General features: G+C 34.4%; 12 protein-coding genes, 1 long non-coding RNA gene and 1 pseudogene across 34 annotated transcripts in view; 8 read left to right on the top strand and 6 right to left on the bottom strand.

Moving 5' to 3' along the window:
* Positions 1-1,332: 1,332 nt before the first annotated feature.
* Positions 1,333-36,085, bottom strand: LOC106881327 (uncharacterized). Of its 6 annotated transcripts, none has more exons than XM_089355851.1 (3): positions 35,405-36,063; positions 33,747-33,849; positions 1,333-3,649 (listed from the first exon to the last, which is right to left on the bottom strand). In XM_089355851.1, exon 3 carries the CDS (start codon positions 3,180-3,182, stop codon positions 1,896-1,898), a length of 1,287 nt encoding a protein of 428 aa, XP_089211977.1. In that variant the 5' UTR covers positions 3,183-3,649; positions 33,747-33,849; positions 35,405-36,063; the 3' UTR covers positions 1,333-1,895. The 6 variants fall into 6 exon arrangements, 4 of the variants coding, with proteins under 4 accessions (XP_089211977.1, XP_089211978.1, XP_014787159.1 ...); XM_089355852.1 differs by lacking the exon at positions 35,405-36,063 and adding an exon at positions 35,033-35,098; XR_016242735.1 differs by lacking the exon at positions 1,333-3,649 and adding an exon at positions 31,148-32,261 and having other exon boundaries at positions 35,405-36,085.
* On the top strand, positions 5,228-12,050 carry LOC149134621 (uncharacterized). The gene is made up of 2 exons (XR_016242741.1): positions 5,228-5,338; positions 6,831-12,050. It is a non-coding gene; the product is annotated as an uncharacterized LOC149134621 (long non-coding RNA).
* On the top strand, positions 13,945-21,124 carry LOC106881324 (uncharacterized). 4 transcript variants are annotated; one of them, XM_089355861.1, is made up of 3 exons: positions 13,945-14,082; positions 15,004-16,212; positions 18,857-21,124. In XM_089355861.1, the coding sequence occupies exon 3, from the start codon at positions 19,334-19,336 to the stop codon at positions 20,504-20,506; it is 1,173 nt and encodes a 390-aa protein (XP_089211987.1). In that variant the 5' UTR covers positions 13,945-14,082; positions 15,004-16,212; positions 18,857-19,333; the 3' UTR covers positions 20,507-21,124. The 4 variants fall into 4 exon arrangements, with proteins under 4 accessions (XP_089211987.1, XP_089211988.1, XP_014787155.2 ...); XM_089355862.1 differs by having other exon boundaries at positions 16,006-16,212; XM_014931669.3 differs by lacking the exon at positions 15,004-16,212.
* Positions 13,945-43,114, top strand: LOC128248341 (uncharacterized). Of its 2 annotated transcripts, none has more exons than XM_089355847.1 (2): positions 13,945-14,082; positions 40,570-43,114. In XM_089355847.1, exon 2 carries the CDS (start codon positions 41,206-41,208, stop codon positions 42,637-42,639), a length of 1,434 nt encoding a protein of 477 aa, XP_089211973.1. In that variant the 5' UTR covers positions 13,945-14,082; positions 40,570-41,205; the 3' UTR covers positions 42,640-43,114. The 2 variants fall into 2 exon arrangements, with proteins under 2 accessions (XP_089211973.1, XP_052825312.1); XM_052969352.2 differs by lacking the exon at positions 13,945-14,082 and adding an exon at positions 36,145-36,259.
* On the top strand, positions 25,535-30,903 carry LOC106881332 (uncharacterized). 3 transcript variants are annotated; one of them, XM_014931683.3, is made up of 2 exons: positions 25,535-26,375; positions 29,060-30,903. In XM_014931683.3, the coding sequence occupies exon 2, from the start codon at positions 29,481-29,483 to the stop codon at positions 30,693-30,695; it is 1,215 nt and encodes a 404-aa protein (XP_014787169.1). In that variant the 5' UTR covers positions 25,535-26,375; positions 29,060-29,480; the 3' UTR covers positions 30,696-30,903. The 3 variants fall into 3 exon arrangements, with proteins under 3 accessions (XP_014787169.1, XP_089211983.1, XP_014787168.1); XM_089355857.1 differs by having other exon boundaries at positions 25,535-26,272; positions 28,458-30,903; XM_014931682.3 differs by having other exon boundaries at positions 25,535-26,272.
* A 5,438-nt stretch (positions 43,115-48,552) lies between the features above and the next one.
* On the bottom strand, positions 48,553-53,834 carry LOC106881331 (uncharacterized). 3 transcript variants are annotated; one of them, XR_008264576.2, is made up of 3 exons: positions 53,370-53,772; positions 51,444-51,481; positions 48,553-48,825 (listed from the first exon to the last, which is right to left on the bottom strand). XR_008264576.2 is itself a non-coding variant. In XM_052969360.2 (2 exons), exon 2 carries the CDS (start codon positions 51,217-51,219, stop codon positions 50,005-50,007), a length of 1,215 nt encoding a protein of 404 aa, XP_052825320.1. In that variant the 5' UTR covers positions 51,220-51,481; positions 53,788-53,834; the 3' UTR covers positions 48,953-50,004. The 3 variants fall into 3 exon arrangements, 2 of the variants coding, with proteins under 2 accessions (XP_052825320.1, XP_014787167.1); XM_052969360.2 differs by lacking the exons at positions 48,553-48,825; positions 53,370-53,772 and adding an exon at positions 53,788-53,834 and having other exon boundaries at positions 48,953-51,481; XM_014931681.3 differs by lacking the exon at positions 48,553-48,825 and having other exon boundaries at positions 48,953-51,481.
* A 1,297-nt stretch (positions 53,835-55,131) lies between these two features.
* On the bottom strand, positions 55,132-62,962 carry LOC106881338 (uncharacterized). 2 transcript variants are annotated; one of them, XM_014931694.3, is made up of 2 exons: positions 61,608-62,962; positions 55,132-59,189 (listed from the first exon to the last, which is right to left on the bottom strand). In XM_014931694.3, exon 2 carries the CDS (start codon positions 58,907-58,909, stop codon positions 58,067-58,069), a length of 843 nt encoding a protein of 280 aa, XP_014787180.1. In that variant the 5' UTR covers positions 58,910-59,189; positions 61,608-62,962; the 3' UTR covers positions 55,132-58,066. The 2 variants fall into 2 exon arrangements, with proteins under 2 accessions (XP_014787180.1, XP_014787179.1); XM_014931693.3 differs by having other exon boundaries at positions 61,435-62,962.
* Positions 62,963-63,285: 323 nt separating this feature from the next.
* LOC128248342 (uncharacterized) lies at positions 63,286-71,370 on the top strand. 2 transcript variants are annotated; one of them, XM_052969361.2, is made up of 2 exons: positions 63,286-66,917; positions 69,154-71,370. In XM_052969361.2, the coding sequence occupies exon 2, from the start codon at positions 69,665-69,667 to the stop codon at positions 70,859-70,861; it is 1,197 nt and encodes a 398-aa protein (XP_052825321.1). In that variant the 5' UTR covers positions 63,286-66,917; positions 69,154-69,664; the 3' UTR covers positions 70,862-71,370. The 2 variants fall into 2 exon arrangements, with proteins under 2 accessions (XP_052825321.1, XP_089211985.1); XM_089355859.1 differs by lacking the exon at positions 63,286-66,917 and adding an exon at positions 66,940-67,226.
* A 6,728-nt stretch (positions 71,371-78,098) lies between these two features.
* Positions 78,099-83,427, bottom strand: LOC106881325 (uncharacterized). Its single transcript, XM_014931671.3, has 2 exons — positions 82,428-83,427; positions 78,099-81,020 (listed from the first exon to the last, which is right to left on the bottom strand). Exon 2 carries the CDS (start codon positions 80,578-80,580, stop codon positions 78,883-78,885), a length of 1,698 nt encoding a protein of 565 aa, XP_014787157.1. The 5' UTR covers positions 80,581-81,020; positions 82,428-83,427; the 3' UTR covers positions 78,099-78,882.
* Positions 83,428-84,029: 602 nt separating this feature from the next.
* LOC106881328 (uncharacterized) lies at positions 84,030-92,861 on the top strand. 2 transcript variants are annotated; one of them, XM_089355854.1, is made up of 2 exons: positions 84,030-84,164; positions 89,494-92,861. In XM_089355854.1, exon 2 carries the CDS (start codon positions 89,979-89,981, stop codon positions 91,251-91,253), a length of 1,275 nt encoding a protein of 424 aa, XP_089211980.1. In that variant the 5' UTR covers positions 84,030-84,164; positions 89,494-89,978; the 3' UTR covers positions 91,254-92,861. The 2 variants fall into 2 exon arrangements, with proteins under 2 accessions (XP_089211980.1, XP_014787161.1); XM_014931675.3 differs by lacking the exon at positions 84,030-84,164 and adding an exon at positions 84,647-85,401.
* A 13,113-nt stretch (positions 92,862-105,974) lies between these two features.
* LOC106881339 (uncharacterized) lies at positions 105,975-113,490 on the top strand. 2 transcript variants are annotated; one of them, XM_014931695.3, is made up of 2 exons: positions 105,975-106,114; positions 107,883-113,490. In XM_014931695.3, exon 2 carries the CDS (start codon positions 108,409-108,411, stop codon positions 109,609-109,611), a length of 1,203 nt encoding a protein of 400 aa, XP_014787181.2. In that variant the 5' UTR covers positions 105,975-106,114; positions 107,883-108,408; the 3' UTR covers positions 109,612-113,490. The 2 variants fall into 2 exon arrangements, with proteins under 2 accessions (XP_014787181.2, XP_052825328.1); XM_052969368.2 differs by lacking the exon at positions 105,975-106,114 and adding an exon at positions 106,122-106,654.
* Positions 106,013-125,619, top strand: part of LOC149134622 (uncharacterized) — a 51,125-nt gene continuing 31,518 nt past the window's right edge. Inside the window, exon 1 of the mRNA XM_089355849.1 lies at positions 106,013-106,114. The gene's annotated coding sequence lies outside the window, so the exon portion shown is untranslated. The remainder of the gene's footprint in view (positions 106,115-125,619) is intronic.
* On the bottom strand, positions 117,128-118,103 carry LOC149134623 (uncharacterized; annotated as a pseudogene).
* The window catches only part of LOC106881333 (uncharacterized), a 19,693-nt gene continuing 14,232 nt past the window's right edge, over positions 120,159-125,619 (bottom strand). For 3 of the 5 annotated variants that reach the window (XM_052969375.2, XM_052969372.2, XM_052969371.2), the window contains one exon: positions 120,159-123,401. In XM_052969375.2, coding sequence (XP_052825335.1) covers positions 121,695-122,858 — 1,164 coding nt within the window. In that variant the 5' untranslated portion in view covers positions 122,859-123,401 and the 3' untranslated portion in view covers positions 120,159-121,694. Of the gene's footprint in view, positions 123,402-125,442 lie in introns of all 5 variants that reach the window. The other 2 variants (XM_052969373.2, XM_052969370.2) reach the window with 1 other exon arrangement.

Here is a 125,619-nt window from a genome sequence, read left to right on the forward strand (position 1 = left end):
CCATAGGTTAAACTTCTTACAGATTAGAAAGAATTTGAAGGTTTGTGAAATTTGTGTGATTTCACTACTCTGCCCTTTACATGATAACATTTAAATTAATTAAATTGTTCTGATAAAATAGATTTCAAAAATAACTCTCAAGTAAAGGAAATATGTTTCCAGTAGTTCTTCTCATAAATATTTCTTTGAAAAAAAAAAAACAAAAAAAAAACATCAACCTACTGTTACATGAAAAGCTATGAGGTCCCAAAATTGGTTTCAAATTTTTGCCACAAGACCAGCAATTTTGGGGGAGGGAGTAAGTTAATTATATTGACCTCAGTACTCAACTGGTACTTATTTTATCAACTCCAAAAAGATGAAAACAAAATCGACCTTGGCAGAATTTGAACTCAGAAAGTAAAGATGGAGGAAATGCCACTAAGCATTTTGCCCAGCGCAGTAACAATTCTGTGAGCTGGCCACCTTACAAGGTCCCAAGATTAAACAGTAGTTATCATAACAATTCCCTAGTTTCACTTTCTCTGATGTCACAGTCAACTGTTCATAGCATTAAAATTGTGAGAAAAGCACATGTAACCAGATATTAAGGTCATTCTATTAAGGTAACTAGGTACTAAGGTTATTCTGAATAAATCAGCGAAGAGAATCACATATTTATCATTATTTAATGTTCATTTTCCATACTGACATAAATTGGGCAGTTTGACAGAATCTGATGATTTTGTATCAAAGCTCCATTGTCAGCTTTAGCATGAATTCCATGGCTGAATGGCCTTTCTAATGCTAACTACCTGAAGAGTGTACTGCATGCCTTTTTCATACCACCAGAACTAGTGAGGTCACCAAATAACTTGCAAGACAAAAAATGAACAGGAAGGGAAAATCCTCCTTGATAAGGTAGTATTTGAGAGAGAAAAGAAGAGTGGTGGTTTTATGCCAGATGTTAAAGCTAAAGTGTGGTGGAAGGATAAGCTCAGGTGTCTCGCTATAGAGGAGATATAAGGCTACCTTTCATTATATAAGGGTGAGAGTAGTAAAAAGAAGATAGAGGTGGTAGTGGTGGGATGCTAGAGTATCTCAAGATACAAGAGAGGATACAGACAGTGGATCGAGGGCAGGGAACTTCATAAGAGTGTGATGGGAGAGCAATAGGTATAAAGATTAATTGTAAATTATAACAACTCTGACACTAACTTTCTACTAGATAAATCTACATCCACTACTTGTAGAATGTTCTGGTAAAAGGTTAAAGTAAATCTGCAGTTTATGTTTGTCTGAAAGGAAAGGAAAAAAGATATTGCAGTATGAAAGCATTAGAAATCAGTTAGATTTCTGTGTTTGAATAATCTTACTGTGTGTAAATAATTTTATTGAACCCTTTCTCAATCATGTAAGTCAGCTGGTTGATATAGGACAAAACAGATTGTTTCATAATGTTAGAAATGGAAAATATTACAACAGTGTGATATATAATTTTTGTTGAAATGTTAAAAATATTTTCAAATATTTTGACACCAATCCATCTGAGACTGCCTCTGGTTCTATGATGAACACTTCTTTGTTTAAAGTGATCTAAATTAAAATCTTCCACTAAAATTTCACATTAATTTATGCTCCACAAATGAGCTTAATAATAAGTTGTTTTACAAAATTATTTGTATGTTTCAAAATTAATTGAAACAAAGACAGTGTATTATTACAGAAGGGTTAAATAAAAACATTATATAAACTTTCATCCATTTTCCATTTGACAAAATTTCCTTGTATTCATCATCGTTTAACGTCCGACTTCCATGCTAGCATGGGTTGGACGATTTGACTGAGGACTGGCGAACCAGATGGCTACACCAGATACCCAGGTGGCTTCATGAAGCAAATTCTCCCAAGCCATTTTATTGTTCTATGGGCAGACTTTCATGGGATTTTTGTTTATGTTTAGTTAAACTCCTACTTTCAGAATAAGTTTTACCACAGATATCACAATGATATGGTTTGACACCTGTATGAACAGGTTTGTGACGATTTAAATTCTGATTATCAGCATATGATTTACCACAAATATCACAAGTGTATGGTCTCACACCTGTATGAACACGTACATGAAGTGTTAAATGCCCTTTTTGAGAAAATGTTTTACCACAAATATCACAGTGAAATGGATTCTCGCCTGTGTGAATACGTACATGTTGGGTTAAATGACCGTTTTGAGAGAACGTTTTCCCACAGATACCACAATGATATGGCTTCTCACCAGTGTGCATGCGTATGTGTATAGTTAAGCTATTACTCTCAGAGAATCTTTTACCACAGATATCACAGTGGTATGGATTGTCACCAGTATGCATGCGTATGTGTCTAGTTAATGCACTATTACCAGATAATGTTTTCCCACAGACATAACAACAGAATGGTTTTTCTCCTGTGTGAACTTGTTTGTGACTAGTCAAATTATTACATACAGAGAATGTTTTTCCACAGATATCACAATGGTATGGTTTCTCACCGGTGTGAGTACGCTTGTGTTTAACCATGCTTCCTCTTTGTGAGAATGTTTTCCCACAGACATCACAGTGATATGGTTTTTCGCTTGAATGAATGTACTTGTGTCTATTTAAATCAGAACTTCGGGAAAATGTTTTAGCACAAATACCACACTGATACGGTTTCTCTCCTGTGTGAATACGTTTGTGAACAGTCAATTCACCATTTTGTGAAAATGTTTTTCCACAGATATCACAGTGATATGGTTTCTCACCTGAGTGAATATATTTGTGTTTAGTCAAATGAGCTTGCTGAGAGAATGCTCTCCCACAAATATCACAGTGGTATGGTTTTTCACCAGTATGAATACGTTTATGCTTGGTCAAATTACCACTGTCAGAGAAAGTTTTACCACAAATTATGCATTGGTAAATTTTCTTTTCTTGCCGAACATTCTTATGCAAAGACAAAGAGTTGTTTTTAGTAATTGTTTTACTATAAATTTTAAAATATTTAAGCTTTGAGCTTGTATGAAGTAACTTTTGCTTAAATAAAGCATTAGATTGTGTGAATGTCTTTTTAATGATGTTTGAACGATATGGTTCCTTTTGTTTATTTACACATGTCTGTTTAGGTAGGTCACTAGGTTCAGGATGTGTTTGCTCACAAACTTGACTCTCACACAGTTTATTCTCCATAATTCTTCTATAAATATTGTAAAATATTCTGTTATTTTCAAATACTTAATGCAGAATAATAAACTTTTAAAATTTCTCAGCAAATACCGTATTATAATGCATTTTTTCATAGAGTGAAAAGTGATATTTGACAAAGTCTGAAAATGTTTCAGACATAAAGGAACAGTTTCAAGATATTTTATTTAAGAGTTTCTCTTCCAAGATTTCAATCTTGGAACTAAAATTCAGCAAGTAAACTGACTTCAGTTCTCAAGATATACTCAGATATGAATGACATTACACATAAATCAACTGAATTTTCATGTCTCTATTACTGTTTATAACCTAATTTAAATTTCACAGCAACTCCAATAAAGCTGTTAAGAACAGTTGTGTTATCGATAAGGTCAGTCTTCCGTTGTCAAAATGTGACATATTTCTTGATATATCTTGAGTTAGCAATTATCATCTCAGTGTCATCACAAATTCTGAAATAAAGAATATAAGGTAGAAAGGTCAATGAGAAAGTCAACATCAATGTTATCAGTGATGGGACTTGACTAGAAACACATTGTGTACCAAAGAAATATATATATTAAAAAAAACCATATCTATATAGGAAAGACAATGTAATATGGATAATGTGATGTAAGGATGGGGACTAGAAAGGAGATTATAATGGATTATACAGCTATAGAAAGAGAACAAGAATCATTTTAGTGGGACATCAGGGATGATTCTTACAAGGAAAACAACAAAACATGTAATAACGTCAAATTAACTTTTAAAAAAAGTTACAACACTACGTAATCATTTTTCTTACTCTTTACATGATGTTTACATTGATGCGTCAAGACGTAGATGTCTCTGAGCAACCGCTAACAGCTACTGCGATTTAGGTAAGATAATAATCCCGACGAAACCAAGTGACCACAACAAGTACTGCACACCAAGGGTTTGTGATCAAACTACGATAAAAGGTAGTCCTGAGGAGAGTAATATCTTAAGTATTGGGTTTTTGATGCGGTGGAGGGACGGTCAGGGAAATATTGAATGAAGTCTAATGACATAACATACTGGAACACTTCATCGAGAGTGCTAAATGATATAAACTGATAGTTTTTTTTTGGGGGGGGGGGGGGGGGTTCCAATAAAAAAAGAACTGAATATGATTAAACAGGCTGAATGCAAGATAAATTTTTATATTTATACATATACACTCTTAAAGACTATGTAGGAAAAAAATGGATATCCCAAATATAATTTCACTACAAAATGAATTGTTTGAAATGAGACTCAGGTGACAAAGAAAGAAAAGAATTATGGAAAGCATTGTAGCAATATGTCATAATTAATAATAGACAATTTAATGTCACCGTGAATAGTAGCTGTAAATACTGTTTTAACTGAACATCACTGACGCTTAATTTTTAAAAAGTAATACATATAGCGAGTTGTTACAGTAGAGACATTTTTACTCGAAACATTGGGGAGTCTCAACGTAGTCACCCGATCTGCTTGAAATAACAGCCGCCTTCACTCGAATCACAACTACTGTCTTAAAGGAAATGACACATGAGACAATGTAATCCGAAATAAACATAAAAAGACGGGATGGTCAGGGTTGGAATGCTTTACATCATAGGTTTGTTCAGTCGGAGATAATTTGGGATGAAAACAACAATAACATCGTTAGCAACCAACAACAGATCAACTTACTTTGTTTCTTTTTTATTTTTTTCACTCAAGTAACAGTATTATGAGGTGAACGGAGCTGCGGATATTAATAAACACAACATACTTTTCACATGTTAGTTCAATGAACTTTTTTGATAACAATGAACTTTTTTGATAACAAATCAACAGCTGTACTTTCGTAAAATGACTTGAATTATATTGTTCCATATAGAGGTGATGGAATGGTAGAATCGTTAGAACGCCAGAAAAAGTATCTTGAGGTATTTTTCTGGGTTCTTTATGTCCTGAAATCAAATCTAGCCGTGATCAACTTAGTCTTTCGTCTTTATGTACTCTTAATTAATATAACAAACCACCAGCCGTACTTTCGTAAAAGGTCTACCGTTTTACGTTAGTGGTAGACTGATCTCTTCTAAGTTTTAACAGTTCAATAGAATAGAATTTGCTGTGGAAGTTTCATGAGATAGAAACATGCACCAGTGAGTTTTAAAGACCAGATCCACTTCTATCTGTATCATTATTTTCCCAAAATGTCAAGAGTTGATCTTATTGGAGTCTTTCTTTTATATTTGAATCACCATCCCCTAGAGGGAGTTTCTGTCTATTAACTGCATATATAATGTCTATATGTGTTGTATTTGATTTTAGCATGCATAACGCTGTCTTGAGGGATTTCATTCAGTGCCATTACATTCTTTCTACTTCTATATATATCAGTGCTGAGACCCCCTTCGGTCATGAATGACCATGGGATTGCACGTAGAAAGTCACCCTCCCAAGCATAAGTCCGGGCAAGGTTGTTTATGGAAGACCAGCAGTCGCCCATGCATACTGGCTTCCCCTCTCCACGCCACCAGTGTTATCCAAGGGAAAAGCAAAGGCCGATACAGCTTGGCACCTGTGACGTCGCAACTCATTTCTACAGCTGAATGAACTGGAGCAACGTGAAATAAAGTGTCTTGCTCAAGAATACAACACGCAGCCCGGTCCGGGATTCGAACTCGCAACCTCACGATCGTAAGCTCGACGCTCTTACCACTGAGCCATGCGCCTTCACTATATATCAGTACTCACTGTTAAATATGTGAGATCCTACAATATGTATTAGGCTTTAAATTACAATGTGTACTTCTCTCTCTCTGTTATATATACAAAAATACGGACATAGTAAATAGCAGCTAGCCTTCGGCCGCACCTTTGCACCCTGTTGTGTCCACCACTCCGAGCAAGAGACAAACTGCGCCAATACCAACCAATCAGAGTGGTGGACACAACAGGGTCCAAAGGTGCGGTCGAAGGCTTGCTGTTGTCTACTACGTCTGTATTTATGTATATATAACAGAGAGAGAGAAGTACGCTACAGAGCCCCCCCACCAGTCATTTTGTGTAAGACAAAATAGACAATAAAGGATGAAATATCTGTAGTGAAAAGGAGAAATAGCGGTTGGTCGTGAAGCTGGCACTGGTTCACCATTTTGCAAATGTCCGTGCGAATGTCGGGCCAGATCAGAGAAAGATGTGCGTGATTGTGGTGTTAGCTGATAAGCTACGTCTTTCTTTCACCATTGTCAAAACAGCCGCTAATCAGGGACTTTGCTGAGCCTTTGGCCGCACCTTTGGACCCTGTTGTGTCCACCATTCCGATTGGTAGGGTTGCATCTTGGCACGCAATAGAACAAGAGACAAACTGCACCAATACCAACCAATCAGAGTGGTGGCTTGCTGTTATCTACTACGTCCGTATTTATGTATATATAACAGAGAAAGTGAAGTACACTACAACTGTATGGCAGTAAAACGCAAAGTTGAGAAAGTCATTTCTTGAGGTAGTTTTGTGTGTAGAATCAGAAAACGAACTCCGTTTTACCGTATCACTCGCCGTTTTAATGAAAATTACTACTTTTACTTTTTAGTAATCCTATCAATTTTTTTAATTTTTTATGTAAATGCTCTAAAAATTTCCTTTTACAGGACTTTTCAGATAACTAAATATTCATTTAATAACTCTAATATGCCTAAAAGGCTTGCAAAAATTCTCCAGATAAGTTTTGCGGAAAATTATGTGATTAAAGAACATCAGCGAAGTCTCACTACTCGTACCAAAAAACTTTACCGGCTGTACTTCAAAGACGAAGTTAGAGACCAAGACAAGAAATGGGTACCTCTCATATGTTGTAAAAACTGTTCAAGTTTGCTGTGAAGATGGCTTAATGGAACACAAAAGCAGTTGCCATTTGGTGTTCCAATGGTTTGGAGGGAGCCTCAGGACCACACAACAGCCTTCAAGTCATTCAATGAGAGTAGGGTCTTCTTCATGCACTATCTTGTGTTCAAGTACTCCAAGGATGTTTAGTTTGCATTTGTTAAAGTCGTTAGCCATCTCCAGACGTTTCTTTTTTTCCCTAAGTGTTCTTAGATTGAGTGTTCCAATTTGCAGATACTTTTTACTATTCATAAGTTTTCAAACTAAGATTTTTAAACAAGATTTAAACTAATATACTAAAAATATAAACATCCTGATATATTAAAACTTCAAGAACAGTCCCTACAAAGTTTATTTAATTAGAATATATAAGTTGAAGTATTTAATTGCCATTTGCTAAAAATTGGTGGGTGATAGAGAAAATCTAACTGCAGATTCATGTTTAGCACACCCAATTTCATAAAGGCAGCAAAGATTTTAGTCTGCATAATAATAAAAAAAAGTATTGTACAGTGCTATTAGCGTGTTAACAGTGATTAGTTTCATTGCTATAATGTACATGAGAACTTAACCAGTACTCTGTTATGATGATAGTAAACAAGCCTGTGTTCTATGTCAGTGGATAGAAGTAAGTAACAGCTGTATATGTGCTCTGATTCTCATAGGAATTGTCATCAGCAGTTGTGTATACTAATTCTAAACCCGCTAATATGTTTTTTATCGTTATGACAGTTTTTTATTACCAACAAAAATAATAATTACATATATAATACATATGTATATGATACATATATAATATAAAATATATTTGATATTAAACCACATTAAAATACAAATCCAAAACTGAAGAAAACACAAACATGAACAAAGAAAGAAAAACAAGAAAAAGAGGAAGAAAGAAAAAAACATTAATTCAACACTTATTTTATTAACCACAAAAGGATAAAAAGCAAAGTTAACCTTGGCAAAATTTGAACTCAGAATGTAAATTGCTGGAAGAAATACCACTAAGCACTTTGTCTGATGCACTATCAATTCTGTCAGTTCACTGTCTTAAAAATGAATGAGTAATAACACAACTTATTGTACACACACACACACACACACACACACACACACACACACACACACACACATCTATATACACGTGTATGTGTAGTGGAGATTTATTAGGTAGGTGGTACAAGCATTCCAAACTCAACTGACTTTCCTTTGTTGTTCTTTCAGTCATTCAGAAAAGAACAAACAAAACAAGAATAATACTTTGATTAACTTGCTTAAATTCAGATCCTACTGACAGTGTAAGAAAAAACAGAAACAAAAAATAAGGGAGGAATTCTATTTTATGTTTGAGTTATTCTAATTAATACAAAGAAATTTATGACACTTATATCATACACACGTGTGTGTACTGGTTTACATTTGTGCTCTACAAAAGTCACATCCTAGAAATGATGTTGTCAACAAATTGTCTGTATTTTGCCTTTTAAGACCTATGGAATAAGAGATCCCTTACTTGAAACACAGGTAGGGGTTAGTAACAGTAAGGGCATCCAGCAGGAAATCATTTCCTCAGTAATAGATTCATCCAACCCATGCTACTATAGAAAAACATGTAAAAAAAAAAAACACATATACCTAATGTTTTTGTTAGAGTGAATTTCGGCTTCCTTAGATCAGCCTTCACCACTTCTCGCATTACTTTCAGCCTACCTCATTGTTTTAACACAGAGATAGCATGTTTATACCAACATAGTCTTTTCCTTTGCACATTACAGTCGATTCCTTTTATACCCATTTTGCATCTTTCATTTCATCTATGCTTAGTCATTTCATATGTATATATACTAACATTACACATACAGCAGATATGATTGCTTCATTTTTTTCCAGCTTCCAGACATCCTCCTCATTTAATGTCTACGTTTTGTTCAATATTACACAAACACCAAACAATCTGCCTTTTGTTCAAGGAGATAATCTCTTTGGTGTCCAAACCAATAGCTCCACTATGGCCACAGCCTCTGAATGAAGCATATAAAAGTAACATATGTAACAGGCCTCTTACAATTTCTGTCTACAAATCCACTCACAAGGATTTGATTAGCCTGAGGCTATATAGCAGAAGACAGTTGCCCAAAGTACAATATGGTGGGACTAAACTTGAAACTACATGGTTTGGGAGCAAACTTCTTAGCCACAGTCATTTCTCTTCTTTTTATTCATATTGATCATAGCTACTTTCCAGACAGAATTGAGTTCTGTATTCTTTCTTACTGAGATTCTTTATCTTTGCAATGATTACTTTCAGACTTTTTGATTTTAGGCACGATTCCGTTTTTGGGGATTTTTTTCTCTATGTTTTTGATTAATCCAGCTATATGAACTATGTTTTTGGTATACAAAAATTCTCATTGTTGACCAGTCTTTAGTTCTTTTGCTGTTGCTTAGAGAACTGTAATTAACAGGAGTGAAACAAGAACCAAGTTCTGTTGGTCAATTAAATTCTTTGCTAAACTTGTTGGTAACTTTCACCGTTCTAACATAGCTTGCACAGCACCCACAACTATTCTTCTCCACTCAGTTTTTTAGCAGCCACCAAACTATAAAGCATGGTACTTTGTTAAAGACCTTTTCAAAGTCAACAAATGTTAAGTATAATGGTTTAGTCTTAGGAAAGATCTTCTGTAGTTGTCTAAAAAGAAGATATTAGTGATCCTTTATCTTAACAAAAACCTAAACAGCAATTAATCTACGTTGATTCTCTTGTTAATTTGCTGGGCTTTAATGCTTTCTATCATTTTCATAACTTGGTTCATCAAGTCAATGCCTCTGTAGTTACTTCTTTCTAGACCATCTCATTTGACCTGTAATAGTTGAGTATGTACTACTCTACCATTTTATTTATACTCATTGCACTGTATAAACAGTATTGTATTCTTACATATGAAATCAATTCCCAAGATGGCAGAATTGCTAGCATGTTGGAAGAATATCTTCTGATATTTCTTCCATCTTGTTATATTTTGAGTTCAAATATTTCTAGGGTTAACTTTGCCTTTCATCCGTACTGGACCCATAAAATAAAGTACTTATTAGTGTTGATGATACCACCTGAGTCACTTGCTTCAAAAGTGCTGGCTTTGTGTCTAAATTAGAAATATATTAATTCAATTCTAAAATATCAATTGACTTGTGTGCTCTCTGTTATAGACTACTACATTAATTTTTATATCTTTACCATATTGACCTCCAAGCTTTTTTAATTCTTGTCCCTCTTTTTTGATGGGTTTTAATCAATGCCACTCTAAGGCACTCAGTAGAGACCTGATGTATGTATGTTTTGTCTTGCTGCCGATAAATAAATTTTTTAATAACTACACCAGCTTATAAAAATGCTTTCACCTGGAGTACAGTTTCAGTGAAAAGGAGAGAGCTGAGGAGGGAACCATGGTTAACTCCTAGTTGTAAATTGAATTATGTACTGACTATTTCCAGTTTTGATTTTGCTGATAATACTGTGCATAATTTGAAAGACTTTAATAATTAATTTCACACCTTCATCTGCTGCTACAAAATAGCTTGTACTCCATTAAGCTCCATACCACTGCTTCCTCAGTTTATCCAATATATCTACTCATCCTCTGCAATACCTCTCACCACCTAAACACTGGACATTAGCTACATGTTCCTCACAGTTGTCAGTTCTATGACTTTTTCCATTACATATTTCACAAAACACATCTCCATCTCATTCTTACATTTCCCATCCATATACAAAGTATTTGCAATTGCTTATCAAATGTTCTATAGTAATCTAATCACAATTAGATAAACAATGTCATAAATGTTGATAATGTCATTCTTTTGTTGTTAGGGTATTTTTTTTATGAGTATCTTTAGTCATGTCACCAAGTAACCTAGAATAAAATGTATAAAAGATAAGGATTGATTAAATATCAACATAGTGAACTAACTTGATAAGAGACATTGCAAATGAATTACTACTGGCAGTAATGTTGTTGTGTCTCTTACAAGGTTGAACTCGGTTTTGATTTTCTTCTATCACAATTTTAATTATTTTAGAATATTCCTTCTCTACTTCTCATTGTGTTCAACATTTTCTCATTAAGAGCCCTGCCAGAGTAAGCTTATGCTGTGAATTCACCATATCATTGTATAAATTACTTGAACAGTTTCTCTATAACTAGTAGTACAATAATGTAATACTTAAATAGTTAAAGTTAAGGATGAATGTAAATTTGAAATGTTAAATGTAGGGTGAGAATGTAAGTTAAGTCTTTTATTACCATTTTTCTTTTGAAAATAATGACGGATTTTATAAAATAACTTTATTATTAAGGTAGTAGTGTTTGACACAAATTAACATGAGGTTTTGACTGGAGATTTTAATTTAGATTGCTTTAAAACAGAAGATTTGTATCACAGAACTAAGGTGGTCTCAAGTGGGTTGATATCTAAAGGTACATGCTATGATTAAGTACTCAGTCAAGGCTGTAGGTATTAATAAAGTAAATTATTGACTAAAGACCTTATGTCTATGAGACATCATCATCATCATCTAGCATCCATGTTTCATGTTAGCATGGGTTGAATGATTTGATAGGATCTTATGGGGCCAAGGACTGCATTGTGCTTTTTTAATGCCACCAGCACTAGTGAGGTTGCCATGCAACTTATAAGATTACAAACCCTAATGGAACGACTTTATGCTAGAAGACGAGGAGTACAGTATTTTTTAAAAAATGGCTAGAGCAGAACAGGCTTCTTGATGTAGAGGAACTGAATGCCTACTTATATTTTAGAAGAGAGGGTGGGAGTGATCAGATGGAGCTGGAAAGTGATAAAAAATGGTGGATCCTTAAGATACAAGGTAGGTAGGAATGAATGAGGCAGAGGGAGCAGGAGTGAGGGGGTACAGGAAATGCCTGTTATGTAAAAAATATCTTTACCAAATAAAATAAAAACCTGTACTCACAATCCATATACTGTATAATTATTATTACATTATTATTACATCATTATATTATTACATTATATTATCAATTAACATTGGAAAAGATCTATTTATTTATTTATTTTGATATCACTCTATCAAAAGAAATTGAGTGATAGATGGGTGATGGAAGAGAGGCAGAGTGATAGAGGAGTGAAGAAATGCAGAGTAATGGAGGGGAGATAGAGTGATAGATGGATTATGGAAGAGAAATAGACTGTTAGAGGGGTTATAAAAGTGAGTGGAATGATAGATAATGGTGGAAAGAGGGAGAATGATAACAGGTGATGAGTGATGGATTGAATATTAATAGATCAAATGCCTTTCCTTTTATACAATGGTATGGTATGGTGGCGAGGATAAAAGAATGAGAGATGAGACTTAACAGAAATGTAATGGATAAAAGACCTATTGTAAATATATCATACAACCCAATCTCCATTGCCACCACCACCACCACCACCATTTTGATGACTATTTTTCCACTCCTACATTAAAGGATGAATCTTTTACAGCATCATGTTATCTCTCATAAGGGTTCGTTGTTATCTCCTTCATGAGGTTCAACTTTTAAGATCAATCTTTACCACTTTGTCCCATGTTTTGCTATGGTCTCACTCCCCTACAATTTCCAACCACAAACTACCTTATACATATTTGTACATTACATCTGATTATATGTTAGTTTTCTCTTGGTTCATTTATATATATATATTTATATAAGATCCAAGGATCTAAGTGTAGGAAGTTAGTAAGCTTCAAGCAATCCATGGTAGGTATAAGAAAACAACATCCAAAACAATAACAATTTATTGGTGAGGGTTGTATGCTTTTCTTATATCAAAGTTTAATAAGCTAAAAAGAATCTTTTTTATTGCTCAGCTAGCAACTTGAGTCGCTATAAATGCAAATAAAAATCCAAATTAAGTGAGTGGAGCAGGTAAAATTCAAGTTACATATGTTTCCAAGCTAGTGGATCCTCTGATGTAATGATTACTCAACAAGGTACACTCAGCTAGCTACTCATAAGGCCAAAGACACTTTAATCATATGAAGGTTACATTGTCATTAAGGAATCTTAAGTTAATGGCCTGATGAGTAGCTAATCCGAAGTCAACTTGCTGAAGATATAATTATATTTTTGGCAAGTTAACTTGAGACTTCTTAACAGCTATGTAACCTTCATATGATTAAAGTATTTTTGACCTGGTGAGTAGCTTGCTGAGTGTCCCTCATTGATAATTATTAGACCGGCCATATCTATCTTTATCTGTCTATTTATCTATCTGTCTGTCTGTCTGTCTATCTATCTATCTATCTAGATAGATAGATAGATGTTCCCTGTACATTTTTTTGTATATGTAAAGTAACATTTTAGAGAAATACCATTGGTTTCATATGTAGCGTGAACTAGACATATTTTAAGTTTCTCTACAAAAATTTTTATCTGTTCTATAACACAAAATATACAAGTATACGAAGTTTGAAAGTGTTTAGGTACCAAAAACACTACATAAAACATAAATGATAAGTGTTGCCAGTCAAATCAGAAAGATCCTATGATTTTAGTCCTTTCACCAGTAGTGCTAGGTATTGTCCCTTAACAATCCCCTAATATTATCAGATAGAGATGTGGGGGGGGGGGGAGAATAGAAATGGAGCTTATCAATTTGATTAATTTAATTGTTTAACAATTTTCACTAATTTATTTATTTATTTGTTATTTCGTATTTTTAGATTCGTTCATTATTGATCTCACAATTTTTTTTTTTTTTACTTTCTGTTTCCTCTACTTCCTACCTGCTCGATTATGCTTAAGTGAGTTTACGAAAGTGCGGCTGATGCTAAATATATTAATTAATTTTGTATTAGTATCATTTGGATTCTTCAGTGTGATCATGAAGTTGAGAATAGAAGAAGCTTCTCATATATTTTAATTGCCCACAGATCTGTTTTTCTCTCGATATTCATATACAAATAGTGAAGAAAGTCAGAAAGAAATAGTAAGTTGATCTGTTGTCTCTGACTAATTATTTAATATGATTTTTAGTATTACTAGTGCAAACGTCTCTTGTAACAGTAACAACCTACAATATGTATTAATGGTGATGTGTTATTTTACATTTATGTTTAATCTCTATTTAAAAGTTAAACATCAGTAATATTCGATTTTAGCAGCTATTTACCACCACTAAGTATAGTAGCATTGAAGTTTTCGTTATAAATTATGTCATATTGCTACAATGTTCTCCATTGTTAAATCTTCGCCAGCTAAATCTCATTTTTATCAATTCATTTTGTAGTCAGTCATGAAATATTTTGGACGAAGTCTCTGTGCTTGTGTGTAAGCAATAGTTTTATGTTTAATGTACTTAATTCACTTTAGCAAAGTTTGAATCTTATAGGTTAACTACAACGAAATATAAAATAATCGGTGGACATTGGGATTAGACAAATTGTATGTTGTTGTCTTGGATATTATATATGTGTGTGTAATTACATTATACAATGTATAAACCCTCTTCAAGACGGAAATCTGAGGGAAATTTGGCTGTAATTGTTGATCGTATTAGGTGGTTCTTCATTATTATAAAGGTAAACTCTAAAGAAAATCCAAATAGAAACATGTCAGAATAACACAGTGCAATACAAAGATGAACGTCATTAAATTTTCTAATAATAAAATAAAACAATATGGATATATAATTTTTTTAAAGTCTAAATGATTTAATTGTATAAAATAGTAATTTAACTAGATAAGATATATTTAAATAGTGAAGTCATTACTAAATTTGATCAAACAATGCACTCCTTGTTTCAATACAATTTTATATATATTTGAGGGTTTTTTGTTTTGTTTTTTCGTCAGAAAAATTTAATGGCATTTGTCCTGTATTCTCTTATTCTGGCTTCGGTATTTTCAGTTTATGGCTATAATGGAAAATATTACCACGTATTTATTTTTTTACAAGATGAATATTAATAGTGGTAAAATATTTGGAAAAGGTAATGTTTAAAAACCTCCTTGCTTGTTAATCTAAGTAGACGGATTAATTTCATTATTTCATGAATGGAAATTGGTAAGTTAAAAGATAAGCAAAATGCCGTTATACATACATTCTTACGCACGCGCTCACTGTCGCATACAAGTGTGCTTCGCGATTCAATAATTCAATACTTAAAAAATAGCATTAATAGATAAAAAATAATAATAATAGAAAAGTTATTTATTGTTGTACATTGAAACTATCTTCTCTAGTACATTGCTGAATATGTATATTTTCATCTTACTATCTCATAAATCTTGTTCATATAAAATGTAAATAAAGATTCTTCCATGTTTTCATCTTAACTTTTTAACGCAACCATAAATTAAACAAGCTGGCTGCCAACTCTATTTACTGAAGCCCCAAGTAATATTGTATTACCCATGGTTAAAACTAGTTTTGCTGATGCCACTTTTTCTGTCCGCGAAGATGTATTTACATAGACAAAATACGTTGTTAGGTCATCTGTTTATTGCTTATAGTGTTGGTTGAAATCTTTAGATTTCTCCTTTGGCACACTTTCCTCTCCAATCTCCAGTTGTCACTTACTTTTACCTTCCTCTCCTACTTTCCGCTTAACGCTTGTTTTTCATTATATCCATCTCCTCACCCATTTCCCATCGCTGATTCTCTTATACACTCTTGCAGCCTCGACCCACTCACTCTCCTGGTTCTTTTATCCCTTCTCACCTTGTACCTAGGTCCCCCCAGACTCCACATCACTACTATTTTCATCTCATCCCAGCTCTACCTCAATCACACCACCCTCTCTTCTTAAACATGAGTAACCATGTAGCTCCTCTACAGTAAGAAACCTGTTCTGCTTTGCTCTCCCCACTTCTCTCAAACTTTAATCTCTCCATCCACTTCATCTCCTAGCATAAAGCCACCTCTCTTGAGATTTGTAGTCCTGCAAGTTGCATGGTGACCTTACTAGTGTTGGTGGCATGAAAAAGCATCTAGCCATAGAAGTCAAACCAAAGCAGATATTGGGGCACGATGCAGTCCTTGGACCTGTCAGATCCTGCCAAACCATCCAGTCCATGCCAGCATGGAACACAGATGTTAATGATGATGATGATGATGGTATATATTACACATATGTCTCAGTATATAAAAGTTTATTGGGCTATATATATTATGGGTTGGGATTAAAAATTGTTTGTATGAATAGGTAAATGTATTTAACATTTAACACATCAGTTGTCATTAGTTTTATAAACATCATAAAGAATGAAATATGTGGCAGTTTCATGGGCAAAAAGAAATTAAAAATTGAATTTGTAACAATTGCTTTTTTGCAAAATTGTTTCCTCCCATGATGAGTCAGAAAAAAAATTTCATAAGTCACACATGAACATCTTATTGCTGGTTACATTCTCCAAAACTGATAGGGATGAAATGGAATTTTGGAGAAATTTTTATTGCCAAATTGTAATTTCTAATGTTTAAGACACAGAAATCCAAAACAATATTTGAGAGCAAATAAATAAAAATGTTAGTATGAAACGTTTTCATTCTGAAAATTTGTAAGCAAATCAATTAGCTTTTTTTGCAAATTCATAATAATAATATGTGTATGTAGATTTGTTTCTTATGTATGCACTCGCTGTCAACAAATGAAATGTCAAAGAGATGTGTTTGATGTGAGGGTCACAGTTAAGATGATATCTGGTCTATATTAAGAGTAGCCAAGCAGATAAATATTTAGTAATTTAAATGCTGAATAATTTTGAGGGCAGATAGTGAAAGACATGGAAGAGTTTAGCAGAAATTACACATTAGTATTAAATTTCTGTACAATTATACATCATAGTTTACAGAATAATCTTGTTCATTTGTATTTCTCTCAATATTGACATAGCAAATGGTGGAGGAAGTCAGAAAGAAATAGTAAGTTGGTCTGTTGTCACTGACTAATTATTTAATATGATTTTTAGTATTACTAGTGCAAACGTCTCTTGTAACAGTAACAACCCACAATATGTATTAATGGTGATGTGTTATTTTACATTTATGTTTAATCTCTATTTAAAAGTTAAACATCAGTGATATTCGATTTTAGCAGCTATTTACCACTAAGTATAGTAGCATCGAAACATTTATTATTAATTATATCATATTGCTACAATGTTCTCCATTGTTAAATCTTTGTCAGCTAAATCTCATTTTTATCAATTCATTTTGTAGTCAGTCCTGAAATATTTTGGACGAAGTGTCTGTGCTTGTGTGTAAGCAATAGTTTGTTTTATGTTTAATGTACTTAATTCACTCTAGCAAAGTTTGAATCTTATAGGTTAACTGCAACGAAATAATCAAATTGCATGTTGTTGTCTTGGACATTTTATGTATATATGTGTGTGTGTATAACTATATTATACAATGTATAAACCCTCTTCAAGACAAATCTGAGGGAAATTTGGCTGTAATTTATAGTATTTAAAATAATGTAGTCATAATCATCAACATCAATTTATGTCCGCTTTCCATGCTGAGTTTCACATGGTTCTACACTGATTGAGGTAGAAAAGTAGAAATGCTCAGACAATAAATAGCACAGGAATATCAGCAGTATGTAAAATGTTTCAGTCTTCTTATGACTTAACGAGGTCATAATAAGGCTGGAACATGTCCAATTATTTAATAATGTGGCAACTGAATCTCAACCAATTTAAGATGGTATTAATGAAACCAAGAAAAATCGTGTTAAGAAACCAGTTCTTCTTACTTTTGTAAATTGAACAGATATCAGTAACCAGTGAAATTCACAGTGTAGTGCTCCTTTCCCATTTAAAACTGTGCTGCTTCTGCACATTCAGATAAGCGAGAATGCATCCAAAGTTGAGTCACCTGATCGATGCAAAATCTCTCACAGATATTCTTCAGTCTCTAGCCCACAGGTAGGCTGTTGTATTTCTCTGCTTGCTGTACAAGTCCTGCAGTGGCTGGTCACATGTCATTTCCACTCAGACTCTCCCAACTTACGTCTCTCACCTCCCATTGCCCATGTTTTGTACAAACTCCTCAGGCACTGCACTCATCATTATACCCAGATCTAACCCCAGAAAGTTGTCCCTCTGATCCCGTCTTTTTCGCAGTCCATTGACTTGCAACACTAACTTTTTTTACTATATTTCTGTGGAAATACACTGCCTTTGTTGGAATTTATTTTAGAAAATATTGAAGTATTTAGTTAAATAACTTGGCATTATTAATCTAGTTAGTGTTTGAAACATGAATTAACATGAAATTTTGATTGAAGATTTTAATGTAAATCACTTTAAAACATGGAATTTGTGTCATAGAGCCAGTAACAGTTTGAAGCAGGTTGATATCAAAAGGGTTAGGTAAAATAAAAAGTTTAGAATGGTATAACAATGCACTATAGAACAAAAAATGGACTATATACCTGTTGTAACTTGGTTATCTATAGTCCGATGATATTTCGGAATTACAATTCCTTCTTCAGATCTTATTTGCTGGAGTTCCATTTTTTGTTCTATAGTGCATTGTTATACCATTCTAAACTTTTTATTCTTTACAAACAATACACAATGCTTCAAGCGAACTACAATACTCTGTTAGGTAAAATGTTTACAGTATCAGTTTTGAAAAGCTTGCAAAGGCCAGGAGTACTGCTCCTTCTAGACTTGAAAAGAAAATTAAATTTATCTAATAACCTGTTAGTAAACTTTTCATTGACTTTTCTGTCTTATATACTTTATTTCAGGGTGTATGGTGACATTCACATAGTAATTGCTGATTCGAAATATATCAAAAACATGTATCTGTAAGATTTTGAAAACAGACTGACAGCATCCAGTACACAGTTAACTGTTTTTTAAAACCTTGATTAAGTTACTGTGAATTTTAAATTAAGGCTGCAACAGAGATATGGAACATGAAAATTTCCTTGGTTTGTGTACAGTGTCTTCCAGATCTGTGTGCATCTCGAGGACTGGAGTCATTGTAGTTGCTGATTTTAAATTTCAAGATTGAATTCTAGTGAGAGAAACTACTCCAATGCAATATCTTGAAACTGTTTCTTTACAATCAAGACTTCTATAGACTTTGTCAAATGTTACATTTTTTTCTGTATGAGAAAATAACATTGTAATTATTTATTGAAACGTTTCAGAGAATTTCATTTTCTTCATTACACATTGAAATTAAACAAAAATTTTTTTAGAATATTTGAAAGAAAATCATGGAAGACAAACTGGAGGAGAGTCAGGCCTGTGATGAAACACAGCCTGAATCTAGTGAGGTATCTAATCAGGAGTGTGTAGATACAGAGAAAAAAGCTTATCATTTTGACATTCATAAGAAGACATTCTCACAATATAATGTACTTCTTACAAGCATAAAACTTAAATATTCCAAAATGTGTAACAAAACAAGTGCTAAGAGCCGTTCATTCTCTAAGGGTATTCAGTCGGATCAGAGTGATTTTGAATGCTTAATCTGTGGTAAAATATTCTCTCGGAAATCTTATTTGACTAGACACAAACGTATACACAGAAGCAAGAAATCATACCGCTGTGATATCTGTGACAGAGCTTTCAATGACAGCAGTACTTTGACGAATCATAGACGTATTCATACTGATGAGAAGCCATATCACTGTGATATTTGTGGGAGAAGGTTCACTCAATTTGGTCATTTGAGTAGACACAAATATACTCACTCAGGAGAGAAACCACACCGTTGTGATATTTGTGGGAAAGCATTCTCACAGGTTGATAGTTTAACTCGTCACATACGTATTCACACAGGAGAGAAACCATATCAATGTGGTGTTTGTGGTAAAACATTTTCTCGAAGCTCTTATTTAAGTGTTCACAAATCTGTTCACACCAGAGAAAAGCCACACCGCTGTGACATCTGTGGGAAAACCTTCTCTGGGAGAGGTAACATGACGAATCACAAACGTATTCACACTGGGGAAAAACCATACCATTGTAATATATGTGGGAAGACCTTCTCTGGATGCAACAGTTTAACTAGTCATATACAAGTTCACACGGGAGATAAGCCATACCACTGTGATATTTGTGCAAAAACGTTCTCTACCAGTAGTAGATTAACTAGACATATACGCACTCATACTGGTGAAAAACCATTCCATTGCAACACCTGTGGTAAAACATTCTCTCAAAATGGTCATTTAACTCAACATGTACGAGTTCACACTGGTGAAAAACCATTTCACTGTGATATCTGTGGTAAAACATTCACTCAGAGAGGTCATTTAACACTTCACATACGTGGTCATACAGGTGAGAGACCATACAGTTGTGATATTTGTGGTAAAGCATATGCTGATAATCAGAGTTTAACTCGTCATAAACCTGTGCACACAAATAAGAAAAAATCATGATATCTATCAAGAAATGTTGAGAAAGGACAATAGTTTGATAATCACAAAGTCATGGTACACAAACCATTAAACAATATACTTTGCTGAAAGAAAAAAATGTCCAAATTACTACTTCATGACACTATACAGGAATTCCTGTAAGATCGGTAATATAATAAAATGTCATGAAACTTCATGGAAACTAGATAAAAGCCATATTTATATATATAAAACTTATGTGATTTGAGAATATTTTGCAATATGTCAAAGGAAATTATAAATCACCCTATTGTGCTACTGTTTTTGACTTTCTAAAACAATGTTTTATCATTTGCAATCAGATGCATTACATGGTTGAAAAGTTTTCAAAAATAATATTCGCACACAGGTTAACAAATATCACTAATTTGTAATATTTTTAAAAAAATTTGATCTTTTCAATAAACATTTTTTTTTTTTACCCAGAACATTCTTCAATGTGGTATAATTCACAAATTTACTTTGGAATAATTTTCTTATTTAGTCTGATTGCACAGACATTTGTCATTATTTTCATGTTATGAGCAATCGACAATTGTGTTTTGTGACTGAAATACTTTTGTGTTTTTCAATAATTAAAATTATTATTATCTGAGAAAACATTTTTGTCAGTTTTTTTATGCAATAGTTTGTGTATTTAGAAGAAGCATGGTTTCTGTAAAAATTTGATTTTAATTTAAAGAAAACATAAAATTGTAAAGTTGAGAATAGAGCCATGGCTTGGAAAAGGACAATGTAAGAACTGAAAAAGTGTTTTTTAATACAACTAGAAACATTTAGCTAATGAATTAGAACAGAGCAGAGTGCATTGTTAACTCTTTTCTTACCGTACACTGCCTTTATTTTGATTCTAAAAATGATGAAGGATTTACTAAAATATATTTATCCTTATTAAGTTGATGTTTCAAATTTGATTTGACATGAAAATTTTATAGATTTTTATTGAGATCCCTGTAGAACAGGGAAGTTGTATCATAGAACTAGGAGCAGTCTTAGGCAGGTTGGTCTCAACCAGGTTCACTTGTAACATAGTGATAACCACATAATAGTGAGAGATTTGCAGGTTTGATAGGATTAGATAGAAGAGGGTAATATAGAAGAATATGTTGAGGCTAAGGTGGATGATAAATGTTAGGTGTCTCTTGCTAGTTGAAATTAAAAGTTGTCTGCTTGCTAACAACTTAGTACTTCGTTTGCCAAGTCAGAAAAATGATAACATTAAATGATGTAGAAGAAGTGGAGGGACTCTGTTCAAATCTGACAAATAAGGTACTTTGTTTTTAACAAGCAATTATGAGCTAAACTAAATTCAAGCAAGGTACTTTGTTTCTAACAAGCAGATTATGAGCTAAATTAAATTCATTGTGTTTTTAAATGTTTTTGCAAAGGTACCTGAGAGAAAAATGTTCATGACAAAAACATGGTAAATTTTTCCATTGTTTGTAGCACAAATATTTAATCAGTTCTCATTCTAAAAAAAATAAAATTTAACAGCCGTTTTGTATGAACCCATGTAAACTTATTCTGGTTCAGCCTTGCCTGCATTACATGATGGTGGAATATTAATAGGATTGAAATTACTTCATACTGAGGGGAAAATATTTCAAAGGGTTACTATGAAATTCATTCTTTTGATTCCAACCTCTCTGACACTACCTGTGATGCTATGACAAACTTCTTATTTTAAAGTAATATAATTGTTCCATCAAAATTACCTGTTCTGTTCCAAACACCAGCTTTATAACAGCAAAATTATTCTATCAAATTCTTTCGTATATTTTTAAATTTTTTGAAATAGAAAGGCAGTATATTTTCACAGAAATATAGGAACAAAAGGGTTTAAAAAATAATTGCGGATGTAGAAGAGTGCTTGCCTTATTACCTCTGGTTTACCCAGTTACCATGCTGTTACCTACAAAATCCTCATGGTTACAGCTTAGTGGGAGGTCATGGTTCATGCACTCTCATTATTATTCTTTAGTGTCTTATATTCCCTCCATGTTTTTCAACAATTGAATACATGTTGATATAACTTATAAGATTTGTATTTGAACATCTGACATTATGAAATTGAACAGAATGCTTGCAAAACATTATTTATTGACAACAATGAACAATAAAATACAAAAGCAACATAAGTCACTTTCTCTTCAATTCATGGGAGTAAAGAACTGAGAATCCATGCACTCAGCCACAGAGAAATTGACTTTGTGGTGATGGTGAATCTTCACCATTCAAAGTTAAGGACTCAGTTATATAACCTACTGAATTAATGTGTAAGTGGCTGAGTATTCCACAGACATATGAACCTTAGATGTAATTCTCAGTCAGAATCAGCAAGGCACAGTATTAACAAAGCTGTACATTCTAAATTACACGTACAATCCACCCAGTGGGTTTTTATAAATTTCTGTCTACCCAATTTCACTCAAAAAGTATGGGTCAATCCAAGGCTATAAAAAATGGCATTTGCCCAAGATGCCACCCAGTGGATCAAACCCAGGACCCAGTAGTTGCAAAGTGAACTTCTTAACCATTTGGTTACATTGCACCCAGAGCCACTACCATCCTCTAACTTCTGATTGTCCATTCTTTAGTATACTATAAATGCTGTTTAAATATAAGAGTGGTAGTTGATAATGAGCTGTGAATAATGGATGAAGCATAATGATGGCAGAAACACATGTCCTGCAATTCAATAACATCATTCATAGCCCAATATCTATAAAGGGAATTTCTCTCCAGTTTCTTTCCAGTTTCATGTTTGAATGCACAAATGTGTTAAATATGATGATATACACCTATCATCCATATAAATTGGTTTTGTTAAGAGAACTGAATGAAATATGCATAATTATATCAAATTAACAATATTTCATTGTTAGAAACTTGGCAAAGGATAGCTATAGTTAAATGTCTTTATTGTAAAGATCAAATTGACTGAGTCTTGAAGTTTTACCTATTGGTATGTTCATCTACTCAACTTGATTGTTGCAAAAAGTTTAAGTCTACTCTCAATATAGTCACACTATTAGTAAATGTTCTGTTATTATTCTTAAAAGTGCTTTAAAATAAATGACATTATTTTAACATTTAATTGTAAATTATATCAGTAGACATTGAACATACAAAACATGAAGATTGAGAGAAGGAATAGACTATACACATATCTCCATCACTTGCAATTTATGATGAAGGAATTCTAAAGTAGTGAGCTGGCAGAATCATTAGAATATCAGTAAAAATGCTTTGTGATATTTTAAAAATGTTCTGAGTTCAAATCCTACCAAGGCCCACTTAGCCTTTTACCCTTCTGAGGTCAATAAAAAATATAGTGTAAGTACTGTGGTCGATGGTACCAATAACCATTTTCCTTTAAAAATTGTTGACCTTATGCTTAAATTAGAAGCCATTATTAATAAGTTCTCCTAAATGGTGGATACAATGAATGCTTCCATGACAAGCTACTGACAAAGTAGATTTATTTTACTACAGGATAGAACCTGCTTTGATATCTTGTGAATTTCAGTTTATTATATCACTTTTTTAATGATTAGCTAAAGAAGCATGCTTTTTTCAATTGATTCTGTGAGTTTATATTTCAACATTGTACAATATTTTATATATTGTTATTATATTTTATTTCTCTCACTCAATTTGAAAATTATGGAATTGTAAGCAGTGATGTAGCATGGGAAAGGCCACAGAGGCAGTTTCCTGGATGCAAAATTTCAAAAGAAAAAAAAATGAAGTAATAAGAAATAAAAAATAGCACTCTCCCCAACAGTACTTGTTTTGCCACTGGTACTAGCAACACATACTATACCACTATTTGTAAACTAAGACTTTTGTAACTTCTCTGTTACTTTGACCACCTGCAAGTAAGTATAGTTTAAGAATAATCATAATATATTTAAATTATACTTAGTCTCTTCAGGTTTCCAGCATATGGTTAAATAATTGCCATCAACTTCTGTTTCATTTTGTTATGTGGGCACTTATATGAGAAATAGAAGCTAAATATCCCTCATAACACTCTTATCATGTTAAATAAAGATTTGAAAAAGATATTGTTCTGCTACATTTAAGATGGCATATTAGCACATGTAGCATCGAGGCTCACAGTTGACCTACTTTAATTACCAAACATAAATATACAGCCAAATATTAAGTCCACCTCTTTGGTTAATCCAGTGCTAACAAAGAGCATGGTCTGTTATGAAGACCTATCAGCCTCTCTTTCGGTCATTTAAGAGTAGATGTGTGAAGGTAGAACTTTTATTATCTTTTACTATATCTTTCTCCCAAACAGTACAGTGATGAAACAAAACTACTATTTTTCTTATATTATCTGTCTTGACCCTTCCACAACCAGAGAAAGATCAAGAGGTCAACTTATTCACATTAATTTCTGAGCACAGAAGCGAGAAAATAATAGGTTTAAGATTTGCTTGATAATGTTGAGAAAAGTGGATTTGGTTACAACTCCACTTAGCTATAGTTACAGTATACTGTAGCTGTTTGCTATATCACACATCTTCCCAGATAATTTGCTGGAGGCAAAGGATCGATACTAGGAAAACTTACAGGAACGTTAACTATGTGAAAATTGAAAAACGTTTAAAATTGTGAATGAAAAGTATTAAGTTGTAGATAGATGTGATGCAAAGCCAAGAAAAACAGTGCATATCAGGAGACAGAATCTGAGGTGATGTATATGGAACAGGTATCTATTCAAGTGAGTCTGAATAGTTCAATATTGCTCTGTGTGTATTGTATGCAGATTGGCTTTGTCTTCAGGCAGCATTAAGTGAGTATGCACGTGATTCAGTAATGAGAACAGTGCAGCTGCAGACTTTCTGAGACAAGAAAGTGCATTCCCAATCCATGCTATAATTTTAAAATGAGCTGAGTAGGTACAGACATGGAAAAACAAGTCAATGAAGACACGTGCATGTGTGTAACTGAGTGTAGGCATGCACACATGTATGTATGAACGTTGTAGTGAAAAGATTAGATAATCCGCGAAAAATTAAGTAAATCTGCGAAAACTGCTAACATTCAAAAGAAAACATGCAGCCCTTGTTGAGAAAAGTGGATTTGGTTTCGAATAGGCTTTTCTATACTGTAGCTGTTCGCTAGTTATGTTGTTCAAAAGTTGCAGGTAGCATAAATTAAATTGAAATAAACGTGCGCTTTGTTCTAATTGCGTCTAACAACACATTTACGATTCATAGCCTAAACATATCTGGAATTTTCGGCACTACTTAAACACAGACGTCCCAATGCATCTATGTAACGATATGAAGAGGAGGTAATTTAGTTTTACCAAAACTACTATTAAAAGTGTTAGGGTTATGTGAAGTCACAGTAGTTTTGGTAAAAGTATATTACCTCCCCGTTATATCGTTACGTAGATGCTTCGGCACCTCTGTATTTAAGTTGTACCGAATTTTCTCCTGCAATATTTTTTTAGGGGGAAAAAACAATGTTAATCATTGACTAATACTTATCTTTTTTTTTTCTTCACTGCCACAATTATTTTATAGTACACTTTCTAGTGTTTTCCACGGGAAAAAATGTTGACACTAACTTTTTTGTCGATAGTACGAAAGTACGGCTGATGATTTGATGCAGTGTATCAAATTTGGTCTTTCTTTTCTGTGTTATTGAAATTTATCCGATGGTCACGAAGAAAACATGATCGCTTCATCTCCCAGTATTATTGCACTAAATTATGAGAAAACAGTAAGTTATCTGACGTCAATAGCTAATCATTTGAATATTTTGTTTTAGTATTTCTCGTGTAAACATCTCTGTTGTAACAACCCACAATATGTACGCATTAACGGTGAGGAATTATTTACATCCTTATTTAATTTCTATTCAAATGTAAACGTTAGTGATATCCAATTTTGAAAACTATTTGCGGACACGAAGTATTCTAATTATAACAGATGACCAACTTTCTGACGTTATTTTGAAGGCTGATAAATTGCTTATCACTAAGACACCTGTCACCTCATTTTCTTCATCTTTACATCTGCTTTCTATGCAGGCATGGATCATACAGGTATAAGTGATCCAAGTTCTTGTTCAGAGTTAGTATCTACACAGATCAGAAGACCACATCTCATTCATATATTCAAGTCTTGAAATTGTTGTCCCAGTTGGACACCCTTCCCTAACACCTGCCACTTTACAGAAAGTATTTGACACATTGTATCATGGTTGTAGTTCTAGAACTGTCATGTCTTTGACATGATTGAGCAGTCCTCTCTACAGTACATTGCTTATTGATAAGGAGATTGAATAGAAATATATATCTGGGTTGCATGATGGGTTACCAGTAAAGATGAGTGGTGGTAAGAGAGAGCAAGTAATGGATAGTGATAAAGGTAGACAATGGTTAGTGCAAGTGGTAGATGTCAATAAAGAGTGGCATGAGGGTAAGAGAAAGAGAGTGTGAAAGTGCAATGTGTAGCAATGAATCAAAATTTAACAACGATGTACACATTATTAATCCTGATGGGATCAATAATCATCTCTAGATATGGGTTTAATTTGTCCAATCATTGACCTTGATTTACTGTTCCAACTACCAGTATATTAAATAGATAGTCCATCTTGCTGCATTTAAGGGCGCTTTCATTTGATCAAGATTACTTTATAAAAGAATGTACAGCTAACTTTTTCTAGATACCTTTTTTTGTCCATCTTGAAAGAGTATTTTTAAATAAAAATGTTTATACATATAGGCGCAGGAGTGGCTGTGTGGTAAGTAGCTTGCTTACCAACCACATGGTTCCAGGTTCAGTCCCACTGCGTGGCACCTTGGGCAAGTGTCTTCTACTATAGCCTTGGGCCGGCCAAAGCCTTGTGAGTGGATTTGGTAGACAGAAACTGAAAGAAGCCCGTCGTATATATGTATATGTATATATATATGTGTGTTTGTGTGTCTGTGCTTGTCGCCCCAACATCACTTGACAACCGATGCTGGTGTGTTTACGTCCCCGTAACTTAGCAGTTCGGCAAAAGAGACCGATAGAATAAGTACTAGGCTTCCAAAGAATAAGTCCTGGGGTCGATTTGCTCGACTAAAGGCAGTGTCCCTGCATGGCCACAGTCAAATGACTGAAACAAGTAAAAGAGTAAAAGAGAGAGTATACAAAAGGGATTAGTGGTCAATGAGAAATTGAGGGTATGAAAGACAAGATGGTCGTCTATCTGTGGTTCAGGACTGTCCCACATTATAAGGGTGAGTTTTGGGTGGAAAGCATAGAGGGAAGAAAACATGAAAGAGGGGAAAATAGATGGGAGTGGTAGAAGTTCTTCCTCCAAGGGTGACTATTATATTACTTTCTCCACTACCACTCTCTTACAACTTATTTTCTTTATACTTCACTCTGTCTCATCACCTTGTCTAAAATCATCATATTCTCTCCTATTCTCCTTCAATTATTGGGGCTTCTTCAGGCCCTCTAATCTAGCAAGTTGCAGGGCAGCCTCACTTGTGGTGATGCTATGGAAAAAAAAAAAACACCCAACACATTCTGTTAAGGGGTTGGCATTAGGAAGGGCATTTAATTATCAAAGCCATGTTTTAGTGCCTCCTTATCTCAGTGAAATGTTGAACATTATTAAGGATCCCTAACATAAGTCAGAAATGACTAAGCCCTATTTCATCACACCAATCTGTATGAAATATAGGACATATATTAAGGGTATTTAAGATGATTTAATGATTATTTCAGAAACCCCTTTATTTCTTTAAATTGTCTTCAGTTGTGTCAAACTCTTGATAAATCAATAAGTTTCTCTCAGCTAAATAATTAGTTCATATCAATCAGTAAATTAATTACTCTTCTTTGTAACTATGTTTCAGTATTAACTCTCATTATTACTTTATTTTCTCACACTGTTGCTACTGAAGCTAGGACCATACAACCTACAACCTGAGAACTATTGGAAGGGGTAGACCTAGGAAAGCATGGGGCAAAGTGGTGAGAAGGGATCTTCAGACGTTGAGCCTCACAGGAGATGACAAGGGACTGAGACTTCTGGCACTTTACTGTGCTTGAGGAGACACAGCAAGTTAAGTAAAATCATGGCTGTCCTTGCATTCAGGCATGACCCCTACATCCCTTTTCAGCCGAGTAATCCTAATCTGGTGGGCTCATGGGTGCTGGTGTCACATAAAAAGTACCCATGCTGGTGCCAGGTAAAAGTGTCTATGCCAGTTTTGCATAAAGGTACCCAGTACACTTTGTAAAGTGGTTGGTGTTAGAAAGGGCGTCCAGCCATAGAAACCATGTTAAAACAGACATGGAATCAGGGCAGCTCTTCAGCCGGCCAGTTCCTGTCAAACTGTCCTACCCATGCCAGCATGGAAAACGCATGTTAAATGATGATGTCAATTGTTCATACTTCTGTATATATTTCTATTCTTCTTTGTTATGCAGTATTTTTGACAGATTGCCTCCTTTTTAGTAAGCTTTATGTTTACTTTTCATTGTCCTATATTCTTTATTCCAGGTTTTGTGGTGACATTGAAATGGTAATTGTAGACTCAAGATATATCAAGAAATATGTTAGATTTTGAAAACAGAAAATTGATATTATCAAAAAGCCAGAGAAATGTAAATTAAGGTTATAAACAGGTTACAGCATAGACAAGACAACTGTTTTGGTATGTGTGTATTTGGATGAATCTTGGGAAATAGAGTCAGTTTACTTTCTGGCTTTTAACTCCAAGATTGAACTCTAGGCGAAAAAAAGCTGTCCTAATACAATATCTTGAAATTGTTTCCTGTAACAAAAGAATTTACAGGCTTCATCAAGCATCACTTTTTGCCTCAAGAAAAAAAAATAACATTGTTACTTCAGTGTTTATTTGGAAGTATCAGAAAAATTAATCAAATTTTAAAAAATTTTCTTGCAAAATATAAAGAAATTTATGGAGGTGAAACTTTATGTGAATCAGGTTTGTGATCAAACACAGCCTGAATCTAATGACATATCTCATCAAATATGTGTAGATCCACAGAAGAAATCATATCTCTTAAACATCAATAAGAAAACATTCACACAATCAAATGCCATATTGAAACAAAAGATGCTTCAGAAATGTTGGAAGAGGAAATATGTTTACAGTAAAACAATTGCTAAACTCTCTAAGAGTACTTTAACAAGTCAGAAAGTTTGTAAATGCTCAGTATGTGGTAAAATATTCTCTCAAAATTGTCACATGACTAAACACAAGTGTATACAGAGAAGCAAGAAAAAACACCATTGTGATATCTGTGGCAGAACCTTCTCTGAGAGCAGTACTTTGACTAATCATAAACGTATTCATACTGGTGAAAAGCCATACCACTGTGATATTTGCAGTAGAACATTCACTCAGTATGGTCATTTGAGTAGACATAAATATACTCACTCAGGTGAGAAACCATATAACTGTGATATCTGTGGGAAATCATTCTCTCAGAGTGATAAATTAGCTATTCACAAACGTATTCACACAGGTGAAAAACCCTATCAGTGTGGTATTTGTGCTAAAACATTTTCTCGAAGTTCTGATTTGAATAGGCACAAGTACATTCACACAAATGAGAAGCCATACAGCTGTGATGTCTGTGGGAAAACCTTCTCTGGGAGAAGTAATATGACTAACCACCAACGTACTCACACAGGTGAGAAACCATACTACTGTGAAATCTGTGGAAAAACATTCTCTAGTAAATTATCTACACACAAACGAATCCATACAGGTGAAAAACCATACAACTGTGATATATGTGGAAAAAAATTCTCTCAGAATGGTCATTTAACTCAGCATTTACGTGTTCACACAGGTGAGAAACCATACCACTGTGATATTTGTGGTAAAACATTTTCTCAAAGTAGTCATTTAACACTTCATGTACGTGGTCACACAGGCGAGAAACCATATAGTTGTGATATTTGTGGTAAAACATTTTATGATAATCAGAGTTTAACTCGTCATATACCTGTTCACACAGGTGAAAAACCATATCATTGTGATAGCTGTGATAAAAGTTTCTCTAAGAAAAAGATTTTGACTAATCACAAGCAAAAAACACATAAAAAGCAAACCATAAAACAAGAGAATAAGTTGGAAGAATTTGTACAAATTATTACTTCATGAAGTATAAGACATTTTATACAATAGAACTGTATTGAAAGTGGAGGAAGGTAGACAAGAGTCGTATGTTCATTCAACCATAACATTTTTCTTCCAGAACTTTCTTCAACACAGTACTGGAACTGAATGTAAATTTACATATGTTTATGTAACTAGCTTACAGAGGCTTTATGTAAATAATAAAGTTATAATGTTTTATAATCAAACTTTATATAAACCTCTTCATTGATTCAATTTGGTTTAAAATTAATATCTGATCTGATTACACTGACATCTGTCACTATTTTGATGTTAAACAGTTGATAATTGTGACAGTTACTTTTGCCTCTGTGGATTAAAATTCCAATAATCTTGAAAAGCCATTTCATTAGCTCTTTCAGCCAAATATAAGTTTGTGATTTTGGAAGAAGAGTGATTAATTATAAAATTAATTTAAATAGATTCTTTGTAGGTTATTTTGTTCAAATTGTCAAATATATTTCAAAAAACATAAATGAATGATATTTGGAATAGAGCAATGACTTGAAGAAGATGACAGGGAAGTAGAAATCTGATTCAATGGAATTAGTAGCATCTGTTTAGACATAATTATAGCATAGTCACTTGTTTACTCAGACCCTTGGCTCCTCCTAGGGCATAATAATCTCTTTCCATCTACTCTTGTCCTGGGATTTCATCTCCAGTTTCCCCCCAGTTCCATCTTGATCTTCTCACTCTTCTTCAGGTTATATTGCTAGAAGTTCCTTGGGCTTCCTTTTATCCTTGGAGTTACACTTTAATGATTGCCTAGCAACATTGTATTAAACCACTTTGAAGAGTTATCCAATCCAGTGCCACTTTCTTCATAAAATAGGGGGTTTGCTTCCACAAGACTATGTTTCTGATTCACTTGCTTTGAGGACATGACAGCAATATCTTTGTGTGAGGCATTTTCATCTTTGTGTCCACTGTAAAGCTCTAAATCATCTGTTGAAAGTCTTTCTTGTCCTGCTTGAAGCCATCATGTTTCACTCAACCTGAGTATGGCAAGGTTGCATCTCTTGCACTGGCCAAGCATTTGTGCTGTTTTGCCTCTTTCATATGTTGTGATGTTCTGTGAAACAGTTGTGACTTTGCTCATGGCTGTCAGGAAAGGTATCGGCTGTGCAACATCCTTTCAGCTTGAGCTGCAATGCTTCATTCTCTCTTTGCAAGATCCATCTGATCCCCAAGTCTGTGAAACCAGCTTTTGATTCTTCTCTGACATTTCTGTAGTGAGTGTAGGTTTTTTTTTTTTTATGGTGAGGCTGTTAACCCCACACTAAACCTCTAGCCTAGAGGACTGGGGACTACCTTTTGGTCTGGATTTTATCCTTTGACCCTTCTAGTATGATTAAATCTACCAGGAAGTGAAAACTCCCTGCTAGTATAACTCTCAAGGTCATATAAGTGCAAAAACGTACCTAACACAGTAAGGTGACAGTCCATGCGGGTGTATGGGATAGCATCTTGTTAAAAAATGACATGCTACAAGCTGGTGATTAACTTTATACTCAGAGCAGGATCCAAACCAAGCAGTTAGCACCATAACTGAAATAGTTTTATGAAGTGAGAAACATGTTGAAAGGAGCAGAAAGATAAGGGTAACATAAGAGACTACCTAGAGATTAAACTGGATAAATGTCACACATACTATGCTAATAGAATAAAAATAACTGTTTTACATCAATAGAATGTCATGGGTGAAGTGTAAAACAGAAATCCAAGTGGACCACAATAAATGTTCTTGTGAGAAAATTGATTTGATTTTAGTTCTTTCAATTACCTAAATTTTATTTAAAGATCTCATCATTAACTTAACTTACATTATTACGAAAATATGGCTGATGATTTGATACATCAATTAGTTTAGTTTTAAAACGTCAATTCTTTCTTATGGAAGTTTTCCAAATGATTATGTCTTGTAATATCTACACCATTTGAGTGTGAATAGTATAGGATGAATGTAGTTGTAATGCAATCAGTTGAGGCTCTAGCTGGAGTGAACAATACAGAGATGGTTTGTAAATCAGTTGACATAGCAGGAAAAGTTTACAACTTCTTCAAAAATTGTTATGTTAAGATCATGAGGTTTTGGTTTGATGTGCTTCAGATAAATTGTGTGCTAAAAAAGTCCTAATGAACTGAAATTACCCCTCAAAATTTGAGAATCTCAGGAGGAGGAAGTAAAAGATTCAAATCAAGCTTTTTTTTGTGTGTGTGTGTGCTTAGTCATACAAGATTGAGTTTGTAGAACAAAAATTCGAAAAAAAAATCTGAAAATACCAAAATCTAAAATTGTTACAATTGGTGGAATAGTGTGCTTCTATCAGAACTCCTTCAACAAAGAAAGTAGTAAGTTAATTTATCATTGGTATATTGTTAAGTATGTTTCAGTATTTGTAGTGTACAGGACTGGCCCAGCACTACACATTACATAAACAAGATGACTGAGGGTCCCAGAAAAAATATAACATTTTTGGGGATGGCAACACCAGGCTCCAATTAGATTGGAGCCGGGTGTTGCCATCCGGTTTCACCAGTCCTCAGTCAAATCGTCCAACCCATGCTAGCATGGAAAGCGGACGTTAAACGATGATGATGTATTGATAGATCACCTTTTTTCTAGCCAGAACCCCTAATATCCATATGTCAATGAATAATTGCCATAGTTGTATGAACAATGCTTTGGCAGTGTCTCAAAATTGAATCATCACCAGTTAAACTAGAGATACAATGGTGTATGGTATTTTTTATATTCTATGGCTTTTGTCTGTATTCAATAAACCACCATAACTAGGAGGAGGAGATGCTCATTGAGGGATTAACTTAACATGTATACCCTGACATCAGTACTGTTGTAGCAACTGTCAGATGGTAAACAAATCAGTTGAGGTGCAAAACTCTAATTAAGGCAAAGTATTTTACTACACCTCCAAAAATATTTATATAAAATCCACTAAGCTTCAATAGGAGGAAATTGCCGGATAAACCTTTATATTTACATACACACAGAAAGACATCAAAGTTAAAAACCTTAGGTATTCAGAAGAGTGCAGCAAAAAAGTAAACTCAGATTCATCACCCTTGATAAATGTTTCAACAGCCATCGCATATTAGACACCAATCACGGTGGTAACTAGAAAAAGAAAAAAAATTGGTAAAACATTTAACTTCATGAAGACATCATTACCACCTGCTTAATTTTACTAGCGCCACACCAAAAGCTGTGTATAATATGGGAGGTTTTTCTGTCACAACCTGCATATCAGGTTGCACTCCAAAATGACTAAGTTGAAATGCGATCCAGGTAACAAAGAAAGAATATCAGTGGGGAATATTTTGACAAGGTGGCAATAATAAATACTTCAGTGTCAACAGTAGTTATAAATAATTATTAAAACTGAACCTGGAACATAGTTTCACAATTCATTTAACTGATTAGCTTTTGGTTTGACTCCACTTTTCTTTACATTTCCACCTCATACTCATCTTTTGTTTTACTCACATCTACAATAGCTACTCATGTAGCTTCTATAGTCATTTGAATTTTTAGAAATAGCAACTAAATTCCCCTTAGCAAATTGTAAATATCTCTTAGGCAATAGATTTTAATTTCTAGTTTGTGTTTAAACATTTCTTGCCACATGACCACCACACAGAAGAGGCCAAGAAAGAGTGTCAGAGTTGTAAGTGCTACCTTTTGAGGGGAAAAATGAATGAAGTAACTAGTTTTTTTAATGTTATACATAGTCATGTAATTCTTTATGCTCAACAAGGAATTGCAGGAATACTGAAACTGAGTATTGCTTTTCAGTAAGATCTCACCACTAGAGCACCAGTGATCATTTGTCTTAATATATATATATATATTTCGTTTTGGGATTTGGTTTGCAAGATTTTTTATGTGATTTCGTGTGTTGAAGCATATTCTGTTGTGTCTGGGGAGAGTCATTTTCTTATTGTGCCTTAAAATTTAACACACTGACCGTTAAAATTTCCACTTATTTCTTATTTTTACTTTCCTAATATGTGTATCTATCTATCTCTATATATATAGAGAGAGAGAGAAAGTAATAACGACGAAGGGTTTTAAAAAGCATAAAAATAATTGAAAATGAAACAAAATTGAAGGCAAAACACTAAAAACTATTGAAAGTGGGTAGAAATAAACACTACGTGGTAGTGAGTATAGCTGTTTGGTGTGCTATAACCCTGGAAATATTCATTTTTTAAAGAAGGTATTCATTTAACAAATTCCAGAAGGAAGAGGTTTAAATCGTCCTCATAAGTATTTAAAAAAAAACATAATTGTAGCCTACATCATGAAAACGTATGAGAAACGAAACCGAATCGTGTGAATTATTGGAACTCTTATCACCTCAATCCTTTCGAAAACAATTTTGCAACAAATTCGGATATAATCGTAATCTATACCGTATTTGTGGAACATTTCATTAAAAAAAAAATCTATTTTTTAGAAAAGTTATGACGAAACAAAGTCGATAGAAGGGGACACGGTTGTGTATTTACGCTATTCCTAGCTAGCTTTGTGTTTCCTGCATTCATTCAATGTTAAACGAAGCAGGTCTTTATAAACATACAGGGGATTAAAAAAAAACCTGGTCAATAGAAATTTCCCTGATATTTGGAGAAAGAAAGTAAAAACTTAGCATAAATTATTAGCAACTTACTGATTTCAGCAAATTAAAAATTAATTTGAAAATTTTTATTTCTCATGCTGAAGGCAAAATTTAATTTTTGTTAACTGAAACGGTGACAGCAATGGACATCATTGAACCCGCAAATGCAGTTTATTCTACACAATCTTGCTTGATCTATTGGTAGGAGTTTTAAATGTAGAGAAAAATAGGTTAAACATGGGAAAATGCATCAGTAATTTTCAAAATTGAGCTAGTGGAAATAACTCAATCTTATGGCGAATCTAAATGAATGATGTGAATATTGGTACAAGGCCAGGAATTTAGTGGGCAAGTTGATTTCATCAACCTCAGTGCTCAATTGGAACCTATTTTTCGACGACGAAAAGATGAAAGTCGACCTTGGCGGAATTTGAACTCGGAATATAAAGGCGGGCGAAATACCGCTAAGCATTTTGCCCGGTATGCTAACGATTCTGCCAGCTCGCTGCATTAAATTAACTGAATATTGATGTATTAAATGAAGTACGCCCGAAATTCCCAATTGAAATTTCCCTTTATGTTGGGGAAACAAAGTATATCACTAACTGCAATCATTAGAGACATACAAAAAGGATCGGAAGGATGATTTTTAAAGAATTTCATTAAAAAACTACCTATTTCTCTTAGCTAAATTTTATTTACATTATTTCTACACTAACGTGCTTTCGCTATTACGAAAGTGTGGCTGGTAATTCGTTCAGGTTTAAACTACATCGTTTAGTCAGTGCTTTATTATAGTGGAAGTTTACTAAATGATCGTGTCTAAATTGTCTCTTAAGAGCCACAAATCTGCTTATTTCTAAATATTATTGCACCTAACAGTAAGAAAAAGAAATGAAGAAAACAGTAAGTTGTCAGCTTATTATTGAATATGATATTTTAGTATTTGTAATGCAAATATCTCTTTTTGTAACAAATTGCAATATGTATTAATTGCTATGTTTAATCTCCATTTAAAAGTTAAACATCAATTTTAGAAACTACTCACCAGCACTAAGCTTAGTGATATTGAATTATTTGTTATTAATCGTCACATATTGTCACAATATTCTCCATTGCTATTATCTCACTGAATTTTATTTCGACCAAATCAGTTTTAAGTCTGTCGTCTTGCTGCAGACACCAGGATTTGGCGCTTCCTTCGTTTTCAGGACCTTCATCCGAGTAAAAAAGTATTTATCTTGTCAAAAGTAAAGTGTTTTCCCTGAGCGAAAAGTGGAAATGTTATTTAATTTATTGCTTTAACTTTAGATAACATTATCGAAAAGAAAACATTCGTTAGAAATCACTACACTTTGGTCGACAAGAAATTGTGAAGTGTGTGTGATTTATTTAATATCGCGTTTATTAAATTATTGACAGGCATTTGAAATGGCTGTCATTTAAAAGGGTGTTCTTTCGTTTTCATAAACGTCAGATTATTCGTTAATTTCCGTAAAAATTTTTTATTTCTTAACTTTTGTTTTCATGACGTGTGGAAGGTGTCATTTGCTTTGAAGTGAGAGGAGAAAGTGAAAGATGTATGTACGTGTATATAAAAGATTAGTGGATGTACGTGTGTATATGTTTGTGTGTGCGTGCGCACTGTGTTCAGCACACAAACACACGTACACCCATTATCTTTCATATACACGTGCATACCATAAATACATATGCATGCACCTTTTTTGTATGCATGTGCATGTGAGAAAGAGAGAGAGTGGGTGTATGTTCTCATGTATGTATTTTTCTACACAATTGTGTGTATGTATTTATTCTTTTGTTTCAACCCTAAGGCTGTGGCCGTCTAGAGGCACTGTCAGTGTAGTCACTTTTTTAATGGCCAATCCTATGTTGCCTCTTTTTAGTTTCTTACTTTCATATTGGTTCATCTGGGATTTTGGATAGCAAGAAGTCAAGTTGTTTCTTGAAAACATCTACCCCCACTCCATGGTGAGCCCTGAAGGCGTTATAAATAGCTGTGGGTCCTTGAATCCGAAGCTATTGCAGTACATGATCCTCACCTTAAATGGGGCAATTGGGATCTTTGGAATAGTGCAGTGACGTCCAATTTGGGATCTGGTATAACTCGATTCCAAAGTTTGGTGCCAGCCCCTCTAGTACCTTCCACACAAATATAATTGCATACCTTTCCCGTCTTCACTCCAGGGAGTAGAGTTGTAGCTCTTTCAGTCTCTCCCAGTAGCTTAGCTCTTCCATCGATGCAATCTTCCTTGTGTAACATTGCTGAACTGCCTCAAGTTCCACTATTAATCCAACACTGTAAGGTGACCACAGTTAAGAGCAGTGGTCCATAGGACCAGCATAGTTTCTGGTTAGTGATATGCATATTGCTTGGTTACATGTCACTAAGTCTCTCAGGTGCTGTGTTTTGTGTTATTGGGACGTTACGAGGCCCCTGATGTTCAGCAAGAATACTGGTGTGACATATAGGATGTCAGTAGCGGCCACTGGTTTAACATGTGCAGAAGTGTTAGAGGTGGCCACCTTGGATGTTTGGTGAAGCCAGGTCAGCTGCCTTACAATCTTCTGTGCAACCTCCAAAAAAGCCTGTTGTTCAGCAATCACTGTCTGCACTGCATCCACAGTTTCTTTCCTCCTGGGAGCTGTGTGTGGTGGTCTTCAGGCAAGTGAAACAAGTACCACTCACATGGGATTTGAGATGAGCAAATTTGCAGCCTGTCCCAATGTCACCATGCCAGCAGGTACCCTTTACATAGAACTTGCAGACTAGTTTGGTTTCCTTTTTAACAGAGCCATTGCTTTTGCAGGTTCCCTTTCATTTTCCTTGTTAACCCATCTTGAGCCCACATCCATTCTCAGCTCACCAGCCTGCTGGTACGTATTTAGGTGGGCAGTAACTATAAATAAGAACTGATATGGTCCATGACAATCCATACAACCTGTTGTAGCATGGAAAGCAAATGTAAAACAATAATGATGATGACACATGCATACACACACACACACACACACATATATATATATATGGTGTACCCAGTGCAAGCTATGGACATGTAAGAGGTGCAGCAGTATCACTGGAAGATTAACAGAAAAAGTAGTCTTTACATATGTCAGATGTGCAGGTACGCTAAACACCAGGAATGCACAGAAAATAGACTCCCTCAAATGTCAGAGATCATCCTTAGAAGTAGTAAGCAGTTTTTGTTACTTAGGTGACCAAGTTAGCAGTGGTGGTGGTTGTTCTGAAAGCATAGCTGCTTGAATAAGAACGGGCTGGGCAAAGTTTGGAGAGCTACTACCTCTGTTAGTAACATAGAGTCTCTCCATCAGAGTGAGAATGTACAAACAGCTATGCTACATGGCAGTGAGACATGGGCTGTGACTACTGAGGACATGCAAAGGCCTGAAAGAAATGAAGCTAGTATGTTATACTGGATGGGTAATATTAGTGTACATATACGTTAGAGTGTAAGTGATTTGAGAGAAAAACTGGGTATACGAGGCATCAGATGTAATGTGCAAGAGAGAAGATTGTACTGACATGGTCATGTATTGTGTATAGATGGAGACAGCTGCTTCAAGAAGTACCAATCTAATTGTGGAGGAAACTTGCGGAAGGGGCTGCGACAAAGTGGTGAGAAAATATCTTCAGCATTGGGCCCTCACAGAGGGGATGGGAAAGGACCAAGACTTCTGGCAGTTTGCTGTGCTTGAGAAGACATGTCAAGCTAAGTAAAATCATGGTTGTCCTTGCATACAGTCATGACCCTGCTACAGCTGATCAATCCTAATATTGAAGGCTCATGGGTGCTGGTGCCATGTAAAAAGCACCCAGTACACTCTGTAAAATGGTTGGTGTTAGGAAGAGCATCGAACCATAGAAACTATACCACAACAGACATGTAGCCTAAGCAGCTCTTCAGCCTGCCAGCTCCTGTGAAACCATCCAACCCATTCCAGCTTGGAAAACGGATGTTAAATGCTGATGATGATGATGATGATGATATATATATATATATATAATGCAGTGAGAAAAAATCATAAGTAACTGATTAAAATTATTTCCATTATTATGAGCTCATCAGCAAAGCATACACCTAACGATTTGGCAATCTTTAGATTATGGAGTGCTTTGCTGAAATAGTTATTCACAATGTCTTTATACAAATGCATTATAATATGCTTAAATGATACTACTTGCATTGCAACTGTGGCCAAGTTGAAACTGATGCTAATTGTCATTGACAACTGCAGTTTGGCAGAATGATGTTACAAACATTGATCTTTTTGCTGAAACTTTTGCAATCTCTCCAAATGTATGAAATTCCAATGAATAGAATGGGAATATGTGTTAGTAGGTTCCTACAAGAGTGACTTGATCTCCTAAAACTCCAGCTACCAAATGATGCTACAGGCTTTTCTCATTATAGCTGGTTAGTTAATGGTATCTGCTGAATTAATGAGAACTGGTTTCTTAATGTGATTTGTGGTGGTTTCTTTAATATTATCATTACAACTTGATTGAGATTCAGGAATTGTCTCATGATTGAAGAAATTGTATATGTTTCAGCTTTATTATAACCTCATATGTGAAGTATAGGTTATAAGAAGTTCAAAACATTTTACATGCTGTTGATATCCTTGAGTTATTTATTGCCTAAGCATTTCTACTTTTCTACACCAACCACTGTGTAACCTAGTATAAACTTTGTGGTTTCGCCATCATGACATTAGCATATACTGTGAAATCTGTACATTGCTGGTGAGGTGGTAATGGGCTTAAAACTCATTTAAAATAATATGATATTAGTCACTGGATATTGTTGTTCTTTCCTTTTTTTAACCAGTTAATTATTTTTAGGGTTAGCTTTTCTCTTTTCCCCAACATTAAATATGTTAGTACTAACTTAACTTTCATGCTAATGGTATTCTGAGTGTTCATAACCTTACTAAAAACATTCTGTATTTTAATTCCATCAAAAGCTCCTGTTATTACTTTTTATGTATGTGTATCTCATTACTGTTATCCCTGCTTTAAAGTTTTAATAAATGTCCTTCCTATTGTGTCTTTCCTTTATAGACATTTTCTGATTTTTCTTTATTATTCTAACATTTAGTGTCTCTGGTCAAGTCCCTCCTCTCTAATAACTTTTCTGTTACCTTTTCATTGGCTTTCTAATATTCTGTTTCAGGGTTTGTGGTAACATTGAGATGGTGACTGCAGATTCAAGATTTATAAAGAACTTTGTCAGATTTTGAAAACAGAAGACGGACATTATTCAAGAACCCTATTAATTGTTCTTTCATCATCATCATCATTTAACATCTGTTTTCCATACTGGCATGGGTTGGACAGTTTGACAGAGGCTGACTAGGCAGAAGACTGCACCAGGCTTCATTGTTTTGGCAGTGTTTTTATGGCTGGATACCCTTACTAACACCAACCAGCGATATAACCTTGATTTTTTGTGAAATTAAGATTAAAGCTATAAACAGTTTATAATTGAGTTATGGAACATGAAGATTTCATTGGTTTTGTTGGGAAGTCTTTTATATCTGTATAGCTTGAGAACTGGAGTCAGTTTTCAAGTTGCTGATTTTTAATTCCAAGATTGAACTCTAGCAAGAGAAACTGTCCCAATAAAATATCTTAAAACTGTTTCTTTACAATTGAGACATCTACAGACTTTGTCAAGTATCATGTTTTTTTGTTTTCTCAGTAAGAGAAAATACATGGTAAATATTTATTGAAAAGTTTCAGAGAATTTAGTTTCCTTCAGTACACATTTGAAATTAAACAAACATTTTTAGATATTTGTAAGAAAATTATGGAGGATAAACTGGATGAAAGCCAGGCTTCTGAAAAACAACCTGAATCTGATGACATAACTAATCAGGAGTGTGTAGATACACAGAAGAAAGCCTATCATTTTGACATTCGTAAGAAGACATTCTCACAATATAATGTCCTTCTTACAAGCATAAAACTTAAATATTCTAAAATGTGTAACAAAACATCTGCTAAAAATCGTTCATTCTCTAAGGGTGTTCAATCAGATCAGACTGGTTTTGAATGCTTAATCTGTGGTAAAACATTTTCTCGGAGATGTTATCTGAGAAGGCACAAAACTATACACAGAAGTATTAAACCATATCGATGTGACATTTGTGATAAAGCCTTTTCTCAGAGCAGCACTTTGACTAATCATAGACGTATTCATACTGATGAAAAGCCATATCATTGTAAGGTTTGTGGCAGAAGGTTTACACAGAATGGTCATTTGAGTAGACACAAGTATATTCACTCAGGAGAGAAACCACACCGCTGCGACATCTGTGGGAAATCGTTCTCACAGATTGACAGTTTAACTCGTCACAAACTTATTCATACGGGAGAAAAACCATATCAGTGTGGTATTTGTGGTAAAACATTCTCTCGAAGCTCTTATCTGAATGTTCACAAATCAGTTCACACAAATGAAAGGCCACATCGTTGTGATGTCTGTGGTAAAGCATTCTCTGGAAGAAGTACTTTGACTAATCACAAACGTATTCACACTGGGGAAAAACCATACCATTGTGGTATCTGTGGTAAAACTTTCTCTGGAGGTAATAGTTTGACTAGTCACATACAAGGTCACACAGGAAATAAACCATACCACTGTGATATTTGTGGTAAAACATTCTCTAGCAGTAGTAGACTAACTAATCACATACGCATCCACACAGGTGAGAAACCTTACCACTGTAACACCTGTGGTAAAGCATTTTCTCAAAATAGCCATTTAACTCAACATGTACGGGTTCATACAGGTGAGAAGCCACACCACTGTGATATATGTGGTAAAACATTCACTCAAAGAGGTCATTTAACGATTCATATACGTGGGCATACAGGTGAAAGGCCATATAGCTGTGATATTTGTGGTAAAGCTTATGCTGATAATCAAAGTTTAACTCGTCACAAACCTGTTCACACAGGTGACCATCCACATCGTTGTGATGTTTGTGGAAAAGCATTCACTCAGAGCACACATTTAAAAATTCATCTTCGTGGCCACACAGGTGAAAGACCATTTAGTTGTGATATTTGTGGTAAAACATTCTCTGATAATCAGCATTTAACTCGTCACAGACCTGTTCACACAGGTGAGAAACCATATGGTTGCGATATCTGTGATAAAACTTTCTCTATAAAAAGGAGTTTGGCTAATCACAAGAAAAAGGTACATGGAAAACAAACCATAAAACAAGAGAAATAGTTGGAAAAACTTGTATAAATTCATATATTATGACACCACAAAGAAATTCCTGTAAAACAATGCAAGGAAATTTTATATATTACAGAGAATTAATGAAAGCCATGCTTATATAATGTTACCTGAGTTATTTGAGAATATTTTGTAATATCTGAAATTAAATTATAAATCACAGTGTTATAATATCTCGTAATTGTTAATATTGTAAACCAATCAGCTGTATCAAATACCAGCCAGATGGTCGAGATGATTGAACAATTCTTTAATGAAATTATACACACAGATTGATTATTAAAAAAAAAGCTTCACTGTAAGGTTTTCAGGTTATAATTTTTTTTTTTTCAGACAATCATAAGTTGAACATTAATTTTTTTCCCCCAGTTGTACATGTAACAATATTAACATTTATATGGTACAATGTCAGTGTAATTACCAAATGAATTGTAATATTTTATAATTAAACTTTATGTAAATGTGATTCACTTTACTGATTCATTCTGGATTAACTTTAATATCTAATTTGGTTACTCAAAAATTGTTCACTATTTTGATACTATGAACTGTTGAGAGTTGTGTTTTGGGAGTTCAGAGTTGCAATCTAGAAAACAATCTATTTCATCTGTCCTTTCTACTACAGCATGTGTACTTGAAAGAGGGTTGATTTTCTGTAAAAAGAAAGAAGCTCCCTTGCAGATTACTGCAAAGAATATAAAAACAAAATTATAAAGTTAAGAATAGTCATGAACTTAGAATAGACAATGTAAAAGTTAGATGTCCCTGAAAGGAATTAGAAAAATATGTTAGGGATTATAGCATAGCGAAGTATTAGGTACAAATAAAGCATAACATGTTGTAAAAGACTTATTGTACAAGTAGAGCAGGTCCACCCAGCCATGCAGGGGACATTATAACAGTGGAATTGTGAGGTAGAAGGGTTATCAAAGGTGAGAAATTTTGAAGAGATAAAAAGTGTGTAATGCCAAGAAATACCTAGACCCTAGGCTGGATGATACATGCCAGGTGTGCCTTGCTAGAAATTTGTTACTGTTTTACATTAAGGTGAAGTGTTTCAAATTGTATAATAGTATATATATGTGAATTACAATGTCACTGTGGGGAAAGTGTATCCAAAATGATATGAATGTATCAGTGTCATAACTTAAATAAAGAAACTGAAGGTATAGCAAAAGCATAGTTCTATTGATATTAGCTGAAAGTCTAGCTGTAGTGATCAATGTGAGTTTGTTAATAAAACAATTGAAAGGACAAGAAAATGTTATAGTTTCCTCAAAGATTGTTCAGACAATGAGGATAGGGTGGTGTTAAGCTAATTACTTAGTTTATGAGATTATATAGTAAGGTACTTTTGAAAATGACAGGATAGCATCATGTACTGTGAGAAAATACAAATGTCAGTTAACGATGGTTGTAAGTAATCAGGAAAATTACTACAAGAGAGTTAACAGTTGAGAATGTAGTTTGACTTTGTATAAAGACATGAACTCACAGATACTATATATTTCTTGGGATAATTGTTGGAAGTTAGTAACCCGGAACTAAATCAACACCTTGGCTTTTGGTATTTAGAAAATGTCTTTGGTGGGTTAGACTGGTGGACAATGAGAAATTTGGGTATGTACAAAGGTAGAAAAAGTAGTTAAGGGTGTATTTAATGGTGCTATCAATAAGACAAGTAGTTAATAAATCAGTATTGTTGTAGGAGTTAATTAGAAATTAAGTTCCATCATTATTTCTGTTCAGATATGTGTATATGTATGTGTACCATTCTTTACTATAGGCAATTGCCCATACTTGTCTGAAAGTCTCCTAAAAACTTCAGTTGCTGAAACTAGAGAAAATCTTTTAGAGATGTAGCATTTGCTTAATTCTTCATATTACTTAATTCAAATGCTGAGGTAAAAACATTATTCCTTATTCAGTAGCATGAATGTTATATAATTTTCTAACATAAAAGTAAGATAAATATATAAATGAACTGGATTCTTTGAGATGTTATGAATAATTTAAATATACTTGACTTCATTTGCATATGCAGTTGGTCATTTTACATAGAACTGATGCTAAATGTTTTGATGCTTTGAAAAGTTATGCAATTAAAATAAGTGATGTCTGCAGCATTATATACACACACACATACTAGAGCATTACCTGTCATTTTCAAAATATACTTTTGCCCTCATCCACAGATAATATCAGAATATACGACAGACAATAATAATATAACTTTTATCAAATTTCATGGTACGTATACAAAATGATGAAATGATTACAAATTTTCGAAAGAAATGTATTTACTTTAAAATTAGATAAAACAAATTTTTCATTTGTATATTTGCAATAAATACATTGTTTTCTAAATTTTCTCAATACAATAGCAATCCACTTCATCACAAACCTGTCTGCAAAATTTCATAAAAAGAATGTGCATTAATCAGAAAATTATAAGACACTCAACCTGCACCTCTTATGTTAACTCTGTAGTTGTCCTTTACTTTCTGTATACAATGTAAAGTGTAACTGGAGAAATCAACTAACCAATATTTATATCAAATATTATTGTGTATATATATATATATGTGTGTGTGTATCATCATCATCATCAGTTTAATGTCCACTTTTCCATACTTGCATGGTTCAGACAGAGTTCGTTGAGCGAAATTTTGTATGGCTGGATGCCCATCGTGTCACTTGTTTCCAAATAAACTCATATTTTTTCATGGAAGATAAGAAATGAACATCATATAACAGTAATGCTTGGTTTACAACTATTAGTGATGTTCAAGGAAGGAGACACACATCATCATCAGCATTTAACTTTACTGGAAGGGTGAAGGATCCTGTTCGATATCTTGCTTACTAGGACCTTGGTCTTTGCTAAGTTTACTTTAAGACCCTTTGATTCCAGGTTCTGTTTCCACACCTGGAATTTCTTTTCTAATTCTGTTCCAGATTCTGCTATGAGAGCAAGATCATCAGCATATAGTAGTTCCCATGAGCTTCCAGTCTTAAATTCCTGTTATGGCCTGGAGGACAACGATGAATAGGAGGGGGCTGAGGACCAAGCTTTGGTGAATACCTACTTGTTCACTAAATTCATCGCTGTACCAGTGGCCAACTCTTACCTTACCAACAGCACTCCTGTACGTGGCCTGTGCTGCTTTTACAAGCCAATCATCTATCCCTAGCTTCCACTTCCTTAGAGTCCAACATATCACAGATTGAGGTATTCTGTCAAAGGCTTTCTCTAGATCAACAAATGCCAAGTACAACAGCTTGTTCTTAGCTAAATACTCCTCTTGCAGTTGCCTGACTATGACAATATTATCTGTGGTACTTTTCCCTGGATTTCATCTGGTCTAATTCTGTTCCTAATTAATTGGGCTATAACTCTCTCTGCCACTTTCATCACCTGGTCCAGCAATTTGATGCCTCTATAATTACTTCTATTTAAGGCATCTTCTTTGCCCTTGTAACAGCTGACTATGATACTGCTGTGCCAGTCACTAGGGATTATGCCTTCTTGCATAACCAGATTAACTATACAGGTAACTAGACTGTATCCATCTCTATCTGATATCTTAAGCATCTCAGCAGTGGCTCCTGATGGATCAGGGGCCTTTCCTGTCTTCATATTTTTAATTGCATTTTCTATGATGCTGTTGTCAACTAGACTAGCTGGTACCTCTGTTGGATTCACATGAGGAAGATTCCCTTTCTCCCATTCATTCTCTGCATTTAATAGTTTTTCATAGTAGCTCTTCCATGCCACTTTCTTTTCAGGATCACTAAGAGCAAGTGTACCACTGTCTGTACACACTTCTCTCCCACAACATCTTGATTATCTCTCACACACTGTGTAGCAAATCTGGAATACCTCAAGTATCTGATCTTTGTGCTGCAAGACATTGGCAGACTACTTTCCTTCTGCATCTGCCTATCTGAATATACCTGATGGCTAGTTTCTCTTTTAGCTATCTGATATGGTTTTTTGCTACCACCATTCTTCCAGTCTTTCCAACCCCATCTCTTCTCTTTTATAATCTTGTTGACCTCACTCTTCCAGTGCCATGTGACCCTTGATCTAGTGGAAGCTTTGCTCCAACCACAGGTTTAATCTGTCATCTTCAGTACACGCACACACACACAGACTTCTTTCAGTTTCTGCCAGCCAAATCCAATCACAAGGTTTTGGTTAGCCCTAGGCTATAGCAGAAGACACTTGCCCAAGGTACCATGCTGTGAGAATGAATCTAAAAGCAAGTGGTTGAGAAGCAGACTTCTTGACCAAACAGCCATGCCTGTGTGTGTAAATTTATATTCATATTAAATGTGTATTATATTTAATATTTCACTCAGTCATTGCTGTTGGCTTCAAGAAGCCAAGCTGCTATCTCTTATTCAACCTATGGACAAGTAATGGAAGTGAGCACAAAAAAATATATACTATTTATAGTCTTCTCTTCTATTCCTCATCAAATTCATTTTACTGCATTTGTTATTTCAATCAAATACAGTTAGCTGAAATTTATTAGTGTTTAGGTATAACAGATGAAATAAAATGTAGAGATGGACATTCAGAAGCCTCCAGCGAATTTTGATAAAGCTGTCATTACCCTATCTCAGTAACATCTTTTGACAGCTAAACACAGTCCACCTCTACCAACATCATGAAGAAAGCATCATTCTCCACTGCATGGCCTTTGTTTCATGGTGGCTCAGAAGCTTTTTAATCACACAGCCAGAAATCCTTTCTACTATAGGCACAAGGCCTGAAATTTTAGGGGAGCAGGAAAGTTGATTACATCAACCTCAGTCCACAACTGGTATTTGTTTTATCAACCCTGAAAGGATGTAAGGCAAAGTCAACCTCTGTGAAATTTGAACTCAGAACATGGACAAAATGCCACTAAGCATTTTGCCTAGTAGGTAACGATTCTGCCAGCTCACCACTTTGAAACCATCACATATCTACCTCATTAATGTTCGGTGAAGGCAGGTGTTGAACTCACAATTGTAAGTTTGTGGTTTCAATTCCCAAACTGGATAGAGCATAGTGTTCTTGAGCAAAACACTTCATTTTACATTGCTTCAATCTACTCTATTCAAAATAAGCACCAGCAGCATCTGGAGTTTAATCCTGCAGCAGACTGATGCCCTTTGAGGGCAGGGTAAGGGGTATTATATCTGCCCAGTCATTTTAAAGCTATGGATACAGGGATAAGTTCTAGTCTAATGTACTTCTAGATTTGTGACAAATTCTATTTACTTTTTTTTTTAACTTCTCCATATTAACATTTCTGATAGCCTGTTCACATTTGTAAACCGGCAAGACATTAAATTAATTAAAAATAGATCAACTAGAAATATAAATAATATAACCCTTTTGTTACCTTATTTTTGTTGAAATATACCACCTTTCAATTCATTTTGAAAATTATGAAGAATTAAGTAAAATAATTTTATCAATATTAAGTTGATATTTGAAACATAATTTAAAATTTTGATATAAAGTTTAATTGAGATCTCTTTTAAAGTGGAAATTTGTATCACAGAACTAGGGGTAGTCTTGAGTGGAATGATATCAAAAGGGTTAAGGAAAGGGTAATTTATTAATCAGGAAACAGTATACAAACTCCATTGTTGACAGGTTTTGACCAGTTTAACCCTCTAGCTTTCAGATTATTCTGTCAAATGTAATGCTTATTTATTCACATTGTTTTGAACTTATCCTGCATTTTCTTGTAGCTGTGAGATTATATATTTTTTAAACTAACATTGTAGGGTAGGCATGAGAGGCTGGATCTGGCCAGTTTGAACATAAAATAGGAAGAATATTTTGGCTGGATATGGTCAGTTTAAAAGCTAAAGGGTCAATGCTTATATTAACACAAGTACTTTTGCATTCAGTTGTTTTATTATGTTGCAAAGGATTCTGGAACAGTATAGAATTTCAGTCTGACACAAATAATAGGTCTTGCTTTTTCTCATTTTGCCATGCTGGTTATGTTTCCATGAGTTCAGAATAATGGAATAATCAGTCTTTGTGAATCCATGCAATGTGTTATGGGTTTTCTTTTTTACACCAGAAACTGGAGATTATAGTCTTCTACAGTATTAACAGGTTTGATACTAGTTCAGCCATTTATTTCTCAGTGTACATAACCAACTCTAGTATTAAATAAAGTAAATAAAACATACAGTGTTATAGAGCAGGTAAAACAATGCTGTCAGAATAAAGTTATTGTAAAACTGTTTCAATAGACAACAAAATAAAGAAAGAAGACTAGTCTGTATGAACTGTAGAAGTGAACAATGTTTATTTTATAGTTATTAGAGTTAAAATTCCTCAAATTTTCTATCATCATCATCATCATCATCATCATTTAACGTCCACTTTCCATGCTAGCATGGGTTGGATGATTTGACTGAGGACTGGCTACACCAGGCTCCAATCTGATTTGGCAGAGTTTCTACAGCTGGATGCCCTTCCTAACGCCAACCACTCCGAGAGTGTAGTGGGTGCTTTTACGTGCCACCAGCACGAAGGCCAGTCAGGTGGTACTGGCAACGGCCACGCTCAAAATGGTGTATTTTACATGCCACCTGCACAGGAGCCAGTCCAGCGGCACTGGCACGATCTCGCTCGAATGTCTTTATCATAAACCAATGTTCTACAGCCTAAATGACTCAGTCCCTGGTTATATACTATTTCAGTCGAGTTGAAGAATACATTGTACATTGTTTGCTATATCATTTTTGCTTGTGCATTAAGTTAATTTTGCTTCTGGTTCATCAGTAAATTTATTCACATATAATTAATGAGCTTTATGTCAGCCTTTAAAAGACAGAAAATTAAACACTCCAAGTTATCAAATAACTTATTGATTTGACTAAGTGGTTGATAAATCAAATCAAGGAGTGGCAACATAGAGCTTGAGAGGACATTTTAGTCAAAATGATAGCAAGGGAACCTCTACAGTGATGGTTCCACAAAAAATGCATCCTGTTCACTGTGAAGTGACTGATGTTAGGAAGGACATATAGCTGTAGAAACCATACAAGATCTGAGACAATGGAACAAGATGTAATCCTCCAGCCAGTTAGATTTTGTTGAACTGTCCAATATGGAAAACATATAAATAAATTTCTGTGCTACATGCAGTAGGAAGTTGTTCCTACAATACCATACCTATTGCAATAGCTAGAATTAGTGAATTGAAGACAGAATACAAACTGCAAACATTTAAACTGGGTAAATGCTATGCTATTTATTCAGCCATTCTTGCTCTCCACAGTGTTATAGGTTCTCATAAATGCCAATATGCATTTGAGATTTGAAGTTTTAATTCAGCATTTTGATTTCTCATTTGTATGAACACGTCTGTGAGAAATCAAACTACCACTCTGAGTGAAAGTTTTATCACAGATATCACAGTGGTAGGGTTTTTCCCCTGTATGAATACGTCTGTGAATCGTTACACTATTACTCCGAGTGAAAGTTTTACCACAGATATCACAGTGGTATGATTTCTCATTCGTATGAAAACGCCGGTGAGAAATCAAACTACCACTCTGAGTGAAAGTTTTATCACAGATATCACAGTGGTAGGGTTTTTCCCCTGTATGAATACGTCTGTGAATAGTTACACTATTACTCCGAGTGAAATTTTTACCACAGATATCACATTGGTATGGTTTCTCATTTGTATGAATACTTCTATGATTAGTTAAAGTAGTACTCTGAGAGAAAGTTTTATCACAGATATCACAATGGTATGGTTTTTCACCAGTATGAATACGTCTATGATCAAGCATGCTACCTCTGTGTAAGAAAGATTTACCACAGATATCACAATGATAGGGTTTTTCACCAGTATGAACACGTATGTGATAAGTTAAACTACTGTGGTGAGCAAAATCTTTCCCACAGATCTCGCAATGGTATGGTTTTTCACCAGTGTGAACACGTATGTGATAAGTTAAGCTACTATGGTAAGCAAAATCTTTACCACAAACATCACAATGGTATGGTTTTTCCCCAGTATGAATTCGTTGATGCACAAGCATTCCATCTTTCTGTGAGAAGGATTTACCACAAATCTCACAATGGTATGGTTTGTCATCTGTGTGAACACGTTTGTGAGTAATTAACTGATAACTCATTGAGAATGCTTTACCACAAATACCACATTGATGTCGTTTCTCACCTGTGTGAACACTTTTATGACTAATTAACTGTCCTCTCTCAGAGAATGTGTCACCACAGATATCACAGTGGTATGGTTTCTCACCTGTATGAATACGTTTATGTACAGACAAAAAGCCTTTAACCATGAACTTTTTACCACAAATATCACATCGATAACGCAATGAACTTGTGTTAATAAATTTCGGTCCACTGATATTACTATTATGCGTAAATGTTTTAGATGACTTATCAGGTAGTTTTAATTTCTTCCCAGTATTTATCAGTCTTTTATGAAATACACGAGTATTCTTGGAGAGGTTTTCACCCTCAACCTCACTCCCACACAGTTTATCTTCCATAATTTCTTCTTGCATCAATATTTCAAAAAAGAAGCATATATCAGATACTACAGAAAAACAGTTGTAGTATAATGTCAAAACTTCTTTAATATGACTGCCACCACCCAGCCAGTATATTTCCAATCAACACAATTGTTAATTAAATAAAATCTTTTAGAGTAATCTAATCACAGTTAGATAAACAATGCCACAAGCCTTCTTGATGATTATGTCATTCTGTAGTTTTTAAACTTTCTTACTTTTGTAAATATATCTTCTCTCAATGTTACCAAAAAATCTGAAAAAAAAAAGACATAACAGATAAGCAACAATGATATACTAAGATGGAAGTTATTTAAGATAAGATGATATTTGATGGCATAGTCAAAGTCAATTACAAAAGTTTAAAACTTAACTACATTTTGATATCCTTCAGACTATATCAATTATATAGAAATATCAATAAAGTATTTTTTTTTTAATACTATTTTTAACTCCCCATTATGTTCAGCATCATGTCATGAACAAATGTATCATAAAAAGGCTCACAGTGTAAGCTTTTGTCAGTGAGCTTGTCTTCAGGTTTTTTTCTTCATATTGAACCACCCACACACTGCTCCTTTTTTGTAAGTATATCAATCAGAAAAAAAATCGTATGACAGATATAACAATTCAAAAACTTTTTGTCATAGTAAAATAAGAAATTGCATACACTATCAAAGAGTGTGGAAAAATTATAACTAAAGCTAGATATCTGACATGTGTGCATTTACAAAGATTTTGATTACAACCATAAAGAAAAAAAAAATCATAAAATAGTTTTATTTTTGGCACTGTCATGGTATTAGCTGTCAGAAGTGAAAGTAGAAAAATCTGACAAGGAACGTTACTGCTGGTTTGAGTTGATTCTTTGGCTACTGACAGCTAATACCATGACTGGCCGGAGCGAGCTATCTCTCTCTCTCTCTCTCTCTCTCTCTCTCTCTCTATCTATCACTCGAAAGTTATTGGAACAAATTCGACACCTATATCCATGCGTTTGAAAACGCGCAGTCGCGCGTCCGCGCTAGCTAGTCGTGAGTGGTCGGTCCTATTATTTTTAAACTTCAAACTTCATTTGTTTTCTATTTTGATAAATTCTCTCTGTTGAAAATTATATTTTTATATTTTAAATAATTTGCAATTTCAGAAAATATATTTTTATATTAAATTTGCGTTTTCTAATTTGATAAATTCTACGGACACAGAGGTGAACGAGTGATAGATAGATATATAGAGAGAGATAGATAGTGAGATAGACAGACAGACAGATAGATAGCTCCGGCTAGTCAGTAGCCAAAGAATCAACTCAAACCAGCAGTAACGTTCCTTGTCAGTTCTACTTTCACTTCTGACAGCTAATACCATGACAGTGCCTTATTTTTTAATTGGAAACTGATCAGGGTTGAGGTATTTAATGCTTCTTACTACGCACTGGAGAGCTAGTCATACTTATTCTAGATGATGGTGTTCAGGGAGCTAAGCAAAGACCTATTTTACACAATGGAATTTAGGGAGTTAAACAAACCCCCATTCAAGGCAATGAAGTTTAGGGAATTTGTCAAAACACTCAGTCTATGACATTTCGGGAGTTGAGCAAATAACCATTCTAGACAATGGAGTTTAGAGAGTTAGACAAAGACCCATTCTAAACAATAGAGTTTAGGAAGCTAACCAAACACTTCTAGATTCCATTAAGTCTAGGGAGCTGCTAGGTAAGCTGCTATTCTGTTTTAGTTACCTTGGTAAATATAGTATCGAAGATTACGTTTGTGATTAGGGCATAAACTAAAAATTTCGCTTTCAGACATTGTTTCATTCTACGTGTTCGATTCGGACCGACATTATCGAGATAACATTTCTAATTGAGAGATAAATATACTCAGCCAAACAGGAACGTGGGAAACTTATATTTAAACGCGTACTTCCCCCGGATAAAGCCGAACGACGCCAAATGCGATCCCCTTGCAAAGAGAATTTTTCAACTAATCTAGTCATTTATGTATTCCAAACTCTGAATAGCGGCTAAAACAAGCAAAATGATATAACCTAACAACCACTGATAAAAAGCAGATATTTCCCTATACATTCTTCGAGACATCCAAGTAACACAAGATGTAGTTAATGTAGATGGATATTTTACTTACATAACAATTAAGTCCCAATTTGATATACGTGGTCTCTAAAGTGGACAGGTAATTAATACGGTCAGTGATTGCTGTAAATAGACAACTGAATTTCAACGATAAAGCTTAAAGAAGTTAACATCGCTATTCCAGTTGATTCTCCTTACATACCAATTGCAAAGTACATTGACGAGATAAACAACACCAGCGAAGTCTATTTTGATTACACTAAACAATGTCAGGGGAGTTAACTCTACCATCACTAATAACTCACTAAATATATAAAGCTCTTCCATAAATAGTTGCTAACGTTAAGCCCAAAACGTATTAATGTGACTAAACTATTTGGAGAATCTCTAGCAAATTAATAAGGTTTCAGTCAATCTGAAGTGGAATAATTAACTTGGCATCCTAATTCAAAAAGAAAAGCAATCATTACCTCAAACGCTTTCGTAGAAACGGAACTAGAACTCTTTTATAGAAAAAGCAATTTGCATAAAATATTCAACACTATAATTAATTCTCTCTTTCTCACACACAGAGCAATGCCACTGTTAATTAAAAGAAATAAATAATTAAAAATATGAGGAAAGAACCTAAAGATAACGTAATGTCAAGTCATAATTCATATAATGCAGTATATTCCATTTCAATATATCAGGCGTTGCTTAATATGATTGATATGTGATTTTAATTATCCACAATTAATTATGAAAAAAAAACAAGGTATTTACGTAATCAGTGCTATCAAACAGGTTTTCTTTCATGTTTGATGTATTGAATAAGAATTAAGTGTAATTTCGTTTACAGATATATCTTAATGTTCCCTTTCAAAACATAATTCACTTGCAAATCTTTCTCTGATCTTAGAATAAACCTCAATCTTCACTCAGGTTTTTCAAATAGTCTTTTCTAAGGGAGAATTAATTTAAACTAAACTGAATATGTCACTATATTCTTAGAAATTCTATCAAATACAGCACAGTTTATTTAACTTAATATATTTATGAATAAAAGAACTTTTTAAAGGGTTAAAAGTTGACATTGTCAAATTAATGATAGGTGCAGGCGTGGCTGTGTGGTAAGAAGCTTGCTTCCCAACTTCATGGTTCTGGGTGGCAACTTGGGCAAGTATTTTCTACTATAACCTCGGACCAAACCAAGCCTTGTGACTGAATTTCGTAGATGGAAACTGAAAGAAACCTGTTGTGTGTGTGTATGAATAAACGCTTTAATCGGTCAAAACAACTTTATAACATTCCCATAATATCATAAATGGAACATAAATATATATTAAAAAGATCAGGGCATCCGATGGTAAGACCCAATAGTATAAAATATACATATATATATGAATACAATAGGTGATTTAAATGAAGTCGAATGAAGAAAAATATATGGATTAAATTAATGCATATTAAAAACGACTAAAAATTTAAGGCAATGAAACTAAAATAATATAAATATGAATAAAGGACAAAGCAATAATCAGAAAAGAGTCCATTCGAAATCCAGCTCTATGATAGTTTCAAAAGACGTCGCCACACTTCTTTAATGTAAAATTCATTAAACAAATCCAAAGGCAATGACCTTTTTGTCAGGAGAATATTCTCAAAAGTCTCACATTTCTGGTTGTCTATCAATCTATATTTTATACTATTGGGTTTTACCATTGGATGCCCTGATGTTTTTAATCTATATTTAGGTTCAATTTATGATATGGTGGCTGTCCAATTGCATGTTATTAAATGGAAAAACAGTTAGCATGAATCACCATAAGACATTTTTGTGTATAAATATATTGTTTATTCTGTGTTCACCTTTTGTGGTGGGAGCATGTAGTATGATACAAAAACATGTGTTCACATACAAAGAAAATGTTGATTTTTGCTTTTGCACTGAAAGAAGTAACATACAATATTTGTATTACAGTATGTATACATGTGTGTAATGAGAACACTCATTTTGAGAATGTGTGTGTGATAAAATATCTTCATTTACGAACAATATATCTTGTGTTGATGTGAATAGACATGTGAGTCGCACATGGGAGATTGCGCGTGGAGCTACAGAGAAGACATGTCTCTTTGAAACCTGGCAGGAACTGAGAGTTTCTACAGTGTAGTTCGGAATGAGGCTAGTGTCTCAGAACGAGGCTACTGTATCAAAGTGAGGCTAGACACCTCATCGATATATTTGTTTGCTGTGCAAGTCAATTCACATATTACTATGTAATATGTAGTTCTTCTACAATGATGATATGATCACAGTAGTACCAACTATAAGTATGCATGCACAGAAGGTAGTGTGATAATACTAAAGATATGTTACGGAAAAAGTGAGGATAATTTTTGACTTCCCCTTGTATGTGTATATATATATATACACATACATATAAATTTGACATGGGCAACTCTTTCTTGTCTTGGGATTCACGGTCAAATGGCTGGGTGGAATTGCATGAAAAATTATACAAATGTGTAGAATGATCCAGTGGTGATGCTAGGCTTTGTATTTTTTCATAGCTCCTATGGTTACTGAGATAATTTACTATAATAATACTCTTGTGTTTATGAATGAGAAAGGAAGGACTGATAGATGAATAAGGAAGGAAAGGGGTGATGTCATACTTGGTAGTGTGATGATGAAGGCTGTACGCTGAAAAAAAATAAATCAAACAGCATTTCAACTGTGTGAATATATATATGTAAAACGGGAGGTTATGTGAATGTGTGTGTATTTGTGTGTGTGTGTACGCGCGCAATGTAAGTGGGATGGTTCATCTTTATTCGCTTAGTATTTGGGTTTATTTTTCGATTTGGTTGAACCTTAGTGGTTTTTATTTTTTTGTTGGTCAGTTATTTTTAGCATATTGACAGAAAAACAACATTCTAAAATTGTTTTTTGACATAAGCGTGCCCAAACAAGTTGAATGCTTACACAGAACAGGTTTTACAGCTACATCATCCAAACCGACTGGATGAAACCAGGCTTAGCTGCTAGTATATATATACAGTTATATACACACATATATCTACATATGTATATGTGGTATATATGTTTCTTTGTGTGTTTCCTTGTTTTTACATCATGCAATAGTTGTAAACAAGTAACATCATTATACAAGCAGTGTCCTTAGTTTCCAATATTCTGTAAAAATTGCAAAGACATGGGAAATATTTCCCTGCTTGAGGGTTGTTAACATGAAAGGCATCCAGTCATACAAAATCTGCTTCAAGGAATTTCATCTGACCCATGCAAGGATGGAAAAGTGGATGTTAAAAAGACAAATAGATAGACATATAGATTGGAGTTCAAAGTAATAGTTCAATAGGTCTTTGTGAATCCATGCAGTGGACTCCATTATAAAATAATTTTCTCTATGTATTAAGTGTTGCCTTCTTTACACCAGAAACTGGAGATTCTAGCCTCCTACACTATTAACAAGTTTGATATTAGTTTATCAATTTATTTCTCAGCGAACACAGAACATAAACTTTAGAGTTAAATACAGTATAAAAACATACTGTAGAACAAAGCATGTAAAATAGCATTATCTGAATAGACTCATTACAGTACTCTTTCAAAGGACTACAAAATAAAGAAGGAAGACTAGTCAGTGTGAACTGTAGAAGTGAGCTGTGTTTGTTTTATTGTTTATTAGAGTTGAAATCCCTCAAATTTTTTAAGTTCAAGGTAAACCAAAGTTTTACAACCCAAATTACCAAATGCCTGGTTAAATATTTCAGTCAGGTTGAAGAACATAATAAACTGTTTGCAGTGCCATCTTTGCTTGTGTAGAAGAGTATACTGAGATAACGCTGCCTTTGGTTCATCAGTAGATCTATTCACAGATAATTAAATAGTCTTGATATGGTCTCATGTATACAATGTGCACAATCAATGCAAGATGAATTCAATTTATTGATAGTTTAATATGTACTCTAGTATATATTTTAGACCAATCATGTTAGCTGCAATTTTGAAATTTTGAAGAAAACAATAGGCACATTTGTCTACATCAAACGAAACAAAAGAGATAAAGAGATTATAAAGAAGTGAAGAGATACCGGTAGCATCTCTGACGACTGTAGTAGTTTTACAGCTTATTTCCAGTGTTTGTGATCAGCCAAAATATTTATCAGGCAAGGTTTAAAACAGATTATATCTCAATGCTATGGTTACCTCAAAATATGAAGATGTATATGATGAAATGAAATTCGACACTGACAGAATGCTTCACCACAAATTTCACTGTGATAAACTTTCTTCTGAATCACAACGATTAATATAGCTTCATATCTATCATCAGTTTATATAGAGTCAAATCTCACTTTGGATATGAAAATGGCTTGTTACAGGTAGTTTTTCCTATAGAAGGAAAATCAAATTCAACAATGCAAGTAAAGAGATTATTCATCACTTGAACATTGCTGCTACTGCATGCAGAGGCAAGTTGTTCCTAAACTGCAGTACATATTACAGCATGGTACACTGGGTTGAGAAGAATATAAACTGTTGACATCACAATCAGTTATTCCTACACAGCAGAACCTATTTCAGCTAGATGTATTTAGTTGAGAAAAGAATACAAACTGACATTGCCACTTGGTATGTGCTATGCTCTTCATTCAGCGATCCATACTTTACTCAGAGCTACAACTTCTGAGAATTTGAATGTATTTGTTTGTGATTTGAAATTCCATTTCAGTTTGTGGTTACTCATTCATGTGAACACGCTTATGGGAAGTTAAACTACCACTTTGAGTAAAAGTCTTATCACAAATATCACAATGGAAGGGTTTTTCACCAGTATGAACACGTATGTGATTAGTTAAGCTACAACTATGAGCAAAATCTTTACCACAGATATCACAGTGGTAAGGTTTTTCACCAGTATGAATACGTTTATGATCAAGCATACTACATTTGTGTAAAAATGCTCTACCACAGATATCACAATGGTAGGGTTTCTCACCACTATGAATACGCTTATGCTTATGCATAGTGCCTTTGCAAGAGAATGTTTTACCACAGATATCACAACAGTATGGTCTTTCACCAGTATGCATACGTTCATGTATAAGCATACCATCTTTCTGTGAGAAGGATTTACCACAAAACTCACAGTGGTATGGTTTCTCATCTGTGTGAACACGTTTGTGAAGATTTAGCTGATAACTTATTGAAAATGCTTTACCACAGATATCACAATGGAGTCGTTTCTCACCTGTGTGAACGCTTTTATGACTAATTAATTGTCCTCTCTCAGAGAATGCTTCACCACAGATATCACAGTGGTATGGTTTCTCACCTGTATGAATACGTTTATGTACAGACAAAAAGCCTTTAACCATGAACTTTTTACCACAAATATCACATCGATAACGCAGTGAACTTGTGTTAATAAATTTCTGTTCACTGATATTACTAAATGTTTTAGAAGACTTATCAGGTAGTTTTAATTTCTTTCCTGTATTTGTCAGTCTTTTATGAGATACACGAGTATTCTTGGAGAGGTTTTCACTCTCAACCTCACTCCCACACAGTTTATCTTCCATAATTTCTTTTTGCGCCAATATTTCAAAAAAGAAGCAGATATTAGACACTACAGAAAAACAGTTGTAGTATAATGTCAAATCTCCTCTAATATGACCACCACAACCCAGCCAGTATATTTCCAATCAACATAACAATTGTTAATTAAATCAAATCTTTTCGAGTAATCCAATCACAATTAGATAAACAATGTCACAAGCTTTCTTGATGATTATGTCATTCTGTAGTCTTCAAAATTTTGTATATATGTAAATATATTTTCTCTCAATGTCACCAGAAAATCTGAAATTAAAAAAAAAAAAAACATAATAGATAAGCAATAATGAACTAAAAAGACAGAAGTTACTTACAAGAAAATATTTACTGGTAGACATTAAAAATTAGTCTATTACCCACTTACCCACAAGAATGTTAGTGCTGTATCTCTAATTTAAAACTGAACTATATTTTGATAAGCTTCAGCCTACTCAAATATTGTTAACCCTTTTGATATCAACCTACTCACAATCTTCTTTTGTAAGCCTCTGATCTTCAAAAAGAACACTCTCTTTATTGTAGTTTGATTTCCTACACAAAAACACTTCAGCAACCTAGAACACAAAGAGAGATGTATCCCAAGACCATTATTCATTAAGCAAACCCTATTAAACTACTTTACACAATGTTACCTTATAAAATTAAACCAATCTACCACACACTAGTGTGTTAGCACTTATTTATCCTGTACCTCATGATTTACAGCACCTTCATAGGAAAAAGCTTTGAGTTGGTTGATTTAGTCTTACATTTAAGGAGAGAACTTTGTCCAACGACCAGTATGGTGTAGTGATTGTATTGCTTGGTTTCTTCCTTGACACTTTCGATTTGGTTATATTTTAGGGTGTAAAGTTTCTGGTTTTGTATCCAGCTTTGAAAGGAGCTTAATTCTTTCAATACCTTCTAGTCTAAGAACACTTCTGTTCTGTTACAATCTTCCTATTTTTCAGTGAGTTAAATTAAAGCCTTCCATCTAAATATCATGTTAATCTAGGTTTCATATACCAGCTTCATATTGACGATGTTATTTTTCAAAATTCTTCAGTGGTTAATAAGAGGAAGGGTATCCAGTAATAGCAAGCAAGCCAAAAATGGCATGTATGAGCAGTAACTTCAAATAGAAAATAATTCAAACCCTTGCTGACAGAGAAAGTAGATAATGATCTACAAGTTCATAAATATAATCCCAATACAAACTGATACAGTAACTTATTTACACAAAAGAAAAAATACGGCATCCAAACAAGTTTGATGCACCAAAAGAAAGAACGTAAAAAATGGAAAAGAGAGAAAAATTCTTCTGTCTTCCACAGACTAATATGTAGTGCCCACCCAAATTAAAACTATAAATATTAATAATTAGAATAACATTTAAATTCCATCTTAGTAATTTGGAAGTGACAAGGGCATTCATATATATAGTGTTTGGAGGGACATATTATCTGGTCGGATACCATGGTAGCTCTCAGTTATGTTCCAGGTTATGGCTAACCACATTGATGATGAACAAACCTCCATATTCTATATCATCATAATTATTGATTAATGATGATGATGGTATATAGCAATCATTTAGTGTATATTTTTGCAATGGAGTCAAGAGGTAAATGGCAAAATACATCAAAATGGTTAAATGACAGCATTTAAACATTTGAGAATCAGTGAAATAAAAGATTCCTCATTGCTGAAAAGACTTATAGTTATTTTGCCCTACATTATCCTAGAATGAACTGATATATAAAATATGTTGCAGAGGTTTGCTTGTACATCAAAAAATGACATTGTGCAATGTTTCCTGTTTTGCAAGGACGCTATGATGGACACACACACACGTAGATGGACGTATAAATTATGTGCTCACAAATTTCACTTTGCAAACATGTGGTTTTGGGTTCCATCCCACTGCATGGTACCTTGGGCAAGTTGCTTATACTACAGCCTCTGACTGATGAATGCCTCTTGAGTGAAATTTTGAGTAAACTGAAACTGTACAGAAATTCATCGTAAAGGGTTTTGTACATTGTTAGATGGCTAAAATGGTTCTTCCACGATGTTCATAAGTAATCGATCCTGTCACTAAACGCACGTATTTCGCTAACATTCTGTTAATTCCGTACACAATGATTTTTCCCCTCACCGAACATGTAACGAATCTCGTTCTATGCACGCGCGTACAACCGTGTGTGTGTGTGTGTGTGTGTGTACAGGCAGTTTAAGAGAAGAGAAAGATGATTCTGGTTAATTAAGTTTAAACTTTTTTCCTTCTTATTCTTAGTTTCGTGAACCATTTTATCACTTTCTGTCACATAAATCCTCACACAGCTATGCTGTCCTCAATCTATAAACCAAACCCTGACAGCAGAAAAATAAACAAAGCGACGTAACAGCCAATAGTTGGGTAAAACGCATTTTCTCTAAACATGTTTCAAGACATCTGGACAACAGATGTGCATAAGATGTATTTAATATAGGTAGGTATAACAATACTCACATGACAATGTAACCCCAATTTAAAATGTAGGTGTAGTAAAGCAGACAAGTGGTGCAAAAATTCAATAGACATTGATTTATTAAAAACCTCTAATGCTCACGACAAACCATGACTTCCTTCAAATAAAAAAAAAACTTCAAAGTGCCAGTGTGTATTTTTATAGTAAAATTCACCTTTTATACTGTTTGAAGACTGACTGGTGTTGTAAACAATAACATCAGTGGAAGAGTCTATTTTGATAGCCTTAAACAATATCAGGGGAGTTAACTCTACCATCATTAATAACTCAGTAAATTTATAAACCTCTTCTATGAACAGCTGCTAGCATTAAGCTAGAAATATATTAAGTGCTACGAAGATATTTGTAGCAAAGTATTAAGGTTTCAGTCAGTATGAAGTGGAATAATTTAACTTCGCATCCTAATTCAAGAAGGAAAACAATAAGTACCTCAGCCACATAGTAGAAACGGAACTAGAACTCTTTTATACAAAATGCATAAAATATCCACCAATATAATTAATTCTCTCTCTCTCTCTGAAATGTTACTGTTAATTAATGGTAGTAAATTATTAAAAGGTGAGGAAAGAGCTGAATGATAACATAATGTCAGGTTATAATTAAGATGATAGAGTTGTTGCGAGGGTTGGCTGATCTGAGGTGATGACTGGTTTAGTTGAATGAAAATATGTTTCTTGGGCACCATGAAGAAGTAACTAACAAGAAATATCTTGGAGTCTAAATTCCTGGTGAAGCCACATGTAAAAAGAAATTAGGACACGGCTAACCAAGACAAGAACGTCTATGGAAAAGCTTAATAACATCTGGAGCAGCGAAAGTGTCCCAAGGGATCTTTCTGAATTGACGGGCACCATTTGTTTTCTTAACGAAACATTTTCAAACTTGGGATAACTGGTAGAATGTGTCATATAAAACATTTTTTTCTCTTAGCCTTCTTAAGAAAAATTTCAATATTGCAAGTCATTGCAAGTTGTCGACAAAAAATTTTATCTGTTCTATAACACAAAATATACAAGTATACGACGTTTGAAAGTGTTTCGGTACCAAAAACACTACATAAAACATAAATGAAAAGTGGTGCCCGTCAATTCAGAAAGATCCCAAGTAAGTTATAAACAAGGTTACAGGCAGCGCTTATTTGGCCAATAGGCATTTTTGGTTGCGAAGCATGGACTCTGAACCAATTTGAAGAAAATATAATCGATGCGTTTGAAATGTGAAAGGATCATCGGACAAATGAATTGCTGTTAAAACAAGTAGGTGAAAGACGACAACTGAATATTGTGGAAAAAAAGAAAAAGCTCAACTGTTGTGGCTATATTCGAAGAAGCAGAGATCTGGAAAACATTAACGTTGAAGGAAGAGTAGAGATTAGTAGATCAAGAAGCAGGCAAAGAACGCAGTAGATGGACTATGTTAGCTGGTTGAACAAGGCAGCTGGAGAACACGCGTTTAATCGGGAAGATTTTCGTTGTAGTGTCTTCGATGCTCTGCAGACGTACGATATATGACGACGATTGCTCAATGTGACTGATATGCTTATGAACGTTTACACATTGTTTACAATTAGATCAAAGAAAGGGAGCTCACATGCATTTACACATATAAATAGGACAAACGTCTTTCACTCACAAAGTATTGGCCAACCCTTGGCTGTGATAGAGGACATAAGCCAACACCGTTCACACAGTGGTGGCAAATCCCAGACCAATCTTACCTTTAAAAATTCTATAGTCCTTTTAATAGGAAACTCCATTAAATTAAATTGAATATATCACTTTAGCGATACTGTGTAGTAAATAAAAGAGCAGGAGGAAAATATTATCAATTGTTGAAATGGCCCTTTATTTTCAAAGTTACAATGTAGAAGACAACTTCTTCGAGTTGTACACAAATTTGCAGTTTTGCTATCCATTCCGTATGTAGTTAACTTCAACTGTGGGTGACTGCTAGAAGACTAGTGGGAAAAGGAGTGAGAGAAAGAGTAAGTAAGTCTAACAAGTAGAGATGGAAAAAGTGTATAGTTCTTCGCATAAGGTACGTCTAGCTTGCCTACAAAAGTGTTAGGGGGCGATTGAGGTTTGCGTGGTGATCAAGGAAGGAGAGGACAGAGTTGTGTAAGCGACAAATATTGAGTAGGAGTAGGATAGTAACGTTAATACATATAGTTGTCATTCAGAGATACACATGTGCACGCTTTCAATCTCTTTCTCTGTCTCTCGCTTGCTTTCTCTCTGTCTCTCACTCTTTAACTGTTTCTCTCTCTCTCTCTCTCTCTGTGTAACACACACACTCATAAATCTATAGACAAGTATTTGACAACGTTTAAACTGGAAATAACCGAAGTATTTTACCATTTATGAACAGACGATAAAGGAGTTATCGTCTGCTAAATACAGATTTCTAAAGGGAAATCTCTATCACTTAGTATCTTATCCCTTTTCGTGTTGTAATTTTCCTTCGTGTTCTATTCACAAAACCATCTAAATCACTTTTCTTTTCACGAAGACGACGTTTCAAGTCAACATTGAAGGTGAAGTACCTTATTAATTTCGTTTTTATTATTTACAAAATTATAATTACTCATTCATCTATCTCAAAGTTAAAAATACAGATTTCTAAAAGGAAATCTCTATCACTTAGTATCTTATCCCTTTTCGTGTTCTAATTTTCCTTCGTGTTCTGTTCACAAAACCATCTAAAGTTTAAACTGAAGATGAAGTCCCTTACTGAATTTATTGAAAAATATTCAACAATATTAATTCACACCTTTAATAAAGTTATGGGTGATGGTAACTGTATGTTCAGAGCTCTGTCACTCTACCTCAAAAACAACAGAAACTACCGAACTCTTCCGGAAGAGTCCGTACGGTACATATGCAATAATTGGAAGTATTTTCATTCTTTTATTCCTAATAGTGCAATGCAGGAATACCAAGCATACATGAATAGGGATGGAACATACGACGGTAATGTTGAATTAGCTGCCATTAGTGGATTGTACGATATTGCAATTCAGGCTCATCACAAAAGTGACGATGAAATTCTTCTTCTTTTCATCATTTGTGGTCGAACATTTACAGAAAGGAAGATTTCAGTGTTATATAGTGGCAAAATTGATAACGGCCACTGTGATGGTCTCTTTCCCTTAAACAATCATGAGTATGAAAGAAATAAAATATCACAAGTCAGTATAAAAAGACAAAAGAATGAGAATTCAAACATTTGATATGAAAATTGTAGAAGAAAGTAAAAACCATCGGAAAGTTAGGTTGCAAAAAATGATGGGACATTAGAGGAGAACAAGAAGGTGAAAAAGATAGAGAAATAAGATTGCAGAGAAAGAAGGAAAATTATAGAAATAAAAAAAGTACAAGAACATAAAAAAAGACTAAGAAAGACGATTGCAAAAAAGGAGAGAAAAAGGTAGAATAAATAGAAAATGAGAGTAAATGCGACCAAAAAATACGACTAAAATGGAGAAAGCTTTTCAGGGAAAACCAGCAGAAGTATAGTCGATTTCAATGGCAAAGTGTAGCATTTAATTATGATACTAATCGTAATTATGCATCTGAAAAAATTGTCTCCTTGGGTTCTATGTGCAAGACATGTGAAAAGTGTAGTGCTAGGAATCATTAGGTATGTGCTGTTCTGAAGGTAAAGTCCATTTACCAATAATTGAGCCTCCAGAACTTATAAAACATCTTCAGAATCAATGTGTATGCGTGTGCGCGCGCATGTATATGTATGTACTTCTCCACTTTCTATGTTTTAAATACCAGATATTACAGTTCTGCAAATAAAAGGGTTTTTTTTGTTTTTTTTTTAAATTGCAAATGCTTATCACTTTTTATCCTGCTTAATTTTAAAGTTTTTATTATTTTGAAATGAAGAACACAAACATAGATGCTGAGCCAGTGACTAAACTAGTCGATTTGGCATGTTCATGGATAACAGACCGTTCAGCTCTGTAAAACCTTATATGTTCCTGAGAAACAGACTGAATCATACCGACTCTAGATTTCGGTGAGATATACAATATCTTATGTTTTCTGTTGATAAAGCCGATAAAAGAGGTATTGAATCTGGTATATATGCCTTTATAAAGACTACCAAAAACAACTGCATGTCTATAAGCAAGTTTAAAAGACGGCTTGATGATAATGACAGGCAACTAGAGGGAAGTTGAAATATGATGATGGCCAATGTCCGTGGTTCCAAGCAATTTTGGTCTAGAAAATGTTCAGGATTGATGGCTATGGAAGAAAAATATGGCCCGGCCCTCTTGTTCCTAACTTTGTCTTATGCAGAGTACTTTTGGCCGGATCTGCGTGAATTTTTGGAAACGTTGAACGCAGATGGACCAAACATTACTACAAAGCGCAACAATGAGCTGTATGCTGTTGTGGCAGTTAGTGAGCATTTCCACCATCGATTTGCCACCTTTATGAGAGAGGTCATTAGGCACAAAAACAGTCCTTTCGGCCTGGTCGAGCACTTCTTTCAGAGATTGGTATACCAGATGAGAGGTGCACATGTTCACATGAGACTGTGGATTAAAGGTGGCCCGTTTATGGACAGAGACTACAACCTTCATGTTGCGTGTGCTCTGTATTGGCCAGTTAATTAGGCAGCCGCTGTCAGGGGAGGTAACTGCACCTATAGAGGCCCCTTTTCCCTAGACCGGAAGTGGTTGAATAAGAGTAATGTAGGCGGAGTATGTATGCGCTAGGAGGGCACAGATGAATGAAACATGGCAAACCAGTTGTATGGATAACTGAAAAAAAAAAAAAAACACAATGCCAGTAGGTACAAGGGAAAACGTTCAGCAAAGAAAGGTGTCCAATCAAATAGAACAAAGTATATCGCCTATATGGGCGATCTTTCGGTACGAGTCCTAAATATCGGCCTTTTCCCTGTTTCTCTCCAACACTTTTTACGGAAAAGGCCGATCTTTGGTAAAGATCGCCAAAGACACTTTTTACAGAAAAGGCCGATATTTAGGACTCGTACCAAAAGATCGCCAAAATGGCCTTTATCAAGGGTCAAATATAGATTACCCATTCTTTGGCTACCAACCTCTCACCTAACATTCACCTCTCACCTAACATTCACCTAACTTTATGAAATATAATATCGAAATAGCCATTGGCAATGCACAGCGATATGAAAATATTTTTGAATTCTATAAAGTGGTCGCAGAGTTACTTCCCCTGTTTGATGTTAGGTTCTCCCGTTTAAATCCTTTAGCTTTGGTTTTCAGCAGATACGCTATTGAATTATACACACACTCTGCATGGTAATTAACAATACAAACATAGTAGTGTTAATGGAAAGAGTATTATTTACAAAAAAATAACGGTTCATCGTAAACGCTCTGCTGAAGCTGTCAATGTTATTTTGGATTTTCAAGTCTCAACATCTGAGAACATTTTCAATATTTCGCATGTGAACTGCTTTTTATGTAAGTATAATTAAAATATCCATCAAAAACTTGTACATTTCGTTCTTTGATTTAATCAATAACATAACATGATATATGGTTCAACAAAGATAAGACATTTTACGAAAATACGGAAGCTACATTTTTTTAAAATTTCGTCATCATTATGCATTATTAATTAATTATCACTAAGTTAACCGTTGTGTGTCTGTTGGCATAATTGTGAAGCTAGGGAACTAACAGTGGGGTGGGTGGCCTAATTGTCATTTAGTTTTATTCTCTACATAATTTGACTTCCGGTGTCAAAGTTGCAACGGTCTAATGGCATTGGTAACGTATCAACTAAAACCTTCCCCTCAATATTTGTAGGCTTGCGTTATTATATAAGAAACTGTTATTGTCGAGATATCCAATAAAAGTCCAAAAAGTGTCCAAAATGTTTTTTTGTTTTCTTATCCATCAAAAAACTGACAACTGTCGCAAATGTAAATAGTGTTAAATAGGTTTCCAATATTCTTTACTTTCTATTTTGATTGTGCGCAGTGGTTCTCAACTATTTTGTTACGTATGGAACCCTTTGATGGCACTGTCATGGTATTAGCTGTCAGAAGTGAAAGTAGAACTGACAAGGAACGTTACTGCTGGTTTGAGTTGATTCTTTGGCTACTGACTAGCCGGAGCTATCTATCTGTCTATCTCACTATCTATCTATCTCTCTATATCTATCTATCTATCTATCACTCGTTCACCTCTGTGTCCGTAGAATTTATCAAATTAGAAAACGCAAATTTAATATAAAAATATATTTTCTGAAATTGCAAATTATTTAAAATATAAAAATATAATTTTCAACAGAGAGAATTTATCAAAATAGAAAACAAATGAAGTTTGAAGTTTAAAAATAATAGGATCGACCACTCACGACTAGCTAGCGCGGACGCGCGACTGCGCGTTTTCAAACGCATGGATATAGGTGTCGAATTTGTTCCAATAACTTTCGAGTGATAGATAGAGACAGACAGACAGACAGACAGACAGATAGCTCGCTCCGGCCAGTCATGGTATTAGCTGTCAGTAGCCAAAGAATCAACTCAAACCAGCAGTAACGTTCCTTGTCAGATTTTTCTACTTTCACTTCTGACAACTAATACCATGACAGTGCCCCCTTTGATTACTACTTCAGTCTGGTGGACCCCGTAGCCATTCGGTGTTTAAAAACTAGTTTTATAGATACTTTTTTTCAAAATAACTATTTTGTTTTCCACACGCTCACTTGTGTAGGTTGAACTATGTAAAACATTCGAGAAAGAAATCTAGCTGTTTCCTCCAATAAATACAGCTAAAACAATTTTTTTCGTGTAACTTTAACATTCTACTGTGGGTTCCCAATTTGCTATTTTGTTGTGTGAACCCCAGTTGAGAATAACTGTTCTAACCCCAGTCTAAAAGGTTTCCAGAAACAACATTTTAGTTAACATTGTTTATACCTTCCCCTAATCTTCAGAGGATACGAAGGGATGTTCCCTTTGTCTTCATATGTTTTTTAATCCTAGACACCTAAACCGGGATATAACCCGTTCCCCGATATGGCAACTTCATTAAATCCTTTAACTACATTACTTTGTACATTCGTGGCGATTATTTCTTAAACTAATGCAATAAGACACACAAAACCCGATACGATGAAAATAATAGGCGATTTTTTTAATGCTAACTACCACCATCATTGGTATGCTAAATCCCTTTATATTTCTACTTTCTTCATCACTAAGAAGTTTCTATCTGTCCACTGGAGAAGATAACAAATTTGGAAGATTCAACAATATTTTTGATAAAATGTAGAAACTGATGCTCCTCTGTAGAGAGGCATCAGTTCCCATATGTCATATGTGCACACTGACATTGCATATCCAGCGGAGCATGCTTGCTTCATTTCTTTCACGCTTTCACATAGAGAATAGTAATTTTAAACAAGATACTGTTACAAGGCAGAGAAGATACTTTATTCTTGCTACAGACAACTTCTTATGCCTTTTAGAACCAGTCATCAAAGCCAAATGCATAACAAAGATGGACAATTTTGTCTGCTCTTGTGTGTACCAGACCCTTTAAACTCTTTGCTAGCATGGAAAGATGTAAAACAAGGATGATGATGTAGTGGTTGTTTGCTTGATGGTCGATTCAAGACTATACTTTTTAATTATTTTTTCCTGTTATTTAAATATCTTTAATATCTTTTACTGTCTCTATATTTCAGAGTATCTAGTGACATTGATATAAGAATTGTTTGCCTAGAATACAGCAAGTAATTTGTGAAGAATCTTAGAAGACTAAAGAATGGTGTTGTGAAGATGAGATGTGACTACATATAACCTTGATCAAATTGCTGTGAAGTCAATATAAGGAGTTTTTACCCGAGACTTTTTTCACAAAGCTACAAAACTTCATTAATTTATGTGTAATGCTTTTGATGTATGGATATATATTTGGAGCTTATTTGGATCAGCTGTTATTTATTTCAAGTTATGCAATTGAGCCTTTGATATCTGTCAAAATAGCTTTTTTAATGTAACTGTTAGCTTTAAGAAACTACCATGAAAGAGTTATTTTTGTTTTGCTATACAAACTTTGTTAAATGTTTCTATTTCATTTAAGAAGAAATAGCTTCAATATTTCACTGGGAAATTCTATGGAATTTGTTTCTTTTTTTTTTTTAGACATTGCAAAATAAGAATTATCATTGTATTTTTAGTACATTGGAACAAATAATGGAAGAGAGATTGTGTGAGGGTCAGGATTATGGAGAGACACTGCTTGAAACTAGTGATTTATCTCATCAGATACAAGTAGATACAGAAAAGTCATACACCTATAACACCTTTGGAGAGACTTTCATCAAAAGTAGTGACATCATTGAACATAAATTACATCACACAATTTCAAAACTCTACCTTTGTGATGTTTGTGGGAAAAGATTCACTACAAACAGTTCTTTATCTTTACATAAACGTACTCATACAGGTGAGAAACCATACAATTGTAATATTTGTGGTAAAACGTTCTCTTATAGTGGTATTCTAACATGCCATAAACGAATTCATACAGGTGAGAAACCATACCATTGTGACAAGTGTGGAAAAACATTTGCTCGGAATGATCATTTAACCATTCACAAACGCGTTCATGCTGATGAGAAACCATACCATTGTGATATCTGTGGAAAAACATTTTCTCATGATAGTCACTTAACTATTCACAAGCATGTACACACTAGTGAAAAACCATACAATTGTGATATTTGTGGTAAAACATTTCCTTACAGGGGTAAATTGACAAGCCACAAACGTATCCACAGTGGTGAGAAACCATACCATTGTGATACTTGTGGTAAAACATTTTCACACAATGGTGACTTGACTGTTCACAAACGAGTTCACACAGGTGAAAAACCATACCATTGTGATGTCTGTGATGAAACGTTTTATCGGAGTAGTAAGTTAACTGTTCACAAACGTGTTCACACAGGAGAAAAACCATATCACTGTGATATCTGTGGTAAAACATTCTCTGACAATAGAGATTTAACTCGTCATATCCGTATTCACACAGGGGAAAAACCATACCACTGTGATATTTGTGGTAAAACATTCTCTCAGAATGGTAGCTTAAATATTCATCAACGTGTTCACACAGGTGAGAAACCGTACCACTGTGATATCTGTGATAAAACATTCTCCCATAACGGTAGTTTAACTGTTCACAAACGAATACACACCGGAGAGAAACCATATAGCTGTTATATCTGCAGTAAAACATTCTCTGATAATCGAGATTTAACTCGTCATATCCGCATTCACACAGGTGAAAAACCATACAACTGTAATATTTGTGGTAAAACATTCTCTCAGAATAGTAATTTAACTATTCACAAACGTGCTTGTGTAAATGACAAATCACATCACTGAGATATTTTGGGGTAAAACAGCCATGTGTGAAACTCCATCACTCTTTAATCTCTTTACAAACATTGTTACAAAATGATGGACTTTTGTGTTGATTTCAACATATGAGCATCCAGTTGTTTGATCAACTGGATAACCTACTCATTGAAATGGTGCACAAAGAGACTGAATATTCCCATGCCTGCATCCATTACAAAATAATCCTCAATGAGTGCACATTAGGATTATTGTTGGAGAATATTCACTTAGGTATTTTTTATAAACTTTTGTTGTAAAATATTTTTGGATAAGGCTGTGATTATCTACAACTTATATGTCTATAATAATGAGTTAATAATGTTAACATGCTGTATGTTTATTGTTGTTTACTATTAATATAATTTAATTGATAATTATTTTATTTATTGTAATCTAAGTGTTTTCTTGTTACTGTTCTCCTTTTTTGTTCCTTCAACTTTGCTGTAACCCATTTAAAAAAAATTATATATAATAAATAATGACAACAAATTAAATTGAAGTTGTTGGAGTTGATTAAATGAGGTGAGTTTTGTAGATACAGTTTCCTGGATACACTTCCCTGGGTATGTATATTCCATGCACATTACTACTCTGAGTTTCGAAAGAAAGCCTTCTAGTTTCAATCTAGCCCATAACTGGTCAAAACTTATTCTAATGACCACATCATCTGTGGATACTCAAGAGGCTAGCACTGCTCACTTATTAGATGAAGTATGTTTTACATATATGAATGTAAAATGATTTTTAGGGTTGATGTCATTATTAGAGGACATCTCAAAGCATGTTAAATCAATGTACAGGAGTCTTCACCAAAATCTTCAACATGCTTTTCATATAATTATTATTACATGCATCAAACTAGGGACTGTTGTCACAGTACTTTAGTAATTACTTGTAATTGTTCAACTCTCATTGTGATCATTACAAAGCATCATTGCTTATTGTGTTATATTGGCAAAGATATCCTAGATTATTGACTGGGGAGTATCACCAATTAGAATGGAGTTTTTACTTGCTCTTATAGCAAATGATGGTCTGTGTGCCTCGTTCCATGAATTGAGAATATTAATTGGTTTACGAATACTTGGAATTTGATATTTTTGATATCATCCTGATTACTTTATACACCTTTATGCTGACTGATCTGAATGTTGCATTATTGATGTTTTTATTAACAAACAGACCTCATTATTCATCCACAATCTTGTTGGAAAATATGTGGGTACCTGTTGGAACTTCAGTTCCACCTATTTCTCCAGGGCAATTGAAGTTATGAAAATGTTAGAAAGAATTGATGAGATAGTCTTTCAAAAGATTGTTCAACAGCATCTTCAGAAAAAATGTAAATTAACAAACCAAATTTCTGGTGTATCATGCTGCTGTTCCAACCTTGCTTATGGAAATGGTTTTTCTCAATCTTTAGGAATAGCTGAAATCAACAGCATTGAAATCACCATCAACAAAAATCAGTTTACATAGACAGGTTATGTACACTAAATGAGCAACAGCAGGCCTCCCCATTAAATCTTTTACAGTAAACTCAGCACCAGCAAAAGACCTTGCAAGTGCCCTCTGTGATGTTATATAAAGATTAACTCAAACTATGAAGAAGACTAACATCCACTTCAAAACTGAGGAAGTACAAGTAGCAGATTACAAATTCTGACATCAAATTATCTCAACTGCTACAGAACTGTTTGAAGAACATCATCACAGAAATAAAGGTGGAAAATCTGTCAATCCCAATCATGTCTTATTTTGCCTGCAAAGTGCAGCTTATATGAATGCCTGTTTCATCAAGAGATTGGTTTTCTCACTCAGCAAAAGTAACAGCACAACAAATAAGAAAGGAAAAGCAGAAATAAAATTTCTGAAACAAAGATAGCTGCCAATGACAATGACTCACATCATAATATATAGGTTTTGTATCAGGCTACCATATTTCTACTCTTACTCCTTTTGTAGTGCCACTCATCACCTCAACCCATTACTTTCTTCTCAAACTCACATTTCACATTGGCCATGTTGTCACTTTTGTTCATCATTTACTACATTCACTTCTAACTCAATCTCTAAACATCCGTCACTCTCCTCTCACATGCTTTCAAACTTATATACCCACCCTTCCCAATCCTCTGACCCTATTCTCTCTTCTAATCACTTTCTTGTACCCTCTTTATCTCTCTCTCCAGCTACTCCCACACAACCTTATATAATGTTGGGTAGCCCTGTATCTCCTCTGCAGCAAGACACCTATTCATGTCCCTCTGTCATACTTTAACCTAGGCATGGAAGTGAATAGTCCATGTCTTGTTGGGAATGTGCATGCTGAAATGTTTGGATGAGATGTTAGATAAATGAACTTTTACACACATGCATATGCAAATGCATACATATACACACATACAAGTGGAGGAACTAACAAACCATTGCACTCAACACATTAAGTTAGAGTTGTGTTTCATAACTGATAAGATGTTGGTGTCAGCAATCTGTTAGATTTGACAGTTAACACATGACAAAATAAATGTTTTTTGGGTGTCAGATTACATATCAATTTGTGTGTTGACCATGACTGTATGATACAAATATAGCTGGTATTAGTAGGTCACAGTGATAGCATACTGAAGAGGAAATAATCTTGCTGCAGGCAAAAAGAGATACTATACCCTGAAATTGTGCATGGGCCAGTTGGCACTAGGGTGGGGTTTTCAGATTATCTGTGTCCTACAGTTTCAAGTTCATTAACAGGGTATATCTTTGGAGACAACAATAGGACAGATCATTTTTCCTGCTGATACATATTCAGGTTGTTGCAGATTATAGTTTCACACAGAGATGGCCACTGTGAACATTGGGTAAGGAGGGCCTCAGTCAAGGGTACTCCATGTGATGTTTGGGAAGTTATTTCCAAGGTTTCAGAGTCTCCAGACAAATACATGACAGGGGGATGCAGTTTCCTGTATCCCTACTCCTGAAGAATTACATGTTTTGCATATATATATATGTGTGTGTATATATAATATATCAGTGGTATGCAAGTCATGCACACTGTAAGCCATAAATAAATTAAAAATATAAATTATCTCCAGCAACATTGAAAAGTTGTCAAAATCATTGGCGACTTCATTGCTGAAGCCCTTTCTGATCTCATTTCTCACCCCATTAAAAATATGTTTGAAGGTTATGACATTTCAAAAATGCATGTAACATTCTCTCTTTGTCCTCCTCTCTCTTTCTCTTGATACTGCACTCTCTGCTGTCATCTTCATAACTGATGTCACTAAACAATCAACTGACCTGGTGTTTCATCATTTGACCTCAAGTGAAACATGTGGAAAAGCACCAAATTTAAAAATAGAAGCAGTTTAGTCTCTCACAAAGATATTTTAACTCCTCTGCAGAGTGGTCCTTTCCTACATAGAAAAGAATTAACATACCAAAAAAATACAAGAGAAATACTTTCAGGGTTGACTCTTATGTCAAATGAAAAAAAGTTTACTCCAACAACTAATTAAAATTGAATTAATTCATAAAGGAGTTTAATAAATAATTGGGTGTTTTTTAACATCTTTTTAAAAATTTTATATGTACTAAACAGCAATCCTCATGGCCATATCATGAAATGGTTTGTCTTCTGTATTGATAAAAGCAAAATTCTGTCTGTCCATCTGAGACCCCTGTTTCTCAGTCTACATAGTCAGGAATCAGGATGATCCTGGTACTGAAAATCTGCCCTTCATTTAATTCTTGAACATTCAGCATTAGGATCTGATTTCAAAGCAGTTGGGTTGCTATTTGTAGCAGGTAAAGTGACTACAAGAGGGTTCAGTGTTGTAGTATTACTAAGATAGGAGAACAAGAATTACCTTCCTTAGCTTAAAGTTTTACTAAGGAATTTAGCGGATCCTTTATCTTTTTCAGTCATAAAACTGTGACCATGTTGGGGCACTGCCTTGAAGAATTTTAATTGAACAAATTGACACCAGTTCTTTCTTTTTTATTGGCCTCTTTCACCGAACTGCTAAGTTATGTGAATGCAAACAGACCACCAGTTATTGACTGGTGGTGGGGAACAAACACAGACACAAAGCCACACACACATACATACATATACATTATATATGTATAATATATATATATATATATATATATATATATATATATATATATATCTCATCATCATCATCATCGTTTAACGTCTGCTTTCCATGCTAGCATGGGTTGGACGATTTGACTGAGGACTGGTGAAACCAGATGGCTACACCAGGCTCCAATCTGATTTGGCAGAGTTTCTAATGCCAACCACTCTGAGAGTGTAGTGGGTGCTTTTACGTGCCACCAGCACGAAGGCCAGTCAGGCGGTACTGGCAACGGCCACGCTTGAAATGGTGTATTTTACATGCCACCTGCACAGGAGCCAGTCCAGCGGCACTGGCAATGATCTTGCTCAAATGTCTTTTCACGTTGGTAACGATCACGCTGGTGCTATGTACATGCCACCAGCATGGAAGCCAGACAGCTGCTCTGGCAACGACCACGCTCAGACGGTGCTCTTTGTGCTCCACTGGTACAGGTGCCATCACGATATATATATATATATATATATCTTCTATAATAATAACTACTGAGTTTCTTAACTCTTTGAATCCTCTTGGAATGCCTTCTCACAAACTGACATTGAAGAAAGGATCTCCAATCATACTTTTGAGAAATCTGGATCTCTCAAAGCTGTGCAATAGAACATGACTAATTGTCAGGCAAATGCATCCACATCTTTTGGAAGCAACAATCCTCACTGAGCAAGGAAAGGGAGAAAATGTGTTAATACTCCTTACATCAGAGTATTTAAAAAGTAACACATGTACACAAGTCTGTATGGTTAGAAAGAGAGATGCATATTGCCTCAGTTGGTGTGTATTGCCTTAGGCAAGACAATATGGTTTTAAATGATCACAATGTACCTCCACATTCAATATCCATGTTTTCATCTCCAACATTTCTTTTCATCCACTGATTTTATTTACATCACATTAAGGCAATCTAATCAGCCAAATGTTTCACACTGGTTTAATTTAAACTCACATTGTAAAAGGACAACTATGCATTGCCTAACATTTTCAATTCTGACTTTTATGTATATACAATATATTTAAGATACACTTAAATAGATACTTTCGGTGGCAGAGCTAACCTGTTGCCCAGTTTAACACCACATAGCCTTTGGTTGTTTTTAACAGAACCCATTCTGTTACAATCTTCAGTGTTTATAACCGCTGTGCATCTGCCACACACAAAAACTATCTTCCTGGGTAACCTTCTTTGATATTGCTGCACCGTTTATGTGTCCATAACTTACACCAGGTACATCGTATGAAGTTTCTACCCATGCCTTTTCTACAGATTGAGCAGGACCATCTACCTGAAGAAGTTTGTGATTTGTCAGCGTTCCTAATTATTAATACTTTGGTTTTTGCTAAGTTAACCCTAAAGCCCTTCGATTCTAGACCTTGCTTCCACACCCTAGACTTCATTTTTAGTTCTGGTGGTGACTCAGCTATTAGAGCAAGATCATCAGCATAGAGGAGCTCCCAGGGGAAGCCTGTCTTAAATTCCTCTGTTATTGCCTGGAGGACTATGATGAATAAGAGGGGGCTGAGGACTGGTCCTTAGTGAACCCCTACTTCTACCTGGAATTTTTCATTATAGTCATTACCAACCCTCATCTTACTGACAGTATCTGTGTACATGGCTTGTACAGCTCTTACCAACGACTCGTCTATCTAAAGTTTCTGCACTGACCACCAGATAAGGGATCGGGAGACCCTGTCAAATGCTTTCTCCAAGTCAACAAAAGCCAAGTACAGAGGTTTATCTTTGGCTAGATATTTTTCCTGCAGTTGCCTTAACAGAAATATAGCATCAGTGGGGCTTCTGCTTGGCACAAAACCAAACTGCATCTCATCTAGGCAAATGTTATGAACATTTCCCTTCCTCCTTTGAATAAATCATTATAAAAAGACATGAGATATTTAAAGTAGCAGAATTTATACCAATACAATTTTCTGTCTTCCTTCATGACTGGGGTAGATATTGACTGAGTTACCTAAACTCTGTCATTATTTTTACTGCTTATCAATGTAATCTTGCCTTTAAGAAAGAACAATACATTTTTGTATATCGGATACAAGATACATTCATATATATATATATATATATTTATATATATATATATATATATCAAGACACATGTGCTTGTCCCTGTATCATACGTTAACCTTCCAAACCTGGCATAAAGAAACTTTCTCCTCTCAAATACACTCCTACTCTGTCAAAGGGATTTTTCCTGTTCCTTTCTTTGCTTTGCAAGTTACTTGATGATCTCACTAATGCTAGTGTCACAGAAAAATAAAAGTACACACTATAAAGTGGTTGGCATTAAAAAGGGTATCCAGCTGTAAAAACCATGCCATAACTGAAATTAGGGCCTGGCACAGCTCTGCAGCTTGTTGGATCCTGTCAAACCATCCAACCCAAGCCAGCATGGATAACAGACATTAAATAATGATGATATATATACACACACACACACCAGAGATGGCAAACCTGATATGTGTGTCATTGCCAACATAAGTGAAGCTTTTAAGTGACATGTAAAGGGCTTTAAAAAAAATCATACTGCAGTATCATATAAAATGTGTTTCAATAAGCATTTACCTAAAACTACATATATATATATATATATATATATATATATATATATATAGTAGCACTTAAGTTACAGGATTATCAAATCAATTCAACATATCAGACTTAAAAATGGTTCACTCTTACTGAAGCACATATAGATTCTTTGGATGGTACCTATGAATGAAAATTCCAATATTAATTTGTAGAATAAAAGTATTTAAGATGAATTATGAAGAGCTCTAAGTAGTAACCCTGTCAGTAAAATGTGTTTATTATCAGACTACAGGTTAAAATTATTCTCTAATAAATGAGTAGCAAATTTAACAGACAATTACATTTGAATGTCAATAATTTAAAACAGAATTTTAAATATTTATATAATTCAGAACAAAGTTTACACAGACAAGTTGCAGTTTCTGTCTATCTGAAAAAGTAAAATTAACTAACGCAAGCAAAAGATCTGTGCTTGGATATTCTCAAAATTCCTTTCCAAGATGTGTGAGAGGATGAAAAAAGACAGCTGTACAGAATCAAGAGTGCTAGATATTACGGCCATGTATTTTATAATTTCAACTCAAATAGTACAAATATGACAACACAATAAAACAGTATAAATACTTCATTCATTTTCCCAAAATTTACTATAAATTCAAATGTAATTACATATCACAGATGTATCCAATAGTGGCTTGATATGATATTGTGAAATATTTCTCAATTTTAACAGGCATAAGCATAGATGTATGATTAATAAGTTTGCTTCCCAACCATATGGTTTCTTGATCAGACCCACAGAGCCACACCTTAGGCAAGTGTCTTCTCTTTTAACCCTGGGCCAAACAAAACCTTGTGAGGAGATCTGGTAGATGTAAAGTGAAAAATCCCATTATATATATGAGTGTGTGTGTGTGTCTGTATTTATTTACATCTGAACTTGCTTATTTGAAGGTCACATCATATCTGTAGTGTCCTGTAGGCATTTCTCCTGTCAACAGATTGCCCAATCATTTCTGCCAAAGTTATGTGGAATAACAGATCCATTACTTGAAAAACAAGTAAGGATTAGCATCAGGAAGAGTATCTAGCCATGAAAGAATGCCTCAGTAACATGTTTGTCTAACTCATGCTAGTAAGTAAAAAGGGGCATAAAACAGACAAATAAAATTGTTGTTTAAATGTATTGTTGACAAATTACATCAGTATTTTGAGATTATATTTTGCCACAAATCTCAAACTTATTTGGTTTATTATTTTTGAACATGCATAGAACAAGTTGTATGAGCATTCTGAATCAGAGACACATCTATCCACAGAAGTTAAAGTGGTATGGTTTCTTTCTTGCATGAGTATATTTGTGAAGTCAATTCATTATTATGAGAAAATTTATTACCAGATATCACAATATTATAGTCTCTTGTGTGAACACGCATGTGAGTTGTCACATTTCCATTACGAGAGAATGATTTACCACATACATCACAATGATATGGTTTCTCTCCTGTGTGAATTCTTTTATGACTAGTCATATTTCCAACAGAGGAGAATTTTTTGCCACAGATATCACAATGGTATGGCTTCTCACCTGTGTGAATACGTATATGCCTAGTCAAATGAAAATTACGGGAAAACTTTTTACCACAGATATCACAATGATATGGTTTCTCACCTGTATGAATACGTTTGTGAAGAGTTAGTTTAGAAGTGGAAAAAAATGTCTTACCACAGATATCACAAGGATAGAGTTTCTCACCTGTGTGAGTAAGCATATGAGAAGTTAAACTAGGCTTTTGGGAGTATGCTTTACCACAAATATCACAGTGGTATGGTTTTTCACCTGTGTGGCAACGTTTATGAATAGTCAATTCACCGTTACGTGAGAATGTTGTACCACAGATATCACAATGGTATGGTTTCTCACCTGTATGTATACGTTTGTGAACTGTCAAAGCACTACTACATGTGAAAGTTTTACCACAGATATCACAATGGTAGGGTTTTTCACCTGTGTGAGTACGTTTGTGAACAGACAAGGTATTACTACGAGGGAATGTTTTCCCACATATATCACAGTGGTATGGTTTCTCACCTGTGTGACTACGTTTGTGAATAGTCAATTCACCATTACGAGAGAATGTTTTACCGCAGATATCACAGTGAAAGGGTTTCTCACCTGTGTGAGTACGTTTATGGTTAACTAAATGTACATGCATATAAAATTTGTTACCACAGATATCACAATGGTATGGTTTTTCACCTGTATGCTTACGTTTATGAACATTCACTTCATAATTACGAGAGAATGTTTTACCACAGATATCACAGTGGTATGGTTCCTCACCAGTATGAGTACGTTTGTGAACAGTTAAAATACCATTACGAGAGAATGTTTTACCACAGATATCACAATGGTATGGCTTCTCACCTGTGTGAATACGTTTGTGACTAATCACATTTCCATTGTATGTGAATGATTTACCACAGATATCACAATGGTATGGTTTCTCACCTGTGTGAATACGTTTGTGACTAGTCAAATGCTCGTTCCAAGAAAATTTTTTACCGCAGACATTACAGTAGTATGGTTTCTCCCCTGTGTGAGTACGCTTATGACTAGATAAATAATCATTCCGAGAGAATGTTTTACCACAGATATCACAGTGGTATGGTTTCTCACCTGTATGTGTACGTTTGTGTCTCATCAAAATTCTACTGTTAGAAAACGTTTTACAACAGATATCACATTGGTAGAGTTTTTTAACTGTGTGAGTACATTTATGTGATAACAATGAACCCTTTGTAGTGAACCCTTTGGTACAGACTTTACAATGGTAAACATTTGGACTTGTGTAAAGTGACTTGTGTTTACTAATATATTTATGCTTTATAAATGTTTTTTTCTTGATGTCACAGTGTTTAGATTTCTTCTTTAAATCTTCCTTAGTTTTGTGAGAAAAGTCATTAGTCTCACAGTGTGTTTCATTATAAACCTGATTTTCACACAGTCTCTTCTCCATGTCATTTGTTAAAAAAAAATACAACTATAATTCCTTCCTTTATTGTTGTTTGTGAAGTCAAATTGGTTGTTCATAAGGCATATGCTAAACTACTGAGCACAAGGTCATGAAATAAAAACATACTATTAATGGTAGTCTATTTAATCTGACAATTACAATATTTAAAATGTGTCTCAGCTATTAATAAACATCTTTTAAATATATTGGAGAACAGTCATTCCTCACAAGACATTACTCATTAGCCATGTCAAGTCTTCTATTAAATTTCTTGAGTTCGATCATCATATAAAATCACCCATGGAATTTATTTCAATGGACCTCAGAAAATTGCTGTAAAGTTAGATAACACTGTTCTATTTTCTCCAAAACCATTCTTAAAACTTTCATATTCTTCAAAGATTTGTTGGGTGAAAAATTGTCACCTCAAGTTACCAGATAACCTGAAATAAAGAGACAATAACTCATATCAGACAATTAAATATCATCACAAATGATATTAGAGAGAAATATTGAGATAAAACATGATGCGAGTTTTGATTTGTGGAACAACACTAGGTTGTTATGTATCTATTCGAGAATATTATCAAAGTTTCATGGTGTCATTGGAAAATTGAAGTGAAGCATGAAGGTTGCATGGATGAATGATACCAGTGTACAGAAGAGTTAAAAGGAAAGAGTAATATCATCTACATACGAATGTGTGTTATTAGAGCTGACAGCAAGTAAGTAGTTAAGGTACAAAAACAACGTATTGGAGAAAGTTCTGCCAACATAGATATCAATAATGCTGTCATCTTTTAAGTTTCTGATCCAAGTCAAGTTGCTATGGAGAATATTTATGTTGAGTTTCTAGATTTAGTCAATATTTATGTTAAGTTTCTTGATTTAGTCATGTACTATTTTTCCATGATCCTCTTTCATTTGACTTAAATATTTAAAATTTTTGTAGCATTATCGGTCTTTAGCCGAACCGCTAAGTTACGAGGGCGTAAACAAACCGACACCGGTTATCAGTGACGAGGGACAAACACAAAGGCACACACACACACATATATATATGTATGACAGGCTTCTTTCAGGTTCCGTCAACCAAATCCACTCACATGACTTTGGTCGGCCGAGGCGATAGTAGAAGACACTTGCCCAAGGTGCCATGCGATGGGACTGAACCCGGAACCATGTAGTTGTGATCAAACGCAAGGCTTGCACTTCGTTGAAATGCAAGAGACTTTCAAAGTTAACCAACTCGGAACAGTCTGATAAAAGTGTCAATTAATGATAACGATGTTTGCTAGAGGGTGACCCTGGCTAAGAATAACGGTATTAATCTACGTAGGTCTGGAGATCTACAAGGGTATATCAGCAATAGATAGATAGATAAGGAAAGGGCGGAGGTAAACAATACGCACACCACCCGTTTTCGGTGTAACCCTAAACCTAACGGCCGAAAACGGGAGGTGTGCGTATTCTTTATTTCATCTAAGGAAAGATATGACCTTCATTTTTTAGCAGCGTCGCATGTTTTATGTGATTCATTCCGACGATCATTCGGTCGGTTGTATTTAAAATGGCTACCAATTGATATTTATTCGGCTAAATAACACTTCTGGAGTAAAAGAATACAGTCGAATATAGATTTACTTGAATAAATGTTTACTGTGACACTTCATTGGACTTGAATAAATTCCTTACTCGACTCATAACTTCGTGTGATTTTAAAGCACTTTTGCAAGATGCCTTCTTTTATTTACATCAGTTTCTTCACTTTATCTTACTGAACTCATCAAAGTAAACAAATGTATTTAAAAGACATGTGGAAGAAAGACAGGTATATCAATAATACTTACATATTAATATAGACGCATGTAATAATATTAGAACGTAAGTTGGAATGTGACAACGACGGCTTCCAAGCTTATGCAGCAAATATTGATTTCCATTTTCAAAGCAACAAAGGATCTGTACTGTTCCTCTACATAGTTAATTAGCAATCGAGCCAACTGAATGGCAGATATAAACAAGAACTGTTAAAGAAAAATAACCAGCTAAAAAGATTAAGACGAGAAGATTGGGGAACAATAAACCGACAGGGGAAATAACTCTAATTGTATTTTATTAATAAGCTACTGCTTATATTTCATGTCCTAAAAGAATTCTACGTGATAATTCTTCATTAAAACTACTAGTTTCACATTAATTATTGTCACTATAATCATCAAATTTTTTTTTTTTTTGGTATAAGTTTGTGTGGCAGCCGGTGAAAAAACCATGTTTGTAAGGCTGAAGGGAATGTTTTTTATCCAAGTCATAGTACAAATACTAGTTTCGAATTTTTTAAAATCTAAAATACGAGAATATTTCAAGTATTAAATTTTTCTATTATGAAATAAAATAATAGAAAATATTCTTTTTATAAAGCGGTAAAATACAAGAGTATTACATTTAGTCATCTTTCTGTTTTATTTTTATGAAGTAAATTTACTCAATGCTTTTCAATAGCCGGAGGTTAAATAACTTGAAGATAAGAATAACTACAAATAAATTGGAAAATCTCATGAGCAAGTTGCTGATTAGGCTATGATCTGCGATCTACAAAAAAAATAAAAATAATCATGTATTCATTTCTCTATGTTAACTTTCAGCCACCAAGAATTAAAACTGAACTATTAATTGCTAGTAAGGACACAGTATTTCGTTGTGTTTTTTTTTGCAACCATAATATACTATCAAGCTTATTGAGCGTTTATAAATCAATATTGTGCCTTTATTATTATCATTATTATGAATTGATTTTTATTTTACAGCGTTATTGTTCCAGTGTACTCAATAACATAAATATTCCACATTAAAATACACATCCAAAACCAAAGATAACACAACCATGAGCGAAAAAAAAAGAAGAAAAACATCAATTCAACACTAAGCGCCTCAGTCGATCGCAATGCAATAAGGCTCAACGAAACCTATTCAAGCAAGTCAACACGCTCGCAACATTACCACAGATGATGGCGAGGTTACGGCGCTGGAACAGCCAGGCACCCACACGGGTATTTGCTAACAATGACAGGAACTTCACTGTCAGCTGCACTGCTCTTCCAAACGTCTCAAACGTCAAAGGCAGGGAGAAATGGCTCACTGACAAGTTCCGATACTTAGGGATTTTGTTCCGATGTCCCCCGGCCCATTCGAGTGACTACTTATACTGGCCCGACCCGTAAGATAGGTGCCTCATCTGAGACGCCAATCAATGACTCCTTTGCCACTCCCAACGTCCTGGATGATGTAGTAAACGGGTGAGCCCTGCTTCTGTAGCCGAACGGACCAAAATCCTAAAATATCGGGAATTGTCGGTAAACCCTTTCGATACCTTGTTTCTTCTACCGTGTGACGTTTGGAGGAGCTGGACCGGTAACAAGAGAAGTTCTTGCCATCGTTAGCGGCTCGTCTTACTTTTGTGTTGGCAGTGCATTGTTTCCATTTTTAAGTTTATCTCTACTGGGTTTGTTCAGAGATCAGAGCCAGCCCTGAAAGTTTCTATACAAATACGACTATGTAAACACTGAGATCGAAAATAGAAAACATAGGTAATGCGTGTATATGCATATTTCAAAAGTTACTGGGGTTTATTTTTATTTCAGCACCACATCCATGACATCTACAAACGCATTGTTTAGATGTGTAATGCTATTGGGTAGACCAATTTACATATTCAACACGTTCCTAGTAATTGGAACTTAAATATCAATTGCAAACAAGGATGTAGTATTTCGTTTTGCAACCATAAAAACTAATGTGTGAAAGAAAAGTCTGTTTTGTTTTGTTTTTTTCTGTTTTAAATAAATTATATTATTGTCCTCAGACAGAGAGAGAAATTCATTTCTCTTCCTTAAGCTTTCAAATATTTTTGTTTACTTTTCGAAGTGACATCAGTTTGCAATTACTTTTAAATGTATTTGTTTGTTTTTGTCTCTTTTTTAACAAAAAAAAAGAAACGTTTTGTTTTCAACCCGTAATGATGTTTATTTTCAAGTACTTGTTCGTTTCGCTCCTGTTTGGTGTCCATGTCTATTTTTGTAGATTCTTTGTTTCAGTTTTTTTTCATTTTCAATCGCTCGCTTAGATCCCTAAATTTTGTTTTTAATTAGCTGGCCAGTGTCAAACATATAACACTTTACCGACATTTACCAACTTATTATTTTAACCATAGAAACGTTTTTCTATTATTTAATCTTTTAGCGTTAAAAAAATATATCAAATAATTAAAATCATAAAAAGTAGAAGTAGTTTTGTAGTTTGCTCCATAAAAATTATTTCAGCAACATTACGTTACAAAAAATTAAAATTTCCATTCTTTTAAAATGTCTTAAACAAAACATAGTATAATAAAGCAAGTAAATATTCGAAACTTAGGCTATGAGAACGAAACAATCTACCAGTCTGCCGCCAATCACCAAAAGTAAATATTAGACGAAGTATATTGATGATGTCGAAGATGATAAAGAAGTGTGGAAATCCATAAGGCAACTTATAATAATCAAGTACACAGCTTTTAGACTCGTTGACAATAGAGATATTTCTCTTGACTCTTAAATTTTCACAAATTCTGTTCACATCTATAGTTGTCATCTGTACTTAACTGTCATTTAGACGATGAATTTGATTATAGTTGATTGGTAATGAACTCTGTAAGACGTACATAATTCTTTATTAGTTAACTTGAGGATAGAAATTAACGTTTATCGTAGAAGGCTGAAGTTCTCTTGAAGCTATCATTATCCACTCTTACTTGAACAAAGGCAACATATTACACATTGTGCCTATGTAAGTATGTTAATATAATTATCTACATAGTACGTATGTTATTTTTCATACATGTTTGTTTTTATATGCTTAGTAATTAATATAAAGGGGGGAAAATGAATTTTATGAAACTAATTGATATTCTCATGTTAGACTAATGATGCTGTTATCCTCTCTCCTGCTTCATCTTATTATCTTCACACTACAATAAAACATGAAGGTTCGCAGAGAAAACAGAAATTGATGTGGAAGGGGAAGGTGGCGACCAGAGGTGCGAGGAGGGTATCGAGGTAGGCAGTGATAAGTTCGGTATGGTCATTCGGCCACTGAGGTTTTGGGGGTTTATGGATCGATTAGGTTGGAAGTAGTGGGGGAGGAAGGCACGGGGCGATGGAAGGAGTTCCACAAATGTCGTACCACTTCATTTCTGTAGAGGTTGGCCCGTCATACCACCACGTCAGCGCCCTTGTCCGCCAGTTTGATGACGATGCCATCGCAGTGATGAGGGAAATAGAGAGTGACAAGTTCGGTTCTGGAGTTGCTGTTGTGTTGTGATGGTTTTGGGAAGTTGAAGTGGTTAATTGCATGGCGACCAGCATCATTGAATAGATCCAGAGTGCTGAAATGGCTAGGAATCGGTGGTAACCGAAGCAAGTGAAGCAGTTGGTGCAGGAGAACTGTGGCCATAAAAAGCATATAGCTAGATGCAGTGCAGAAACCATTCAATTTCAGTATGGGTCTGGAACTGTGTCCATCTCCAATGTTTGTTTTGGCATGGTTTCTATGGTTAGAACACCTTTCCTAAAAACCGACCGTTTTACAGTGAATTGGGTGCTTTATCTATGAGACCAGCTCTAGTGAGGTTGCCAAGTAACTTGCAAGACAGAAAAGACTCTTTGAGTGGGATTGTAGTAGATGGGGAAGTGGCTTTATGTCAGGTGTTGAAAGGCTAAACTTTGATAGAGGGACAGACACAATTGTCTTGTTATAGAGGAGACACATGTTTATCTTGCATTATATAAGGATGGGTGGGAGTAGCTGGAAAGAAGACAATGATGGTAATGGCAAGGTGTCAGGGCATACTCTTAAGATAGAAGAAAGTGAATATGAGAGAATATAGACAAAGAATCTGGAAGGGTAGGTAGGTAAACTCATTAGAGTGAGAATGGCAGATGATTAAAGTTGGGCATAGAGGTGATTGTAATGAATAGAACAAGGAAACCTGAAGGAGAGAATGAAAGTCATACTAGTCATCTTTTTCTCAGACTCTGTATTATCTAATTTGTCTGTACACTTAATTTTGTATGGTGTTTGTTGGGGGAAGATTTAGCTGCTATCTCTAGCAGGTTGAGCAACCACATAGATACTCATTTACTAGCTTGTCTACTTTACTCTAGTAAAGACCGTATGTGTGCCTTCTCTATATGTTCAGCAACTGTTTAAAACTGAAATATTTTATAGGTCTAAGCAGGAGCTCCAATCTTTATGATGTAGCCTTTAAAATATATATATATATTGTTTCTATAAAGGTTAAAGAGATTTTAAAACCTCTCATTGTAATGAGCATTTATGGATGTCCTATTTGAGTGTGATTTGTTGGTACATACAGTTTGTGTTTTTGTTTAACGAGACCAAATTATCAAATCCCAATCGTAGGATCTTTTTTGTGGTAGATAATTGCATCATGTAGGAAATGTTGATGTTTTGTTTGAATAGGATTTATATACAGAAGATGATACAATAAAAATTAAATTAAATACTGAATGCTTAGGATTAGGTTGAGAGTCTGTGGTGGTGCTCTGAGTGATAATTAAATTGATAAAATGATGCCACAGGAGGAGTATGAAGTGAAATTCATGTAAAAAAATAACAACTTAGCTCTTGTCATATTTCTGACAGGGAAAGAGACTAGTGATGAGTAATGTTCAAAAGAAATAATCTAATGAATTGAGCTGTATGGATCATATGCTGGTGATCAAGAAATTAAACATTCAAAGTGTAAGCTCTGCCTGTTTGTGCATGTGTTTAGAAGGACAGCTTGCACAATGTACTTAGCTGTAGAGAATGAATCAAGATATAAACATACTTACTGCACTAAGTTTTGATGTTAGATTAATTAAACAAACTCATTTACATTATAATTGGGATTACTATGTGCATATATGTGTATGCATTTAATATTATTAATGCTTCTTAAGAACTTTAGAATAGTTGTTAAGGGAAAATGGCAGTTGAGGATTAGATGGAAAGTTGTGTACAGTCAGTGGATTGAAATAAAAGTAGACTCTGCTGTAGTAATAGTAGCATATACAACTTTATAGGAAAGTCAAATAACTTCTTATGATTACAGTCCAGAATATGTTTGTATGAAAGATCAACTGTTGGACATATTTGAACTTTCTGTAATGTTAGCAAGTGTTTATTGCTTCATGCAGTTGACTTCAGTGGGAGTAAATGAAGTTGCAATATGTAGTACCTGGTTACTTAGTCCCACAGGAAAGTATAAATTTGGCAATAGGCTGTTTGCACACCACACATCTCCTTCCCACAGTGCTCTGGTACTTAACTCAATAATTCTAAACAAGGGTGATAGCACCCCTTGGTTGGGGGTGCTACCGGTTAGGTTTAGAATCACTGTGGTATTGTAAACTCATAAAGAGGTACTATAAGAAGTACTGGGTGTTTAAAAGCTGTTATTTTCGTTAGAAATAAAATATTTAAATGAAGTGCAATACTTATATTTCAAATACATTTTCAAAAGAATTTTGTGTCGAACATAAAATATAATACATTGTTTTTTCAGTGAGCAAAAGTATGTGTTGATGTGACAAAATAAAAATTTTATTTTATTATATAAATCACCACCTTCTCTAGTAATTTTCATAAAATTCAGCCTAAGGAGTAATTGTCCAGGCAAATATTTAAAAGAAGGCATAGATAGGATAATATAAGGAAATATGGATAATAAACCACAGCATGAAATTACCGATTTCATTTAGATAATCTGCTTTTGATTTATTTGATTTGTAAAATATTGGAGGAGGTGTGCTATTTGGAGGAAGGGAGCATTAAGCTACAAAATGATGAGAAGCATTGAATTAACTGATCAAGTTCCACCACTTCTGAGACAACTAAATACATATGTGACTAACACCTTCTTCTAAAATATACCCCTTCACATTCCTCATACAATTAAATCTTTTAACTCTCAAACTCACAAATGTTTTTCCTTGCTGCTGAGTTGTAGTAATATTATCAATGAACACTGCAAACAATTCATGGAGGAAGACACTGGTACCAATCTGATTATCAAACTTTAACAACCTTTTATTAATTATATATATGTTCTGTTTATTCTATCATTCATAAACATTGCTTCATCATCATCATCGTTTTAATTTCCAGACTTGCAGAGGTCAGACAGATTTCATTGTGGCACATTTTTTATGGCTGGATACTCTTTCAGTTGCAAACCTTCACTTGCCTCCAAGCAAGCTAATTTCCCTATGGCCATTTTCACAAAAGATTGGAAATGAAAGAACCGTTTTTATGATGGTGATGCTCATTTGCAACTATCACATGACGTCAAGACAAGGCAACACAAACACACACACACTCTCTCTCTCTCTCTCACACACATGCACACACACACACACACATTCATACAACAGATTTCTTTCAGTTTCTGCCTACCAAATCCACTCACAAGATTTTGTTCATCCCTGGACTGTAGTAGAAGACACTTTCCCAAGGTGGCATGCCATGGGACCGAACTTGAAACTGTGTGCTTGAGAAGCAAATTTCTTAACCACACAGCTATATCTGTTCCATAAATACATAAAGAAGATCTCACTCTATTTGTTGATATTTATTATATTCTGTTTCCCTTAACTTCTCATCCCATTTCACATGTTATGACCAGTTCTCTACCTCTGGTCTGTCCTCTCAAACTTCTATTCTTATCTATCATAAATCTCATGATATTTTTCCATAGATATCTTTGGTCTCTTTCTTCTAGTTCTATCTTTCATTATCTCTGATGTCTCTTGTCACTAGTCTCTTCTGTGTTCACATTTAATTATCTCTCATTTTTTACTATCTCTTTTTTTTTAGTGCATCTGGTAATAACTGAGTTGACAATTTCTCACACAAGACACATCGAGATACATGAAAAATATGAAAAACTGAAGAATGATTTAATAGAGGAAGTACAACAGTGGTTATCTAACCTAAAGAAATATTCCAACATTAATTGAAAAATGAATGGAAAATTTAGCACAGTTGATGTAAATATTCACCACATGTTATATGCTTGAGTTGATTCATATAAATTCAAGGATTAAATCTTGGAGAAGAAATCTGTCCTCAAACATAGTTGAAAGATGTTATGTATAACCGAGACAAAAGTACAAATATTTTCACATATTTATGTCAGATAAAATAGACTGTATTATCAGTAAGTTTTGATCTCCTGACTATTCAGTAGTCTAGCATGTTAATCACAGTGTCTCTTTGCCTTCTAACCACACAATTTATTTTCACAAAATTATATAGTAATAATAAAAAGGAATAATATTTTATGACTGACAAATCACATTATGGAGGAGAGACTGTCTGAGAATCGGGTTTATAAGGAAACACAATGTGAGAATAATGAGTTTTCTCACCAAACTGAAGGAGATGTAGGGAAGAAATCATACCACTGTGACATCAAAGGAAAGACATTCATGAAAAGTAAGGACCGCAATGAAGACAAACCATTTCAAGCAAGTTCAAATGTTTACTGTTCTAAAATATGTGGTAAAGGATTCATCAGAAGTTGTTCTGTATCTCCACATCAGTGTACTGAGACATGTGAGAAACAATATCACTGTGGTATATGTGGTGAAGCATTTTCTTGGAATGAAGATGAACATTCAGCTAGTCATGTATGCACTCATACAGGGGAAAAATCATACTGTTGTGAATTCTGTGGCAAAACATTTGCTTATATTGGAATTGCAAATACCCACAAACGTACACACACAGGTGAGAAACCATTCCACTGTGATATCTGTGGGAAAGTATTCTCTCGTAAGGGTATCTTAACTGTTCACAAACGTACACACACAGGTGAGAAACCATACCACTGTGATATCTGTGGTAAAACATTCTCTCGTAATAGCCAAGTGATTGTTCATAAGCGTAGTCATACAGGTGAGAAACCATACCAATGTGATATCTGTGGTAACAAATTTTCTATGCATGTACATTTAGTTAATCATAAACGTACTCACACAGGAGAAAAACCCTTCCACTGTGATATCTGCGGTAAAACATTCTCTCGTAATGCTGAATTAACTATTCATAAACGCAGTCATACAGGTGAGAAACCATACCAATGTGATATCTGTGGGAAAACATTCCCTCGTAAAAATACTTTGACTATTCACAAACGTACTCACACAGGGGAGAAACCATACCACTGTGATATATGTAGTAAAACATTTTCTTGTAATAGTGACTTGACTGTTCACAAACGTATTCACACAGGTGAGAAACCATACCATTGTGATATCTGCGGTACAACATTTTCTCGTAATGATAAATTAACTATTCACAAACGTAGCCATACAGGTGAGAAGCCATTTTCCTGTGATATCTGTGGTAAAACATTCTCTCAGAAGCCTAGTTTAACTTCTCATATACTTACTCACACAGGTGAGAAACAGTACCCTTGTGATATCTGTAGTAAAAGTTTTTCTACAAATTCTAATTTAACTATTCACAAACGTATTCATACAGGTGAGAAACCATACCATTGTGATATTTGTGGTAAAAAGTTTTCTCGCAATTTTCATTTGACTAGACACATAAGCATTCACACAATTTAAAAACTATAATACTATAAAATCTGATAATTCAGTTTCTAATGATGGTAAATCGACTGTTCATATACCTACCTACACAAGTAAGAAACCTTCGTTTCTTACCTGTGAGTTGCTTTGTGAAAATATTCCCTTAATTGTTCATATATAACTTGAGAATTGATACCACAGGGAATTCTGTGGTCAAACAGTCTCTCAGAATGTTAATTTGACTTGATAGACATATTTACATCATCCATATCATCATTGTTATTGTTTCAATGCCAGATTTACCATGCTTTCATGGGTCATATCGAATTCATTGATCAAATTTTCTATGGCTGGATGCCCTTGTTTTCACTAACCCTCACCTGTTAGTATTTCATCATGGCTGGACATGTTTTCATGGAAGATTGGAAATGAAAGACACCACTTGTATGATAGTAGTGCTTGTTTGTAATTGACACCAAATGTCCAGACAAGTAGAGACACACACATATGCATATGTAAATATATAATAATCTTCCAGTTTCTAACTACCAAATCCACTCATAAGGCTATCGTAGGTTTGGAGTTATAGGAGAAAACACCTGCTCAATGTGTCGCAGTGGGACTGAACCCAAAACCACCGTGTAATAAATCAAACCATTGAGTAAGCATTTCCCTGATATCTATGGTTAAGTTATTTGAAAGATTAGGTTGGTTAATCACAAATTAATCCACTCAGGTAAAAAAGCAAACCCTTGAATTCTATGGGTATACATTGCCTCAGAATGCTCATTCAGTACATGATATATTCATGTATATAATAACCAAACCAATGTGAGATTTGAGGGAAAACATTATCTCAGTACTAATTTAATTAGTCACAAATATACTTAAAACTCAAACTTCATTGAAAAATATTATCACAAAATTATATCAAACCACAGAAAAGTAGTTGGGGAGATGTACTTCAGTAGAATATTTATCATCATCATCGCTTAATGTCCACTTTCCCATGCTTATATGGGTCAAATAGAACTTGTTGAGGCAGATGCTCTTCCTGTCGCCAACCCTCACTTGTTTCCAAGCAAGGTAATAATTTCCCCGTAGCCAGACATGTTTTCAAGGAAGACTGGAAATGAAGGACACCCTTTGTATGCTGGTGACACTTGTCTACAACCATTGTGATGTCCAAACAAGTGGACACTAACACACACACACACACATTTATGATAGACTTTCAGTTTCCATGTACCAAATGCACTCACATGGCTTTGGTTGACTCAGGGCTATAGAAGAGACACTTGCCCATGGTGCCATGCAATGGGACTGAACCCAAAACCATGTAGTTAGAAAGTAAATTAAATTACATGGCTCCCACCCTCTGGGAAAATGGCTAATGTGAGAATTTATGCATTTTGATTGTGAAATACTATATCATTTCAGAAATTTTTGTCATATTTGTAATTTTATTGGAAAATTACAAATACACAGCTGTCATATTTAGCATCAATTATTCTTATAAGTTTGTCATGCAACACATCTCTAGGGGTGAGAACCTTTTTGAAAACATCCACACACTGATCTTTTCTTCTCATTAAAATATATATTTTATATTTTTCAAGTGATTAAATTTTAACTTTTATGAAAGACAGTAATTTCAATTTAATTATTTAAACCTTGTCTCAGAATCTGCATTTTATACACACACACAGAGTTTTAAAATTAGCATTAGAAATATTTGGTTGATATGTTTCCTAATTATTTATTTGAGAATGATTTGATTACAAACTCACAATTATCAGTTTTGCTGCTACGAGCATTTAAAAATTCATTGTAAGTGCTTTTTTCTGTGATTTAATAATACTGGAATTATGTTTGGTGGGTGCTTATGTTCATAGCTGCCTTTTATTCTCTATTAGAGTTTGCCAAAATATATTATCCTCTATTTAAGACACATACAAAAACAGTAGAAATAATGAGTTGCAGTTAACTTGGCAAAGGCAGAGGTCAAGAAACTAAATTTACCTCAGTTATAAAGACTGTGAGAACTTCTATAATTTCTGTTTATATATATCAGAAAAGGATCAAAAGCCCTTCATGAGCCATAAGCTCATAAGGCTAGTTTCCCAGATTCTATTGCGTATACATTCCCCACTGGATGGACACCAGTCCATTGCAGGGTTTCTCATTTTAGCAGTTGAGTGGACTAGCACAATATGAAATGTGTTTTGCTCAAGATTCTAATGCATTGCCCACTCCAGTGATTGAAATCACGATAAGTTTTCTTAGATACCAATTCAATTAATAAACATTAAAAGCTGATTGAGCAACTACTTTTAAACTAAGTGTATAGTTGGATGAAATGGTGATTGTAATGGAACAAAATATAGGTGGGCAGGGCAATAAGGAATATTTACTGCATTTTTGATTTTAAGAAAAAAGAATTTTTTACAAATGTTCGTTACCTTACAAAAACTGTATCAGCTAAGCAAATGTCATTCTCTATATGCATTAAAAAAAATTTTCATAAAATTATCGCCATTCTCTTTGAGCTTATAAAAGACAAATTCAGCTGGGACAAAATGAATAAGCCAAGATAAGTCAAATTTGCGTCTTCAGTTTTCCAGAATAACATTTGTAAAACGATTTATATATGTCAATATTCTTAAACATCAGAAAGATCAGAAATGCTGCAAAATTTTAAAATATTTAAGTCATGAAACTGGATCATGGAAAAATGGTACCTGATATGGAATTAACAAAACTTGACTAAATCTAAAAGTTCAACATAAGATATTCTCTATAACTTCACAATCTGCTTGAGTGGCTCTCTTCCCAATACATTTACACATCAGGAAATTAAAGAAAATAAATTATTGAAATTAGTCATCACTCATTTTGCTCCATTTTAGACATCATCTTTTGAAAATTATTAAATTAAACATTAGTGTAGAAAAAATTGATTTGGAATCCAACAGAGAAAAGAATATTGATTGTTAGGCACCAAAAATTATCCAAGTATTTTATTAGGAACCTCAATTACAACTGGCTCAAATTTGAGGAAAAATTTCTTGAAAAAAAAAGTACCTGACTTTGTTTCAAATTCTCAACTTCAGCAACAACTATGCTGACCAGTTTTTACTCCCAAGGATAATGCAACAGTACAAAATGATGATGCAATACTTGCAATGTAATGGTTTCAAACAGGTAAGGGGAAAATAACGAGAAATCAGAAATTACGCATTTTACCCCAGTTACCAATCTTGCCCACAACCACCGCAATTAAGAATGAAGTGAAGATGATTTAGAACATAAAAATAAATCGGAACCCGAGCATGGCCTCAGACTCTGGCCAAAAGAATCATAGTTCAGTTTTAATTTAAAAGTGAGAAAGATATAATAAAAGTCTTCAAGCTGATTCATCATCATCTGGTCAAGCTTGCTTGGACATTTTTAACCCATGCACACCATCTATCTTGGTCCTGCATTAGTTGAGGAAGGCATTCAGTGTCGCTGGTGAGTTGATCTACATACATTGTATTCAGACCAACTCAAGTACGATCAGCACCTGTTTAGCTCACTAGCAATGACCTGCAAAGTACAAGCAGATCTCCATACAGCTGTTTATTGGCGAGATGTGTTCCCCAAGATATGTTTAAGACTGCTCTTAATATTTGGGTGTAAGTTCCATCTAACTTGGATGCCAGTTTCTCAATAAGCATCGGGCTGTTGCTCCATATAAAAGGACTGAGTCTACTATTTATTGGAAAAAATTCCTCCTAAAGTTGTCTGACACGGTTGATTTTTCAGATAACATCCAGTTTGTTTAAGGTCAACCATGCTTTGGCTGTCCATGTTTTTACATCCTCTTCAGTTGAGGCTTTCTCAGAACGGATGTGCATGAAATCATCAACTTGACTGATAGTATCTCTGCTGCTTTTGGTGATGGATCCTTGTTGAACAGTGCCTTAAACACTGAGTCTTACAATACTTTTGAAGGAGTGAACAGTGACCACAAAATTTCGTCCTGTCTCACATACAACTGGTCAGTTTTAACGAACAACAGTGACCATAAAATTTCATCTTGACTTGCATATGACTAGTCAGTTTTAACAAACAACAGAGAAATCTGCAATCAATACACCATAGCAGTTAGAAACAGATTTGAGCTACTACAAAATGAAATTAAAGAAAACCCCTACAACACAGCATACAATAATTTTGTAATGTGTCACACAGAAGTTGCAAAAAAAAAAAAAGGCCATCAGACTAAGAACTAACAAACGACTTCCCTAGGATGACCTAGAGAAAGCACCTCCAAGCTAACAAGCACAATACTGATGAGAAACCTCAATACTTTTAGTCTATGCTGCTAACATTATTTATATATCTAACTCTTGCTAACAATATAAGTAGCATACTCTGCTTAGGCATTAGAAACCACGAAAGAAAAGAAACAAGGACTTATAGAAAACCTGCAACTAAGAGATAAATTTGTTTGTCAGATCTGAATTGAGCATAGCTGATTTAATTAGAAATAGTGGTCCACTTGTGTATACCAGAAAAAGTTATTCGCTGCATAACAAATTCGGTGTTGAAATTTTTATTTAGTTAACTGTAGAATTACTTCCCCTGACAATTTTCTTAATTCCATATTCCGTTCACTTGCTGCAGTTGTTTGATGTAAATTGATATTCTTTTGTCAGTTTTAGTAGACTAAAACTGCTACATAGTTGGATCAAACTAAATATAGTTGATTGGTATTTAACTGAGTATGGTTTCTTTATTACGTTGAGCCAAAAATGGAAATCAAGTTTTGTTGTAGAATCCTGAAGCTGTTATTGTTCACTTAGCACTTAGGTTGTTAATGCTTAAGCAAATGTAACATCTTCCATATGAAGTCTATATTAATATTTATACCCATCAATATTGTTGACATGTCATTTCTCATGCGTCTGTTTGCTTTGATATTGCTTATAATTAAAATAAAAGAAAGAAGCTGAAAGAACACAAAATGAATTTTACGAAACTAATTGTTATGACATCACACGAGATTCTCGTGGACCAAGGTTGCCGTTATCCTCTCCTACTTTATTAATTCTGCACTTCATAACAAAACATGAAAGTTCATAGAAAATAAAGAAAAAAGCAGAAATTGCAGTGAATTGATTTTGTGTTGAGGTATGAAATGTCTAATGTCTCGAATATTCGTCTTACTTCGTATAGAAAGAATATAGAGGCTAATACCACGATCACAGGCAGACAAGGCAAACTGCTACGCTTAGGAATTTTTATGGATTAACTTTTGCCAACACAGACCACTACCACCAACAGCACCATTCCCTTGGATTTAAGATCTTAGCTTCTCATAAAATATGGCGGACATTGGGAATTGAACCCCTCCTCTCTGACAAAACTTATTGCTTCTCGTTAAAGTGAGAGCGTTTCGTTATTTTTGTTAGATAATACATTTTTCTTAGTAAAATGAAAAATTAGTATTAATTTGCTTTCTTCATATATGTATGTATATATATGTGTGTGTATATATATATAGAGAGAGACGCTTATTATAATCACGGATTATATTATCAAAGGTTATTGTCATCAAAATCAAACTTTTCTAAATACTTTATTTAATGTCAAGTAAAGAGTTATTCACTTATTGCTCTAGAGATTGTTATCAAAATTTTCAGTTAATCTGTTTTCGTTGACATTTGTCAGAGGCCAAACAAAGTTGTGATATTGATATTTATTTATATTGTTTCCTAATTAAATAAAGTGAGCATAGGCGACTATTAAAACATCATGATGAAAGAGGTAAATAAGAAACGTAAAGATTTGTCTTTACAAGAAAAACTAAACATATTGGGGTGTTATGATAAGTTACCCAAAATGAGCCAGCGCAGTGCTGCTGTTTACTTGAATATTTCCCAACCACTTTTGTGTAAGATTTTAAAAAACAGATCTAGTATTGAAAAATTAGCACTTTCTAATGAGAACATAGATCGTAAGAGAGTACGGTCTGGCAAAGATAGTCAAATTGAGTCAGCATTGAAAATTTGGTTTGGCAATGTTCGTGAAAAGAATACAACAATTAATGGCCCGCTAATGCGCCAAAAGGCAGAAGAGTTTGCAAAAGAAATGGGTAAAACAAATTTCACACCAACTGAAGGTTGGTTTAACAGATGGAAAAGACGAGAGAATATTGTATACAAGCGTGTTCATGGCGAGGGGAAAAGGGCTAATGTTTCATCAGCTGAAATGTGGATTAAGACAGAATGGCCAAAAATTATTGCTGAATATTCTCCGGAAGATATTTACAATGCAGACGAAACAGGGATTTATTTTCGAGCAATGCCGGAACATACTTATTCGTTAAAAAATGAAAATGCCAAAGGATTTAAATGTTCAAAAGAGCAAGTGACAGTTCTATGTTGCGCTAATATGAAAGGACAGAAACGAGAGCTTGTGGTTATTGGAAAAAGTAAAAATCCTGTGTGTTTTAAAGGTGTCAAAAGTTTACCTGTTCGTTACTGTTCAAATGCTAATGCTTGGATGACTACAGATATTTTTAACAACTGGTTACTTATGTGGGATTTGGAATTAAAGCGAAAAATTGTACTGTTAGTTGACAATTGTTTGGCACATAGAAATAATTTGTCATTAAAAAACATCAAATTAATTTTATTACCTTCAGATACTACATCATTAATTCAACCATGTGACCAAGGCATCACACGAGCTTTAAAAGCTTATTATCGTAGAGAAATTTGTATAAGAATTTTACCTGAAATTGATGATAGTCAAAGCCAGTCGGATGTAAATGCAATCGCAAAACAGATTTCCCTTCTTGATGTATTGCATATGCTAGCAATGTCATGGGACCAAGTATCAGTGAAGACTATTGAAAACTGTTTCAAAAAAAGTGGATTTTGTAAAGCAAACACAGAAACCCTTGTTAACAATGAATTAGAACTTATTACAAATGAAATTCTTGACAGAAACCCAGATGACATGCAAAAAGAAGAGTTTGACTATTGGTTGGCTATCGATGACAAAGTGGAATTGGAGGCTACAATGACAGTGTCAGAAATATGCCAGGCTGTTACAGATACAGATTCTAAATTAGAAGAGAATGAGCTAAATCCAGAAGAAGAAATTCCAGAGATTCCAACCAATGCTCAGATGCGAGAAGCTCTAAAAATACTTCGTCGTGGTGTGCAACATCGATCAGCAGAATTTCAAAAGCAGTATGAGTATGAGCGGTTTGTTAATGAACTACTAAATGTAAACAGTATGCACAATCAACAATGGGTAAGTTTTTTTTTTTCTTCTTTAAATAAATAATTGTTAATAATAAGTGGTGGGTGGGTGGTTAAGAAGTTTGCTTCCCAACTACATGGTTTCAAGTTCAACCCCACTACATGGCATCAAGTTCAACCCCACTACATGGCATCTTGGGCAAATGTCTTCTGCTATAGCCTTGTGAGTAGATATGGTAGATAAAAACTGAAAGAAGTCCATCGTTTATACACACACATACATATGTCCATGTGTATATGGGTCTCCTCTTCACATCACATGCTAGTTATAAATGTGTGTCACTCATTTGCTGTGAAAACATTCTTTTACTTTTTTTCAGTCATTTGACTGTAGCCATGCTGGAGCACCACCTTTGGTCAAACAAATCAACCCCCAGGACTTATTCTTTGTAAGCCTAGTACTTATTCTATTGGTCTTTTTTGACAAACCACTAAGTTACAGGGACATAAACACACCAACATTGGTTGTCAAGTGATAGTGGGGGAACAAATACAGACAGACAAACATATTTATCAGGCTGTTGCTGATGCAGATTCTAAATTAGAAGAGAATGAACTGAAGAAATTCCAACCAATGCTCAGGTGCCAAATCCACTCACAAGGCTTTGGTTGGCCTGAGGCTATAGTAGAAGACACTTGCCCAAGGTGCCACAGATAAGACTGAACCTGGAACCATGTGGTTGAAAAGCAAGCTTCTTACCATACAGCCATGCCTGTGCTTATCTACCATGTAGAAATATTATCTTGCTTGGAAACAAGTGAGGATTGGCAACAGGAAGGGCATTCAACTGTAGAAAATTTGCTTCCACAAACACTGTCCAACCCATGGAAGAGTGGATAGTTAAACAATAATGTCAGTTTCCAATTCATTTAAATAATAATTTGAAGTTAATTAATTTCATATCCTGGCATGGGTGTGTGGTAAGAAGCTTGCTTCCCATTCACATGGTTCCGGGTTCAGTCCCATTGTGTGGTTCCTTGAGTGTGATGTCAACCAAAGCCTTGTGAGTGGATTATGTATGTATATTTATGTGTTTTTGTCTTTGTGTTTGTCTTCCCACCATCGCTTGACAACCGATGTCAGTGTGTTTACGTCCCAATAACTGAGTGGTTTGGCAAAGAAACTGATAGAATAAGTACTAGGCTTACAAAGAATAACTCCTAGGGTTGATTTCTTTCACTAAAACCCTTTAAGGCAGTGCTCCAGCATGGCTACTGTCAACTGACTGAAACGAGGAAGTTCTCATTACTTTTATCCTCTGCTGCAGAGGTTGAGTTTTGTGATGTCTGCCTAAAACATGGTGTCAGAAAGGGATGAATATTTCATGCATATATAGACAAATTGTTGAGATAGAAGATTAATAGTAACTTTATAGCAAGCTATCAGAGTATGAGAATCTTGTGGTACTTTGATGTCATAACATCATTTTTACTTAAAGTTAAGATAGAGGCTTTTATAAATCTTTACAAAAAGTAATGCCTAAGTTTTGTTACAAACACAGAGTCTTGTATTTCTATTGAACTTATCTATGCAATAATGCAGGTTATGAAATTCTTGTAATTCTTTGTGTTGTATTCTGTTATATCTTTGTATTGAAATGTGTTTCATTTTTTTTACTGTCTCTTAATTTTAGTGTGTCTGGTATTACTGAAGTGATCATTTCTCACGCAAGTTACATCAACAGATCCATGAAGAATCCAAAAAAATTGAAGAACTGATTTAATAATGAAGACATCACAGTGGTTATCTAAGTTAATGAAAGTGATTTGAAATAAATCTCCTGAGTGATATTGCAATGGAAACACTTGAAAAAGCCATTATTATATAATGTGTTACATATCTGGATATATTTTGATAAGTGGAGCAAATGCAGTTATGTTTGAATTGATTAGCTTTAATTACAAAATTAAAATCTGAGGGAATAAATTTATCCCTTAATATATTTGAAAATATTTATTTATACTTGAGACATAACTACAAATATTTTCAAATATTCATTATTTGAAGAGAAAATAGACTGTATTATAATCTGTAAGTTTTGATCTCATGATCTTGTGCTCAATAGTCTAGCACATTAATCGCAGTGTCATTTGCCTTATAAAACATTATATTTGTGTTCTATGAACAACAAATCACATTATGGAGGAGAGGCTGCACGAGAATCAGGTTTATAAGGAAACACAAAGGGAAAATAATGAAATTTCCTTACCAAACTGAGGAAGACGAAGAGAAGAAATTATATGTCTGTGATATCAAGGGAAAGACATTTAGAAAATGTAAGGACATCAATGAACTCAAATCACTTCACACAAGTTCAAATATTTACTTTTGTAAAGTTTGCTCTAAAGATTTCATTATAAATGGTTCTTTGTCAGTGCACAAATACACTTACATAACTAAGAAACCACAGCACTATTAACTGCAGTAAGGCATACTCTTGGAGTGATTATTTGACAAGTCACAAACATATTCACACAGGTAAGAAAGCATACTGTTGTATTTGTGGTTAAACATTTTCCTCAATGTTTACTCAAGTGAGAAATCTTGTCTGTGCTATGTGGTAAAACATTCTTTCTTAATTGTGAATGTTCATGGGTGTAAGTCATACAGATGTGAAATTATACCACTGTTCTTTATAAAAAAAAAAAACTCTGGTTAAGATCACTTGACAAGTCACAACATACACATACAGATGAGAAACAGTATCACTGATATCTGGTATAAAATTCTCTCAATAATACCTGACTGATTGCAAATGTACTCGTGCAAGGGAGAAACCATACTATTGTAATGTCTATTATAAAATATTCATTTGTAGCAGTGAATTGATTATTCACAAACATAATCACACAGCTGAGAAACCATGTCACTATGATATATGTGGAAAAAATATTCCTTCAGAAATCTTAACTCCCCATATAAATATTGATACAGACAAGAAAATGTACCTTTGTGATATCTTTTAGATATTCTGGTCTAACTCCTCATACATGTGAGAAACCTTACCACTGTGATGTCTATAGAGAAAATTTTTAGACATATCTATAGTCTCACTCATTTATGTTAGGAACTGAACCATTGTGATGTTCATGGTAAAACATTCTCTTATATTAGAAATATAAACTAGTCACAAACAAATCTCCTCAGATAAGAAATCATAGCCTTGAATTCTGTAGTCAAACATTCTTTAAGAATGCTTACCCAACTCATATACAGATTAGTACGTTAAATAAACCAAACCATTGTGCTGTCTTTTATAAAACATTATCTCAAAATACTGATTTAATTGGTCACAATTTACTCAAGAAACTGAAAACTGTTATTACAATAATAAATCAAGCTACAGTAGGATGGTCATGGTGAGAGTTCACTGGAGCTTTTGGCTTACTTCAAGAAATGGATGAATGTTGTATTTATAGAGTTTCATTGTGAAATATTACCATTTTGTTTCAGAATCGTTTCCCATATTTATGATTTTTATATAAAAATTTTTATTTACACCTTTAATATTTAGCATCCATTATTCTCTGCATTAGTCTTTATTGCATGAAACATTTGTGGTTCAAAAACTCTGAAAATATCCATATACAGATCACAAACCATTTTTTTACTATTGTAATATTTACATTTTCCCAATGGTTTAAATTTTTATAGAAGTCAGAAGCAGCAATTCATTTTTACAACCTTCATTTCAGAATATGTGTATGTATGTATGTATATATATATATATATATATACACACACACACACACACATACATATACATGTGTGTATATATATATATATATATATATATATATATATATATATATATATATACACATATATATATATATATATATATACACATATATATATATATATACATATACATATATACACTGTTTTTGACAATTAACATTTCGATAGAAGATCCATTTTACGTCACCAGTCACAAGTCTATCCAAAAAGGGTGAAATGAGTTCGCTAGAATGGAGAGAAGAGCAGGTGTCAACTCGGGATTTGCAGTTGCTTTTGGACAATTCATCAGGCACCCATTTTCCAAGTTTAGGAACCTTTCCAAGTTGTTGAAGATGACGATGAACAGTTGTATGGTTTGAACTAAGCTTTACTGCCAATTCTTCAACTGTAATGCAGGATTTTCTTCAAGTAATGCCTCGAGGAGTTTATAAAACTCAACTGGACATCCTGTTCGATCTTCATCTTCAAGGCTGAAATCTCCACTTCTGAATTTTGCAAACCATCTTCTGCAAGTTCTTTCATTCAAGCATTCTTTCCCATAAATTGAGTGTATGTTTCAAGTCGCTTCAGCTGCAAAGTTTCCTTTTTTTGTACTCATAAAGCATTTTGTGCCTCAAATGCTCTTTGGATACTTCCATGTTACAAAGGGTTTTAATCAAAGAAATTTTAATTCTATTATTCTGTAAAATAATACTGAATTAGCTTAAATGTACACAAATGCATAAAAATAATTTTTAATTCCATTAGACATTCTAAAATACTATTAAATTTCATTCAGTTTTAAACAACATAAAATCGGACAGAACTTATGGGATGACCTGATATATATACATACATATATATATGTATATGGCTGGCCGGCAACGTATTTTTCTGCATTATATGGATAATTTATCCTGATCACGCTATTTTATAGCATTATCACGCATTTGAGAATTGAATTTATTTCTGTATCTTACAATACATCTCAATGCTTCTAAAAATAAAATTTTTTTTAAAAACTTTACTTTCATCGTAAAGTTGAATATATATATGTATATAGGGAGAATTCACAAAAAAAAACTACAGATGAATACAGGTGGTGTAGACAACAAACAGATGTATTAGTATAACGCTCGGGAATAGAAAAAGTCTTTAATGTTTTGAGCCTACGCTCTTCCACAGAAAGAAACAAGGAGAGAAAAAAAATGTGTGTAGTGGTTAGCGATCTATCATGGCGAATGCTGACAGAAGGGTCACACAGGAGAGTTAAGAAGAAGGGGAGATAACGTAGTGATCCCAAAACGAAGGTGTGCATGTGTAAGAGAGTGCTGGTGATATTGACGTGTGTAGGTGTGAAAATGTGGGGATGGGAATTGGTCAGTGGTGGTGGGAAAAGCATGGGGCGGTAGGGTATAAGGGATGGGTAGGACTGAGTGGGGGTGGGGTGCGCTTATGAGGGAGGGTTGCTCGTTTACAACAATCACATAATATCAAGACAAGAATTCATACACATACATGATGAGCGTTCTCTTTCCAACTATTTAGTCCAATCATCAGGTTTTTGTTGACCCAAAGCAACAGTAGAAGACACCCAAGGTGCCTTGCAGGGAACTGAAACTAAGACCATGTTTTCCCAGATTTTGGTATTCATACTCATTGCCTTCATGTCACGTTTGTACTCATCCTTGAAACGGAGGTGTGGTCGTTAGCGAGCACGTCTGCCAGAGGCTAGCTCCCCATACATTATATCTTTTGGTAACCTCCTGTCAGGCATCCAGTGCACATGTCCCAGCCAGCAGAGATGGCGTTACCGAAGTAGTGTGAAAGTAGTTAATAGCTGGGAATGGGTAAGTATTTCATTGTTGGTGATGTGGTCATTCCACTTGACCCTAAGAATACTCCGAAAGTTGTGCAGATGAAAGGCATTCAGGTGGTGTTCTTGTCTGGCATAAAGGCACCAGGTCTCACCACTGTATAGCAAGGTGCTGAAGACACATACATTATAAAATGTGAATTTGGTGGATCTCGTCAGCTTGCCATTTAACCACACTTTTTGAGCTAGTTTGGCGAAGGTCAAAGCTCAAGGCTGCTAACCCAATTCTCCTGTTCAGCTCCTGGTCGAGTGTGAGGCCATCTGTAATTGTTGAGCCAAGGTACATAAACTCACAGACCACATCAAGTGAGTGGTTGTCAATGGTAATGATGGGGGTATCCAAGACACCTTGGCCCATTACCTTGGTCTTCTGTTGGCTGATTGTTAAGCTGAAGGCACAGCACGCCTGGTTGCGATTGCTTATTTATATATATTTATATAGGGTGTCCCAAAATTAAGGCAACCAACTTTTTCAATTTTGCCAAGGTAAAATATTGTTATATTTTGGGTCTAAGCAATGGTAAAGGAAACACAATTATGACACTGCCACATTTATTCGATATGACCACCTCTGTTTCGAACCACAGCCTTAAGTCTAGGTGTGAATACTTCACATGCGACATGCAGCTGTTCTTGTGGAGCTAAAGCCCATTTATGGTGTAGTTTTACTTTCAGAGCATTGAGCAAAGCACGAGGAGTTCTATATTTAAGAGATGAGGAATTATGTACATTATTTACATTTGACGGATATTTGTCCTCATCTTGTTTGTTGTTAACACAACGTTTCGGCTGATATACCCTCCAGCCTTCATCAGGTGTCTTGGAGAATCCAGGTTCTAAATTTCCCCAAGACACCTGATGAAGGCTGGAGGGTATATCAGCTAAAGACATACACCAAAATACCCATGTTCACAAATACACACGCCCATAAGACAGACATCCCGTAGATAACCACCCCAACACATACCTGCTCATACGAATTCTATTCTCACATAAACAAACCAACACACTATACATTACACACCGTATGCACTACACTTTACGCATCACATTACACATTTCACACCACACGGTAGTATATAAAAAAAAACCCACACAACTTTATCCTTTACACGCACCAACAGCAAGCATAACCAAGGGATATAACTCATGTTGGACTCCTCTGGAACTTTTTTCAGCCTACCACCTTTACACAGCAGACGCCGACCGGTCGTGTTCATTTCCACCTCCAGCAGTGGAGAGCGGTCGCTATTTCCTATTACATGTCGGCTATCTCTGATGAGCGCATATTACTGGTTTGTTGCCTAACACTGCATTATATAATTTCACTTGAAATCGATTGGTAAGACCAGCCGTGATGGATAATTAACACTATAAAATTCAGACACTATATATATATATATATATATATGCAGAGGAGTGGCTACGTAATAAGAAGTTGCTTCCCAACTACACGGTTGCGGGATCAGTCCCACTTGGACAAGTGTCTTCTACTATAGCCTTGGGCTGACCAAAGCCTTTTGAGTGGATTTGGTAAAGAAGCTCGTCGTGAATCAACCTCAGCACACAAAGACACACACACATGTGTCTGTGCTTGTCTCCCATCACCGCTTGACAACCGGTGTTGGTGTGTTTCTGTCCTCGTATATTAGCGGATCGACATAGTGTTCGATAAAATAAGTACCAGGCTTAAAAAAAAAAGTACTGGGTCTGATTCATTCAACTAAGAATTCTCCAATATGGTGCCCTAACATGACCGCCGTCAAAGATTGGTACAAATAAAATGATATGTGGAGAGATGGGGGTGGGGTGCAGACAGCTGTATTAATTTACTCTTTACGTCACTTCCTTTTCTTTTCTTTTCTTCCGGTAGCGAAGGTAACAAAGAAATTAGTCGTGGTTCGCCATTATTGATTAATCTATCTCGGAAATTCTTGACGATAACTTATAGAACCTGGCTATTTCGTTGAACAGCTCAGTGGTAAGTGGACTGGTTTCATCCTCACTTGGCAAAACTTCTCTGTGTATGAGTACATTCGATAACTTTTGTTTTCACCCTATATTGATATATAAGTATTAAAAATATCGACCTATGCAGTCAATATTTTTTCGAAAATAAAGCTACAGTTTAGTCTGCAGGTGTTTAGTTCCAGGTCAGAATTGGTCTGGCAGACCTATTCTAAAAGTTGTTCCGGCTGTGATCACCCCTACCAAATTTTCATGTAGAACGTGCTGTCTCTAGTTTGACAGCCGAATGTAGGTGATAATGACACATAAACATAGTGATTGGATATTTGCGAAGATTATGATTATTATCAGTAAACAGTATGTTCTGAAATTATGTATTTCATCAAAGATTTATTCTTCTTCGATTTGCTATAAATGACGATGATCGTGCGTTGGCTAAAAGTATTAAATCATTTGTTTACAATTATTGACACCAGTGTTACCCGTCACATCATGGGAGTATGCTTTTGCCACCTTTTTGTAGTAGTATCGAGAGATGGCATACATACATACAGTAACTATAACTTCATTTTTATGAAATTTCTTGATGCATATACAAAATGATGAAATGAATTCTAATTTTCAGAAGAAAATTATTTAAACATCAGGCTGTTCAGAAAGTGAAAAAAAAGAAAAAAAAAAAAGTTGAAAGCGAAAAACAAAATTCTGTTTTGATTTTATATTATGAAGTTCTCTCTCACCTTGCATATATATTCCCTCTCATCCATTGTCTTTTATTCTTTCAGTATTTGTAGTGCTCATTTATATATTGCTTGCTATGTTAACTGTCTTTTACTATCACTTCCTCTCTATATAAACAGTGTAAACGAACCAACATTCATGGCATAACTACAGATTTCTGTCCACCCCCACCCGCGGACTTTAGATGATCATAACTTTCAGAAAAATGGATATTTTTGTTTATGAAATTTTCTACGAATATGTGTTATATCATGTATATTCCGAATATACAACTTGTTTTGGGGGTGGGGTTGGAATTTCGGAAATTCACCGGAGTCCACTTCAATTCGTCTTAACTTTCGGGAAAATGGATATTTTTAAATGAAATTCTCTACAAATATACCTCGGACTATGTAGATTCCGAGGACATAGGAATTTTGGGGGAAAACAATTAGAGGTTATTTTTGAGAACCGTTCCCCAGTCGGAGGTGTTTCGGAACAAGTCGTCCATGTTTGTTTCATTTTGTTTTCTACGTTTGTGCATCCGTAGATTTCAACATACACACACACACACTTGTAATTAAAAAAGTTAAAACGGGGAATTATTTCATTCACTATCATGTGTATTATAGAGATTATGTAACAAATTACACTTGTGCGTGTATATTCTTTATTTTTGCTTCTGGTGTCTTCTGCCTTTCTATTAGAAACGTTTACCTGGGAATTTACTTAAAGTGAAAAAAAAAATCGTATGCCACAGATAAGTCGTCTTAGTAACATATTTCTGTGTATCAGACATTTAACTGTTATTTTTAGCTTAACGAGTTTTCTGGTGAGGGCTTCATTTGCCTTCATTGCCTGTTTAATCTGGCATGGTACACACTCTGACATTGTTGTATTTTACAAATGCAGAGTTCCCACAAAGTTGTGTGAAGTCATGTTAATAAGAAATTAGAAATTAAAGTTGAAATATTCAGGTAAATGTTTATATTTATAGTTTGTTAATATAGAAATGTAACAAAGTTTGTATTGTTTCTAACACTGTTTCTTTATTATTTCAGCTGACATTGGCATAAAATGATTCTCTCCTTCATATAAATCACCAATGTTTGTCATACTTTTTAAAGATGTTATACAGAACTGATAAAACTTTGTTTGTATAAATCTATGGTGGAATTACCGTGAAATAATTCCTTTGACCTGATATTATTAATAATATTTCTCTACTTTCTGGAATAAATACAAGATAATTTTGCATTCTAATTAAACTTGGACAAATTTACCACAGAGACATAACTGGCTTCTCTTGACAGAAATTTCATGTATATCTAGGTAACTGGATCTATTTTAGTGTTACCATACGCATTGATTTCTTACTACAAGACAGACTTCTGTAATAAAACAGTCTTGGAATACTTGCACAGAAATGATTTCTTATGATAAATCACCATGTAAGTAACCATTAGTTGCATCTTCAGACATCATCAAAGATCAGAGTTGATGGAAATAAAGTTCAAGAAATGTTTGTTGAAATATAAAGCCTAACACAAGAAAAGTATTTGTATATTGTGGTAAGAGAAGAAAATTATGGAAAATGAATTATGTGACAACCAGGATGAATATAAAATACAGTCAAGGACTGATTTTCCTGATAAGACACTGAAACAAATAGAAAAGTCATCAAAACACTGTGATGTTTCTAAGCTATTATCTGAAAAAGGTACCTTAACTAAACATAAACCTATTCATGCTGGAGGGAAACCATATCACTGTGATATCTGTGGTAAATCATTTTCTCAGAAGGGTTCCTTAACTACACACAACCGTATTCATACAGGAGAGAAGCCATATGACTGTGATATCTGTAGTAAATCATTCTCTACAAAAGTTCACCTAGCTACTCACATACGCATTCATACAGGAGTGAAACCATATCACTGTGATACCTGTGATAAATCATTCTCTCAAAGCAGTTATTTAACTACTCATAAACGTATTCATACAGGAGAGAAGCCATATCACTGTGATATCTGTGGAAAATCATTTTCTCGCAATGGCAAATTATCTACTCACAAACGTATTCATACAGGAGAGAAGCCATATGACTGTAATATCTGTGGTAAAACATTTTCTAGAAGTGATTATTTAACTACTCATAAACATATTCATACAGGAAAGAAGCCTTATGACTGCGATGGCTGTGATAAATCATTCTTTCGATATAGTGAATTGACTACTCACAAACGTATTCATACAGGAGAGAAGCCATATCACTGTGATATCTGTGGTAAATCATTCTCTCGAAGTGATCACTTAACTACTCACAAACATATTCATACAAGAGAGAGGCCATATCATTGTGATATCTGTGGTAAATCATTCTCTGTAGATAGTCACTTAACTACTCACAAACGCATTCATGCAGGGGAGAAGCCATATCAATGTGACATCTGTGGTAAATCTTTCTCTCAAACAAATATCTTAACAACTCACAAACGTATTCATACAGGAGAGAAGCCATATCTCTGTGATGTATGTGGCAAATCATTCTCTGTACCATGTAGTTTAACTAAACACAAACGTATCCATACAGGAGAGAGACCATATCACTGCAGTATCTGTGGTAAATCATTCTCCATAGATAGTCACTTGACAACTCACAAACGCATTCATACTGGAGAGAAACCATATCACTGTGATATCTGTGGTAAATCATTCTCTCGAAGTAGCTATTTGAATACTCACAAGCGTGTTCATACAGAAAAGAAGCCAGATGACTCTGATATATAAAGTAAATAATTCTCTTTTAATGGTGACAACCATTTGGAAACACATTCACATATTTGTTGCTGGGTTTAGCATCACAATTTGGCTGTTGTGTTATTTTAGTGAAGACTACTGTGTTTGCATTCAGAACAGGTGTTATTTTCATTTGAGTGAACTATGAAAAGTCTGTCCTATAAGAGAGAAGCTATATCCCTGTTGAAAATACTTCTCTCTAAAATGTTGAGTTAATGAGATACAAGCATTCATACAAGAAAAAAAGCTGTCACTCTCACCTGCATTAAATCATTCTCATAAAATTATATAGCCATATTTTCATATTACAACAAATATGTCTATATTGGTGATGTTAAAACTTATCAGTGTGATATTTCTAATAAATACTTGCTTTCAAAATGCTCATCTACATATATATATATATATATACATTTTAGAAATGCCTAGAAAGGAGAAAAGATACTCTTGGTTTATTTGAAATTGAGAGTAAATAATATGGAAATGTATTTACTGATTAACATTACAGTATGTTTTAAGTAAAATACACAAGCCTTAATAAAATGCACTTCATCATAGGATAATATGTATTAGAACTTATATTCTAGTTCTTTTTATACAGTCAGGTCTTACTACCTATTCTGATAAAATAAATTTAAAGTATATGCCTTTAAGAAACTGATTTTGTTTGGAAAATCCATGTAATTTATCATTTCTCTGATGCTTAAGCAAATGTTAATTTGCATGTATCAAGGTCTATGATACAGCAGATCATCACTCTGAATTGACTTCTGACACCTCATCTGTAACGCCCTGCACCCTGAGATCTGACTGCATCACTCTATTGTTTATATGTGATTGTTTTAAATAAAGAAACTAAATCTCTTTATGAAGATGTAAATATTTCTATCTGAAAAATGTATGATGAAGATAAATTTTAGATTAAATTCTTTTTAATCTCCTAACTTATGAACGCAATAACTGCATTACTCTGCTGTTACTTAACAATACTGTTGCATATACTATTGATAGTATACATCATTCTATGCACACACATTCATGCAGGAGAGAAGCTATACACTTGTGGTATCTTGTTTTCTAAGCTGTAAATTAAACAAACATCAACACATTCAGGAAGAGAAGCAATATCTCTGAAATATCTATTGTGTATCATATCCTGAAACTGGTAACTTCATGAGACAGGAGAGGAGCTGTATTTCTATAACATCTTTGGACATATTCACAACTATGTTCATATTGAAGTAAAGTATATGTAACAGGATTCAGCACATATTATATGTAAACCACTACTGCATTGGTAATTTCTAAAAATACTGTCCACACATGTGCATTATCTTCCTAAACACCTTACCCCCAATAATTCACTGAATCTAGGAATAGACCTGAAAAGCATCTTTCAACGAAGTCATGACATCCTTGTCACTTTGACAACACACCAACTTGTTTACTAGACTTATCAATAAAACATGTTATACCATATAGTTTGTAGTCGCGAATAACAAATCCCTCAGTTGTTACACTTGTTAGGTTTTGCAATCTTTGGTGCCATTATATTGTATTTCCACATATATAACATTAATAAACTATCACAAATACTAGGATTCTTGTTTAGAATCAGGAGATTAACAACCTCAATTGTTAAATCTATACAAAGCTCAAATAAGACAAACCATGGAGCAGTGTGTATATCTATGGGATGGCACTGATGATATTAATACATTTGCATCCTTGAGCAAATTCAAAAGAAAGTAATTTAACTGATTCAATCACAAAGAAGCTTCAACCACTATCTCATGGAAACAATTTGTTCTCTCTCTGTTGTTACTGCAGTGGTATCTCCTCTGAAATATCTGAACATGTTCCCTCTTACAATTACCTCTCTGCCCATGTTTTTCCCAATGAATCTTCAAACTGAAAATCAAAATATCAACCCTACCGATCTCACCGGTCTGGAAGGACTTACGAAGATCAGTAACTGACAAAAGCATCAACAAATAGATAACTTACCACTGGTGAAGCACTCTTAAAATATTTATTTTCTCTCTTAACATCAGAAACATATTCTCACAACTTGATGATAGCATCACTGCACAGTTATATAAATAAATGTGTATACCTGTTTTCACTTCACTCTGCACCAGTTCTGATTGTTGATTGAAAATATTGAGTAAAACAATTATTGAAAAAATATTTCTTGGCTAAAAGCTATTGAAATAGATTAACCTCAGGAGTGTCATAAGATGTATTATCTATATTTATCTGAATGATAAAAAAACATTTTAAAACTAGAAAACTTCAGTTACACAAATATTATTTATATTTTTTTAACAAATCAAAGGATATAAACAGAAAAATGTTAAACTTATCAGCTGACAGCCATCCTCTTATAGGGAATGTACAACTGAAGTACATAAAACAATACAAAAGACATTAAACCCAGGAGGACTAATATCAGCTGATACAACCCTCCATACAATCTGCCTGTGACTAGAAATGTAACAAGCAACTTATTGTCATTGGTCAGCTAATGATTTTGCAGCAACAGAAGTACCACAATACCCCTGATAAAAGTGTGAAGATATACAGCTATATAGATAATATACACTTCAAAATCTCACACAATAACAAAATGCTCAGAAATCTGAATATAATCACAAAACTTCACTCAATGGAAAATATCTGTTGAAGGTTATACATAAAACTAGTAAAAACAAGATAATATTAAGACAGCATATATACAGCTAACAGAAAACACTTGAAATATACTTGGCACATTTCTTCAAATCTACAAACAACTTTATATTGCTGTTAAAAGTTGGAGGAATTAACAATATATCAACAACAATGTTGAAAACACTAGATCATATATCAATGCCGGTAAGAGGTGCAACTGGTGAACCATTAAAAAATTCAATATAGTTATAACAAGAGTTATTTAGAGCATGTCCATTCTTAAAAAAACTTACAATAATGATGAGCTAACTTCCCTAAATATGCTGGATAATACTGGGAGGCAGTAGGAGATGCACTATATGCTGTGTGTTTTTACAATCATCATCATTGTTTAATGTCCATGTTCCATGCTGGCATGGGTTGGATAGTTTGACAGGATTCAGGGTGTCAAAGTACTGGATTGTGTTCCAGTGTTTGCTTTGGTATGGTTTCTATGGTTGGGTGTCCTTCCTAACATTGACTTCACAATGTGCATTAGATACTTTTTGTTTTTTTATCATGTTACCAACACTTGTGAGGTTACGTACAGCTTGCAAGACTACAAACCCCCAAGCTTTATGCTCCGTGATGAGAAGTTAAAATGTGAGAGAAGAGGTCAGAGCAGAATCTACAATCATTGTGGATGTAGTTATCTCTTATTCAATTATAAGAGGTAACTATATAAGTAGGCATGAAGAAAAACATTATCAAAGCACATGATCTGATATGGCTAATGAAAATAATGTGATAACTCTGTTTAACTTCCAGCAGATGCTCCACCTTACTGGAGTCTTTCCAATAGTAAGGTTATTGCAAATTCCAGACAAATCTGAGTTCAACAGAAAAACAGATATAGCCTGTGAAACTGCAATGAACTGATAAATGTTATTGTATCTGGTGGTTGCAGGAGGGTTATCATACCAATGAATGTATGTAAATATATATTCATGTGAATCTTTATGTGTGTATGTTTAATGTTTAGGTTGTAACTGGTAAAAGGTTTGGGTTAGGCAGTATGTGGCAAGTTGAGAAAAAGTTGCATAGTCGATACATCGGAAAAAATTGATGCAACAAATAGTTCATACTTATCAGAGATTTTATTCACTGAGAATTTCACCATCATTTAAAGCTCTTTCTAACAATAAAAACAAAGGAAAACATCAAAGCCTACGGGCTGTCAGTATATTTTTAATCCTCGTCATTTGAAAATCTGATTATATAACAAACATATTACAAACAGCTGATGGTCATTAGACTATAGAAGGGAAGTAACTCTCTCTTTCTCAGATTATTTCGTAAGTGCAAATTACAGTTGTCTGAAGTGTGTCAAAATAATTAAATACGTGTAATATGATTTTGGTGGGTAAATTAGATAGTTAATCAAGTTAACAGAAAATTTCTTGTAGTGACTTCACAACAATGCACAATGTTTGAACATAATTTACTGTGTTGTGTTAGTATGAAAAGATGTTCATGTATTTCAATTAATATATATATGTAACGGTTAATTTTTAATATTTGTAGCGATGCCTGTTATGGTGCAACGTCGAGATCGCCAGTTTGTAACGATAATAATTTGTTGTTATAATTGCATGTTATAAGATGCGAAAGATGAACAATGCATGAAGTTTTAAGGAAATATTTATTTACCGTTACATTACAAGACCTTGCCTCGACGGGCAGGTTATAATATCTGAAAGCATGCGGTAGAATGCTTCTTTGCATAGTTTGGTGTATACGAATTGTTAGTAGTAAGCCACAAATAGCGATAGAATATGTAAAAGAACAGAATTAGAGCCAGCGTGAGTTGTAGGGTATGGGACGTTGTCTCACAGTTGCTGACAGTAAACTTCATTTCTTCCTCTGGCCAAGGTTGTAGCTGGTCAGCTAGACTTCGTTGTCACCATGTGACTGGACTCGTTGAGTTGTTACCGACTGGTGACTAAACTGGTTGAGTCGGCACTGACTGGTGACTAAACTAACTTTTTGCTTGGGGTTTCCTTGCTTTTATAACGATCCAGAAGGATAGATATATCATTGAGAACAATAGATTTAGTTGGTGGTCTTGTTATCTCTATTCTAGCTTTTGGTGAAGTAGAAGAGGTTAGAAAGGATCAAGTAGTGAAGACATTATTTCGGCCTAGCTAAAGGCATCTGGAAAATGTAAAACTGCTGTCAGAGAAAAACCATTGTTCCAACGTGGGAAAAGTTCTGTTGTAGTGTTAATTTAAATTTGGCTATGGTGGATTGAATCCACCTCATGCATACAAGATCCACCACACACACATATATATATATGTGTGTGTGTGTGGAGGCGCAATGGCCCAGTGGTTAGGGCAGCGGACTGGCAGTCATAGGATCGCGGTTTCGATTTCCAGACCAGGCTTTGTGAGTGTTTATTGAGCGAAAACACCTAAAGCTCCACGAGGCTCCGGCGGGGGATGGTGGCGAACCCTGCTGTACTCTTTCACCACAACTTTCTCTCTCTCTCACTCTTACTTCCTGTTTCTGTTGTGCCTGTAATTCAAAGGGTCAGCCTTGTCACGCTGAATATCGCTGAGAACTACGTTAAGGGTACACGTGTCTGTGGAGCGCTCAACCACTTGCACGTTAATTTCACGAGCAGGCTGTTCCATTGATTGGATCAACTGAAACCCGCGACGGAGTGCCAACAACATATGAGCAGTATGGTGAAAATAGCATAATATGGCATGTAAGGAAAATGTCTATTCAAGGTGTAACACTTGGGGTGGTTTTGACATATTAAATCTTCAGATGCTGTCATGTCTTCAATATCCTCGACTGTATAGGCAGCCATTAAACAGCTATATACACTGAATTTGACGAGAGTTGGGAATGTCATACCGGCTCTGACGTCTATGGTACTCTGCGAAATTGGCGCTTAAATTGACTGTATTTATAGGCCTTGCTCCTGGAAAGTTCCAGAAGAGCTACCAAACTGTCACGTGAACAACAGCCATTCATTGGATAAAATCTGTTGCACACATGAGCAAAATATGATTGAATTGTGATTTGAAATTCGTATCTGGCAAAACGCGATCAAATCCAAAGCTACATACCTACCAATCAACAATAGCTAGACGGTCAAGTTCAGTAGATCAAGCTGAAGATGGCGTCTACATCAGGTACCATCTAGACAGCAATCTTTTCAACCTCTGGTACCTACTGGCCCACACTAAGACTCAAGAGCAAGTGATCCAGGACCTCTTCTTTAGAGATGATGCTGCACTTGTCGCACACATAGAAAGAGCCCTCCAGCGCATCACATCCTGCTTTACAGAAGCCGCCCAGCTCTTTGGGCTGGAAGTAAGCTTGAAAAAGACTGAAGTCTTATACCAACCAGGAAGAGTACAGGATGCCCCACATCACCATTGCTGAAACAGAACTGAAGTCGATACAGCAGTTCACTTATCTTGGACATAACATTTTATCAGATGCAAGTATTCTTTTTTTTTTTTTCTATTCTTTAGGCACGAGGCACAAAATTTGGCAGACTGCACAAGCATGTGTGGAATAAGCATTTGTAAAAGGTTGATAGTTGCAATAGAGACATTAGTCTCTCTCTATCACCTTTCAACAAAACTATATATTAAGAAACAGTAGAACAATTAACAACATAATAAAATAAGTTTTATTTTTGGTGATGCTTGGTTTTACAAATCCTGTGTCATTCAGCCTAGTAGTCGCTGGTTAACTTGTAATCAGCATTGGAAGGTTAAAAGCTTCGTTGAGGAATCTCAGAGGATCAAGTTGTTAAATCGAAGGCATCATGCTAAAGAGGCTTAGAAAGCGAAAGAAGCGCTTTAAGTGCTGGTTTTACTACGCATGTGCACTCGAGGGGCTTCCGGGAAGGCAAGTCCCTTGCGCATGCGTAGATTGTACTTCCTTAATGGCGGCCATAATTTCGCGCCACTACACATTTTAAGATCAGCACAAAAGTTAGTCTACAGGGCCATCATCCTCACAACACTCCTATATGACTCTGAGTCCTGGGTCCCCTACTGGTCATCTCAGGCTCCTTGAACGTTTTCACCAACACTGCCTTCATACCATCCACAACATCTACTGGAGTGACTACATTACCAACACTGAGGTCCTCAAGTGAGCAAAGGTCACCAGCCTGGAAGCCATTTTATTTGAGACATGACTACATTGGGCAGGACACGTTGACAGGATGAAAGACCACCACCTACCCAAGATCATCATGTACAGTGAGCTCACCACTGGCCACAACAGAGAGGGGGGCACCAAAGAAGCATTTCAAGGACTGCCTGAAGCAGTCCCTTAGCATTTGTGACACTGATTATCGTGAATGGTCCACTCTAACAGCTGACCATGCTGCTTGGTGCCATACCATTAGCGATGCTGTTTCCTCGTTTGAGATCTCTCGCAGTGCATCTCTTGAAGACAACCGTCAGAGGTGAAAAGATAATGCAGCTGCATCATCGGATCCTGGACAATCATACCTCTGTCGTTATTGCAATTAGATATGTTGATCCCACATTGGTCTTTTCAGCCATGAACGAGCATGCAGATGTGGACAACAGCCTTCCTAATTTTCGTCAGTGAAGCCAAGCCAAGAAAATTCCTTTCTGCTATAAGAACAAAGCCTGAAATCTGGAGGAGGGAGTAGTCGATTACATTGACCCAGTACTAAACTGGTACTTAATTTATCGACCCTGAAAGGATGAACGGCAAAGTTGACCTCGGTGGAATTTGAACTCAGAACATAGCAATGGGCAAAATACCACTAAGCATTTCATCCAGCATGCTAGCGATTCTGCCAGATCACGGCCTTCAATAATAATAATAATAATGAAATTATTGTGTATAGTTGCCAGTACATAGGATTATGTACAAATGTTAGGAAATGAACAGTGTATGAGTCATGGTGTACATGTGTATGGAGGTGGGGGGAATATCAGGTGTAGTGTTGGTGAATTTCAGGAAGCATGGAGGTTTTAAAGGATACAATGTCTTGGCAACTAACAACTGATGCAGGTAGTTTGTTCCATGCTTCAGTAACTCTGAGTGTGAAAAAATGTTTCTGAAAGTCATGGGAGCTCTGCTGTTTTCTAATTTTGTAGCTATACCCACGTGTGTTAGACACATGGAATTCAAAAAGGTGCTCAAGGTTGTTGTTGGCACAATGGTTAATAATTTTGTGGATGTTTACCAAGTCAGTTGCCAGACATCAGAGCTTCAATGTATCCATGCCCAGAGAAGCAAGGCGTTCATAGTACGATAAATGCATATCTCTGAAAAGTTTCCAGGAGGTTGATGTTCTGAGCAAGATAGGGGATCCAGACTGGTGATGCAAATTTCAAGTGTGGCTGCACTATAGCCATATACACCCTTAAATAGATAGCTAGAGAGTGGCTGACAAAGGTCTTGCTGAGTGATGCCAAGACACCCTTGTCCTTCTTGACAATTTTAGAAATGTGCTTTGTTCAGTGCAAATTACTGCTGACAGTAGTGCCCAGGTCACGTTCACAAGAAGACTTCTTGATATTAGTGTTGTGGAGGGATTGCGTGAATGCTGGGTTTTTTCTCCCAAAATGCATGGTGGTACACTTGTCCACAGCTAGCTTAAGTTGCCAGTCTGTGATCCATTGTTGCATTGTGTCCAGATCTGATTGCAGGAAAGATCTATCGTGTTCAGTATCTGTCCTTGTATGTATGTATACGAGCCCAAATCTACATTCTGAAAGATATTTGTAGAAAATTTCATTAAAAACATCTCCATTTTTCTAAAATAAAGGAAATAAAGCCAACATGTGTGAATTTTCCAAAACTCCTCTTCCCATCCTCAGAAAATTTTTTCACAAATTCCAATATAATCGATATCTACACCATCTCAAGCACATTTGTAGAAAACTTCCTTAAAATCATATCCATTTTTCAGGAAGTTATGAAGAAACAAAGTTGGTAGGGCATATTTGTATAGTAGGTATGCCACTCTTTTTCACAAAGATTACACACTATGTCAAGAATGCCAAAGGTGCTTTCAAGGTAGACTGCAAGCAAATAACACCATCATTGCTCACAACCAGTGAACATAAGTGTTAATAAGAGAAAATACCAACTCATACAAACACAAACATATACATACTTGTATGTCTGTATTTATTTATTTACTATATCCATTCACAAGGCTTTGTTTAGCCTGGGGCTACAGAAGACACTTGTTCAACGTACCATATAATGGGACAAAATCTAAACCCATTTCAATAATAGAGAAGTTCCTCAAAATCCTGACAAAGTCTATTCTCATAGAATTGTCCATGAACCAAACGTGCCCTAGTTATAGAATGAATGACTACATTATCAAAAACTTACAAAAGTAGCACAGAAAATGTATTACACCCAATTACAGGCTAACATTATACTACAAAAATATCAGAATTAATAACCTCATTGCCATCTCAAAGCCACACACTTGTAATGCAAATATAGAAGTTGTAAACCTGTTATATATCCTAGATAATTTTGGTTTGACACACTGTTCTAGATTTTATTGGTAATTTCTACACAGATGTCGTTTTTCATACCAACAGAAAATCATAGCCTTTTGATAGTAGTCCATAAAATTATGAAACTTTGAAAATCAAAATTTTAGCAGTTCAGATTTTTCTTGACATTCCATCCAGTAGATATTATTTGTATATGTTCCTATATCAGCCAATTCAAACCATCTTGAAGTTAGAGTTAAGGAATAGGGTTTAGTGTTTGTCAGGCATCATAAACTTTCACTGCAGACATTAATATATTGTTTCATTAAATATTTTTTCATCTTTAATCAGATTTATCCACTCTTGACATCCCAGACTAGCTGACAATCTCAATTGCCATGTAATTTGTATGTTTTCACTACAATCAATTGAAACCATCTTGATTAGGGATACAATTTGCACTGCATCACAAAATTTCATAGTAAATTTTAATTTATTTTCTTTTATTAAATATTTGCATCCTTAACGATTTTTATCATTACTCAAAAAATAAATTATGATTTTCATCACCTCATGTCTTGAAAATAAAAAAAATTTTTAAAGTTGTTTTCCATAACATCACCAGTGTGCAGAGAATCACTGGATCCATTTGGCTAAAATAATTTTAAAAAAATTATGTCCTTAAAGGTTCAAAATTTTAATTATTTATTTCTTTAAAAAAAACCAGAAAAGTGAAAACAAATGATAAAGGAATGAAGTTATATTTATTGTATGATAACAGTTGTCAGAACTGTTCCCAATGATGTATATATAAATAATTTTTGTTGCTTATGGTTGTAGTCTGTATTGTTCTCATTTGAAAGTGTAGTCATCGAAAGTAGAGCAATTCTTAAATTGGTTGAAATGAGAAAACTTATGTAAATAGTAAGAGATAATGAATTAATGAAGAATATATACCTTACAATAAAATTTCATGTAATTGATATTGTAATCCCTCCATATGTTTTTCTTTGTGTTAGCAGCATTTGTGAGGTTGCTAACTTTTCATCAGGGATAGGAAAAGGAAAATGCTCCTATTACTAAATGGGTGAGTGGGGTATTTGAAAAGGGCAGATGACTTTGTGCAGAATATTGAAAGGTTGAAGTAAGATAGAAAGACACGCACTGGTGTCTTGCTACACAAATATATATAACCTGTGTATCATATTTACAAAAAATGTGTACATAAATTGTGTTTTATATATATATATATATATATATATATATATATATATATATATATATATATATATATATAAACAACAGCCACTTACAATTCATAAAAATTGTTCCAATAAGAAAGTGAAAGATACATTTTAAATTTAAACAAAATATACTGTTTATTATAAAATTGAAAAAATTTCAATATACAATTACAATTGTATATTTACAATTGTAAAACATCACAATTGGAAATTTTACAGTTAATTACAGGATAAATGCTATCATCATTTACTACAACCGAATGGATATAAACAATAAGAAGATAACAAAAAATTGTAATCATTACTTATAACCTACTAATTAGACTATTTTGACGTTATCAACAAATATCTGGAAATATCGATCAATTACTCTTTTAAATATTTTACAGGTGTTCACATAGTGTTTAATAATGTTACTATAGTGATAATAGACATTTGCTAATGCCTAATAATGTTACTATGATGCTATATAAATACATTTGTTAGTGGTTAATAATTATTACACTGATAACAAACATTTGTTTGTTTGATAATGTTACTATGGTGATAACCGACATTTAATGTTAAAGAAAATAGCTAATATCTTAGCTAAGTCAGTACAGGATAATGTTAGCTTGGATGTAATTCATGTTCATGTGTGGATGTAGAGTCAGAGATGCCATGTTTCTATAAGGACAACTGGAAAAGGTTTTAAGAATAAACCACTTAATCAATCTGGAGAATACTTCTAACAGGATCTCACCTTATGTAGTCTTGTGTGTGTACTAAGACTAGGTACAGATGTAGTCTTGTGAGAGACATTTCATACCAAATATGTACTAAAGTAATTGAAAGAAACAAAGGTTTTGTGAAAGCTTGACTAAGGACTGAAACATCAGATGCTCTGTATGTACATGAGTAGTTAAAAGTAGCAGGAGCTATAAAACAACTGGAAAATAACAACTTGCAGCAAATTAAGCATATATAGGCCTCCACCTAGAATTTGTCTAATTCCACTTCTGTTCATTATAGTTCTGTGTTACAGAATTATAATGAATTTAAACTATTGTAACACAGAGTTCAAAATTATTGATAATCTGGTTGTAGAAGCAGAATTTGCCAAACAAGCCATGGAATATTTTTTTAAACTTGGGAGAATGATCAGGAGTATAGAAACCTAAAACGTGGCAAAGTTAAAAAATCTACAGAGTACAATATGTGTAGTATTAACCCCAAAAGTTTATGAAGGTTTCTGGCAGATTGACTGAGGATTGGGGCATACTACATTAATTAAAAGTAGTAGCATCAGCCATTGAATATTCAAATGGCCAGAAACTCAGTACAAATAAATGATGCAAAATACCTCAGAAAAGCTGCAAGCATTGAAGATTAAAATACAAATGATGTTGATGATAACTGTATTCTAGAAAAAAATCCACATATATATATATATATATATATATATATATAAATTTATCATAAAATATATTGTTGATTGTAGAAAACATTTTGCCAAAGTATCTATGGAATTTTCACCTATAAATAATTATTAAATAAAGTTCCACTACAGGTACCACAATGGTATGGTCTTTCATTTGTCTGGGCTAAGTTTGTGTTAAAATAAAGAACCACCTTAAGAGAATGTTTTACTACAAATATCAGAGTTTTATGGGCTTTCTCCTGTATGAACACGTATGTGAGAAGACAAATGACCTCTTTTAGAAAATGTTTTACCACAAATGTCACAGTGGTATGGGCTTTCTTCTAAATGAATATGTTTGTGGGAACACAGCTCAACATTTGTAGAAAATGATTCACTACAGATATCACAGTGATATGGTTTCTCTCCTGCATGAATATGTTTGTGAAAAGACAAATCATCACTTCTAGAAAATGTTTCATCACCAGTATCATACTGGTATGTTTTCTCTCCAGTGTGGATACGTTTGTGGGAAGATAAATTACTATTCTGAGAAAAATTTTTACCACAGATGTCACAATGATATGGTTTCCCTCCCGTGTGAACGAGTCTGTGGCAAGACAAATCACCATTTCTAGAAAATGTTTTACCACAGATATCACATTTAAATGGTCTTTCTCCAGAGTGAATATGTTTGTGGCGAGTCAATGAACTGTTTCTAGTGAATCTCTCATCGCAGATATCACAGTGATATGGTTTTTCTCCTGTATGAGTAAGTTTGTGAGAAGACAAATGACTACTAACAGAAAATGTTCTACCACAGATATCACAGCGATATGGTCTTTCTCCTGTATGAATACGTATATGACAAGACAAATGACCCCTTGTAGAAAATGTTTTATCACAGATATCACAGCGGAATGGGCTTTCTCCTGTGTGAATTCGTTTGTGGGTAAATAAGCTACGATTATCAAAGAATGCTTTACCACAGTCACTACATTGGAAAGGTTTTTCTCCTGTATGAATACGTTTGTGAGTAGATAAATTACCTTTCTGAGAGAAGTTTTTACCACATGTGTCACAGTGGTATGGTTTTTCTCCAGTATGAATACGCTTGTGGGCAGATAAACTGCCACTTGTAGAAAAGTTTTCATCACAGATATCACAGTGGTGTAGTTTTTTCCCTGTATGAATACGTTTATGGCAAGATAACAAATTTCTTGTAGAAAATATTTTATCACAAATTTTACATTGGTACAGTTTTTTGACAGAGTGGATTAATTTATGCTGAATTAAATTCTTTCTTGTTGTGAATAATTCCTCACAGATATCACAAGGATGTGATTCCTCTTCTGTATTTTCCTGTGTCTGAGTTGATGAATCAATATTTTCAGACTTTTTCTCATCCATAACTTTCTCTTTTAATCTATATGATGTGTTGATGTTTTGGCTGTTAAGAGAGAACTTCAAGTCAATTTATTGTAAAAGAATCTTATAATAACTAACTAGTAACTTAAGGGTTATCAAATTGGATCATTAAACTAACAAGATATTTCTAGATATACCACTCCTAACACATGAGAGTTTCAATATCATAGTGATTAATCCCTGTTAAATCAAAATTTCTGAACATAATTTTCCAGTTCACGTCAGCATGGAAGATGGATGTTAAAAGATGATAATTTTTCATTATAGTACAGGTTCCTGTCTGAGGATTGTGGCTATGCTGCAGCACTACCTATGCTAGTGAGGCCGTTACAACAGCCTTCTTCTAAATATGGCTTACGTAGTTTCGCCACTAATCTCAATCCAAAGGAAATATTTTACATTCATTCAACAAAGAGTTGTAGAAATAGGCTGACATTAGCTTGACGAAGTTCTTTTTAGTCTTCAAAAGTTGATAAACATGTTGATCTCCAGTGAAATATTAGTATCTCAACGTCATCAGATAACCTGAAATAAGAAGACAACATGAGATATAAGGGACAATGAAGTGTAAATATAAATATTATTGGAGAGAAGATATTTGACCACAGGCAACAAAGTTAGATTAGCAAGCAACAGCCAGAACACATTTACAGAAGAGGAAAAGAACAAGATGTGGTGGACTCAATGATAAGGACTATGAGTCCAGATCTTAGAATGAAGACCTTCAAATATGACCAGTCTACAGAACATTACCAAACCATTATATAAATATTATATCTTCTGATCAAAACAAACATACATATCTACAATATAATAATAACAAAACAGATTACTTCATTTGGTGCAAACTTTTGGTTGTCAGTCTCTTTGGATATATCTCGATCAATTCTAAAAGACAAAACGTATAATGGTGTGGCTGTGTGGTAAAAAGTTGGCTTTCCGACTACATGATTCTGGCTTCAGTCCCACTAGGTCACACTTTGGGTAGGTGTCTTCTACTATAGCCCTGGGCCAACCAAAGTCTTGTTAATAGATTTGATAGATAGAAACTGAAAGGAGCCTATAATATATATATATGTATATATATATATATATATATATATAAGCAACTATATGAAAGCATTATTGCTGTTTTTAACAGCAATAATGGGGCGGTTAGCAAGACTTCTACCTGTGTGCATGTGTAGATGGGGGTGGTGGAGGTATATGTGCGTTTTTTCACGCCTATGCACGTGTGTATGTATATGTGCGTGCATGTGTGTGCGTATGTGTGTGTGGGTGTGTATATATATATATATATATATATATATACACACACACACACACAAATTATTTTTACTTCTGACTGGAATAGCATTCACTGCTTGACCATTCTTATAATATACACGTTGGCTTTCGTGAGTGGATTTAATATCAACTTTCCTTGGATGTATACGTGTAAATACTTGTGTTTCGACATGTGAACCAGCTTTGGATGGTATGTACAATTATTTGGACTTAAACTTCCCCCCATGTACAGTGATGACAAAGGAAGAAGGCCTATTTTGTGCGTCAATCCATACATTGGACCCAATTTACAATTAACATGAGGTCTTTTTAATTCTCACTCGCTAGCGCATTTTCAGTCGTGTATATTTAGCTGGAGGTTTTGGTAGTTTTTTCAAGTTGTCAGCACATGAGGCATGCTGGAGACAGGTCGTTTTCACCCTTGCTCCCTTGATTTAATTATATACACATATATATCATTATTAATTTAATGCATTCACTGTCTATAAAGTTTTATATATATATCCAAGAAAGTTAGGGGTTGTGAATCCAACCCACTAAGGGATAATATCTATCCAATATACTGCTGGAAGAATACCCAATTATTATTACACTAGTGTTTTTTTTTTTGGCACGGCAATTACATTACCAAGTGCAATAAATGGATGCGGGTAAAAAGTTATTTCACCATTAATTTATATAGCAATAAGAAAATGGAGGGAATTAATAGGTGGTATTCATCAACTTGCAGAAATTGCATTATGTCAATTTACTTGTTTATTTGTTTGTTTTGTCCTTTTAGTAAACAAATAAACAAGTAAATTGACATAATACAATGTCTGCAAGTTGATGAATACCACCTATTAATCCCCTCCATTTTCTTATTGTTATATATATATATATATATATATATATATATATACATTTGTGTGTATGTATATATATATATATATATATATATATACACACACACACACATATACATAAATATATATATACACACACACACATACATATACAGGGTGTCTCAATAATATGCATACACACTTTTAATACCTATAAAGGCAATAATTATTAGTATACATAGGTTTTTTTTTAAATATTATGATCTACAAACGTAACTGAAACGCATTTAAACACCCGAAAATAATTTATATTCAACAATTTATACAAAGCAGAATCCATTTTAATACAATTTGTTTCAGATTTTGCGATCATCTGTTTTCAAATTGATATCCAATTTGATCCAGACATTTTTGTCAACGGGAAGTAATAGAATTAATAACAGCTAGTTAGTTACTTGAATGCATTCATTTTCATTGCCATCTCTCAGTTCAGCAATTGTCGTAGGTCTTGTAGCATACAGTTTATCTTTTAAGTATCCCCTTACGAAAAAATCTAAAGGGGTAAGGTCTGGTGAATGAGGAAGGTATTTTACAAAAGCTCTTCTTCCAATCCACCAGGGTGGCAAAATCTC

The sequence above is a fragment of the Octopus bimaculoides genome, chromosome 7 (assembly GCF_046866305.1).
Source record: "Octopus bimaculoides isolate indiv1 chromosome 7, ASM4686630v1, whole genome shotgun sequence".
Lineage (NCBI taxonomy): Eukaryota > Metazoa > Mollusca > Cephalopoda > Octopoda > Octopodidae > Octopus > Octopus bimaculoides.

What these genes read in the sequence shown, in the direction of transcription:
- LOC106881327 (XM_089355851.1), bottom strand. Translation starts at nt 3,182, where the DNA reads ATGGAGAATAAACTGTGTGAGAGTCAAGTTTGTGAGCAAACACATCCT.
- LOC106881324 (XM_089355861.1), top strand. Translation starts at nt 19,334, where the DNA reads ATGGAAGACAAACTGGAGGAGAGTCAGGCCTGTGATGAAACACAGCCT.
- LOC106881332 (XM_014931683.3), top strand. Translation starts at nt 29,481, where the DNA reads ATGGAGGTGAAACTTTATGTGAATCAGGTTTGTGATCAAACACAGCCT.
- LOC128248341 (XM_089355847.1), top strand. Translation starts at nt 41,206, where the DNA reads ATGGAGGATAAACTGGATGAAAGCCAGGCTTCTGAAAAACAACCTGAA.
- LOC106881331 (XM_052969360.2), bottom strand. Translation starts at nt 51,219, where the DNA reads ATGCAAGAAGAAATTATGGAAGATAAACTGTGTGGGAGTGAGGTTGAG.
- LOC106881338 (XM_014931694.3), bottom strand. Translation starts at nt 58,909, where the DNA reads ATGGAAGATAAACTGTGTGGGAGTGAGGTTGAGAGTGAAAACCTCTCC.
- LOC128248342 (XM_052969361.2), top strand. Translation starts at nt 69,665, where the DNA reads ATGGAAGAGAGATTGTGTGAGGGTCAGGATTATGGAGAGACACTGCTT.
- LOC106881325 (XM_014931671.3), bottom strand. Translation starts at nt 80,580, where the DNA reads ATGGAGAAGAGACTGTGTGAAAATCAGGTTTATAATGAAACACACTGT.
- LOC106881328 (XM_089355854.1), top strand. Translation starts at nt 89,979, where the DNA reads ATGGAGGAGAGACTGTCTGAGAATCGGGTTTATAAGGAAACACAATGT.
- LOC106881339 (XM_014931695.3), top strand. Translation starts at nt 108,409, where the DNA reads ATGGAAAATGAATTATGTGACAACCAGGATGAATATAAAATACAGTCA.